The 141,196-nt window shown below is 53.3% G+C and overlaps 1 protein-coding gene and 1 pseudogene across 2 annotated transcripts; one reads left to right on the top strand and one right to left on the bottom strand.

The window, feature by feature from the left end:
* The first annotated feature begins 23,413 nt into the window (after positions 1 to 23,413).
* On the top strand, positions 23,414 to 113,451 carry FBLN2 (fibulin 2). 2 transcript variants are annotated; one of them, XM_007985300.3, is made up of 18 exons: positions 23,414 to 23,514; positions 47,924 to 49,252; positions 83,357 to 83,468; positions 84,795 to 84,924; positions 89,430 to 89,610; positions 93,137 to 93,346; positions 93,952 to 94,065; positions 94,786 to 94,887; positions 96,820 to 96,960; positions 101,538 to 101,672; positions 102,880 to 103,017; positions 103,956 to 104,099; positions 104,215 to 104,343; positions 104,871 to 104,996; positions 105,735 to 105,851; positions 106,365 to 106,493; positions 111,486 to 111,609; positions 112,606 to 113,451. In XM_007985300.3, the coding sequence occupies exons 2-18, from the start codon at positions 47,965 to 47,967 to the stop codon at positions 112,961 to 112,963; spliced, it is 3,678 nt and encodes a 1,225-aa protein (XP_007983491.1). In that variant the 5' UTR covers positions 23,414 to 23,514; positions 47,924 to 47,964; the 3' UTR covers positions 112,964 to 113,451. The 2 variants fall into 2 exon arrangements, with proteins under 2 accessions (XP_007983491.1, XP_007983494.1); XM_007985303.3 differs by lacking the exon at positions 96,820 to 96,960.
* Positions 113,452 to 123,284: 9,833 nt separating this feature from the next.
* LOC103228042 (uncharacterized) lies at positions 123,285 to 130,380 on the bottom strand (annotated as a pseudogene).
* Positions 130,381 to 141,196: the final 10,816 nt, after the last annotated feature.

The raw sequence follows: 141,196 nt of genomic DNA, 5'->3' as shown, positions 1-141,196 counted from the left end.
CAGCTCTTTGAAGTCCTCAGTAATTTTTAAGAATATGGGGAATATGCTTGCCAGATAAAATGGAAGTGTGTCCTGTGCAATAAATATTTGGGATGTAGTTGTTCTAAAAAAAATTATTTGTTATTTATCTGAAATTCAAATTGAACTGGGCATTCTGTGCTTTTATTTGTGTAGTAAATCCGGCGATCCTAGTAAAGGGATCCTGACAGCAACATATTTGAGAACTGCTGGTTGGGAAGAAAAATAAATTGGGTAAGAATTCAGTGTTCCTCGTGATCAGGGCCCGTGTCATCAGGGCCAGCAGCATGGGGAGGAGGGCTCTGGCTCGGGGCTTGGTGAGGGTCAGGGCCTGGAGTCTGGATGGGGCTTGGGGAGCCGGAGACACAGCAAGGAGGGAGAGAGATGTGATCTCCTATTGCGCTCAAATCTGTTCCAGGAAGGAGGACACCTCTATGTCCAAGAAGTAGGCTTGCAGAGAAGCAGGAGCAAGCCCAGACTCGCAAAGCTAGTGCGTGGCATCAGGAGCAAACCCTCTTAGGCTTGACACAAAGCCCACGCCTGGCCTTTCTGGTTTCTTCTCAGCTGTGGACAGGGATGAGGATGGGAAGGGACGGCTGGCACCGGGCCTGGAGGTGGTGTGCTCGGCAGGGAGCTTCCTTCCTCCCTGGCTGAAGAAAAGGCAGCCATGGGGGGCAGGGAGGAAGGGCAGCAGAACAAAGGCCTTTTGTGCAAGGGAGGGTTTCGGGCTGGCCCTGTCTGCACACAGGATTAGGGTCACCAGTCTGGTGGGCAGGCACGGGCTGGCCCAGGCTGCCTGCCGGGCACGGTGTCCCTGCTGGTGTGAGGCTTGGCTGCTGGGGCACATCTGTGACGGGTGGACTCACAGCCATCTGGGCTGGGAAAGTGAGAGGGACCCTGATGAATGTCCTCCTGGAGTCACAGGGCAGAGCCAGAAGTGTCCTCATCCCCAGAGACCTCCTCCTTGGGCCAGCCCTGCCACTACTCAGACCAGGGGTGGTGGTTGCTCAGGCGGGACACAGTCAGGGTGAGGACCGAGGTGGTCTGGTGTCTCCAGGTGGGGGCCAGCGTATATGAAACAGTCTCCAGTCACAGGATCTGTGGGTTAGGTCAGAGGGTTAGGCCTGGGGGCGTCGGGCAGGACCCTTCCTCACAGCTAATGAAGTGCCAGGGGTGTGGCAGACTAAGGCGAGAAGCGAGAACTGTCTGTCCTGGGACGGCCAGTAAGGGGTGCATTGACTGCTCATGATTTGAATCAGTAATGAACCCGGCCAAAAGCCAGGTTGCTTTTTATTATCACCATACTCTAAAAAATCTAAAACAAGGTGAATGATAGAATATTGCTCCTTGTGCTAAACAATTGCTGTAGATACTGTTAAGTTTTACTACCATATATGCATGCTCACATTAGCATATTCTGGTGACTTTTTTTTTTTTTTTTTGAGATAGAGTTTCACTCTTGTTACCCAGGTTGGAGTGCAACGGCATGATCTTGGCTCACCGAAACCTCCGCCTCCCGGGTTCAAGCTAATCTCCTGCCTCAGCCTCCCAAGTAGCTGGAATTACAGACATGCTCCACCACGCCCAGCTAATTTTGTAGTTTTTAGGAGAGACAGGGTTTCTCCATGTTGGTCAGGCTGGTCTTGAACTTCCGACCTCAGGTGATCCTCCCACCTTGGTCTCTCAGAGTGCTGGGATTACAGGCGTGGGCCACTGCGCCCAGCCGACTTTTGTTTTAATAAACCTGGAGAACTCGATTATGTAGTCAGTACCGAAACATGCCCATTCAACGACAAGCATGTGTTTGGAGAGTCTTTTTGTGGTGATTTAGGATCATTTGAGCAGCTTAATGTACAACTTGTGTCTCTAGTTCCTGGTGGTGCTACCTACTCTTGTATTTAGGCAGTGGGTTTGAAATCATCAGCGACTGTGCAGTGAATAGAAAGACAAAGAAACATGGGTGGGTGTGGTGACTCACGCCTGTAATCCCAGCGCTTTGGGAGGCCGAGGTGGGTAGATCACCTGAGGTTGGGAGTTTGAGACCAGCCTGACCAACATGGGGAAACCCGATCTCTACTAAAAATACAAAATTAGCCTGGTGTGGTGGCACATGCCTGCAACTAATTGGGAGTCTGAGGCAGGAGAATTGCTTGAACCTGGGAGGCAGAGGTTGCGGCGAGCCAAGATCGAGCCACTGCATTCCAGCCTGAGCAAAAAGAGAAAAACTCCGTCTCAAAAAAAAAAAAAAAAAAAAAAAAAGAAAGAAAGAAAGACAAAGAAACAAAAGTTGAGTTATTTCAGTTCTTTCTCTGTGCCCACATGAAGTTTTTATTTGGGTTTAACATTTAAAACACTGAAACAAATGCAGAGTGAAATGGTTTTGCTTGGTTAGTGCACATTTTAGTTCATCCATACAGTATTTTCATTTTGTGGTTATTACCAAGAGCAACTTTGTAAAAGTGACCTGCTCTGAGTGTCCGATATGCTATGTCTGCCACTGGGTCAGAGTAATCACAGAGAGAACCCGGATGGGGTGCAAGACCCTGAGGTGTGCCACGCAGAAGGTAACTCTGAACCCCAGGTCTGGGCAGGGAGGCAAGGCAGGGCTGGGGAGGGGGTGCTGAAGGTGGAGCTGAAGCAGGGGTGGGAAAGAGGGCCAAACAGAGGCTGGGGTGCCACAACAGGCTGGGGTGGAGGAGTCTGCCAGCAGCCACCCCTCTCCCACTTTCTGCACGTTGCATCTCTGTTAACAGGACCCTTGGCTGCTTCTGCTGGCAGACAGCCCTGCTGCCCTGGAGCTGCAGATAACAACTATTTTGCCCATGCCTCACCTCCTTCATCCTTTCTCTGCAATCATTTGTTTGACCCCAAGGGCAGAACAGGATGGAAGAGGAGGCCTAAGGAAAGCGAAGGAACTCTGACTGAATGCCCTCTCTGCAGCCCCTTGTGGCCTGGGCTCCTCCTGGGCTTCCCCACCCCTTTCCCCCCTCCCCACCCCTTTACTCCGTCCCCACCCCTTTCTCTTGGCTTCCTTCCTGGCTGGCTTCACTTTCCTGTCCCCAAGGTTTTGCCTTATCCTCTGGCTTTTTCCACTGGTATCTGGACATTTCTCTCAATCCCACATGCTCCCTTCCCCTCTCTCTGTTAGAACCCCCAAGCACAGCTCCAGTCCCCATGACCCCCATCTTTTCATTCTTGATAGCTGGCCACTCCTCCCTGGACCCCAGCCCCTGCCTTAGGCTAGTCACCACTATCACTCAGTCCACTCTCCACTCCCAGTGACACTTCCAGCGCACCCCTGCTCCAGCTACCCCTCACTCCACGCAGCTCCTGCTGTGTACCCACCTCTGTGCTAGGCTTCAGGGAGGACCCCTGGGTCAGATGAAGACTTAATTGCCTCCCCAAAGGCCTCACCACACACTGGGGTAAGGAAATCCCTCTTATCCCACCCCTCCATCTATCTCTCCCTCTCTCTGTTTCCGCATCCATCCATCCTTCTATATCTCCCTCTGTGCCCGCCTTCCTTCCTCTCTTCAACTCTTTCTCACTCCCTCCCTGTATCCATCCATCCATCCATCCCCTTTTCCCTCCATCCCTCCCGCCCTCCTTCCATCAAGTCATCCTTCCTTCTTTCAACCCATCATCTATCCATTTCTCCCTCTCTGCCTTCATCCACCTATTCTTCTCTCCCTCCTTCCATTCCTGCATCCATTCATCGTTCTATCCCTCTCTCTATCCAGCCCTCCCTCCCTGTATCCATCCATTCCTGCCTTCCTCCACCCACCCATCTCTTCTCATCCTTCCCTTCCTCCATCCCTCCCTTTATCCATTTATTGATTCAATTTGTCCCACTTTGTGCCAGGCTCTGGGTTGGGCATGGGGGTTCAGGCCTGATTCAGACATGGACCTTGCCCTTGCAGAGCTCAGTCTCATAGGAGAAGAGGAGTAGGAATACATCTAATGGAGGAAGCTTAGGGCAGAGGGCAAGGCCTAAACTGGGCTCTGGAGGGTGAGTAGGAGTTTACCAGGAGAAAGAGTGAGTACAGGGCATCAAGGCAGAGGGAAGAGTATTTGCAAAGGCAGAGGTATGGATGGTGTGGTCTGGCTGGAGGGGCAGATGTTGGGAAATGGGGAGGCAGAGCAGCTGAGCCTGCTCACAGGGACCTTAAAGGCCAGGCTGATGCATTCAGACTCCATCCAGAAGGTGGGGGCGGGGGAAGGAAGGCTTCTGGGCAGGGGAATAATGTAGGCAGGTGCATGCCTCCAGAAGACCCTTCCTGTCTGCAGTCTGGGATGCAAACGAGAGAGCAGTCTGGGATGCAGGTGAGGGCCTGAGGATGAGTCAGTACATTTCTCTCTGAGCATCCAGTCCCAGCTTCCACAGCCAGGTTTTCATTTGGTGTCTGCTTGTAGCCTGAGAGTCCTGGGTTCAAGTCCTGACTCAGCCACTTCCTTAACCTCTCTGCCTCAGTTTCCTCAGCTGTAAAAATGGAAAGACAATGGCCTCCACTCCCCTAGCCTCAGCTAAAGGCTCAAGAGCTCCATTGCTCACAGGGTCTCCGAGAGAGGGAGAACAAGTCCAGGATGGCCAGCAGTATTTGGCCCTCTGCTCAGCATGGAGGAGTCCAAGGAAGGGCAGGGAGTGGCAGGCCAGGCCCTGGCTAAGGGGCCACCATGTGGCTCCAGCTGTGGGAATGCAGGCCAAACCAGATCCACTGGCTTTTCAATACAGAAAGCAAAAAATACAGAGTCTTGAACTGTCCTGAGTTTTAAAGTATCCTGGGCAAGCAAAATGCTTCTGTGGCCCAGATCAGGGTTGCTGTGAAGATAAGCTGAGGCTGCACGTGTGGATGATGCCAACAAATGCAGCCCCTGACTCTGCTGCCCACCCACATCCCTCCCCTTCTTAAAAACGAGCCTCAGAAGGACTGAAAGCAGTCCTTCTGCAGCAAATCTCCCCAATCCCAGTGTCTGAGCTAGTGAGAGGAGCCAGTGTTCCTGTGGTTTGAAATAATTGCAAGCAGGAACTTGAATAGATATTGGTTCCCCTATGTTCACAGCAGCATTACAACAGCAAAAAATGGAAGCAACTCAAGTGCCCATCGACAGATGAATGGATAAAGAAAATATATGGCCTATTCATCCAATGGAATATTATTCAGCCTTAAAAAGGAAGGAAATTCTGACCCATGCTGCAACATGGATGAGCCTTGAGGATATTATGCTCAGTGGAATAATCCAAGTCACAAAAGAACAAGTACTGTAGAATTCCACTTAGGTGAGATCCCTAGAGGAGTCAAATTCATGGAGTCAGAAAGTAGCATGGTGAGTGTGAGTGCCAGGGGCTGGGGAAGGGGCAACGGGAGTCAGTGTTTAATGGGGACAGAGTTTCAGTCTGGGAAGGGGAAAATGTTCTGGAGCCTGATGGTGGTGATGGTTGCATGGCCATGTGAATGTACTTCATGCCACTGAAAGGTACATTTAAAAATGGTTATGATGCTAAATTTTGTGTTATGTGTATTTTACCACAGCTTTTAAAGAAAAGTGGCAGATGTTCGCTGAGGAAGGGAAAGGCAGGCCGGGAAGCTGGCTTGTGGCACTGAGTCAGCTCTACCTTGCTCCCCAACCCCGGGGCGGCCATCTTTGTAACAAGACAAGGCCTCGTTGAGGCAGGACAGGTACATTTCGTTCCACCAGGGCGGGACCCCTTGCTATTTCTGTGTGATGGGCCTGGCATGAGAGGTGTTGAGGGACACTTGCCTGCAAGAGCAAACTGATCTTGAAATAGGACCTGCACACTCATCTGGCCCTATCTTTAATTTTCTGTAGAAAATGAAATATTTAAATATACTTTATGATATTAAGGCAGTTCTTTCCACTCCTAGCTTGTAAGGTGTTGCCTTCTGTTTTTTTTTTTTTTTTTTTTTTTTTTGAGATGGGGTTTCACTCTGTCACCCAGGCTGGAGTGCAGTGGCACAATCGCAGCTCACTGCAGCCTCCACCTCCCAGGCTCAAGCGATTCTCCTGCCTCAGCCCCCTAAGTAGCTGGGATTACAGACGCCCGCCACCTCACCCAGCTAATCTTTGTATTTTTAGTAGAGACGGGTTTTGCCATGTTGGCCAGGCTGGTCTCGAACTCCTGACCTCAGGTGATCCGCTTGCCTTGGCCTCCCAAAGTTCTGGGATTACAACACCGCGCCCGGCCTGGTGTTGCTTTTATTATACCCATTTCCCTGTCTCTACTGAGGTGATCATATCACTTTCCTCCTTTACCTTGGTAAACCAAATGCCTTGCTCTTCTAGGGTTAAGCCAAACTTGCCTTCCTGGATACCTCCTGCTGGCGGGTGACGAATTGCCTTCAGAAGCGGCTGCCCTGGGTTTGTTAGTGTTTGTACCCTAGGGTGCTGCGTCTGTGTCTCTGCATGAGGCTGGCCTGTGCTTTCCTTTTCTCAAACTTACGACCTCCTATTGCTCAATCACCTCCACCCTGCTCCCCACCCAGCCCTTGGCCATGCTCACCAGCTCAGCCATCTGAGCTGGACTAGGCACCAAGACCAAGAGCTTGGCCAGGACTGTGGGGTGAAGCTTCCTGGGCCCTGGTGGGGATGAGCTGGGGGTCCTCTGGGGAGGGGAGTTAATGATCCTGGGCATGAGGCCGGCGGCCACTTGGACATAGTCACTGAGGGTGATGGAGACTACCCTTAGTCTGGAGAGCAGCCATCGTGGTGGGTGGGTAAGTGGGGGGCTCCTGTGGCTGTGCCTTAGCCAGACTCCCCTTCCCCATAACCCCACATTCCTGGCTCCCCTCCCATTCCTTCTTCATGCAGGGCAGCTTCCCAATCCAAGCAGCGCCAGTTTTGGGGGCAGCCTGAACTCTCTGGGAGGATAAAGGGAAATAATTATCTTTTCCCTCTATCGGTGCTGTCCCCTGGGCTCTATGGACTCTGGTGTGCCCTAATCTCTATCTCTGGGACATCCCAGTACACTCAGATTGAAAATCCTGATCAGACTCTGTCAAATTCCATGCTCCCCGCTCCCCACTGGGTTTGGATGGATGCAGACTGAGGCACCAGAGATGGGGTGGGGAGGGTGGGGCCTGTCTTTCCCTGAGGCTGGAGACAGTGGGGAGGAGGCCAAGTTTGACTCTACTGGGCAATCTCTGTCTCTGTAGCCTCCTGGCTGCACTGACCAGTCATCAACGCCAACAATGCCTTTGGTATGGCCTTTGTCCACCAGAGCTTTTGTGATTCTTCCAGAAGTGCTATTGGGAGAGGCCCCCTCTGCATTTGGCTCCGGCTAGACCCCATCCCACCAGCTCAGGTCCTACTCCCATCAGGGTCCCCTCCTACTGTGGTCCCCCCATGGCTGGGTATACCTTTATGGTGCAGAACCAGGGAGACAGCCCATGCCAGACTCCCTATTGTGGTGACATTTAACTTGCAGAAACTCATGGGACCAACCCTGCCACCCCTCCTTTTCCTGCAGCTCTCTCCAATTCCCCTCTCCCTGTGCCGATGGGCCCAGGACAGCACTGCTGGTCTGCTGCATGAGATGACACCCAGGCTGAGATGGGGTGCCCATCTCCCTGCCTTGCAGGTGCCCTCATTCTCCTGGAGATTTGGCTTTGGGCTTTACTTTGGCTTTTTTTGGAGCAGGAAGGGAAGTGCTGCTTCTGCCCCATAGCAACAGTTCTCAAGCCTGGTGATTTCTGAGCTCCCCTTCTCTTCCTGGATGTCTGCATATTTAAGCTGATAGGGCTGGCTGAGGAGAGGATCTTGGGGTGCTGGCAAGGGCTGCTATCTCTCTTTAGAATGTGGGCATCTGGTTGCTTTTTTGTCCTGAACTTTGGGTCCTGGCCACTAATTCCTGCAAGAGGAAAGGGCTCCCTCAACACCTGGTTCTCCTGCAAGAGGCTCAGGCAAGGCTGGTGACCTGTCCAAGGCCCTGTGGTATGTTCTGATTCCTTCGGAGACTGGCATTCCCACCTCCTGATTCCCAGATACGAACAATCCCTCTTGTCTTAACATCTGGGGACATGAAAGAAGACCTGGGGCAAGGATTTGGGTGCAAGTAGATTATTTGGGAGCTTATTCCAGAGAACACAGTGAGGGTGTGAGGCAGGGAAAGCCCACAAAGGGTGTGTTAGGCCTGGCACAGTGGCCATGCCTGTGATCCCAGTACTTTGGGAGGCCAAAGCAGGAAGATCGCTTGAGGCCAGGAATTTGAGGTGGCAGTGAGCTATGATTGCGCCACTGCACTCCAGCCTAGGGGCAGAGTGAGATCCTGTCTCTAAATAAGAAAAGGCATGTTAATGAGTGTCATCACTGGGAGCCGCTGGAGCTCAGTCCAGCCAGGATCAAAAGGGACAGTGCAGAGCACAGCTCAGAATTGTCCCAGCAAGAGACCTCCCGCCCCGCTCCCCACTGCTTGAGAGGGGCTCCTGGAGGCACTAACTCAGGACATGCCTGGGCTGCCCTGTCAACGTGGGCCAGATGAGCTCTTGCAACCAGTGGTGTAGGTGAGAAGTCATCTGTGTGTGCAGGAGCCAACCATGAGGCTGCAGGTGACCTTCAGCACCAGCTGAAGGACGATGGGCAGGATGTCATCTGCACTGAACTACTCTAGCCATGCCTTTAGAGACCAAGAACAAAACAAACATACCCGGGGAACAGTGCACCACAACCCTATCTTTCATTAGCTACTGATGCCTGTATCATAAGTGTGTGCACACTGGCTTTTCACAAACTGAACATACTTGTGGAACTGACACACAGATCAAGAAACAGAACCTGACCAGCGCCCCCTAGTCCCCTTTGTGCCCCACTTCCAGGCACAACCACCGCAAGGGTACCTGCTCATAACTTTTTTTTCTTTCTTTTTTAAGATGGAGTCTCGCTCTGTCACCCAGGCTGGAGTGCAGTGGCGCCATCTCGGTTCACTACAACCTCTGCCTCCCAGGCTCAGTGATTCTCCTGCCTCTCCTGAGTAGCTGGGATTACAGGCAGCCGCCACCAAGTCCAGCTAAATTTTTTTTGTATTTTTAGTAGAGACAGTGTTTCACCATCTTGGCCAGGCTGGTCTTGATCTGCTGACCTCGTGATCCACCCGCCTTGGCCTCCCAAAGTGCTGAGATTACAGGCGTGAGCCACGGTGCCCGGCCCCTGCTCCTAACTTTTAACAGCATAGATGAGTGTTGCCTGTTCTGGAACTTCACACAAAATGAACAAAGTGTGTATGCCATACATGTATGTTCCTTTGTGTCTAATTTCTTTGGCTCTGAGCTGTGTCTGTGAGCTACATCCACCTTGCTGTGAGTAGTTGTGAATTGCGGGTATTCAATTGTGTGGCAGCCCCATGACGCACCTGCCCATCTCCACTGTCAGTGAGTGGGGAGTGGCTTCCGGTTTGGGGAGCTGTGGCCAGTCCTGCTGGGGATCTTCTTGTTTGCACCTCCTGCCTGGAGGACACACACTCTCCTGAGTGGAAACTGAGGAGGGAGATTTCTGGGTCACAGCACGCACATATGCTCTGTTTTGGTCGCTGCCGCCAGTTTCCTACAATGGTCGCATCATCCGAAACTCCCACTGGCGGATAAACATTCCGGTGGTTTCCCTTCTTCGTCCACAGTTGTTATTTTCTGTATTTCTTGCCTCTTCTGCAGTTCCAGTGGGGTGGAGCCTCAGCTTGTCCATCCTCCCGCCACCCTTGTTCGTATTTCACAGGTGACAACACAAAGGTGAGGGGAAGGAGTTCCTTGCTCCACGTCACACACCCCGTGGGTGGCAGGATGGAGACTGAAGTCTCTGCAGAGGGATGCAGGTGGTAGCGGGAGCCTGGAGGAGCATGGAGCTGATTTCGGCTGCATGAAGTTGGCCGTGGGGTTGAGAGCCGCTCCTTCCTTGAAGTCGTCTGGCAGGCTGTATGGTGACATCTCTCCCTGCCCATTCTTGGGCTTGCTGCAGAGAGGCTGCACTGTGCCCAGTCTTCTAGAGGGAGGTCAGTATGGGATTTGGCACTTGCTGTGAGCTTTGGAGGACACTGTGGTCTCAGGCAGGAGCCTTGGGGGTGGCCGTGCCATGAGGTCAGGCTGCCTTTGCCCCTCCTGGCTGAGCCCAAGGGCTTACACCACCACTTGCAAGCATCCTTCACTTCTCATCTGTAAAACGGACCTGAAAGCAGGGCCTGCCTGGCGGATTGGCATAAGCCGTGCGTGAGACAGGAAGCGGGTATGCTCTGCCTGGCTCCTGCAGCCCCCCGGGAGGCTCAGATGAGGGCCTGGTGCAGCCGGGGTTGGGGCAGGGATGGAAGGGAGTTCTCCTTGAAGTCCGTGGCATCTGGCATTCTGGGCAGGAGCCCAGACATTGAGAAGGGTGCTGGGATGCTGGGATGCCGGCCGCCCACCTGCCCCTCCTCCCACATGTTGGCATATGGTTTTGTTCAGCAGGAGCCAAGCTGTGAGGGGAAGTTTCCTCCAGAGAGCCTGGCGAACAAGGCCCCTTTGTCTGGTCTGGGGTCTGCCTGCTCCCTAGGCCTGGAATTATGGGGCAAACCTCAGGCTGGCCATCTAGGGGCACTGTTTGTGATGGAGGAGGCCAGGGGTCACCCTCTGTTAGATGACGAAACTGAGGCAGAGAGAGCAAGAGACTGGTCCAGAGAGCTCAGCTTGCCAGTAGTGGAGGCAGGACTGGCTCCCTGCTTCCGAATCCAGTGCTCTCCCTTCTTCACCCTAAGGTGGGTTCCCAGAAGTCCCTGGGTCCCTCATAGAGTTTGTGTTGGCATAGCCACTCTTCTTTAACAACCCCCACTCCTCCAGCCCATGCTTTCCTCCTTCCTGCCCTTCCACTGAGAGTTTTAGAGAGCTGGCTCTGTGCAGCCACACTTCCAGCTACCAGGAATAGAAGTGTAAACAAAACAGTCATGATCTTGGCCCTCAGGGAGCTTGCCATCCAGCGGCAAAGCCTGATGAACCCGCTGACATTAATGTCACAAGAGTAGTGCCCCAAGACAGGCGCTCCCAGGTGCTGTGGTTGTGCTGTCCAGGGGATGAGAGTGAGCCAGGAGAGCTCCCGGGAGGAGGTGATGTTTCAGTTAAGACCTGAAGGCTGAGAAAGAAGGAGCCAGAAAAGAATGTGGCACCCCGGGGGAGGGGCAGGATGCTCCTGGCAGGTGGCACAGCACAAGCAGGAGCTAGGAGGTTGCAGAGAGCGGGAGTGGGCAAGCCAGCGGAGGAAGCAGGAGTCGGGGGGAGGGGAGACTGTGAACAGAAACAGGAAACAGCTCCCATTGAAAACGGAGACGCAGACTGGAGCCAAACCACTTTAGGGCCTTGCCGGCCAGGCTGCCAAATATGGGCTTGACTCCGAGGCCCACAGGGAGCCATGGAGGGCTTAAAAGCAGGGAGTCACAGGGCCAGATTGTGCTTTAGAAATTAGTGATTGCAAAGAAGAAAGCAATGTTTTAAGGGGCAAAAGCCGTGAGCAGAAATTTCACAAAAGAGAAAATGCAGATGGATGATGAAAATGGCAAGATGTTCATCCTCATTAGTAACAAGGGACATGTGGACTAAAACCACACCAAGGTACCATTTCACACCTACTACATGGGCACACAAGAGTTGGTAAGGAGGTGGCACGCTTGGCAGCAACTGGTGAAAATACACATGGGCACAAACACTCTGCAGCAATTATTTGGCATGAGCTGGTGAGCCTGAATATGTGCATGCCCCATGACCTAGCTGTATGTCTGCCCTAAAGGACTCGTACAAATGTCACAGGGAGACGGGCTTAAGGTGGTTATATCAGCATTATTTATAATAGGAAAAACAAAACAAGACAAAAACCAGAAAGCAATCTAAATATCCATAGACAGAGAATCATTCAGTATTCAAGAGCTGGTCAGTAGAATACTATACAGCACTGAAAAGGAATGAAGACCACCTGTAGGCACTGATGGATGCATTTCATCTCGTCAGTGCAATGAGAACACTTAAAGTATGAGTCTCTTTATATCAAGTTCAAAAACAGCCCTAACTGAACAGGTTGGAGATGCACACAGAAGTGGGAACACTTTTAAGGAAACTCCGGGAGTTAGTGTGACTGGGAAGGGGCCCCAGAGAGGATTTCTGGGTCAAGAAGCCCGTGCTTTTCACAGGACCCCTTTCTGGTGTTTGCACATAACCCGAATCAGCCCCTGGGCTCCTGTCACATTCTCTCCTGCTGGCTAACATTTTTGCAATGGGTGTAACCTGCTTGTTTTATTATTAGTCACCAACCGCAGGCTACTTGCTTTTCCATCAGACCCTCACGGTGTGCTGGCCTCTGGTTCGCAGCCTAGCGGGAGCCAATGACCCTATGAGATCTGGGTATTTCTGCGTATCTCTGGGTTCTGATTGGCGAGATCACGGGGGCTTCCACGACTTGAGAACCAATCACTGAGGAGCTTGACGAAGTCCCCTTGTGTCTGTTGAAAACTTTAGAGAGAACATATTTTAAAAATGTGTGCTAAATACATGTCTGACAGTGTATGAATTTAATGTCCAAGAAATCGACCTGAAACTCAAGGCTGCAAATTTACCCGCCCTATTGGGGCCATTGGTGGATCACTCTCCAGCATCTGGGAACAGCCCTCAGTTTCCACGTGGCGATTCCTCCCACCCGCTCAGGCCGCTGGGCACACATATGATGTGGGCGGAGCCAATCAGTGCAGCCCATCCCCGCTGCAGTGACTGGTTCAGGCCTGGGCACCTGTATTGAGTCCCTCCAATTGGGGAGAACCTTAAGACCAGTGCACTAGTGTTGTATTCTAGCTGAACTTGAAGGGTTATGAGTTGAGGGACAAGCGGGGAGAAACTTGCTCCTGGTAACATATTTGAGAGCCTGGATCAAGCTGTGCTTGAAGTTCACCCCTGTACTCTGTCAATACTGAAGTCAATAGTTCCCTTCTTGACTTAGCCTCTTTGAGTCAAGTGTGCTGTGACTTGCAGCAGAAAGTCCAGACTGGCACCCTTTCCCAACTCATCAGTCACACCTCCTGAGCCAGAAACCTCTGTGTGTGTGTGTATGTGTGTATGTGTGTGTGTGTGAGTCTGCCCCACCCTCTCCCTGGCTCCCAGCATCACACCAGTCTGTGTCCTCTCCCCACAGTATCTCTCCAACCCGACCATTGCCCCTATGCCACCAGTCCTGTCTGAATCCCATCATCTCCCACCTGGGCTCTTGCACCAGCTGCCTCCAGTGGCTTCCCGCTGCTCTCAGAACAAACATAGAGCTTCTTCCCATGACCACAGGCTCCCCTGTGAGGCCTGACCCTGCCATCTCCTCTTCCCTTCAACTCTCCCTTCAATGGACTCCTCAGCTTCAGGATCCCTTTCCCAGAGCCCACTTAACTGTCCTTGAGCACTTCCTGTGTGCCAGGCGCTGTCTGGTCCTTCCCACTGGTTAGCTCGTGGAGCCTTTCCTGAAGCCTGGCGATGTAGGAGCTGCTATTCTTATTTTATGGAAGAGGACAGGAAACCCAAGTGGTTAGGAGCCTCCCGAGTCTGAGCACACAGCCAGGCAGCCGGGCTCCAGCTGACCACTGTCCGCAGCACCTCCCCTGCAGCCTCAAGGCGCTTCTTACTGTGTGGGTGTGAGGTTGTTGGATTTATATCTGTCTCCCATTGGAATGTGAGCTCCATGCGGTCAGGGGCGAGTTAGCCCTACTCATGGCCAGAGCCCTGGTGGGATGCACAGTGTCTGGCACAGAGTGGGTACCCTGGAAAGGTTTGCTGAGTAATATTAGCTAATACTTATTGAGCACTTACCACATGCAAGCCACTTCCTAAGCACTTTCCATATAACTCAGTCCTCACAACAGCATGCTGAGGTAGGCAGTTATTTTATAGTCGGGACCCTCAGACACAGAGGGGCAACTTCTCCCAGGTCCCATGGCTACTAAGCAGCAGAGCTGGGCTTCAAACCCAGGCAGCCTGGCTCCAGACTCTGACCTGGTAACCACGTGCTATGTCATCCCTGCGTGGGCAGATGGCTGCACAGATGGCTGGACGGACACTGAGGCTACGTTCCTTCTGGGGGTCAGGGTGAGTGGAGATCAGGGGTGTGGAGCCGAGACTGGGCCCATGTCCTGAACATGTCAGGAGGCCAGGGCTGACAGATGGAAATGAATGATCAAGGCACACCTTGCGGGGGTCTTCTCTACTTCCAGGGGTTTGGCCAGCTGGCCAGTGTGGTCCAGAGGATGTGGGTCTCCCACCTGCTCCCTTATCAGGGCCCTGGTGAAGAGGCCTGGAGAAAGGAGGGGTTGAAGCACCTGGGGGAAAGCTGGAAGGACGGGAAGAGACCAGAGGGCAACTCAGTGCAGATACCCAGGACAGAGGGGCAGGCCTGCCCATGGCCAAGCAGCTCTGGACCTTCAGCTAGGAGGTCAAGGGACCCTGCAGTCAGTGTGTTGACAGCTTAATACGTCACCCCAAATAACTACTGCCAGCTTAAGTCACATGGCCTGAAGTCTAAGGGCTGGAATGTGGAAAGTGAAAGTTCTCTATGGGGCATGCAGACCACCCTAAGGACCTGTGCTCAGTCCCTGGAATAGTCCTGGAAGAGGGACGGCTGAATTGGCCCCAGGGTACTAGAGCAACTGGGGTGACTCAGCCTGGAGAAGAGCAGCCTTGAGGTTTTGGCTGAGGAGGAGCAGACAGGCCAAGAGGACCGGAGGGTGGGGCCAGAACCCACAAGGGAGTCACCTCTCTGTGCGAGGATGACTTTTCTCTCAATATCCAGAGTTGCTCAAGAAGAGAAGGTGTTGCCTTCCCACCCCATAGCTCAGTTTCTGGCTCCTTCCTCTGGGTTCAGCTGGGGCAGGGGGACCTGGGCTCTTTCCACCCGAGGAAGGGGGTTCCAGGCTCTATCTTTCCTGGCATTCCAGTGGCCCAGTGCGGCCCCAGGGCCTTAGGGCTGGATGAGGAAACACAAAGGCTGCTGGGCCACGGCCCCAGGCAGAGTCTCTGGACTGAGAGGCCTAGACAGAAGAGCCTGGGACTCCACGGGGCTGTGTGACTCACTTATGCTGCCTGGGGGGACCCAAGCTCAACTGTCTCTGAGCTGTCTCAGTTTTGTTATCTGTGAAGTGGGGACACTCAGTGTTTAATATTCAGCAGGTGGAGGACATGCAAGAGAGGCAGCTGTGTCTGAGCTTTACAAACAGTATAATGCAGTGACAATTTCAGTTACCATTTCTATCACTGGATAGTTTGGGTCTATGAAGAAGCCCAGAGTGATTTTGCCAAGCGAGACAGGATTAGATGCACAAGGTACATTTTGCAGGGAGGGAGCAGGAGAAGGCAGAGAGAGATTCAGAGGGCAGCACAGTTCTGACACTTGTGCTGGGAGGTGGGGAAGAAGGACTGGGGAGGAGGAGTCTTGGAATGTGATGCAGTTCCAAAAAGCTTCAGCCAAGATGATGAGGGGGCCTTGGGAACTTTTCTGGCAGGTGACTGCAAGGAGTCCTGGGTCTCTCTGGGATGTTGCTGCATTCTCATTCCTAGCTCTGTGCTTTGTCGTTGGTTGGGAGCAGCTCACAGTGGCCTCAGTGCAAATGTGATGGTGGGTGTGGAGGAGCAGTCAGTGACCTATGCTGCAGAGATATGTGGAGATCTGAGTGATACATCTTCATGGCTACCATAACCCTCATTATCCGAAACCCATCTATACCCAAGACTGGTTGGATCAAGTCCTGCCAGGTAACCAGAGGTTACTTGCAGCCTCAGAAGCCAAAGTCTGTTATTTAAACAGAGATGTGTTTCCCTTTTCCACATACCTAGAAGGGGAGGTTTCCAGGTATAACTGGAAATTCTTGCCCCATAACAAGGTAGCCTGCTGGAGGACCAGCCGTCAGCTGCAGGGGAAGGGCAGCCAGAGGGGCTCGGGGTTAGATTTAAGGGCAGCAATAAATGAAGGCTGGATGGATGGATGAAAAAAAGAACTGGAATAGAATATAGGTAGTTTACTACTCTATTTCTATCTTGGAATAGAGGAAGGCTTTCCAAGCACAACCTCAAAACCGTAGACCACAAAGAAAAATACTGGTAGGTCTGTCTACATCAAATTCTTAAAATTCTATGTGTAAAAAAGTACATAACCAAAGCTAAACTAGAGGGAGTCTGCAGCATGTGCTTGGCAGACAATAGGTCAGCATTCCTGCTATAAAAAAAAATGCCTATCAGTTACTATGACCAAGATGGACACCTCCATAGTGAAAAGGAATGAAGAATATGCACAAATGGTTGAACATTTAAAAGAAAGAAAATACACATAAACATGCCCTTTGTTCTTGCAACTTCTTGGAAATAGACAAATGCTCGAAAATATATATATATATGTATTTAGGAGCAGGGTCTCACTCTGTCTCCCAGACTGGAGATCAGGGGTCAATCATGGCTCACTGCACTGTCCCACCTCAGCCTACCAAGTAGCTGGCATTACAGGTGTTAGAAATAAACTTTCAGTGCTGCAAAAGAAATAGCACTTGAACACGAATTTTCTCAGCAAGGTAATTTTACTTCTGTAGAAGGGTGCATCTTGCAGATGGAGCAATGGCAAGAGCACACAAGGGAGGGGAAGGGGTTCTTATTCCTAACGCAGGTAGCCCCCTACTGCTGTGTCATTCCCCTATTGGCTAGAATTAGACTGCACAGTCTGAGCTAATTCTGATAGAATACTGCACAGCTATTGACAGTGATTCCAAAGATATCTGTTATTGATGTAGAAAAATGACCATAATATATCTCATGATAGAAAATGTTTATTAGAAACTGTGGGCAGGCATACATACATACATTCATGTATATGTATAAAACAAAAGCAGTTGGGGCTGGGTGCAACGGCTCATGCCTGTAATCCCAGAACTTTGGGAGGCAGAGGTGGGCAGATCACTTGAGGTCAGGAGTTCGAGACCAGCCTGGCCAACATGGTGAAACCCCCGTCTCTACTAAAAATACAGAATGTAGATGGGTGTGGTAGTGTAATCCTAGCTGCTTGGGAGGCTGAGGCAGGAGAATCGCTTGAACCTGGGAGGTGGAGGTTGCAGTGAGCTGAGATCACTCCACAGAACTCTAGCCTGGGCGACAGAGCAAGACTCTGTCTCAAAAAAACAAAAACAAAAACAAAACAAAACATAAACCAAAACAAACAAACAAAAAACCCCACCAAAAAAACAAAAACAAAAACAAAAGCTGTTGGAAGAGTTTCTCTTGGGAAGACAGACTCTCCCAATATTGAATGTTTTATTATATGTAGTTTCTAACTTAGATATTAAAATCAGAGCCAGTCTCTCATTTCACAAATGGGGAAACTGAGGTTGAGAGTGGGCAAGAGCCTTTCTGGGATCAGGTCCCCTGTCTCTGGGCTGCCTATGCTGTCCTGTGGGCCCCCTTCAGCCCCTTAGGGTTTCACAGTGTGGCCTTAGGCAAGTCTCTTCCCTCTCTGGGTGGCTGCAGTGGGGAAGGGGCTCTGAGGCTGCTCAGCCTATTTTTCCAGCCTGCTGGGGAGGTCCCAGCCTCTGAGACCAGCACCCTGCCTCCTCACCCTTCCCCCTGACTGAAGAGTTGGCCCCAACAGCAAGGCTGGGCCCAATTTCATCACACCAGGCGAAGGAGTGGGCCAGGATGAGTCACGAGCGAGCCGGGCCATAGGAGGTAGGGGCTGACCACTCCCAGACGGGAGCTGGGAGGCCAGGCGGCTTTCCTGGAATAAGTAGACTGCTTGGGAAAGTGCAGAGAAATCCCAGAGTGGAATAAAAGTTGTAATGCCTCTCCCCTACTCCTCTCCCCAGACACCCTGTTCCATGTACTTCAGCCCTTTTTGCCACTCTGCCAAGGGGTCACCCAGTCCTTGTCTGCACACCCCAGCTCCCCACCATCTCACTATGATGTTCTCCCTCTTCCTCTGGAAGGGCAGGGAAACACGTGCTGACTCTGGAATTGGGCTGCTCTGGGTGGCGGCCCTAGCTATGCTGCTGAGCTTCAGTTTCTTTGTAAAACGGGGGAAATATCTAGTACCTCTAGAATTGTGTAGAGGATTAAGTGAACTAATCCATGTAAGGTGCCTGTTAAAATGCTTAGTACACAGTATATGGTTAACAGACATGAGTTCATTTTTCATCTCAATCACTGCCCCCCTTTATTTAAGGCAAACCACCTTTGGAGAGAGCCTAGACATCATAAAAAATGGAACCTCAATGGCAAACACCAGTGTTCAAAGGGGCCTGGGAAGTGCAGGTGCTGGACTTGGTGGGTAATGTTGTCTCAGGGAGATGAATTCTATTAGCCAAGGCTCTTGGAGGATGGAAGTGAGCACACCAAATCTCAGGTACAAGAAACCCCAACTCAAATTGGCTATAGCCTCAACCAACTCAAAAACAAAACCCAACTCAAATTGGCTGAAGCCCCAAAGAGCATTTATCGACCCCTGTAACTGAAAGATCCAAGGGCAAGATGGCTTCAGGCTGAGCTATAACCAGGTGCTTAAACATCATGCCATCAGAAAGCCTCTCTCTCCTTCCCCTCCTCCTCTCAGCCCTTACCTCTGAGCTGGTTTCATTCTCAGCAAGTTCCCCTAAGAGGTAGTCTCCAAGCTACTGGCTCACACCCCCAGCTGAGCAATAGGGCAGAAAGAGCGCTCCCTCCCCTGGCTCCAGGGCAGGCACAATCTGCCTTACATACAGATGCCCCTCACTAGGGCCACATATCCTTCCCTGAGCCAACCACCGTGACTGGGGAGGGGATTCCCCAGTGGGCCATACCACATCAACCGAATGAACCACATCAACCCAGAATGGAGCCAAGAAGGCCCTGCAGAGGAGCTCAAGGGCTGGCAGCTGGAGCAGGGGACACGGATGAGCAGAAACCAAAGATGTAGACTGCACAAGTCTTCTTGGAAGGCTCTGAGTCATGAGCTTTGGTGGGAGACTAGAGAACACAGCTTGTCTATCTATGCCTTCTTAGTAGAGCATTTGAGCTCGATATTGAAGTGGGAGGGGTGGTTATTAGTTGGGTGTAGGTTAGGCTGCTAGTTACAGCAAGGATATAAAAGACTTATGTGAAGGTACAGGCCAGGTGAGGTGCTCCCCTGCTGCCCAGGGACTCCTTCCATGCAAGTGTGACTCTCACCTGGTAATACAAAGTGACTGTTTCCAGCCAGCAGGAAGGGAAAGGAAGGATAAGACTCATCTTTTCCTTGAAGGTCATGAGTCCGAAATTGTCCGCATTACTCTGCCCCCATTCAACAGCACAACATGTTTGTAGTCCCACCTGGCTGCCAGGGAGGCTGGGAGTGAAATCTTCAGCCAGAAAGCCATCTAAAATTTCTAGAGTAATGTTTCTTACATGAATGGTGGGGGCCGATGAGGGTTTCTGTCACACGGTAGGAAGGATCTGGGTAGGTGGAACAGCATTCATAGTGGGATGGAAAGGCAGAGAGCTGGGGAAGTTCTTGGTGTAAGAGAAGAAATCCGTTTTTCATTGGGTGAAGAGTAGGGCTCTGGGATGTAAGGACGGGGTGTAGGTGGGTGAAGGGCTGGGGAGGCAGTGGGGATCCAGACCAGAGAGAGCCTGAACTCGGCTCCCAGGAGTGACTGTGTGCCCACATGTCCATGCTCTTCTCATGCTACCTGCCAGCAGCTGCCCTCGGGCCTGGGCCTGGAGTGTGTAGACTGGTGTGCAGTCCACTCTTGGGAGGAAGGAAGATGGGAGGAGACTTGTGTAGGCCTTGGGGGTCAGGACCATTTAAGCAGGGACTTTCAGGCACTGGAATATGATCTGGAAAGGAGTAGGGGGGTATCAGGGACTCCTGGAGGGCACATCTCCTTGTTCTCTTAGACTCTTCACTCTGGGGAGGGAAAAAGCTGGAAGAGGAAGGCCAAAGGGAGGTCCCCCAAGTGATATTTTTCAAATCTGGCAGCATCTTACAACCTGCTGGGGATAACAAAAGAAAAAAAAAAAAAGTACTGATGCCCAACTCCACCCTCTGGAGACTGGGGTTTAATTGTTCTGGAGTAGTGTCTAGACAGTGGTATTTCCAAAAAAAAGAGAGAAATTCCCCAGGTGATTCAAATGCACTGCCAGGTCTGAGAAGCCTTGTTCTAAAGCCTGGGAGCGGGTGTGCTGTCCTAGGTCTTTGTTGGGCAGTCGGATGGCAGGTGGCGCTGTCCCCTGGGGGAGGTGGGCCTCTGTCTAGATATCTTTCCCATTGTGTGGAATTCTCCACCTTGAGGGTCTTGGTGGGCCTGGACACTGACTTTCCTAGTCTGTCTTACAGCTGGGGCCAGATGGGAGACCCACACTGCCCCTACTGTGTCTGCAGCTGCTGTTAAATGGGAGGCGGGAGAGATGACTAAGCAGGCTCAGGGCTGTACCCACTGCTGGGGAAGGAGAGGCACTGCGACCCTTGGAGGGAGCTGGGGAGAAGTCCTGGCAGGGAGTCCTGGGCCCACCATTCAAGGAGTGGGCAGCCGTCGCGCTATCTGCACCCAGGTGGGCAGTGAGATTTTGGGCCCTGTTGCTGGGTCTTTCTCCCCGAAGCTTGGTTTCCAGAGACCCTGTGATCACAAATTTCTTCTCATCCAAACAGCTCAAGTTAGTTTATGTTGTTTGTAATTAACAACAAACATTTAATGGAGGACTTATGATATACCAGACACTGATGTAAGCATCTTAACTTCAAAACAATCCTGTAAGGCAAGCACTACTTTATAGGCTAGGACACGGAGGCCAGAGGGATGAAGCCACCTGCTGAAGGTCATACAGGGAGAACGTGGATTTAAATCAGAGCCATTGGGTACCAGAGCCCAGGCTCCTAAACCTATATTATTGCATGGAGTTATTATTATTGTTACTCTCATTTTCCAGATGTCAGAACTGAGGCTCAGAGAGGTGCAGGCAGCCTTCCCAAGGCTACCCAGTGAGGATGCAGATCCAGGAAGCTCAGCAAGCCTTCTCTTCCCAATCCAGGCTGCACAGGTGGGACAAGTGAGCCTCATGCCTGCTGGCCCTGGCGCCTCAGTGCCCAGGGAGCTGGTGAGACTGTCACTGATGTAAATAACTTCGCTGCCCACTGTGATCATTCTGTCTAGACCTTATCAGCCTGAAACTTCCTCCAACCATGTCTCAGCCAGGCCCTGGGCCCCAAATTCCTGGTGGGTGATGCGTGCTCTGTCTGCGATAACAGCCTTGGAAGGGCTCTGAAGGGACGGCCGCTTTGGCCGCATCTCCGGCTCAGATAACAGGACGGGAGAAGTGTCTCCATTTTATCTTGTGGAAGGCGGGCCAGGCCTTGGGTTCCGTGGGCTGCTGGGTGAGCTGCATCTGGCTCAGTGCCTCTCCTTCCAGGCCTGGGCCCTGTTGGGGGAGGGAGCCTCATTAGCAGTTGCCCAGGGTCTCTCTCACCCCAGGCCACTGCCCCTCCTTCCCCTACAGGAGGAAGGATTCAATCTGTCACTTACTCATTAGATATTTACTGAGCACTCCCTTGGGTCAAGTCCCATCCAAAGTACAGATAATCCCTGACTTACGATGGTTTGACTTAGGATTTTTTGAATTTAGGATGTTGAGAAAGTGGTACACACCCAGAAGAAACCCTACTTGGAATCCCCAGGCAATCATTCTGTTTTTCACTTTCTGTACAATATTCAATGAGTTACATGAGATATTCAACACATCATTATAAAATAGGCTTTGCGTTAGATGATTTTGCCCACCTGTAGGCCAGTAATGGAAGTGTTCTGAGCACATTTAAGGTAGGCTTGGCTGAGCTATGATGTTCTGTAGGTTAGGTGGATGAAATGCATTTTCAACTTAACTATATTTTTGATTTATGATGGGTTTACGGGGACATGATCCCATTATAATTGAGGAGCATCTGCACTTTCGGTTTGGCTCATTTCGGTTCATTTGATCTTTCCAATAACATCCTAAGATAGGCTTTGATGACTTTATGTTCATATTACTGTTGAGGAAATAAAGGCCCAGAGAGGTGAAGTAACTTGCCCAAGATCGCACAGCTGGTGTGTGGTGACTTTCTTAACGACCAGGTGATCCTACCTATAGTCATTTATAAATGAATAAGAGAAGTCAGCCAGTGACAAGCACTGCAATGAGAGTGCAGCTGAGTCCCAGGGTGGAGAGTGGTAGTTGCAACCTCTGCTGGGGTCTCAGGGAGGGCTTCTCTGGGGATGGTGGCATTTCAGCTGCAGCTTAATGCAGGGATGAGTCAACCACTGTGGATCTGGGGAAGAGCATCCCAGGCAGAGGGAACAGCAATGGTAAAGGCCCTGAGGGAACAGCAAGCTGCAGAGCTCCAATGGGGAAATGGGCCCAGAGGGAAGGCACCTGCCTGGGGTTAGACACAAGTTGGGGCAGGCCAGGCCCAGGCTGCCAGCTCAGGCTTTGGCCTCTCCATCCACTCCTGGCTCCTCTGTGGGTGGCCCCATCTGAGCCAATGGGCCCTTCCTGGCTCCAAGTCCTCTCTGCTGTGTGGCCCTGGGCAGGCAGCTGCCCTGCCCTGTGCTTTTGTTCTTGGCTGCCTCACCCCTGTCCTGGGCTGCGAGGAGACCCCTGGGGTGGGGGCGGGCACAGTCTGGGCCCATGGCTGCTGCTCAGATGTGAGGTGGTGACCGCCAGCCCATGTGTCTCTGGACAGCGATGGGAGGGACTCAGAGAAACACAGAGACCAAGAGATAAGGTCAGAGGGAGATGCAGAGACCAAGAGGGACAAACCAAGGGAGACAGAGAGACGACATTAGATCAGAGATGGAGACCCCGAAAAAGACCCAGAAAGGGAGCGGCGTGGGCTGGGGGAAGAGACACCCCGGGGATCACGCAGTGGTCACAGGTATCAGAGCTGGGCAGAGGGAAAGGACAAACCGAGCCTGTCCCAAAGCTGGGGGCTCAGTACCGTCTGCCCAGGGACGTGCAGCAGCAGTGGAGCTGCAGGCAGGCCCTCAGGGTAGGAAGCAAGGCGGGTGGGAGGCAGGGCCTGGTCTCTGGGCAGTTTTCTACCCAGGCCCCTCAGGCCCTCACAATGTGCCCAAGGCTGCTGGGCCCATCTTCCAGGGGTGATCACTGAGGCTCAGGCTGGCTAAGGCGGCCAGACCCCAACCCCTAGCCCTACCCTGTGGAAAGCAGTGCCAGGTCTGGTACTCAGAGGTTAGGCTGGGCGCAGGGAGGGTGAGGGCTCCGCAGCGAGCGCGCCGGGCGGCCTGTAGGAGTCGGGTCTGCGCGTCTGGGCTCTCAGCTAGCTGCGCCGGCCCGGCCCCCTCCCCGGCGAGCGGCCGAGACCCCGCCCCGGAGGCGGAGGCGGAGTCAGTGGAGGGGGCCGGGGACCGGTTGGTCCCGCCCCTCGCGCCTCCGCCCCGCCCCGCGCGCACACAGCCGGGGGCCGCCCGGGCTCTCGACGCGCCGACGGCCGGGCGGACGGACGGACGGACGCCGAGCGCAGAGCCCCGCGGTGAGTGCACGCGGCCCCTCCCGCCCGGACTCATCCCCGTCGGTCCGCGCCTCGCAGCTCAGGACTCGGGGGCGCTCGGACGCTCCGACGGCTCAGCGGACCCTCGGACGCGCCCAGCGGGCTGCCCGCACCTCCTCCCGCTCCGCCGGTCCGACCGGGTCTCGCTCTCCCGGTCCTAGCGCGGGAACGGCCCGCGAGCGCCGCGACCCAATGTACAGATGCGGGCACAGAGGCCGGTGCGGGCTGGGGGCCGGGTGTCCGAGGGCGGGTTCCCCCAACCCCGGGTCCGCAGCTTCCTCTGCTCTGGGTCTCCCTTCTCCCCCAGGGCCAGCTCCCACCAGTCATCCCCCGGTCCCACTGCTCACCCCCACCCGGACCGCAGGACCCCGCCGCCCCTCCGGTTCAGAGAGCTGGGTCAACACCCTCAGGGAAAGAAGACTAGAGTCCCTGGTCTAACACTACCCCCTCCGTCACCTCCAAGTCACACTCACCGCCACACACGCACTCACACCAGCAGAAGTTTCTGCACACTCTGTGTTGGTGCACCCACCCTCCCTGTCACCCCATCCTCCCTCTCCCAGCCCCATGCTCACCCCGCCCCCCCAGCTCCCCCAGGCCAGAATCTCTGACATTCATCTCACGTCCGCTTAGCACACAATGCTCCACACACGTGCCTTGCACACTGGCACCCCTCCGAGGCATGCCTCTCTTAGCAGGCAGTTGTGTCTCTGATAAACACATGTGCCCTTACTGCCCTCTGACACGCACACACGTCTGCCACACAGGGGTGGCCATCACACGAATATCTCCATCATATGTATCACACATGTGTCTCTCACATGCATGTGCTCCTCAAATACCTGGAATCACAAACATTGGGAGTGCCACACACACTGTGAGTCTCACACACGAGTCACAGACCCCCACGACTTCACAGTCCCAGCCCCCTGGCACTCCATGGGCAGTCCTCCCCTGTCCTGGGGGGTGGGGAGCCGATTTTGAAGGAGGGAGGTGGTTGCTTCTGGTGGAGGCTGCTTATCATGGGACCTGGCTGTGGGGATCATGGGGGTGGCTCAGCCTCAGGCTGGGCCTGACTCCTCACCTCCCTGTGTCCTCTCTCCCTTCCCCTGCTCCAGTCTCCCAAATACGGGTGCTCTCCCTCCCTTTTTTGCTGCCAAAAGGAGTTGCCCATATCAGCTTTGCAGTGATCACTTGGGCCAGTCCCAAGCTGGCCTGAGCCAGCAGGCATCCCCTGACAGGCCAAAAAGAGAAAAAGGGAAGTGGATGGTTTGGGTGCTTGTGTCTACCCTGATGCCCCTGAGGTGTTGGTCTGGGCCCTTCCAGAGGGAGCCCTGATGAATTGGGTGGCAGCTGAGAAGTGTTCCCTCGGCCTGGCATGGATTGGGAGCCGGTGTGTGTTTGTGGCTGATAGGGGCTCTGGGCCTTAACTTCCCTATGTGCAAAATGGGGTGAAGACTCCGCAGCAGGAGGAAGAGAGTGAGCGAGCTACTCCCCTGGGGTGCACCCTTGACTTCCCGCCCTTCCCTCCTGCAGCTGAGCTGTGTGATGGGGGTGAGCAGGGGATGAAGTCAAAGAATCTTATTCCGGAGGCACAAACCTGCCAACCCCGGCTGTGGCTGGCCCTGCATGTTTTGTTTGGCTCTCGCCATGTTATTATTATTTTAAAAAATTAATTAGCTGCCAGCATTTACAAATTGGCAGTTTTCACGTAAAAGTCCGGATTTCCGTCTTCTCTTGGAAAAATCACGAGGTCTGGTAGTTCAGGACCTGCATCCCCTGGCTGGTGCTGCCCGCTCCCAGCTCAGGGGATGGGGTAGGGGCGCTGTTAGGTCCCTGTCCCCACCTGGCCCTCTTACACCTTCTCAGTTCCTGCCTGGCCTGTGTGGCCTTTGTGCGGCTGTGACTGCTGCATGCATTGGGCTGATTTTGCTCCATTGCCTGCCTCAAGCATAGGCCCAGGCTGGTCCTCCATGCATGGCTGGGGAAGCCCTGGGCAGGCCTCCTACCCTTCAAGGCCTTAGTCATTGGAGCAATGAGTGGCACCCAGGGCCCTGGGCCACAGGGCATCCTTGTGATGGTGGCAGACACTTCCTACTAGGCTGTGGGGGACAGTGGTTTGGGGACCCCATGAAGCAAGAGCTCATGCCAGACAGCATTCTCCGAGGCACACTTTGTTCATCGCTTTTCTTCCCAGAGCCTGCCACCCCTCCTGCAGGGTGAAACTCTTGCCCCTATTTAAGAGATGGGGAAGGGGAGGCTGAGAAAGGGCCTCCCAGCAGGCAAAGGGGAGAGCTGGGGATCAGCCCAGGATCTTCTCCCTCCAAAGCAAAGCTCTTTGCCCCTCTCAGTGAGCCACTAGTGAGTGGGAGGACTTGGTCTCCTTGGCCCTGGCGGGAGTGCCCTGAGCCCATCCACACCTGACATGAAGTAGGTGCTTCATAAATGCTTGGGGCCTGCTGATGGTAAGTGAAACTGTGTTCTCTGCAGCAAATTTGGGCCTAAGGTGATTCCACAGCCACTTACATCACCTTTGACACTTTTCATCTGCTGTAAAACCTGGCCCAGGATACCTACTTGGGTCTTGATGATCACATTCACCGTGACCCTATCACCACCAGGTGGAGGCCACTGAGTCCTGGGTGAGTCCAGGAGGTCCTGGGACCATCACGGTGTGTCCTGTTGGACACCACATGCAGTGTTTGCTTTGCATTTAGGAGCTGTGGGTGTGAGCATCTTTTCCTTAAACCCCTGGTTGGCCTAGGCACATGAGATCCTACATGGGACTGAGGGACTCAGGGCCAGTGTTAGGTAGGGGCAGCTCCCCCTCCCAGCTCATGTTCCCCTGGGTGGCTGGGTGGGCGGCATGGTGTGGGGCAGTTGCTGCATTGTTCTAGCCCAATTCCCGTGGCCCTCTGCTCTCTGCCTGCCATCTGTACGTGGCTGAATTCATGTAAACTCAAGGCCTCCTTATGTGTGGCCTCCTGGAAGTTTGCTGCCTGAATGAAGACCAGGCCTGTGTGCGGCACGTGGAACTTGAGGTGGGGGAAGCAGCCCTGGCTTCTTCCTTGTATCTCCTGGAGAGGCTGACCCTAGCTTTTTTATTTCCGTCCTGCTGGGGGAGAGGTGCTGGGCCTGGACATGCCAGGTGACATGGAGGGCCTGGGGCCAAGGCTGGTCTGTGTGTGACTGTGGTGTGCTCCTGGGTCTGGTCCTCCCTCTGCTGGGCCTCAGTCTTGCATTCTGTAAAGTGGAGGCTTCTGATGGTTTTCAGTGCTCGGGGTCTTGCTGTGGGGTGGTGGGGGGTGGGATTCTGGGACTGCTCTGCAGGAGGCAGTTGGGTGTGGGCCACCTCTCTGGCTTCCTGAACTCCCCCACCTGAAAGCCGTTCCCTGAGATACAGTTCCAACCTGGGACAGGCTTCTGGGCACTGTGTTCTCCCTGGCTCTTTGAGGCAGGAACTGCAGCTGGGGGCCTGGCTCTCCTGGGCTAAATGGGGAGTCACTTGCCCATTCCGGGCCAGGCACGGTCTGGATAGGGGGCTCACAGAGGACAATGCAGACACTGTCATTGCTCCCATGCAGTTTATATTCTAGTTGGAGTGGTGAAGTGGGGTGAGTCGAACGATTGGAGCTGTATTTAGATGCTGTCAAGGAGGTAAGGCCTGCTGGAAAGCGGCATCTAGGTGGGCAGGGAGGGCGCATTCGAGGAGGGGATTTCTGAGCTGAGCAAGGGGGGAAAGAGAGGGCAGCTTGTGCAAAAGACCTGAGGTGGAGCCTGCTTGGCATGCCAGGGACAAAGAAAGAGAGGAGGCTAGAGTGGGTGATAGAGGGGAGAATGGGGCAGAGGAGGCAGACAGGGAGTTGGAAAGCTACTGGAAAGTTTTGAGCTGGGGTGCGATGAGGTCTGATTTTCATTCTAAGACCCCTTCCCTAGCTGTGAGGTCGAGAGGCTTTGTGCCTCAGTGGAGAGATGTTGGCAGGACTGCTAGGCTGCCTGCTCCCCTGTACCAGGCCGTGTGCTGGGGACAGGCCTCACTTTGAGAAGCTACAGGTAGGTGGGGGAGGTCAGCCTGTCCATAGGTGCTGAGTTACGGGGTGATGCATGCTGCTTCAACAGATGATGGCTCATCCTCACAGGGAGTATTATACAGCTGCAAAAAATGACTATGCTCTCGATGGAAAGGTCTTCAAGATCTGTTATGAGAAGAAAGCAAGGTGTTGACTGGTGTATAAAGTGTGCCACCTCTTGTGTAAAATTGGGATATAAATTCACATCCACTTGTATGTGCATCAGCAAATCAGGAGCTAGTTTCAGTAGTTCCCTGTGGTCACCTGGGGTTGGGGGGACAAGGGTGAAAGGGGAGGTGAGACTTCCCACCTCATGACCTGTTATATTTTCTGGTTTTTAGGCTGTGTCACTGTGTCGCCTGTTCACATTACATGAAATTAAAAAGTAGTTGGTGGTTGAATGTTCATTTGTGAGTTTTAAGTGAAAATGTTTAAGATGGTTTTAAATTCCCTGTGTTACTGACCTTGTTGAACAGACTTCTTCCTGGTGTGATATATGAAAGTTTCCATTGTGATCAAAATTATATGTTACCAAAGTCACATTTTGCAGTTTGGCCAGTGGACAAAAGAAAAAACCCCATCCATTGTCCCTCCCGCCTTGCCTTCACCTCTCTTCCTGTGGGTGTTTCCTTCTGTGGAGCCGACTGCAGGCTCTTTCTGCGGGAGCATCACTGCATTTAACATTCTGTCGGAGCCTGTTTTCTCAATCTGTCCCACTGCCCCAGGGTTTGGTGACAGGTCTGGGCCCCAGGGGGCAGGGAGCAGCCAGGTGCAGGGAAGTCCCTTTTTGGCATTCTGCAAGGTTCCAGTCCAGCTCTGCTACTCACATACTGTGTTCCCTTGGGGCCAGTGTGTCACATCTCAGGTCTCAGGTTCCTCTTCTGTGAAGTGGGTGTCAAACTCCCTAGCTCTCAGGGTGGTTGGAAAAAGGAAAAGAGGAAGTGAGGCTGGGTCTGGTGGCTCACGCCTGCAATCCTAGCCCTTTGGGAGGCCAATGCAGGAGGATCACTTGAGGCCAGGAGTTCAAGATCAGCCTGAGCAACAAAGTGAGGCCTCATCTCTACAAAAAATATAAAATTAGCTGGGTGGTATGCGCTTGTAGTCCCAACTACTTGGGAGGCTGAGGCGGGAGGATCACTTGAGCCCAGGAGTCTGAGGCTGCAGTGAGCTGTGACCACGCCACTGCACTCCAGCCTGAGAGAAGGGACGAGGTCCTGTCTTTAAAAAAAAAAAAAAAGGAGGGGTCGGGCATGGTGGCTCACGCCTGTAATCCCAGCACTTTGGGAGACCGAGGCGGGCAGATCTCAAGATCAAGAGATGGAGACCATCCTGGCCAACATGGCGAAACCCCATCTCTACTAAAAATACAAAAATTAGCTGGGTGTTGTGGTGCACACCTGTAGTCCTAGCTACTTGAGAGACTGAGGCAGGAGAATTACTTGAACCCAGGAGGTGGAGGTTGCAGTGAGCCGAGATGATGCCACTGCACTCCAGCCTGGCGACAGAGCGAGACTCCATCTCAAAAAACAAACAAACAAACAAACAAAAAAAACAAGGAGGAAATGAGAGCACAAGTTCCTTTATTCTGTAGGTGTTTATTGACCACCTGCTGGGTGATGGGGACTGTTCTGAGTGCTGGGGGTAAAGCAGTGACCAAGACAATGTCCTCTACCCCCACAGAGCTGGCTCCCACAGGGAGACTCAGATGGGAAACACACTGATTCACACTGTAGTGTCCTTGCTGACCCTGTGTGCGAGGAGGGGTGGAGACGCTGGTCCAGGACAGGGACTGGAATTGGGGCTGTTTTAGGTAAAGTGTCAGTGGGGGTCAGGACCCAGCCCTGGATGTTGCTGAGGGGAGGGACATTAGGACTGAGGATACAGCAGGTGCAGGTGATTGGGTGTGATGAGGAACTGCTGGTGGATTCTGGTTTGGGGAGGGGTGGGGTCTAATTGAGATCCTAAAGGTCCCTTCCCCTGCACTGCTGCTGGCAGGGAGCAGGCTGGAGGGCAGCTGTGGGGATCCATGCAACAGTGTCCAGGTGAGCGAAGTTGGGGCTTGGATTAGGGCGGTGGCAGCATTGGAGGTGAGAGGTAGTCAGATTTGGACTGACTTTGCAGGTGGGGCTGCCAGATTTCTTGATGGATTGGAAGTGGAGTGAGTGAAAGGGGAGGCCAGGGTGAGGCCGGCCGTCCTGCCCCATGGTGGACACAAACACCATGCGTGGCTTCTGGTCCTTAGCAGCCCTCTGTCATCCAGTTTCCTTCCCTAGATCCCCGAGTGTGGGTGGTGCAGGTGTCCCTGTGGTTGCAGGCAGCTCTGCCTCCAGGGCTCCTTCTGAATGCTGGGGCTGCAGAGGTCTACCCTCCCAATAGACCAGACAGAGGGGCTGCTCCTGTATGCTACAGGGGCAGAGGGGACCACAGGGCTGTGCCTCCAGCCAGGCATTATGGGGTGGTGGGGATCAGTGGGTTTGTGACTTCACCTCGGGAGGGCCAGGAGCCTGACTGGGTATTGTGTGGGGAGGGAGAAAGCCAGGGAGGGGCCCCGTGGAGTTGGCATTCCTGCTTTAGCAGCTCTATGAAACCCTTTGCCCGGGAGTGTGCCCCGGGCCTTGGATTCTCTTCATCACCCCACAGTGCTGGCAGTAGCCTCTGGTGTAGGCCAATGCTGTGCCAGGGGCTGGTGCACAGAGGAGCGGAACACAGGGCCCCTTCTAAGGTCATCCCCAGGGGCACCTGCATGGGTTGTTCTGAAATGCTTTGTCGGGACCATCCTGGAGGAGAACGCTGAAGCCGTGGGAGCTGGGGAGGCATCTAGCTGAGCCTGGGTGGTCAGGGAGGGCTTCCTGGAGAAGGTGGTGCAGACACTGTGATATGAAAGTAGAAGGGTGAGGGGCACCTGGGGACAGGAGAAAGCCTGGCTTCTTTCAGAATGGGGGCTTGGAGGAAGAGTGGAAAGTAAGGCTGGCGAGGCAGACTAGACCCTGAAAACAGGTCCTCCAGTCCTGGTCTGCAACAGGCAGCCTCAGGGTGTTCCGAGCAGAGGAGGTGCGGCCAGACCGTGAGGTTGAAGGGTCCCTCTGCAGTCCAGGTGTAGGGGTGGGTCTGGAGAGGGCAAGGCGGCAGGTGGGAGGCCTGTGAGAGTGACAGGGCCGGGAAACTGAGGCTCAGAGGGGGGCGTGCTTGCTTGCAGTCGCATAGCGACTGAGGAGGAAGAGCTGGGACGGGAGCCAGCTCCGTCCACCTCCAGGTCCTGCCTGGCGAGCTGCCCTCGCATACGGGGCACCGCTGCACGCCCACACCACACAGTTGCCTCCTCTGGGCACGTCCTTTCCCAGGGCCCCTCGTGGGTCAGCCGTGCGTCATTTTGTGCCATTGTCTTCAGTTATTGGAATTTGGAAACGTTGCAGAAATGCCTCTCTCTCTCCTCATATATGGAGATTGTTGCAAAGCAAGTGCTGGTTTGGGGAAAGGTTATTTCCTTCCTCCAGGGCAGGGAGCCCGGCTTTCCTGAGAGGGGCTGTATTGTAGGCAGCCAGTGCGTCCCTCCCAGGTCTGTGTGCTGGTAAGGAAGTGGTGCCACCCACCTGTGCCAGGCCAGGGATGTGGGGGGCAGCACCTACGTGCTCAGACAGACCCTGCCGGTCCCAGGCCTCACACCTTGTGGGGTCTCTGGTTGCTCTTCTGTGAATCAGGGGCACCCCCCGGGCTCTGCTGACATTGTTGCCCACGAAGAGCCTGAAACGGGAGGAGGTCTCTGAAGTGTGATGAGGCCCAGCTGGGTGCATGGGGAGCTCTGTGGGCATTGAGTACTGCCTGGGCCTGAGCCCCCAGAGCCCGCGTCATGAGGGGTTTGTCTCCCAGCCTTAGCTTCTCCATCCGGAAAATGGGCCTGGTGGTAGGGGCCCCCAGTAGGGTTGGTGTGAAGGCTGAAGGATAAATGGAGAGCCCCAGGCCCACTTTGGGGAGGCAGACAGCGCTGCTGGCCGTAGCTGGTTCTTGAGTGTGGCTGAGTGCAGCCACCCATGTCTCCTGTGGCTTCTGTCTTCTGGCCACGGAGACACCATCACCTGGGTTGGGGCCAGCCCTTGGGCTTGTGATCGGGGACCCCAGTGCTTGATAAGCCTCCCAGAGTTCTTCCCTCCTTAGCCTGGGACCCCCATCCTGGCCTTGAATTCCCAGCCCTGACCTTGGTCCTGAGTTGAGCTTTTAGATGATCCAGAAAATTCTGTTCTTAGAGTCTCCTCAAAATGAAAACACATAGTCAAAAAACATTGATGAGCACGCATGCGCGTGCCCGCACACACATGTTCTCTCTTTGTCTCTTGTCTGTCTCTGAAGATCCTGCTCGTCACTGTGGTTTCTTAGATAACTTCCCTAGTCCCCGGAGTGGAGACACTCACTGTCCTTGTGGTGGTTGGTGTTGGCTAAGCATCTCAGTGTCCTCCCTCATCTCTGTTCCCCTGCATGGCTGTGGAAACAAATTTCACTGCTTTGGCCCATGGGCATCCCAGGGGCCCTGATGGCTGTTGTCTGATAATGGGGCTGGTAGAGGCAGAGGGCTTATATGGGGACCTGTGCACTTTCTTGGGGAATAAGCCAGAGGGTGTCAGCTTCCTTTCTGACAGAGTGAGGATGAGCTTCACTACTGTATTTTCGGCTGCATTCTCCTACCTCCTCTCATTGATATCATACTTAATAACTTAATGTTATTTAAAAAAAATCACTTCTCTGTTTTGCTTGTACTTACTTTTTTTTTTTTTTTTTTTTTTTTTTAAAGACTGAATCTCACTCTGTCGCCCAGGCTGGAGTGCAGTGGTGTGATTCCAGCTCACTGCAACCTCTGCCTCCCAGGTTCCAGTGATTTTCCTGCCTCAGCCTCCCAAGTAGCTGGGACTACAGGTGCGCGCCACCACACTGGGTTAATTTTGTATTTTTAGTAGAGATGGGGTTTCACCATGTTGGTCAGGCTGGTCTCAAACTCCTGACCTCAGGTGATCCACCCGTCTTGCCCTCCCAAAGTGCTGAAATTACAGGCGTGAGCCACCGCACCTGGCTGCTTATACTTACTTTTAAAGGAAACCTTTGATCACAACTGTAGATAGAAATCAGGATCACTTGCCCTAAACCAGCAATACCCATAAAAATAAATATAGCACTAAAAATACAGTGCTTAACATCCTAGCCACCTTGTATTCCCTGCCACAGCCTTGAGCCCGAGTGAGTGTTGCCCGGTTTTTATTTATTTATTTTTATTTTTATTTAATTAATTTATTTTTTTGAGATGGAGTCTCGCTCTGTCTCCCAGGCTGGAGTGCAGTGGCACAATCTCAGCTCACTGCAAGCTCCGCCTCCTGGGTTCACGCCATTCTCCTGCCTCAGCCTCCCGAGTGGCTGGGACTACAGGCGCCCGCTGCCACGCCCGGCCAATTTTTTGTATTTTTAGTAGAGACGGGGTTTCACTGTGTTAGCCAGGATGGTCTCGATCTCTTGGCCTCGTGATCTGCCCACCTTGGCCTCCCCAAGTGCTGGGATTACAGGCGTGAGCCACCGTGCCCAGTGCCCTGGTTGTTAAAAAGAACCGTTGACAAGCATCTGAGAGGTGTGGGAGGCACACCCATTCTGCCCAGAGACGGTCTCTGATAGTCGGATTGGTTCAGAGGGAGTTGCGGGGACATTTCCTCACCACAGGACCACCAAGCCTTGGTGCTTGTCCCTGAAATCAGCTGTCCCTGCACAGTCATCTCTAGCCCTACTGGGAAAGGCCCCTGTGGCTGGGCATGGCATACCTCACATCTCCTGGGGCTGCCTTGGTGTGTTTCGTGCTGGGCTGGGGTCAATGGAGGAGGCCCCAGGCCTCTAGCAGGAATGTCTTCTCTGAGACCAAGTCTCTGGCTCTCAGGGAGTGGCCATGTCCTCTGTGTCCCCAGCTCCATGCCCTAAGACTGTCCTAGTGGGTTCCGGCTGCTGCAACAAATGTCACAGATGAGTCGGGGAGGGGATTGAAGATGGACATTTATTTCTCAGTTGTGGAGGCCGGAAGTCTAAGCCCTAGATTTCATTCCTGGTGAGAGTTTTCTTCCCGGTATGCACATGGCTACCTTCTTGCTGTGTCCTCATGTGGTGGGGGGCGGGGAGTGGTGGCGGGAAAGAGAGAGAGAGAAGGGAAGAGAAGGAGGGAGGGAGGGAGAGCGAGTGAGCCCTGGTCTTTCTTCCTGTAAGGACACTAATCCACACATGGGGGCTCCACCCATGTGACCTCATCTAAATCTCCTACTGGGGGGCCCTACCTCCTGATACCATCCCACCGGGGTCAGGGCTTTGACATAGGAATGTGGGGAGGACACAGATGTTCAGCCTGTAACAGACTGGTTTAATGAACTGCCGAGGATGGAAACGCTGTAACACCAGCTGCTGGTCCCTGAATGGTCACCCTGTGACCCCAAGGCAGGGTGTGGTGGGGTAGCCGTGGCTTCCTGTACATGGGATGGGAGGAGTGACCCCTCCTTGGCCCTAGACGTTGGAGTTCCCAGGGGCTGGTTGGGCATCAGCACATGACACGGTAGCCCACCTGTGACCTGGGCTTGGTCCCCCACAGTGACTTCAGAAGTTGGCTTGCCCATTGCTGGAAGCAGGGGCCCCTTTGCATAGGCTTCTCTGTGTCTGAGGCTACTCAAGAGACGTAGGGGCCCCACTCCATCCGCATGGAAGGACTAGTGATCTGTCAGCCGTGGGTCAAGCTGTGGCCACCAGGACTCCCTCACGCCCCATCTTTCTTTTGTCTCTGCCTTTCTCTGTGAGCCTGCCTGATTCTCTCGAAATGATGCCCACCACATGGCAGGAAATGTGCCCACCTTCAGAACTTGCTGTTTCTTCCCCTGCAGGTGGTCTGTGTTTTCTTTTATTTCCACTTCAAGAGCTCAAGGAGGGGCCGGGCGCGGTGGCTCAAGCCTGTAATCCCAGCACTTTGGGAGGCAGAGACGGGCGGATCACAAAGTCAGGAGATCGAGACCATCCTGGCTAACACGGTGAAACCCCGTCTCTACTAAAAAATACAAAAAAAAACTAGCCGGGCGAGGTGGCGGGCGCCTGTAGTCCCAGCTACTCGGGAGGCTGAGGCAGGAGAATGACGTAAACCTGGGAGGCGGAGCTTGCAGTGAGCTGAGATCTGGCCACTGCGACCAGCCCAGCCTGGGAAGAACATCTGCCCTGGGCCAGTCAGCTGTGGCTGGGGAGGGTCAGGGGGTCATGTGTTGATGTGGCCCCAGGCGCATGTCTGGAGCCATTCCCTGAGCCTGGGGACTGAGCGAGGCAGCCTGCTGCCCTAGGAGGGCTCTAGTCTACTGCAGATATACAGTTTTATAACCCCAGCAACTCAGACATTTTGGGGTTAAGTCAGCCATGAATACAAGAAGGTGTTTCTTCTTTCTTTGTTGTCACAACGTCAGGATAATTTTGGTTACAGGTGATAGAAAGTACAATTTCAGCAAAAAAGTCACAGAACTAAAAAAGTACAGGATGTAGCTTCAGGCATAGCTATATCCAGGGCCTCTGCAGACGCCATCAGGACCGGGTCTCCGTCTCTTGCTCTGCTGTTCTCTGTGTTGCATACTCCCAGGCAGGCTCTGCCATGTGGTGGTTAGGTGCCCCAGCAGCTCCAGGCTCAGAAGCTCTGGAGCAAGGCAGCCCCCTCCCAGGAGCATCAGCGTGGGCCGTGTGACTGTTATGACCTGTCACCGTGGATGGGGCAGGGAGACCTCTCATTGGCCATCCAGCAGTCCGCCTAGCCTGAAGTGTGAGAGGGGGTTCCCCAGAGGAAAAAGATGTGATTAGACCCATTGCGCAGATGAAAGCATTGCTGCTCAGAGGGTCACATGCTCCGAGGTGCCCAACAACCTAGTGGCAGGGCTGGGTTCAAATTGGAGCTCCAATCTCTGGGAGTCCAGAGCTTGGTCCTGCTGGCTGTCTCTCTTGGCTTTGGCAGCAGGGGCTGACTGCCTTGGAGGCCTCCAAGGCTCTTGAGCCTGACGGTTATACCACAGACTGGGCCAGACACCGCTGTTGGTTACACACCGGCCGCCTCACTGGCAGCCCTGAGAAATTCCTAAATTTCAGGGCCGTGCAAATAAATTGGGCACAGCAAAGGCCTGAGGGAGTCACAGAGGAGACTGGGCTGCTCGCTCCCCTGGCTGCTGCCTCCTTCCAGATGCTGTGGTGACCGAGGGAGCCTGGGTCTGCCATAGGCCGGCCCTGCCTGCCTGTCTGCATAGGCTGTCTGTCTCTGGCTGTCTGCTTGACTTTCGGTCTGTGCTTCTCTCCATCTCTCCGTCTTGCTCTCTTTCTGTCTCCCTGGTGGATCTCTTTCCTTGTCTCTGTCAGTCTCTGTGTCTCTTTCTGCCTGTCTCTTGCTGGCCCCACTCCCCCTACCTGGTCACCCAAGTCTAGGATCTTAGCCCTTTGTGAGACTAAAAGGCAGACGCAGGAGTGAAAGTGCTTCTGTATGGAGGGTGGACACGCGCCTTGGTTGTTTAAGTCACTTAGCCAGTGACTAGCCAGGTGACTTCAGGGAAGCCTTTTCTGTTTCTGAAGGCCCTTCTGGGATAAATGTTTGTGATACTCACATTCATAACTCATGCCATCCTTTGTGCCAGCCCTGTGCTAGGGCCATACGGATTAATTAATCTACCCCTCTCCACTTACCCACCCATCCGTATACCCACACACCTATCCGTTCACTCACCCACCCATCCACCCACCCACCCACCCACTTTTTTAGCCATCCATCCATCCATCCACCCACCCATCCATCTACCTACATACGCCACCCTCGGGGCTTGGCCTTAAAGCTTGGGGTGGGATTTGGGTGTTCAGGGTTCTGGGAGAGTTTCAGGAGAGAGGGCATCGCAGATTGAGATAATGATAAGAGAAAGATGGGGGTTGGGAACCAGAGAGTGTTTTCCAGTTTAGCAGGGGTTGGGTGTGTGGAAGACAACAGAGGGGAATGGGTTAGGAAAGCTAGGTGGGGTTAGATGGTGAAGGGCTTTGAATGTTTCTGTTAGGAGCTTTTTCTTTATCTTTGGGCCACAGATCTTCAGCTGGGGGTCTGTGAGTGGACTCCAGGGAGTCTATGAAACTCCCTCACACAGCAGTTTTAGGTATGTGCCCATGTATCTATTAAGGCTTTTGGTTGCAAGGGACAGAAAACCTGGCCCAAGTTAGCTTAATCAAAAGGAATTCATGTCATTGTGAAGTTCAGCTTTTCAGTTAGCTTCAGGCACAGCTGCATCCAGGTGCCGGGCAGCAATCACTATGACCCTGTTTCTCTTTGTTGGATTTTTTGGCTTTTATGTGTTTTATGACTAGGTGCCAGCCTCTGACGGTCTCCACTTGATGACAAGATGGCTTCAGGTACCCTTGATGTTAAATCATCTTTAGTCTAATACAGTAGGAAAGAGAGAAGCCATTTGCCCAGTGTTTCACCTGAGGTGGGTCTTATAGGCTCCAATTGTGCTACTGTCCATCTCTGAGTCAGGCACTGTTGCGAGGGGGAATGGGAAGTGCTGATTGGAGCTCCAGCAGGGTGATGGGGGCACAGAACGAAATCTAGGGGCTGTTCTTGGAAAGAGGCTGAGTATGTGCCAGGTGGTCAGAAACCACCCGGCATCGCTGCAGAGCTTGGTTCATTATGGGCCTTTTTTTGGTGGAGCTGGGTGTGTGTTATCCATAGCTTTTTCCACTTTCTCCGGGGGGCCAGAGCTGATAGAGAACCATTCAGGGTTTGGAGCAGGGATGAGAGGTGATGAGCGGTCCCTGGAGGCAGGATCTCGGTCCAGGGGCAGACCACGTGGAGGATGCCTGGGGATCTTAGGACTCCCCCCACCCCGGGGGGGCAAGGGTGTGCCTCCTTTTAGGGTCGGGTGGAGGGTGTGTGGAGCGCCAGGTGGGGAGGGCGGTGAGCTCAGCTTTGGCCGTGGGCAGCCTCATTTCTCATCGCTCCCACCCTGGGAGTGTTTCCTCTTTGCAGAGGAGTAACTTGTGGGGAAGGAAAATACCAGCTCTCTTCAATGCCAAAAGCAACATTTTCTTTTCTCAAAGGTTGATTAAAAGTCACGGACATTAATCTTTGTAATTTTTCACCTGCTTATGTTGGTAATGAGATTAGTGATTGTGTATGTAGGGTCAGCTCTTACCTAAAATTGAAGGAGCTTTTTATTCATTTCTTGTTTTTTCTTGTTTTAGGGAGGAGAGGGAAGGGAGGAGAGAAAACTCTGGCTGTTCCACTTGAAGGATTATTTTTCCCAGGGTTCTCATGAGCTCACCCTGTTGAAGGAAGGCCCCAGTAACCAGTGAGCGTGTGAGGAGCACGGGACACCTGGCACCCTAAGCCCCACCTGCGGCCCATGGCTTGGTCTGTACTTCACATGCAGGGCTTGCCCTGGACCTGTCGTCTCCCTCCTTCTCCTTGGGGGTCTCACACCACCCATCTAGCCTCACCTGCTCAACAGAAAGGACCACAGACCTCTCCTCATCCTCCTGGCCCGGTAGCCCTTTCCTCGCAGCCAAGCTTCTGGTCTTTTTGTACATCATGCTATTATTAAGACATTTGCCCATGAGGAAATGAAGGCAACTGTAGTTTTCAAGATTGAAGCCAATTTGATCACTTTGCTTTGATAATTTGTGAATTTCAAATCACTCCCCTTCTTTCCGTTTCTCCTGCCAATACCTTCTCTGGCTTTTGTTTCCTTTTTCTGGATTACTGCAATGGTACTTTTTAATTTTTTAAAAAAAGTCTCTCTCTCTGTCTTTTAGTTATGGGGTTTTGCTCTGTTACCCAGACTGGAGTGCAGTGGTGTGATTACAGCTCAATGCAGCCTCCAACTCCTGGGCTCAAGTAATCCTCCCACCTCAGCCTCCCAGCTAGCTAGATACAAAGTTTCTTTGAAGGGGAAGAAAACACACACATATAAAAGAGTACCTAAAAGTCGGTGTAGGATGGTAGAGGAAATTCTTGGATAACCACCACCTGGGCAAAGCAAGAGGACACTGCCTGTCCCCATAGGTCCTCCGATTTCCCTTACTGGCCGCTAGACTCTGAGGGTGACAACTCCTGCTTGACTTTCTAGTTCTGGTTCCTACATTTGCAGTCCCTGAATGATATAGCTAAGATTTTACCAGGTTTTGTACTTTATATGACTGGAATCTGTCTCAGATTTCTCAAAAGGGGTGTCTACAGTTTGTTCTTCAATTCCCAGTGTGCTGTGACCTAGTGGTGGCCCTGCCACTCTGTTGGGACAACATCCACTAAATGTACCAGATGTTTTGCCAAGGTCCCTGGGCCCTGGATGCAGTGACTGACTGAATGCCCCCTCCTTGGCATCTCTTCTTCCTTGATGTGCATGTCCCCCTCCCCAACCTCTATCATTTTTCTTTGTGCTGCTCACTTCCCAGCGACCACTCTCTTCCTTGTTCGCTGTGTGCTAGCTGCAGTGTGTCAGGCTGGCTCCTGCCTCAGGGCATTTGCACATACTGTTAGTATGTTGGAATACTAACAACATATGTTGGAATACCGTTCCCCAGATCTTTGCATGGCCACCACATTTTTGCATGATACCACCAAGTAGGTGTCGGCTGAAATGTTGCCTCCGAGGCCTCCTCGTTTGACCATTATTGCCAAAGGAGCATGCAGTCTGTCTCTGTCGCAACGCCCTCATTTCTTCCCCCCATCAGAATGTTGGCTGCATGCGGGTAGGACTTTCTCTCATCTTGTTCACTGCCACATCCCAGCATCTGCAGTGGGCTGGCCAGTAACAACTGTTTGGTGAATAACTGCAAACTAAAGGACTCTAGCTCTACTTTCTCGGCCAGACAGACCTGTTCAAATCCCCACAGCTTTTACGATTTATGTGGCCTTGGACAGATCATTTACTCTGTCTGGGCCTCAGTTTCCTCATTTTTAGGTGTTAAATGGTTAAGAAAAATAAATATCCCTGGAAACTCGCAGTCCAGTGATTGGCATTGTGTTGGCACTGAGGAAGTGATAGTTAGACACGAACTTGATTAACTGCTAAAATTCCTACTTAATGCTTTGTGCCAAGAACAAGTTTATTTTTCCCCAGTGAACTAGATGACTTCCTCTTATCAGAGAAGGAGCACCGGGTCACCCTCTAATTTCCCTTTTGGCCTGGCTGCCAGGAAGCATACTGCTAAGGGGAGGTCTCAGGAGCAGCCCTTATTTCCTGTCCATCTTCAGTGCAGTTCTTCTTCCTTTTCTTCTCCCTGTTCTTTCTTTATTTACGTTTGGCTCTACAGTGCATGTGTGTGATTATTGTCTTTTGTTTTGGTAAAATATATGTAACATGAAGTTTACTTTTTTTTTTTTTTTTTTTTTTTGTGACGGAGTCTTGCTCTGTCGCCCAGGCTGGAGTGCAGTGGAGCGATCTTGGCTCACTGCAACCTCCACCTCCTGGGTTCAAGCAATTCTCATGCCTCAGCCTCCCGAGTAGCTAGAATTATAGATACATGCCACCACACCTGGATAATTTTTGTATTTTTAGTAGAGACGGAGTTTCACCATGTTGGCCAGGATGGCCTCAATCTCCTGACCTCGTGATCTGCTCGCCTCGGCCTCCCATAGTGCTGGGATTGCAGGCCGTGCCTGGCTGAAATTTACCATTTTAACCTTTTTAAGTGCACAGCTCAGTGGCATTATGGAAATTCACATTGTTGTGCAACCATTACCGCTATCTATTTGCGGAACTTTTTCATTATCCTGAACAGAAATTCTGTCCTTATTAAGCAGGAACGCCTCCTGCTTCCCACTTCCAGTCCCTGGACCCATCATTCTACTTTCTGTCTCTGAATTTGATGACTCTAGATATCTCATAGAAATGGAATCACACAGGATTTGTCCTTTGGTATCTGGTTTATTCACCTAGCACAGTGTCCTCAGGGTTCATCTGTGTTGCAGCGTGGGTCAGAATCCTGTCAAGGCTGATAGTGTTCCATTGTATGAAATATTTTGTTCATCCATCCATCCATTGATGGTCACTTGGGTTGATCCGTGTCACTCGAGTATATCATGAATAACAGTGTAGTGAACTTGGATGTGCCAATATTATTTTTAAAAAATTATTTTCTGGGCCTCAGGTGGTCTCAGGCCCACTTATAAATTAAGGGTAGATTTTTGGACAGTTTCTAGGACCAGGCTGTCTTGCCTGCCTCTGCCTGGTGTGTGTCTGTGTGTCTGTGCTCAGTAAACTCCATGGCCACTGTGGGTGGCCACCCAGGTCTCTCACCTGGAGGTACACATGTCTCCCAGCGGCCACAGGTGCTGGCTGCTGATGGCTCACACCTGTGCCTTCTCCAGGCACCTGCCCTTTGCTGGCAGGTGTCACTTCCCCATGAGGTGCCTGGGAGGTCACTCTCCATGGTCTTTGGCCAGTGACTGATATGCCTCTGAGTGGGATGAGACCGGGGCGCCCCCCACACTGCATGGCTTCTCATGGGTCTCTGGACTCCAGCTGAGATGCAGCCTTGCCCAGCTCCCCCTGGCTCTGCCTGCTTTCCTTTGCCCTTCTCCTGAGAGCTCTCCCCCGACAGACCATGCCCTCAAGAGTCCCTGCCTTGGACTCTGCTTCTGCAGAGCCCAGTCTAAGACAGTGTGCAGCTCACATATCCCTCTGAGCACTGTGGGTCTTGCATTACTGTGGGTGTTGGGTTGGACTCTGATGCAGCTGACCTACTGAGGCTGACTACACCATGTGGCTAGGGGTGGTCTCCTTGGAAGAGGGCGAGAACTCCCAGCATCTACCACGTATAGAAGAGGAAGGTCCTAATCTAGGAAACCAAGCTATTCTGGAGGCGACCCTGGGGCGGGGTGGTTGGAGGGGCAGGGGCTCCCACCTCATCCAGGCCTCTCTCCTCCTGGTGTGGTCAAGAGACGCTCCGGCCTTGGAGTGTTCAGGCTGGTAGAGATGACCCAGGGAGCCCAATGATGCCAGTGGGAAGGGAGTGTGCATCCCGATTAGTCCAGGGAAGCCCTGTTGCTGGGCCCCACAGCTTCATTGTCAGATGTCCTGACATTAGTTGTCATCTTGAATTAATTATCAGTGGATAATATTGGCAGCTAATTTAGAAAGCACCGTGTGGGCCCCACAAACGCATCTGTGTGTGGACAGGCTGGGGGGCTGGTTTGTGTCTGCTCTCTGCTTGGACTTGGGCCCGGGGCAGCCGTGTGGGCGGAGCCAGTGGGCCAGGTGGTACTGATTCCGGGTTTCTTTGTCACTGTCTTGTCTGTGAGTGTCTTGTGTGTTTATTTCCCTGCTGTCATCCTCAGCTGTTTGCAAGTCCCAGTGTTTTGATATAGCTGCTTATTAGTTTTTAAAAGAGATCCCCTGCAAATATTTAAAAAATTTTAAAGCCATACTGGCACCAACCTGAGACTTCGTTCTTATCTATAGTTGCCTGATCAAATGGAGGTTGCCCAGTTAAGTTGGAATTTCAGATAAGTGACGGATGTATCCCAAATACTGTACAGGACATCTTTAAATGCTAGACAGTTTTCCAGCATTTCTCTGAAATGCCTGTGCACATCCCAGATCTGTATTTGCTGGATCTCATCAGAGCCAGAAGGGTCAGAACTGGAGGTGAGAAGACCTTTCCTTCCTGATCCAGTGTCATATCCTGTGGCCTGTGTACCCACTAAGGTGGGACCCCACTTTCCACAGTGGCGACACTGGAGATGTCCCCCCGAGTTGGCCTTGACCTTCCATTGTCCTTGCCAGCCCAGAGAGGTTTCATCTGGGGCCTGCTGTGGATGAATGTGGAGGTTAATTTATCTAAGGAAGCAGTGTCGCTTTACTATAGGATGTGTGTTTGTTTTTGTGGTAGGTTGGGGCCCTTCCCTGGATAGCAGAGCGAAGAGCTTGTGGCCAGGTGAGAGAGGCAGCTGGGGCCTGAGCCACATCCTGAGGCACTTCTGCCTCTGATGTGCCAGAGCCCTCCCTCCCCATTCTGACTGCCCCGGGTGCCTTGTGGGGACTCAGCAGGTCTCCAGGGGGCTCACACTGTGTGCTGAGTCACCTGTCCCTGCTGGACACTCCCTGGGGAAGACCCTGGCTGAATGTCTCCCCGCTCCCACACTGCCCTGTGCACATTCAAGTGATGGCCCTGAGTACGTAACCCCAGGTGTGAACCCTGCTGCCGCTTTAGAATACCCTGGTCCCCCAACCCACAGCAGGGATTTGATCAACAAAGACTAAAGCTGTGGTAGCCCCACCCGCCGCTGGTCCTGTCTGGAGCCTGCTCTTGTGTCTCCACTCCAGCGGCAAAGCCGTGCTCACAGTGCTGGATGCACTCCCACATGCTAAGTGCTGAGTGCCACTTCATAGTAGCTTGACATCCTCATTGTCACCTAAATGCCCATTGTCGTTTTGGCTCTTCCTATGAAGAATGGGCCGCCAAATACAGAGGAATGGCTAGGCGCAGAGGCACATGCTTGTGATCCCAGCACTCTGGGAGACGAGACAGGGCGATTGCTTGGGAGTTTGAGACCAGTCTGGGCAGCAGAGCAAGATCCTGTTTCCTGCCTATTTTTTAATGCCATGATTTATATTACACGCATGATGATACGTAAAGCATGCATCCTTTAAAAATGCCAACAGTTGCCAACGCTCACCCCTCCTAGGGGTACAGCCTGAGGCCAGCCTGGACAGTGACTGGCCTGGTGTCCTCCACCTGCCAACCTTTCCGGTCCCCAGATGGCAGCCCGGTGACCACCAGGGCCAGGTGGACCTGGTACAGCCTTCTCTGAGTCGCACACTGGGCGTCAGAAGCACAGGGTCATGGAGTGCATGTGCTGAATTCTCCCATGAGTACTACCTTGCAGAGAGGTTGCTCCAGGTGACACTTCGGCCGGTGGCATAAGAATGATAGTAACACCACTCTGCTAGTGTTTGCCTTCCTGATGGGCGCAAGGGAGAGACTGCAGTGGTTTTACTTTGCATCTTGCTGGTTTTTGCGTCCCCACCCGGGAGGGCTGGCTTGCTGTAGTGTGACTGCCTGGCAGGCCACCACATTCTGTCCCAGGGGCTTTGTTTGCTGGCCGGGCTCTGACTGCTGGGACTGCCCCTGACTGCTGGGACTGCCCCCACAGGGAGGTCAGGCCTCCTTCCCCACCCCGTCTCCAGGGGTTTCTCTTTTCAGGTTGGTGAGGGGTGGGGGCTGTCTGCAGAGGCTGGGGCTGTGAGTAAACTCAGTTGGAGCTCCCAGGAGGGGCATGTTTGATTCTGTGACCCTGCAGTGTAGAGACTGTGCCCTCCTACTTCTCTCTTGTATGAGTGTCCCCAGCCCTGCTTGCTGATTTCTGGTGATAGGGAGCTCCCTCCTGCCCAGCAGCCTGGTCTGTCCCTGCCCTGGAGGGAGCGTTCTCCATTTGGAGCTGACATCTGCCATCTCTTCCATGCCCCCACCTCCCACCCCACACATACACGCTCCATTGGGAACAACTGTGGAGGTGTGAGGACAGTGGGGTCTGCTTTTCTCCCAGGTGAGCCACCCCAAGGGGCCTGGGCCCCCTCCCGCACGTGGGCCACTCCCTCTCAACACATCCCAGATAGTCCTTTCCCCTCCTGAGTGGACAGCCTTCGGCAGCACCAGGGTACCCTGAGCTACATGCATTTGGGGGGGCCCAGACGACATGGGGAACCTGGGAGCTCACACCCCATGTGATATCTCAGGGTGGCCAGAGCTCTGTGGCGTGAAACAGGAGTCGGAAACCTGAATTTTTATGTGAACATTTTCAATTTATGCATGCTGATAACCAATTTAAAATGAGAAACCCACTGTGTGGGCCAAACAAAATGCACTTGTGGGCCAGAGAATGCTGGTGGGCCCCCGACCATGACCTGAGGTGTGGTAGAATATGTTCACTGTGTCGATGCAGAACCAGGGCTCAGCGAGGGCAAGGGCTGTGCCTAGGGTTGCGCAATAGATGTGGAGAATGTAGAGTCAGGCTTGGGCCTGATGTTCTTTATGATTGCCCTGGGCCTGGAGCGGGGAGATGGGCAAGCCTGAGGTTTGGGATTGCTTGAGCATGGACAGAATGTGATGCCGGGCACCCAGGAGGCCGAGGGGCCAGGCCACCTTGGGGGCTGTGCCGGTGAGCAGAGCAAGGGGACAGACTTGGTGGACTGGGTGGTGGGGCAGGGTGGGCTGGGCAGGAAGTTCGTCTGCAGGAAGTTCCTCTGGAAGAAGTTCTAGGACAGCCCTGTGTCCTGTGGCCAGGGTACTGTCCTCTCAGGACGCAATGTTCATACCTAGGTGTGTGATGCATTGGAAGGCAGGAGGGCAGGGAGCTTGGGTCAGTTCACCAAAGATTTCCTTTTGTTTTGAGACGGGGTCTCACTCTGTTGCCCAGGATGGAGTGCAGTGGCACGATCTCGACTCACTGCAAGCTCCATCTCCGGGTTCAAGCAGTTCTCCTGCCTCAGCCTCCCGAGTTGCTGGGATTACAGGTGCGTGCCATCATGCCTAGCTAATTTTTATATTTCTGGTAGAGATGGAGTTTCACCATGTTGACCAGGTCTCGAACTCCTGACCTCAAGTGGTCCACCTGTCTTGACCTCCCAAGTGCTGGGATTACAGGCGTGAGCCACCTCGCCTGGCCAAAGATTTCCTTTCCTAAAAGGCACTGTCAGCTGGCACAGTGGCTCATGCCTGTAATCCCAGCACTGTAGGAAGCTGAGGTGGGAGGATCTCTTGAGGTCAAGAGTTCAAGACCAACCTGGGCAACACAGTGAGACCCCTGTTAAAGAAAAAAATTAGCTGGGTGTAGTGGCGTGTACCTGTAGTTCCACCTACTCAGAAGGCTGAGGTGGGAAGATGGCTTGAGCTCGGGAGGTTGAGGCTGCAATGAGCTATGATCACACAACTGTGCTCTAGCCTGGACAACAGAGTGAGACCCTGCCTCTAAAAACAAACACGGAAAGGAACTGTTGAGAGTGGACCTGAGGACCTCTCCCTTGCAGTCTGGAGGGCCCTTACTTTTGCTGACTGGGATTAAAGGCCCTGATTCTCCCAGGGACCCACTCCTAATGTCAGTGGCTTTATGGAGTCCTCCAGTCTCCTGAGGTGGCATCTCAGTGTGAGGGCAGGGTCAGCCCTCGAAGCCCCAAAGGCTCCCCAAAGACCGGCCCTGAGCCTGGTCTGGGCATGGGCTTCCATCTCCCCGCCCGTCCATGGACCTCCACCGCAGCCTTCCCTGCCTCAGTCACACAGCTCCCCCTTCCAGGCGCTCCTGGACTTCTCTCTTCTGTCCACTGCATCCTATCCATCAGCAAATCCTGTGGGTCCTACCTTCAGAATAGATCCCCTGTGCCACTGACTCCTGCTTCTCTTCGCTCACTGCCCTGGGCTCTCTCACCTGCTCCCTGCTGGCTCCCCTGCAGTAGGCAGCTGGGTGGGTCCCTTGCACTGGAGAGTCCCAGGCTCTAGCACTTGCAGGCACACCCAGAGGCCCTCACAGCAGGCCGTAAGCCCATTGCTCCGCAGTTACCACCCTTGTGCTGGCGTGGCTCAGCCCTAGCGGCCCTCTCTGTCCCTCACCTGCCTGCTGCTGGTCTGGCCTCAGCCCCTTGGCCCTGCCATTCCCTGCCTGACGCCCTCCTCAGAGAAGCCCTCCTCTTCCACCAGGCTGAGGCAGGCTCCCCCGACACTGCCACGGACACTGCCGCGTCTCCTTGATTCCCTTCGTTTATTTCATCATGGGGCTCGTGCCTGCCTGGCGTTCAGTTCTCTACAGATCTGCTCTTGGGTTTATTATCTGCCTCCACCTCTGAGGGTGTCAGTGCTGGGAGGATGCTGGGAACCTGTCTTGCTGGCTGATAAACCCCCAGTTCCTAGAGGGGCTGGGCACAGAGGAGGCGTTCCTTCAGAGATGGGGCCAGCCTGGGGACCACTGCTGTGGCGATGAGCCCCATTGTCCCTCTGTCACTGCCCTGTGGGGCTGGGCTTTAGGCTGGGAGTTGGAGAAGGAGCTCTTGCCTGTGACTTTGGGGAGCAAGCTGTCTAGAAGAGGCAGGCATGGCCACTGGGTCACAAGTGGGGCTACAGGCACCAGGGACTTGGGCCAGGGTGGAGGAGGGAGGAGGCATGAGGATTGGTGAAAAGGTGGCATTTGAGTGGCTTGTGCAAGATGAGAGAAGAGATCCCTTGGGGAAGTTTAGGCGTAAGGGCCCATGGGAGGGTCAGGTTGGGATGGCTCCTGTAGGGCCTTGAATGCCAGGCTCAGCTGGGAATCCAGACCTTTCCTTGCTGGCCATGGGAAACTGGGGCAGGCTGTGGGGCCGTGGCATGTCGGGGCCAGCTGCTGTCAGACCAGACTGGGTTCCCTGGGAAAGGGGAGGAGTGGAGTCAGGGTGGGCAGGGAGGTGGCGGGGCTGTTCCAGTGCAGACCGGAGGTGAGGCTGGAGCAGAGACAGGGCCTAGAGACGGAAGGAAGGGTAGAGACCGTGGGGAGGGAGTGGAGATGGATTGCGGGGAGAATGGACATGACTGGGCGAGTTGGTGGGGTTTTAGGGACAGCAAGGCATCAGGATGCATTTGCCAGTGCTACTGGGGAGGGGGACAGGAGCATCCCCTGGGGCTAAGCCTGCAGTCCCGGGGGTCTCACAGGGGTGTTCCTGAGTCCTAGGGTCTGCGGGCTGGGCTATAGTGGGGGTCTTGTTCTTGCCCAGCATTTCCCCACTGACTATATTTTCTGGCCAGCAGCTGTGGTGTGTGGCTGGGGACTGAGTCAGGGATCTGGGCAGAGATTGGTCGGGTGTGTGCATGGGACCGTGCATGTGAGACTGCCCAGGGTGTGTACTGGCACACGGGCATGCTGTGGGTGAGACAGTGTGTGTGTCTGCGTGGAGGGTTTTGGGGCATGTTGCTTAATGTGCCCTGGTGAGTGCGACCGAGTGGGTGTGGGGCTGTGCATGCATGTGTGTGTGGGCACGAGGGCTCACTCAGAGGGTCTGCCTCAGAATGCAGGTGAGGGTGGAGGGTTGAGTGGCCCAGCAAACACACGTGGGGCTGTCAGCAACTCCAGGTCAACACCTGTGGCAGCCAGTGACTGCACACTCATTTGTCTGTGATCTGCCCCACGTGTGACAGAGCCTGTGTGTGTGGGGGGAGGCAGTCCTTAGTGTGCTCCTGGGGATGAGGGCACGCGTGTGAGGTGGCTGAGGCTGGGCCCCCCTGCCCATGTGTGTGCCGGTGTGCACTCTGTCTGTGTGCGCACACCCAGTACTGACAGGCTTCCTTTCTGATTCCCCCAGGGTCTTGCAGGAGAGGGGACCGTCCTGGGCTGACCTGGACCATGGTGCTGCTGTGGGAGCCTGCAGGAGCCTGGCTTGCACTAGGCCTGGCCCTGGCTCTGGGCCCCAGCGTGGCCGCAGCTGCCCCTCGGCAGGACTGCACGGGTGTGGAGTGCCCACCGCTGGAGAACTGCATTGAGGAGGCGCTGGAGCCGGGTGCCTGCTGCGCCACGTGTGTGCAGCAGGGCTGTGCCTGCGAGGGCTACCAGTACTATGACTGCCTGCAGGGTGGCTTCGTGCGCGGTCGCGTGCCTGCCGGTCAGTCCTATTTTGTGGACTTCGGCAGCACTGAATGCTCCTGCCCACCAGGCGGCGGCAAGATCAGCTGCCAGTTCATGCTGTGCCCGGAGCTGCCGCCCAACTGCATCGAGGCTGTAGTGGTGGCTGACAGCTGCCCACAGTGTGGCCAGGTGGGCTGCGTCCACGCGGGCCGCAAGTATGCAGCTGGCCACACTGTTCATCTGCCACCCTGCCGGGCCTGCCACTGCCCTGACGCCGGCGGAGAGCTCATCTGCTACCAGCTCCCCGGTTGCCACGGGAACTTCTCAGATGCCGAGGAGGGTGACCCCGAGCGACACTACGAAGACCCCTACAGCTATGACCAGGAGGTGGCCGAGGTGGAAGCAGCAGCAGCCCTGGGGGGTGAGGTGCAGGCGGGTGCAGTCCAGGCAGGCGCAGGGGGCCCCCCAGCTGCTCTGGGAGGTGGGAGTCAGCCACTGTCCACCATCCAGGCACCCCCCTGGCCAGCTGCCCTCCCCAGGCCCACAGCAGCCGCTGCCCTGGGTCCCCCAGCCCCAGTGCAGGCCAAAGCTAGGAGAGTGACTGAGGACAGTGAGGAAGAAGAAGAGGAGGAAGAGGAGAGAGAGGAAATGGCTGTCACCAAGCAGCTGGCAGCAGGTGGCCACAGGGGGCTGGATGGGCTGCCCACTACAGCCCCAGCTGGACCCAGTCTTCCCATCCAGGAGGAGAGGGCAGAAGCCGGGGCAAGGCCCGAAGAGAACCTCATCCCGGATGCCCAAGCCACGTCCCGCAGCAGTGGGCTGGAGGGCATGACGCCTGCACCGGGCCTGGGCAAGGCCGCTCTCATCCCGACTCAGGCCGTGCCTGGCTCTCCCAGGGACCCAGTCAAGGCCAGCCCCCACACCATCCTGTCCACACCACTGCCTGATGCAGCCTGGATCCCACCCACCCGGGAAGTGCCCAGGAAACCGCAGGTTCTGCCCCATTCCCACGTGGAGGAGGACATAGACCCCAACTCTGTCCATTCTGTCCCCAGAAGCAGCCCTGAAGGTAAGACCCTGTCCTGGTTCCTTCAGGGCACTTTGTGTGGGAAGGGCATCCTCAGGCTCTGGCCACTGCCCCAGGTCTCTGCCTGGGACTGGGCATGCTGGATCTGTGGGGCCAGGCCTAGGGCGGCCAGCCTAGGCCCTTGATGTGGGCAGGAGGCTGTGAGAGTGCACCTTCTCCCAGGCCCAGCTCTTGGGATGGGGTGGGCGGATGGGAGTGGGGTTCCTGTTGTGGGAGGTGCTGGGCCCTCTGGTGGGGCTGTGGTTGTGGTCAAGGGTCCAGAAGGTGCACATCTTCAGAGCTGGGGGCCCTGAGAAGGGTTCCTGCCTCAGCCCGGTAGGCCCCCGCATGCCCTGGCAGGAAACGTGAAGGGCGGTCTCTTCTCAGCTGCCCCGGTGGCTGGCCTGTGACCTAGGAGCCTAGCATGGCCACCTCTGCCAATTTTTCAAAAAATGTCAGCCAGAAAGCTGAATTTTATGTGACGTCTTCCCATTTCTAAGTGTCTGCAGCAAATTCTAATCTCATAAGCATGTGTTGTAGAAGGAAGTGAACTCGTGGACAGAGGCAAGGTGGGTGGGCCATTTGAGCAGGGCCGCTGGCCATGCTGGGCCAGTGGAGTTGGTGGGGCCACACCAGCTGTACCCTCACTTCATGGAGGCCCCTCTTCAAGCTGGGCAGGCAGCTTCCCGTCAGTCCTTCCAGCAGCACCGAGTGCTTACAACCATGTACGCTGTTTCACCAGTGAGGCAACTGGGGTTTGCGGTGGTGCTGGAGGCTCAGGTCACACAACCAGTGAGCAGTGGGCCTGGAAGGCCCTGGAGCTTGACCGTATATCCTATATGCTCCAAGCCACCTGACACAGAGTTCAACACACTCCATTGGGCACATCAGAGCAGGCAGCCAGGACCAGGGCACCCAGGCTTCAGATGGGGACCGGCCCGAGGCTGTGCAGAGGCTGGTAGGCAGCCCAGGCCTCTTCCTGCCTGTCCATGCCTGCTCCCAGCAGGTCCTCCGTAGCCCAGCACAGTCAGACACCCCATTAGAAGACCCCATGGGCTGCGGTGAGGAGGGGAAGGGTCTACTGAGCCTACCTAAGAGCCATCCTCAAAGGGCTGTGCTGCTAAACAGGGGCCACAGCCCCCACGAGGCTGACACCTTCCTGCTCACTTTAGGAGCCTTGAACTTCTGCAGGAGATGATTCTGTCGCATCAGCTGGGAGCTTGCAGATCCAGAAACCTGGTCTAGCTTCCATGGGACCCTGGGGTGATGCTCCTAAGACCCCACCCATGTTTGAAACCCCTGCGGGCCAACACTGGAGAGGAGAGGCTTCAGGAGTCCTCTAGCAAACAGGTTAATCTGGGCAGATAACCCTGTGCTGCCACAGCCTGGGCAGTCTGAGGGCTTCACAGACCCGTGGACATTGGAAAGGCCCAGCACTCCCTCAGTGTGAGACGGGACAGCCCCGCACCTGGGGGGAGTGCCTCAAACACAAATCAGATCATGCCATCCTCTGCCCTATATGGCTCCCTTCTGCCCCTCCCCAGCCTCTTCTCACAACAGTCAGAGCTTCCTTTCAATCAAGTTCAGTTCCCTCTGGCTACAGAGCCTTTACACATGCTGTTTCCCCTGCCTGGAGCACCTCCTTCTCACCACTGCCCACTTACCACCTCATCCTCCACATTGCAGCTCAAGTGGAAGCTCAAGGCTCCCTCCAGGGAGCCTTCCTTGACCCCCAGGAGGAGTCAGATCCCCTGAGTGAGGCTCACCACTTCACTCCTCATCTCATATCACTGCTCAGAACATCACACCTCTGTGACTGCTGGGGTCTTTATCTCCCCGTCAAAGACCCAAGCTCCCCAAGGGCAGGGTCTCTGCTGGGTTTTGCCCAACCCTGTACATTCAGCATCTGTCCGGCTCCTGTACATATGCTGGGCACTCAAAAACCACTGTCAGAGGGTGGGCCGGGTGTGGTGGCTCACGCCTGTAATCCCAGCACTTTGGGAGGCCGAGGTGGGTGAATCACCTGAAGTCAGGAGTTCGAGACCAGCCTGGGCAACTTGGTGAAACTCCATCTCTACTAAAAATACAAAATTAGTCTGGCATGGTGGCGGGCACCTGCCATCCCAGCTACTTGGGAGGCTGAAGCAGGAGAATCACCACCTGAAAGGCAGAGGTTGCATGAACCAAGATCGTGCCATTGCACTCCAGCCTAGGTGACAAGAATGAAACTCAAAAACAAAAACAAAAACAAAACAAAACAAGAAATGACTGTCAGAGGGTGAAGAGCTGAAGAAGGCAGAAGAGAAGCCTGCTTCCACCACTTTCTGCCCTTGTGTCCACAGGCGGTGGCCTGAGCTCCCTGTAGCCCACTCTCCACTCTTGTAAACTAAGAGGACTGTTGTGAGGAGTACAGGGCTCGGTAATCAGAGTGCTGAGCACGGTGCCTAACAGAGTCACAGTGTTGAGGGATGTCTGCAGTCGACAGCAGCAGTCATTTGAGTTTTAGTGTTTCCCTGTTAGCCAGAGCATCACGGCATTCAGATACTCCTGCCCTGCAGAACCTGCTTGTGTAAGGCCCTGAGGAAGGGGCCCCTTTCCTGCCGTGCATTCCTGGGGCCACAGGCTGGCTGAGGCCTTCTGCAGGTCAGGGGCTTTCCCCAGCTGCTCTGGGAACCTCCAGCCTCCTGAGGGCCGCCCTGCCCCAGGATTCCTCTATGTGGTCCTCCATCGTGCCAGCCCTGCAGGAAAAGCCGCCCTCACAAAGCCCCTTGAGTGACAACAGACATCAGACCCCTTCTCCCCAGCCCAGGGAGCTGGGCATGTGGCTTCCATTAGGCCACATCTGGACATGCTCAGAGGCAGGGACGTCCTGGCCGAGGCAGTCTGGATCCCTGGCAGGGCTCCAGCTCAAAGACAGGACCCCCAGCCCAGCCAGGCCTGGGGCACTGGCTGGAAACCCCTTCTCTAGGCCCCAGGGCTGCCATGGCAACGTGGCTGGAGGGGTCACTTCCGGCCCCATTACCTCTCTTTCTGCAGGGCCCAGGGCAGAGCAGGGCAAAGCCACCTCCCCAGCTTCTCCTCACCAAGGGCTCCTCCATCATTCAGATCCCTCAAGGCTTCCCCCAACAACAGCAGCCAGGGGCTCTAAGGCCCAAACCCCACTTAGTCCAGGAGGCTCAGCTGGGCAGCCCGATCCCCCGCCTGCTGGGCTTCCATCTCCCATCCCTCCCATGCTGCATACACATGGCTGTGACCAGGGATAAACCTGCCTGTGTACATCTCTGTAACGCCCTCCTCCCCCGTTAGACCCTAAACGAGGGCGAGGTTGCGCCTGCCTTGCTCACTGTCGCAGCCTTGGCTCAGTGAGGGTGCTCTGTGAATATCTGTTGAAGATATCAGCGGGTGGGCTGAGGACAGATGGTGACTAATCATCGTCACATTTCTAATTACTCAGCAAGTCCTCAGCTGAGCGTTGAACACGAATTAGCTCATTTAATCCTCAAAGCAGCCGCATGACGCAGGGACTTCCCTGCTGCTTACAGATGGAAAAACTGAGGCACAAAACCATAAGCCACATACTCAAATTCTGTGGGTTGTAGAGCCAGAGCCCATGAATTGGTGATGACGAGTGGGCCATGGGTGGGCAGGAGGGTGAGAGATGGGGTGCGGGCGTGGATGTTTATCCGGCCAGGCCTGAGCTTCTGGGTCCCCTTTGAAATCATCCTCTGCCACTGGGTCCTTAAACTTTCCATTCCCTGCGCACCAAAAGCTGCAGCTGCCTGTCCCTGCCCTAATTCTGGTCTTTGGGCCTTTGCATGTGCTGGGTGCCAGATCAGTGGTCAGACAAGATAAGGGGGACTTAGTTGGGAGCCTGTCAGCCAGCAGTCCTCATCAAAGCCCACACCCAAAAATCCATTTGAGAAAGCTCAGGGCAGAGGGGAAAACTGAGGCTCCTGAGAACAAAGCTGCTTTCCAGGATCCCACAGCCCAGACTGGAGAGGCCTTGGGCATTAAGAGGCAGGGTTGGGGGCCAGGGGTGGGGCTGCTTCTATTTCAGAAACCCTGGAAGCTGCACTGCATGCACCACGCTCCTGAGCCTGGCTGCATGCCCTCCCTGGCACACGTGCACTTCATTACATACCCCACCCACAACATGCATGCTCCCCACCTCCCCCATCCCAGCCCGCCACCTCCCGCCTGTGACCTGGTGCTGCTAGCCACACCTCTTGGACTGTGCTCCACTGAGAATAGGGAGTGGAGCCTACCTCCCCAGCTTGTTGGGAGGATCAAATCACAGAAACAGGAGCCGGGCACCCAGGAGGTGCTTGGCGAGGGCGAGTTCTGTGCCCTGCCTACCATAAGCAGGTTGGAAGCGGAGTTGGCAGGGGTGGCAGCCGGTGGGCCTGGAGGAGCCCAGAGAGACCCCAGTTTCACCCTCGTTGCATGTGAATGGACTTTGCACATGATCCATGCCCAGCAAGTGCTGTGGGAGGCCTTGAGAGATGGGAAAATGGGATCCAAGCTGGTTAAGAGCCTTGCCCAAGGCCACAGCTGTGGGCAGCAGAATGAGTGGATGGGAACACTGCTGACACTCCAGAGCCCCTCATGCCCCCTCCTTCAGGAAGCCTTCCCAGATATGACACAGGCATGTCTTCCTCACAGCCCCCAGCCTGTGAACCAAGTCCATACTCGTTCATCTCTGCCTCTCCAGGGATGCCAGGACATGCTCACAGTTGACACCTAATGAAGGTTGTAGAGTAAATGATATGGGATTGAACAAGACACAGGCATCCAGCTGTGGGGACAGATCTCTAGAAACCTCAGAAGGGAGACAGGGAGAAAGTAGAGCTGGAGCTGGGGGAGGGGCTGAGCAAAGGCACAAAGATTCAGGAAGGCTTCCCAGAGGAGGTGCTGTCTGAGCTGGCCAGGAACAGGTGTAAGCAAATGCTTGGAACAGAGGGGAGATGGTTCGGGATGCTCAGAGGATGTCAGGAGAACTAGGGTGAGGAGGAATTACTGAGAGAAAGGGTGGTCAGGGGGATCCCCCCCCGGTTTACTCATTTATCCACCCAATATTTGTAGAACTCCAACTGTGTGCAGAGCCTGCTAGAGGCCCTTGGGCTCTGCAGAGAATATGACAGGTATGGTCCCCACCCTCACCTCACAGTGCTGACATTCTGTTGGGGAAGAAAACAGTAAACAAGTCCATGGGAGTTACCTGCTGTAATGTCAGGTATTACTAAGAGAAAGCAGGGTGAGGCCGTGTGTGGTGGCTCACACTTGTAATCCCAGCACTTTGGCAGGCCAAGGTGGGTGGATGGATCACCTGAGGTCAGGAGTTCAAGACCAGCCTGGCCAACATGGTGAAACCCCTGTCTTTACTAAAAATACAAAAATTAGCTGGGCATGGTGGTAGGCACCTGTAATCCCAGCTACTCAGGAGGCTGAGGCAGGAGAATCGCTTGAACCCAGGAGGCAGAGGTTGCAGTGAGCCAAGATTGCACCACCATACTCCAACCTGGGCGACAGAGCAATACTCTGTCTCAAAAAAAAAAAAAAAAAAAAAAAGAAAAAAAATTAAAGCATGGTAAGAGGAAGGGTGGGTGGACAGGGGAGTCCTCCCTGGGGCGGTGACCTGAGCAGAGAGCTGAAAGGAGGGGAGGAGCGGGCCACTTGGACACCTGGAAGAGGGAGCGGCGAGTGCAAAGGCCCCGGGGCAGGAAGGTGCCCGGACAGGAGGTCAGTGGAACTGAGATAAGTGGGGGAGAGGAAGGGAGATAGGGGATCTGGGAGGTCACTGGGGCAGGCTGTCTGAGGCCTGTGGCCACCATGAGGACTTTGGCTTCTACTCTGAGTGAGGTGAGAGCTACAGCAGGGTGTTGAGCAGAGAGGAGTGACACTGGCCAACTTAATGTGTTAACAGGATCCCTGGCTAGGAAGAGTGGCAGAATTGGTACAGGGCCCTCACAAGGAGCTCCCGAAAGGGAACACATCCTCTCTTGTCAACACAGAGACCCAGAGCACAGCTGTGCCTAGAGGCTCTGTCGGAGAGGATGGGAGCAGGTGGCTGCCCTGGGTCCACAGAGCTCTGAGACTGGACAGGTGCCCTGCATTTGCTGTGGGCCCCTCCAGGCCAGCTCCCCAGGTCTCGTTGCCACTAGCCCTGGCTGGCGGCTGGGTTCAGGCCCTCTGCTCAGGGGCATCTGTCAGAAGCAGCAAGTTTCACCCTGTGACAACCTGTAGATACTCCATGTGGACATCCCATTTCATGGAAGAGAAGCTCTCATCTTGGGGCTGTGGCGGGGGGCCCCAGTCTCCCAGTGGAGGAGGAGGGCTTGTGGTTCCCATGGGGGACCTAGAGGTACAAGCGGGTCTGGGTGGCTGGTAGCTGGGGGCGCCCTGTGTTTGCCTGCCTGGGCAAAATGCGTGCATTTCACAGCTGGACCTAACCCATCTTGAGGGTCCGGGGCCAAGGCTAGGCCTGTGGTGGGTTTCTTTATTTTAATTTTTAAAACTAACTCTGTGGGTTTATGCAAATAAAACCACTTTATTGAGATATTATTTGCATGCCATAAAGTCCATCTTTGAGGGACTAGTGGGTTTTAGTAGATTCAGAGTTGTGCAGACATCCCCAAAATCTAATCTCAGAGCATTGTCATCACTCCAGAAAGACACCCACATCCTGTAGCAGTCACTTTCCATTCCCTCCTTCTCCCAGTCACTGGCAGCCAGGAATTTCCCTTCTGAGTCTATGGATTTGCATATTCTGGATACCCCTGGACTCTCTGGGAATCATGCACTATGTGGTTTCTTGTGTGTGACTCTTTCATTTAGCACAATGTTTTCAGGGTCCATTCATGTGGTAGCATGTGCCATTAATTCCTTTTCATGGTTGAATAATGCTGTATGAACATACCACATTTCAAAAATCTGTTCATCTGTTGATGGACATTGTTCTTCCAACTTTTTGGTATCATGAGTAATGTAGCTATTCATATTCATGTGTAAGTTTTTATATGGACACATGTTTTCATTCATCTTGGGAACATATCTAGGAGTGGCATTGCTGGGCCACATGGTAACTCTGTATTTAACCCTTAGAAGAACTACCAGACTGAGGCCGGGTGTGGTGGCTCACGCCTGTAATCCCAGCACTTTGGGAGGCCGAGGCAGGCAGATCGCTTGAGGTCGGGAGTTCAAGACCAGCCTGACCAACCTGGAGAAACCCCATCTCTACTAAAAATAAAAAATTAGCCGGGCGTGGTGGCACATGCCTGTAATCCCAGCTACTCGGGAGGCTGAGGCAGGAGAATCGCTTGAACTTAGGAGGCGGAGGTTGCGGTGAGCCACAGTTGCGCCATTGCACTCCAGCCTGGGCAACGAGAGCAAAACTCTGTCCAAAAAAAAAAAAAAAAAAAGAACTATCAGACTGTTTTCCAAAGTGACTGCACCATTTTACATTCCCACCAGCAGTGCACAAGGGTTCCAGTTTCTCCACATCCTCACCAGTTGTTATAGCCATCCTAGTGTGTATGAAATAGCGTCTTATTGTGGTTTAGATTGCAGTTCCCTGATGACTAATGATGCTGAGCATGTGTTCATGAGACTGCTCTAGAAACTTCTAGAATACACAAGCACACATCCCATTAGCCTCAAAGTGATGACATCATCACACTGTCATGTAGTCTCTGGAGAACTCCACTATACACTGTGCTCTGGGGGAGAGTGTATGAAGAAGGTAACCAATGTCCTAATGTTATTACAAACATAATTTTGACCTTATGGATCTCTGAAAGGGTCTTAGAGACCCTGTAGGGCCAGGACCACACTTGAGAACCACTGGTCAGTGCAACTACAAGCATGTAGGTGCGTGCACGTATTTTTCACAAGATATAGGATGCACAGTGTTCTGTTCTATGCCTTTTTCAAATAACTATGAATATTGGAGCTCTTCCCTGTCACTGCATGGAAAGTCCCCTTTCTGTGTTTGACGGCCGCAATGCCCCACAGCATGCAGACCCCATCTTTGATTTACCAGTTCCCTTACTGATGGATATTCAGGTTGGTTCCAGTCTTTTGCTCTTAAAAAGCGATGCTGCTGTGAGCATCTCTATAGCATGGCCCACTGTGGAATTGTGAGGTCAATGTGTCTGTGCTTTTTTTCTTTGTGTGCTGTTCATTGACACATAACCACTAGAACCTGTCAGAAGCACACAGCTTAAATGAATTTTCACAAGTGAACACACCTGTGGAGCTGACCATCAGCTCATGAGACAAGACCAGCCCCTAGGAAGCCTCCTTTGTGCCCCTCCTAGGAAACCACTTTTCTTGACTTACAATGGCAGAGGTTAGTTTTCCTGCTCTTAAACTTTTATAAATGAACAGACTGTGCTGTCGCGTGTATCGGCAAGGGGGTCTTTTTGATTGTTGCGTAGTGTTCCATTGTAGGGATTGACCCTGCCTAGCTTGTTCCTTGGCTGGGGGCATTGGGGTTGTTTTCAGTTGAGGCCGTGAGCTTTCTCTGCCAGGGTCCTGGTCCTTATGCCTGTGCATTTCTGTTGAGAGGTGCTGGCTGGCTCAGCACTAGGAGATACAGATGTATTTTTATGGCCCTGGTAGATGTTGTTTGTTTGTTCGCCCTGGAGGGTGTACTGGATTTTACTTACACCTGCAGTACATAAGAATGTCTCTTTCCTCATTCTGTTCATGCGACAAATATTTATTGAGTGCCTCTCTCACTGTTGCAGGTGCGGGGGAGACAGGGTAAGCAAAACAGACAAGACTGGAGCTGCCACTCGTGGGGTAGCTGTGTTGAATGTTCACACAGTCAACAAAATGAACATCTGAAATCTGACACGTTAGATGGTGAAAGTGCTAAAGAGGAAATTCAGCAGGTTCTGGACTTTGCCAGTCTGAGAGGTGGGGGGCAGCCTCTCCTGGTGGTTTTAGTTTGTGCGTAGCTCTCCACCCACCTCGTCTGAGGGTTCCCCAGTGAGTCTCCCTGGTCACACTCCCACCAACACTGCTGTGGGGTGGCCTTCCTGCCATTCTCACCAAACCAATGTTAGTCTTTCCTCCTTGGACACACCTCAGTCATGGTACAAATGACCCATTGTCACAATAATGCAAGTGAGGCAACCACAGCACCTCCATAGCACACGCAGTGCACATTTATTATTGCTCCCAAGTCCACAGGCCAGTTGGGCAGTCCTGCTGACGTAGCCAGGCGTGGCTGACATCAGCTGGGCCTGAGCGTGTGTCTGTGATCTCCTGGCAGCTGAGCTGGTCCGGGATGGCCTCAGCCAGGATGGCTCATGTCTGTGCCACGTGGTCTCCAGCTGGTTAGCTCTGGTGTGTTCTCATTGTGGGAACAAGAGAAAGATTAGAAACACATAGGTGTTTTAATTTAGGATCTTGAAGCTGGAGAGCAGTCCTTCAATTATTAAGATAGTTTGAGATTTTATTACTTCCTGGGAGATACGTGGTGCACCTGGGGGCCACACACACAGGGAAGTCAGGGAGCACAAGGCTGGGGCGGGGGGGGGGAGGTGCGGGGAGAGGGGTGGGCCTGGGGCACTGGCTTTCACTGGGGTCCAGGGTGGGGAACATGAAAGTCTGGTAGTTGTTGGGTAGTTTAAAGCAAGCAGGCCTGAGATTTGAAACAAACGGATGCAAAGTCCTTTCCTGGATGGATGCGTTATTTTGGAATCCTGCTGGCCTGGAGGCCAAGTGTGGGTTTGGGGCGAGAGCTCTTTGGGCTGAAGCAGAGGAAAGACAACAGGAGTTTATCCTCTAAGTTACCTGGCCAGTCAGACGTGGAGGCTGAGGTAGTACGTGTGTGGTAAACCTCAACACCCATGGGCTCTTGCACCTGGGCTCAGAACTAGCTGGGCCACTGCTTTTGCCACATTGTGTTGTCAGCCAGTTAGGAGGCCAGCCCAGGGTCAAGGCTCCTGGCCACGAGAGTCACTGCAGAGTCCCACTGCCATGGTGGGGATTAAGGAGGGGGAGAATGCAGGCGGTCAGTCCAGTGGGTGCCCCATGCCTGAGCACCAAGCCCCAGACCCCGTGCCGGTGCTTTACATGCCTCATCTTATTTAGTTCCCATAGTGACCCTACAGCAAAGGGATTACGAGTCCCTTCCCACTGTGGTGTCAACCTGTGCCTGGCCACGGCCTAGGGCAAGGAAGTGTTGAGCCCAGCTCTGAACCCAGATCGGTTGATGTAAAAGGCATCTCTGTATTTTCTGCCTGGGTCCTGGCACAGGGCTCCCCAGGTTGGAGGCTGGCTCTACCCCTCACTAGCTGTGTGACCTCGGGCAAATTTCCTAACTATCCTGGGCCTCAAGATTTCTCACCCGTAAAAGGGGCTTACTGATGGCTCCCTCCCAGAGCTGTGTTCTCAGTGGGAAGAACGCCTGCGGTGGACACCAGGTGCAGGGGAGGCCTGCCACAAAGCAGAGCTCCACTCATGGCTGGCATCCTGGATGCTGTGGTTCCAAGTCCTGAGGCCCTGCTGGGAGGGTGGCGGTCTCTGAGCCCTGGGCTGCATCCTGTTCACGCACCCAGGCCAAGGCCGCAGATGCGGCTTTCCTGAGGCTGAACCATGCCTGGGAGTCCTTGGCCTCCTGAGCCTTCCAGAATCCTGGGGGCCTGAGTGAGCTGGAGTTCAGGATCTGTGCTGCGGGTTTCCCTGCAGGCAGTGTCAGCATTCTCTATCTGCCAGCACCTCCTCTAGGCTAGGCCAGGCTGTGTGCCTCTAGGACCTCTGGCCTGCAGCATGTGGGGCTTTGAGGGGAAGCTTCTGGTTGAGATCAGAATTGTGTGGGCTGGGGCTCTGGTGGGACCTCCACTCCCTTGTCCACTCCTAGGCCTCCATGCTGGGAAAGTGGGCTTGGGGCCAAGTTGAAGTGAGATTGAGCCTGCTTTGGCCCTCAGAGAGTGAACTCCTGCCTGTGCTGCTCCTGGCTGTGTGACCTCAGGCAAGTGACTCACCCTCTCTGAGCCTCAGTTTCTGCATCTGTACAATGGGGTGGTCCTGTTAGTCTCAGGATTACTGAGAGGAACAGGCAGGCTAACGGCAGCCAGCACCGAGTGGTGCTCCCTGCCTCTTCCTGCCAGAAGTTCTGCAGGAACTGGGGTGGCGGGGGAGGGATGAGAAGAGGGCTTTGTGTTTTTGTTTCTTCAGACAGATGTAGATGTGTATCTTCTGGTGGCCAGAAGTTGTCCCCTCTGGCAAAAGAGCAGAGGGGCCAGGCCTGGTGGGGTTGGGCAGGGGCTGTTCAACTGCTGTGTTTGCCACTCCAGCTGCCTACAGATGTGCAGCAGCGTGTTCCTCAGTGGCTGTCTCCCTCCCATGCTGCCCTCTTGTTTTGGCCTCTGCCAACTGCGTTAGCAAATGCGCGAGCTGCGAGACCCCTCCTTCAGCCACACAGCCTGGCTGCGAGGCTGGCTTCCCACAGACAAGGGGAGGGGCACCCTTCTCTACTGAGTCTGCATGTGGGGCCCTCTTCGTCACCCTCACAGGTCACCCTGCATCAGTGGAGCATTTATTATGTGCCAGGCACTGTGTTCATCACTGGACACGTATCAGTCCATTATGCGTCATGACCCCCTGTGAGGGGATGTCATCATTTTGTCCGTTTTGTAGACAAGGTGACTGAGGCCCAGACAGGTTAAGTGAATTGTCCAAGTTTCCTGAAACCAGTGAAGTAGATGTTTGCAAACCCCTGACTTGGCCCTCTCTACCAGGCACTTCCACCTCCTGCCTGCTGCCTCCCTGAGTTTGCCTGGCTGCCCAGCATGAGCAGGCATTTCCCTGTTGTGGGCAGACGAGGCTTCGGGACTCTCTGGATGGCTGGGCGTGAGGGGCAAAGGTGAGCCCAGGGCAAGCTGGCAGGCCTCAGGCTCCGCACTCACCCCCCCACCTCCAACCCTTCAGGCTTCTCCCTGGTATCTGCCTGGTCAAGGTCTAGGCCGGTGGACCTGGTGGGGCTGTAGTTTCAAGTATAGTCAAGGGCCGCATAAGGACGTTTTGGTCAGTGATGGACCCCATATATGACGCTGGGATTAGCAGGTAGGCAAGCCTGCTCTGCACAGAGGGCCCAGAACCTGGGGGCAGGGGAGTGGGGAGAGAGGGAGTAAGAGGCTTTCTCTCCTGCTTCCAGCCCCGCCCTCTCACCTGCCCCCCTCACCCTTTGGGTGCCGGGGATTCAGTGGGAACCACAAAGGTGAAGACCCTTAGGGATGAGGGTCCCTGCTGTCACTCCAGCAGCCAGCTTTTAGAATGCATATGATGGAGAAGCAGCACTAGAAGTCTGGGAGTGAAACAGCTTGTGGGAAAGTAGGGGCCGTGGGGACCAGAGACTGTACCTAGAACACAAGGGCAGTCACTGCTGCTATTGCCCTGGGGCTGTGGAGGCCCAGGATGGCCCAAAATTTTGGATTTTCTGCAAGAAGCCTGGGATCTGGAACTTCATATGACAGCTCCCAATTTGTAAATATTAGCAATTCGTTCACATATTTTTAAAGCACCCAGAAAGTACGCTACAGGCACCTGCTTGCTGCCGTAACTTGGACTCTCCCTCTGCCACCCCTCATGACACCACTAGGATGACACAGAGGCCCAGGACTGGGTGAGGAGCCGCAAGCTCCGCATAATGACATTCCCATCAATGATGTACTCCATATGTGATGGTCCCATACGATTATGGTGAAGCTTAAGGAGCTGAAAAATGCCTTTTGCCTAGTGACAGCGTAGCCATTATTCGTGTTTGTGGTGATGCTGGTATAAACAAACCTACTGCACTGCCAACAGTATAAAAGCCTAGCACACGGGCTGGGCGTGGTGGCTTATGCCTGTAACCCCAGCACTTTGGGAGGCCAAGGCAGGAGAATCACTTGAACCCAGGAGGCAGAGGTTGCAGTGAGCCAAGGTTGCGCCATTGCACTCCAGCCTGGGCAACAAGAATGAAACTCTGTCTCAAACAAAACAAAACAAAGCAAAAAGCCTAGCATATGTAGTTAGTTACAGTGCATCATACTTGATAATGAATGTCTGTGTTACCAGTTTATGTATTTACTATATTTTTGTTGTTATTTTGGTAGGCCTAGGGCACTACTGTGCACTAGTGTGTTATCTGGCTTTCTACTTATTTAAAAAATAATTAACTATAAAACAGCCTCTGGCAGGTCCTTTGGGAGGTATCCAGGAGAAGGCATTGCTATCATGGGAGATGACAGCTCCATGCATGTTACTGCCCCTTAAGACTTCCCAGTGGGATAAGATGTGGAGGTGGAAGGCAGTGATATTGATGATCCTGACCCTGTGTAGGCCTAGGCTAGTGTGTGTGTTTATGTCTTAGTTTCTTTTTTCTTCTTTTGAGATGGATTCTCGCTCTTGTTGCCTACGCTAGAGTGCAGTGGCGTGATCTTGGCTCACTGCAACCTCCACCTCCCGGGTTCAAGCAATCTTCTGCCTCAGCCTCCTGAGTAGCTGGGATTACAGGTGCCCACCACCACGCCAGGCTAATTTTTGTATTTTTAGTAGAGATGGGGTTATACCATGTTGGTCAGGCTGGTCTCGAACTCCTGACCTCGTGATCTGCCTGCCTCGGCCTCTCAAAGGGTTGGGATTACAGGCATGAGCCACCACGCCTGGCCTATGTCTTAGTTTTTTTTTTTTTTTTGGAGACAGAGTCTCGCTCTGTCGCCCAGGCTGGAGTGCAGTGGCGTGATCTTGGCTCACTGCAACCTCCGCCCGTGGGGTTCAAGAAAATTCTCCTGTCTCAGCCTCCTGAGTAGCTGGGACTAGAGGTGCATGCCGCCACGCCTAGCTAATTTTTCTTTTTCTTTTTGTATTTTAGTAGAGACGGGTTTCACCGTGTTGCCCAGGCTGGTTGCAAACTCCTGAGCTCAGGCAATCCGCCCGCCTCAGCCTCCCAAAGTGCTGGGATTACAGGAGTGAGCCACCGTACCCGGCCTATGTCTTAGTTTTTAAGAAAAAAGTTTTAAAAGTAAAAAAAAAAAAAAAAAAAAAAAAAAATTAAAAATAGGCTGGGTGCGGTGTTTCATGCATGTGATCCCAGCACTGTGGGAGGCTGAGGCGGGTGGATCACCTGAGGTCAGGAGTTTGAGACCAGCCTGGCCAACATGGTGAAACCCTGTCTCTACTAAAAATACAAAAATTAGCCGGTCACAGTGGCGCAGGACTGTAATCCCAGCTACTTGGGAGGCTGAGGTAGGAGAATCGCTTGAACCCGGGAGGTGGAGTTTGTAGTGAGCCCAGATCAGGCCACTGCACTCCAGCCTGGGTAACAGAGCGAGACTCTGTCTCAAAAAAAATAAAAATAAAAATAAAAATAAAAACACATATAGAGTAAGATATAAATAAATATTTTTCTATAGCTGTACAATGAAGGCATTTATGTTTTAAGGTAAGCGTTATTACAAAAGGGTAAAAAAGTTTATAAAGTAAAAACATTACAGTAAGCTAAGATGAATTTATTATTGAAGTAAGAAAAATGTTTTAAACTAAATTTAGTGTAGCCGAAGTGTCCAGTGTTTCTAAAATCTGCAGTAGTGCACAGTAGTGCCCCAGGTCTTCAGATGCACTCACCACTCACTCATGGAGTCACCCAGGGCAGCGTCCAGTCCTGCAAGCTCCATGGGTGGTAAGGGCCCTGTAAACCAAAAATAAAATTCTAAAACCCCGCCCTCCGCCGCCCCCAACGATCTAACTGGATTTCCTCCTCAGCAGGGGCTCTTAAAATTTAACTTGAAAGACTGGTTCAGGCCATGAAGGGAAGTGGGGGTTGGACAGGCCTCTATACCTCTCACATTAACATCAACACAGATTTTAAGTCTGATAAGAAACATTTTACAGCCTAGCTAAAAGCTTCATCTACATGATAAAACTACACCATGCACAACCTCTTATCCTATCCCAAACATCATTCCTTTCTGTTGATCCTAGGTCTTCAGACAAACTCAACCAATCGTCAACCAGAAAATGTTTAAATTTACCTATGGCCTGGAGGCGCCCTCCAATCTTGCTTTGAGTTGTCCTGCCTTTCTGGACCAAACTAATGTGTTTCTTAAATGTACTTGATTGATGTCTCATGCCTCCCTAAAATGTACAAAACCAAGCTGCACTCCAACCACCCTGGGCACCAGTGGTCAGGACTTGCTGAGGCTGTGTCTTGGGCACGTATCCTCAACCTTGAAAAAAAAACTTAAAATACTTTCTGAATTAACTGAGACCTGTCTCAGATTTTCTGGGTCTGCAGACCCAGAAAATACAGGGGAACCACTTTTTATCTTTTATACCGTATTCTTACTGTGCCTTTTCTATGTCTAGCTTTGTTTAGATTCACAAATACTTACCATTGTGTTCCAGTTGCCTATAGTAGTACTCAGTACAGTCAAGTTCTGGACAGGTGTGTCGCCTAGGAGCAAGGCTACATCATGCAGCCCAGGTGTGTCGTAGTCTATGCCACTTAGGTGTGGGTAAGGACATAAAGTGTCCTTTCTCAGAATGTGTCCCCTCCGTTAAGTGATGCATAATTGTGTGGGGTGAAGGGTAATGGAAATCTGCCAGGTGGAGGCACGGGGCATTCGGTTCTGGAAGGTCCCTAGCCTGGCCCCGTGGCTTCTCATTGGGAACCCTGAGCTCCAGGTCCCAGACCACCTTGGCTTTGCTCTGGCAGAGCACAGCTGGTGGCTGCTCCTGGGGTACCTGCTGCCTCTTTTCCAGGCAGGACTTCTGAGTCAACGCCTCCCCGGCCAGCGCGGATCACCTGAGGCTTTGCAGAAAACCACACTGGACAGCTCTGGTGCCCCATTTCCTGTTTACTTCTAAGAGAAAAAAAGATCCAGTTTATATTATGTGATATTTTGACTTTTATTTTTTATCAATCACTATTAATGTTTCTAAAAAGGTATGTTTACATTTCTCACAGTAAATACTGGCCTGGGAACACCAAAATTGCTATGTAGTTAAATATATCTTACTAAACTATACGTATGACGGGCTGGAAATTAAGCGAGAAAGAAAAAACAATAAACAGAATTAAGTCATTTGTAAGATTTATCTATAAGTAACACAAAACATTATTCTAAGAATCAGAATTACATCAAACTTCAGTTTGAGCAGAAATACAGCCTCTTAGGTAATAGCAGTTCCTTAAAAAATAATGTAATTCACAGTTCTTTCTGAGAAGGGACAGTGCACACTTTTAGTGTCTTGCAAGTTCCACACATTTCTTTTTAAACAGAGTTAAACTTGTCAAGAATTTCTGTGCTTCTCCTGAATCAGGGCGGCCCAGAATTGTGCAAGATACTTTTCTCTCTTTTGCATAGAATTGGCCCCCAGACATCTCAACAAAAATAACCCATGAAAATGCCGATGACAGTCGCACACATCACTGGCTCCCTGGAGGGTTGTGGAAGGGTGAGGCTTGTCCATAGGTCATCTGACTGAGAACATACCACTGTCCAGAGCTTTCTAAGGAGCAGCTGGAAGTCAGATACTATGGAGTCTCACAGCCCCTCCCCCCATGTTGTTGAAGCCCACCGTCAAGCCCCCTTTGGTAACTGTGACTCCCAGCCGCAGCTCACTAACATCTCAGGGTTCCAGCTGGAACCCCAGCCCACACCAAGCAGCTGGGACAGACTTTCACTGGGGCTGTTTGAGGAGGAAGGGGGCTCAGTGAAGAATGGGCTCAGCCTCATCATTATCCAGTGCTCTCTCTCGTTTAGGACACACACACACACGGATATTTCAATCTTGACACTGTATCTTGCAACTCTAAAAAATAACGATATTCTCTAATATTATCACATACTCTGACCCTACACTTAACACAATTACCAATGCCCTAATGCCTTCTAATATTCAGACTATATTAATCTCTTTCTTCTTCTTCCCAAAGGGTATCGTATAGCTCGTTTTGTGAAAGTACTGTCTAATCAAGGATGATTAGATATTTGGTTTATTTTTGGTTGTTATGTGTCCTGAGTTTTCTTTTTTCTTAAAGTTTCTATTGAAGCATAATATACATGCTCTTGAGTGTCTTTTAATCCAAATTAATATAACAGTACTCCTCTTAGAGCTTTTTATTAGAGTAAAATGTATAGACAGTAAAGCAACAAGCCTTAATAGAACAGTCTAGCAAGTTTCTACTTAATGTGTAAACCCAGGCATTCCACAGTCAAGATAGAAAGCATTTCAAGCACCCCAGAGTTTTCCTGGTGCCCTTTCTGAGTTCTTACACCCCATTGCTGCCTGAAACCATTATTTTGACTTTTATCACCATCTATTATTCTTGCCCATTATTTTTGATTTTTTTGTAGAGATGGGGTCTACCTATGTTGCCCAGGTGGGTCTCAAACTCCTGGCCTCAAGCAATCCTCCTGCCTCGCCCTCCTAAAGTGCTGGGATTATAGGCAGGAGCCACCGTGCCTGGCCTAACTCTTGCCTAGTCTTTAATTAATTAATTTATCGAGACAGAGTCTCGCTCTGTTGCCCAGGCTGGAGTCCAGAGGTGCCATCTTGGCTCATTGCAACCTCCGCCTCCCAGGTTCAAGTGATTCTCATGCCTCAGCCTCCCAAGTAGCTGGGATTACAGGTGCCCACCATGACGCCTGGCTAATTTTTGTATTTTTGCTAGAGATGGGGTTTCATCATGTTGGCCAGGCTGGTCTTGAGCTCCTGACCTCAAATGATCCTCCTGCCTCAGTCTCCCAAAGTGCTGGGATTGCAGATGTGAGCCACCATGCCCAGCCCTGTTTTGTTTCCTATTCTTGAATTTATTTTGAATGATGGGAATGTACAGCGTGATCTTGCTTGTGTTTGACTTCTTTAGCTCAAGATAAAGTATTTGAGACTCATGCATGTTCGTGCATATAGCAGTAGTTCATTTTTTAGAAAATTACTGTTTATGATTCCATTGCAGGAATAAATCATAGTTTTAAAAATCAATTTTAGTGTCGATGGACATTTGGGTTACACAGTTGCTGTGAGCATTCTCGTCTGTGTCTTTGGAAGACTTAGGCATCCATATCTGTTGGATACATACGAAGGACTGGAGTTGCTGCATCAAAGGTTATGTTTAACGTTAGCAGATACTGCCAAATGGTTTTCCAAAGTACATTGCCAGTTTACATCCCTACCAGCCATGCATGAGAGTTCCATTTGCTCCACATTTTTGCCAGCTCTGGTGGTTGCCATTCTTTGTAATTTTGGCCAGTCTGGAGGGTGTGTAGTAATAGCTCACTGTGGCCTTTATTTGCCTTCTGTTACAAGTTATGATGTTGTCTATATTTTCATATTACTCTTGGCTATTTTGTTGTCATTTGCCTATTTTAAAATTAAGTTTCTTTGTCTTATTGATTCATAGGCATTTTAAAAATGTGTTCTGGTTATGAGTCTCTTGTTTGATTCCACATATGTGATCTCATTCTAGGACTTGCCTTTCTACTCTCAATAAAACTTGCTGATGAATTCATTGCAAATGTTGTCATCCGAGGAACACAAAGTCCAAATTGGAATGAAGTGTCATCTATTGATCCGTATATTTATGTTAATACATTTTGTATTAACAAATAGCCCCTAGACATCTCACATGGGGTTTCACCGTGTTGGCCAGGCTGCTCTCGAACTCCTGACCTCAGGTGATCCACCCACCTCAGCCTCCCAACGTGCTGGGATTACAAGCGTGAGCCACCCCACCCGGCCAATGTTTTCTGGCCTCTCTTTTCTGTTCCATTATCTTTGCACCATTACCACTCTGTCTTGATTATTGTAGCCTTGTAGTAATTTTTAATATCTGCTAGTGAGAGTTTTCCAGTGTTGTCTTCTTTTTCAAGATTTTGTGTCCTGTTTAAGAAATCGATGTCTCTCCCAAGGTCGTAAAGATATTTTTCTGTTACATCCTCTATGTTTTATTGTCTTACCTTTCAAATTTAGCTCCTTAGTCCATCTGGAACTTGTTTCTGGCTACGGTGTGAGTAGGAATCAAAATTCAGTTTTTTACAAATAGACATTCAGCTGGCCCAGCACTGTGTGTTGAAGAGGCCGTCTTTCCCCTACTGCATTACATTGTTAGCTTCTCCAGGAATCCAGTGGTTGCATCTGTATGGTCTGTTTCTGGCCTCTCTTTTCTTTTTCTTTCTTTCTTTTTTTTTTAAGCCGGAGTCTCACTCTGTCGCCCAGGCTGGAGTGTGCAGTGGTGCAATCTCAGCTTACTGCAACCTCCGCCTCCTGTGTTCAAGCGATCCTCCTTCTGCCTCAGCCTCCCAAGTAGCTGGGATTACAGGCGCCTGCCACCACACCCATCTAATTTTTGTATATTTAATAGAGACGGGGTTTCACCATGTTGGCCAGGCTGCTCTCAAACTCCTGACCTCAGGTGATCCACCCACCTCAGCCTCCCAACTTGCTGGGATTACAGATGTGAGCCGCCACACCCAGCCAGTGTTTTTGGGCCTCTCTTTTCTGTTCCATTATCTATCTTTGCACCATTACCACTCTGTCTTAATTACTGTAGCCTTGTAGTAATTTTTAATATCTGCTAGTGAGAGTTTTCCAGCATTTTTCTTCTTTTTCAAGATTGTTTCAGCTATTCTGGGTCCTTTGCATTTCCAATGAAATTTGGAATTAGCCCTTTTAAAAGGCTGCTAGCATCTCAATTGGTATTGTATTGAATCTGTAGCTCAAATTTGAGAGAATTGGTATCTCAATATTAAGTTTCCAGCCCATGAATGGTATATATCCCCCTATTTGTTTAGGTTGTTTTTATTTTCTTTTGGGAGTGTTTTGTCATTTTTAGTGTAGAGTTCTTGTATATCTTTAATTAGATATATTCTTGGCTAATTGATGTTTTCAAGACTATTGCAAATTGTATTGATTTTAACACTTCATTTTCTACGTATTTGTGGCTCATATTAGTTTGCTTTGCAACAGTTTATTTAGCTCATTTTGTGAGTTGGGAATTTGGGCTGGGCTCTGCTTATGTGGGCCAGGTGTGGCTGATGTTAGCTAAGCTTGCTCCTGTGTTTGTGGTCATCTGGGGGCTCAGCTGGGGGATGGCTGGTCTGGGATGGCCTCTGCTGAGATGGTTGTCTGTGCTCTCTTATCCTCCATCAGGCCAGTCCAGACTACAGAGTCCAGGAGAGAGAGCAGAAGCCAAAAGGCCCCTTTGGATTTCACCTGTGCTATATCCTATTGTCCAGGGCAACATAGTCACGAGGTCAGCCCAGATTCATCAGATGGGGAAATAGATGCCACTTCTCAATGGGAGGAACTGCAAAGCATTGCGGCGATTTCTGCAGTCGTCACAGATAGGACGGCAATATTCACACTGAATTTAGCAACCACCTCTGGAGGGTTGGATCCTCATTGGAGTCCTGCACATGTTAACTACCCAGGCATGGGTTAAAGTTAATTTGCACTCTCACATTGTGATATAAACATAAGGAAATGTTTTCAAGTTTGTCTCTGGTAGACAACAGCCTGGGCTTTGGGGACAGGCAGAGCTGCATTCCAATCTTGGTACAGTCACTTTCTTCACCTTTAAGAGGAAGATAATTGGCCAGGCGCAGTGGCTCACACCTGTAATCCCACCACTTTAGGAGGCTGAGGTGGGTGGATCACGAGGTCAGGAGTTCAAGGCCAGCTTGGCCAACATGGTGAAACCCCATCTCTGCTAAAAATATGAAAATTAGCTGGGTGTGGTGGTGCACCCCTGTAGTCCCAGCTACTCGGGAGGCTGAGGCAGGAGAATTGCTTGAACCTGAGAGGCAGAGGTTACAGTGAGCCGAGATCTCACCACTGAGATTGCACCGCTGCGCTCCAGCCTGGGCGGCAGAGTGAGACTCTGTTTCAAAAAAAAAAAAAAAAAAAAAAAAGTGGAAGATAATTGCCCCTAGCCTGCAGGGTTGTGGGGAGAATTAAGTGGGTGACATATTCAACAGTCCCCAGTGTGGGCGGCTGTAACCATCAGCAAGTATGAATTCTTCTCTTAGCCCCGGAAGCAGCCCATCTTAAGGCACCGTACCTCCTCCTCCTCTGCCCCCGACACTGCAAGCTTTTATAACACTCATTTTACCTCCACTTCAGAGTTGAGCTGAGCTGAGCTACAGTCGACAAGCTGATATCTTGTAAAACTTATAGACTTTTTTTTTTTTTTTTTTGAGACGGAGTCTCGCTCTCGCCCAGGCTGGAGTGCAGTGGCCGGATCTCAGCTCACTGCAAGCTCCGCCTCCTGGGTTTACGCCATTCTCCTACCTCAGCCTCCCGAGTAGCTGGGACTACAGGCGCCCGCCACCTCGCCCGGTTAGTTTTTTGTATTTTTTAGTAGAGACGAGGTTTCACGGTGTTAGCCAGGATGGTCTCGATCTCCTGACCTCGTGATCCGCCCGTCTCGGCCTCCCAAAGTGCTGAGATTACAGGCTTGAGCCACCGCGCCCGGCCTAAATTTATAGACTTTTAAGTGAACATTTTCCCTGTTCTTTTCTGTGGTTGTCTCTTTAGATTCTGGAGCCATTATATTTTCTTCCCAAGCCCAGGAGTCAAGCATTTTTTCTGGAGACTTTTGGAAAGCTCATAGACCCCAGTGGGTGGGTAGGATACCAAGGGTGTGGTTAGACTCACCCTCCTTGATGTTTGGGGGCTGCGTGTAGAAACATGGGCAGAGTTCTGTCGCTCAGAGAGCTGCTTGCCCAGGCTTGATGGGCTGGGGGTGGTGCTGGGCAGGGTAGAGGTTCCCTGCTGTGATGGGCTTCTCTCTGGGTGGAGCAGTGGTCCCTGCTGTGATGGGCTTCTCTCTGGGCGGGCGGAGGTCCCTCACCGTGGTAGGCTTCTCTCTGTGCTCAGACCCCGTCTTTCACCATTCCTGGGCTCAGGGGACCGGCAGCTTGGGCAGCTTTAACTCCTTTCCTTTTGTGATCACCTCACAAAAGAAGCCTGTCATTTAAACCCTGTGTGTGACCTTGGGCACCTCACTCTGCCTCCCTGGGTGTTTGGTTTTCCCAGCTGGGTGGTGGCTGTTACTAAAGTGATCCTGGTTCTGCAGACTCTGGAGGGAGGGGGAGCTCTAGCCCCTGACCTGGGCCCAGGAAACAGCTCTTGCCAGGCATCTCGAGCTGGCAGAGCTGAATGGTCAGGCTGGCTTTCAGGTGGCACTCTGCTGGGGACGCAGAGGGACCTCAGAGCCCGGGCCCTCAGCTCCAGACCGTGTGCAGGATGGTGCATAGCTGAGAGCCTGCTGTGAGAGGGGGCTTGGGGAAGGGGCCAGAGGGGTGGTAGGGAGGGCCCTGCTTCCCTTGGAAGAATTGATGTGGATGGGTACTTGAACTTCCCTCCCCTTCTTTCCTTTCTTTGATGCTTGGCTCAGGAGCCTGCACTCTGGAGCCGTGCAGCTGGGGTGAGATCCTGTGGCTGCCCCAGCTGGGTGTGTGGTCTGGGGCAAGCTGTGCCTCCTCTTTCCACAGCTGTCTGCTGGTCTGCAAGATGGGGGCTGGGACTGGGACGTTCCTTCTAGAACCAGAGGGAAGATACCATGGGTGCAGGCTGGGGTTCAGCAGGCAGCTCTGCCAAGCCTGAGATCTGGTCGGTTGGCAGGACTGGCCAGGTGCCTCCTCTGGGCTAGGCTGGGGTGTCCAGATGGTAAACACCCACAGAGGAGAAGGTGATGTGAGGGCCGCAGAGAGCAGTAGGGACACAGAAGCTGGTGCTGAGGGGGCTGGCTGGGGCTGCTCTGCCTGCTGAGGAAGGCATCCCTCGTCCTGAGTTGCGTGAGCTCAGGCAGACCCCGCTCCTGCTGTTTCTTAGCCATCCTCTGCTGGTTTCTGTGATCCCGGGGAGGAAGGCAGACCCAGGTTCAGAAATCCTTTCTGTCTGTCCATTTTACAGTCCTCATAAAAAAAATTCAAGGTGCCCCCAGACTTTCAGGTAATCCCCCCCACCCTGTCCCTCCACATGCCCAGGAGAACACCAAGGCTGGTGGGAACATCAGGGCTGCAGCCTTCTCTGCACTGTTTGCCCAGGCCCTACAAACATCCTGTCCAAACAGGGGCCTGGCGGAGATGGCCCTATCACCACCCTCCTGCCAGGTGTGGAAACTTCTCTGCAGCATTTTCAAAGCCAGAATTCCTTAAGGCTTTAATGTCAAGGGACTGGGACTGTCTAGAGGGGTCATGACCTCTGCATTGGATTGGAGAGGAACCCATTGTCCTATGATCAAAGGAACTTAGAATCCTCAGAAAATGGGTAATACCTGCATAAGATAAGAAACAAATACAAAATACAAAAGGGGTAAACAGTCAGTTTCCTTCCTCCCTCCCCAGAGCTGAGTCCCTCCCCAAGATAGCCACAGTTACCAGTTTCTTGGGTCTGCTTCAAGAAATAATCCATGCCTATCCATGCATCTTCTTAGAAAGACAAATGGTAGCTTATTAAAGATACTATTCAGGATTGACCCTTAAAAATTATTCATAGTACATGTGGAAATTGTTTTCATATAAGTGCATGCAGATCTAATGCTTTTTAACAGCTGCATACGATTAGATGGATATAGCATCAGTTTTGCTTTGTTTTGAGATAAGGTCTTGCTCTGTCCCCAGACTGGAGTGCAGTGGCATGATCACCGCTTCCTGCAGCCTAGACCTCCTGGGCTGAAGGCATTCTCCTGCATCAGCTTCCCAAGTAGTGGGGACCACAGGTGCATGCTACCATGCTTGGCTAATTTTTAAAATGTTTTTGTGGAGATGGAGGCTCACTGTATTGCCTAGGCTGGTCAGCATCAGTTGTTTAATCACTGCCCTGCAGGTGGGATTTAGGTTGTTTCTGGATCTTTGCTGTCACAAATGTAGGTGCATCAGAATCTGTGATGTTTCCTGTTTGTGTTCATGGGAGCATCTAATCTGTCAGCAGATTAGATCCCTACAAGAATTGTGGGGTCACAACTTTTTTTTTTTTTTTTGCAACGGAGTCTCGCTCTGTCACCCAGGCTGGAGTGCAGTGGCACGATCTTGGCTCACTGCGAACTCCGCCTCCCAGGTTCACACCATTCTCCTGCCTCAGCCTCCCGAGTAGCTGGGACTACAGGTGCCCACCACCACGCCCAGCCAATTTTTTGTATTTTTAGTAGAGATGGGGTTTCGTTGTGTTAGCCAGGATGGTCTCAATCTCCTTACCTCGTGATCTGCCTGCCTTGGCCTCCCAAAGTGCTGGGATTACAGGCGTGAGCCACCGCACCTGGCCCACAACTTTTTTACACTGCAATGCATTATTATTATTATTATTATTGTATCACATAACATGACATTTTTTATTTTTAGTTGTGCTCTTCCAAGGCATGAATTAATCCACCTCATTGTGCACCCATTACCACCATCCACCTCCGGAAATTTTTCATCTTCTCAAACTGAAATTCTGTCTCCATTAAACACTAACTCCCTATACCCCTACTCCCAGCCCTTGGCACCCACCATTCCATTTTCTATCTCTGTGAGTTGACTACTCTAAGGACCCCATACAAGTGGAATCATAGTCTTTATCCTTGTGTATCTGGCTTGTTTCACTTACCTTGATTTTATTTTTAAAATTTATTGTTGTTTATATATATACACACACGCACACACACACATATATATACATACACACATATATGTGTATATATATGTGTATATATGTATATATTAGATAAGGTCTTGCTCTGTTGCCCAGGCTGAAGTGCAGTGGCACGATCATGGCTCACTGCAGCCTTGACTTCTCAGGCTCAAGTGATCCTCCTCCCTTAGCCTCCCAAGTAGTTGGGACTATAGGCACACACCATCATGCCTGGTTAATTTTTAAATTTTTTATAGAGATGGAGTTTGGCTATGTTGCCCAGGCTAGTCTTGAACTCCTGGCCTCAAGCAACCCTCCCTCTTTGGCCTCCCCAAATGCTGGTATTATAGGCGTGAGCCACTGCATCTGGCCTGGATCTATTTTTAAAAGAGTCTTTTAGTCTTTAGTCTTAGAGTTTTCTGATCATTCTACCTTTTTCAGTACTGTTTTTGTTTGGGAGGAGAAGAGCAGTTCAGGAAGTGTCCACATGGGCAGCAAGACAGAAACCATAGAGTCGTCCCTGACACCCCACTCCATAGTTACCACCGTCCTGACGGCAGTCAGCAGGAGTTCCCTCCTTTTCTTTATAATTTACCCCTGAACATTCTTGCCTCACTCTTCTCTGTTTCTGAGCCTCACATGAAAGGCTGTGTGCAGTACTCCCCTGTGGCTGCCTCTTTCCCCAGTGCAGTGCTGGTGTGGTCCTGGTGGGTCCTGGCACATGGTGGCAGTGAGGTGGCTGGCATCATGTGGTCACGCTGCAGGCTGTGGACCCTTCCTCTCATTTGTGGGCACTTGGAAACCACCCAGAGACCACCAGAATACTCAGTGTCATGGGTGTGGCGCCTTCTGCTTTACCAGGGGACAATGAGTGGTTTTCCAGAGTGGACCTGCTCTGAGCCACTTGGCGTGGGAACAGCGGGGTTCCTGCTGGGTAAGGGTCGTGCTCACCCTGCGACCAGGCCCGGAGCCCTGATGCTGTGAAGTCAACCGTGGCAGTGTGTTCTGAAGCGGGGATGTTGCCGGTCCATGTCACTGCCAATCCCAGGAGGCCAGAGAGAACCTCTGGGTCGAGGCTGGGCTGTCAGAGTGGGAGAGCACCTGCCTCTCTCTTTCCGCAGTGCTGCTGAGAACCAGCAGGTGGGGAAGGCCTTGTTTCCCCTTGGCCTGAGCTCCTGCAAAGCAGCAAAGTGGACAGAAATGGGGAATTCTTGAAAAGCCAGAGGAAAGAAGAGGCAGGGTAGGCGTGGCTGAAGGCTGCACCAGCTTCTGCTGCTGAAGGGATGGTTGCTAATCCTTCCATGGATTTGTCTGCCCCTTTGTTAATTAATTTGGAAAGCAGTCACCAAGCATCTTGTATGTGCCAGGAGACAGGGAGGTTGTGTTTACTGAGTACCAACTATTTGCCACGCACTGAATCTTATATTCCCACTTGTGAAATGTGGGTGGGGAGGGTTACTTGCCCATTTTGCAGGCAAGGACATGGAGGCTCAGAAGCTGAGTGACTTGCCCAAGTGCCCCAGTCAGTGAGTGGTGGCCCAGCCACACACCTGTGCTTCCAGCAGTGGAAGGACATGCCTGTGCTCGTCTTGTGAGCCTGGTAGCATCTGCTACATAGTGGTTGTGGAAGGGGAGGTGGCTAGTAAGGGTTTGCATTCTTCCTTGTAATTTCCCTAAGGCTGTGCCCCTGGGCTGCCTCTGTTAAACTCTTAGAACCTCTTTTTACGCCTCTGGGACAGGGGGATCATCACACCGACCTCCCATTGTGATGTGAGCTTTACATGAGATGATATACACCAAGAGCCTGAAATATTTCACCCAGCCCCAGATTTTACCAGGGACCTGGTCTGTGCTGTGTGCTGGGCACTGGAGACCCTGAAATGATTAGGATGATTGTTGGCCCATGAGACCCTCCCAGTCTGGTGGTTGGGACAGCTTGCCACCTGACAGGGACATTGTGGTGGAAGGATATGAGTGAAGTCAGAGGAGGGAGCTGCTTTTCCTGGGTGTTAGACAGAGCCTGCTGGCGGGCACACAGGCAGGGAGTCACATTTGGACTGGCTCATTAGGGATGGGTAGTTGGATACTCGCCAGTTGGCCAAGGTAGAAGAAGGGCATCCCAGCATGGAACAGCATGTGCAAAGGCATAGAACAAGAGAAGGTGTGTGTTCCTAGGAACTGAGTCTGGGCTGTGCTGTGAAGGCCCTGAGTCTCACTCTAGAGAGAAGCACTTTATCCTGTGGGGCAGTGGCTTTTCCATGGGATCTGTGGAGCCCCAGGGCTCCCCAAGATGACTCTGGGATGTGGAAGGCCAGAGCATTGTGAGAAAGACTAGGTAAGATGACATGATGAGGGTTGAGTAGGAGTTAGTTTAGATATGGAAGTTAGGGAGACCCTCTCTGAGGAGGAGAGACCCCCAGAAAGAGAAGGAGCCTGCTCTATAGAGAGTGGGGGCCACAGATGGCACAGGGAGAGGTGGAAGATTCCAGGCAGGCAGCATGGCAAATGCCAAGGTCCTGGAGGCAGGACTGAGCCCAAGGAGGTCCTGAGGAGAGAGAGTGAGTTGGAGAGTGAGTCAGAGAAAGGAGGTCACTAGGGGAGGCAGGCAGGGCCCCACTGTGTAGGACTTTCCTTTGTAAGGAAAGTGGGGACCATGGGGGGCCATAGGTGCAGGAACAATCCAATCTGATTTGTATTTGTGGACAGTCATTCTATAGCCCTGTGGGTGATGAGCTGGAGGGCGACATCGTGGAAGCAAGGAGTGCAGGAGGGGGTGGTGGAGGAGGGCTAGGATGCCTTTGGAGATGGCCCCGTGAGTGATGGATTGGAGGGAGGCGGGGGATGGGGGATTGGCCTGGGAGGGTCCTGAGGATGGTAGGGCCTTTGTTGACACAGGAAGACCCAGGGAGGGGGTGGCTTGGGAGAATCCGGAGCTGAGCAAATTCCAGCTGGGGAAGTGCCAGGGAGACATCTGGGGTGGTTTCTTGGCCAGCTGTGGGCATGTGCATGTGACGTGGGGGGTGGGGGCAAGAGGAAGGTGGCATTGGAAGCTTGGAGATGAGATCAGCCAGGCCAGGGTGTGTTGGAGAATAGAAGAAGCCCCAGGGCTGAGACTCCAAAAGTCTGGTGCTCAGGAACTTAAAAAACACGACAGAAAGAGAGAGCGAAAGAGAGAGAGTGGAGCGAAAGAGAGAGAGTGCGAGTGCCAGGCAGAGGCTAGGGGACCTGTGAGAGGTGGTCCTAGAAGAGAGGAGGTGGCTGCTGGGCGGAGCCTTGGAGAATCAAGGTGGAGGGCTGGGGCCTCTGGACATAAGATGAGGGGTACTCACTCACCTTGCTGGGCTTTGCCTGGCTCTGCCTCCCACATTTTGGATGGCACCTGGCAATGCCACTCATAGTACCTACACAATTTCCCCTCCTGCTGCAAGTGGGTGACCCTCCCAGCATAAGGGTCATAGTTCCTGAGCTTCGTTTGAGAAGGAAGGTGGCCAAGAGAGAATGGGGGTAAACCTACCAAGCGCAAGCTGAACCCTGGCACCTGATCAAGGAGGAGCTGGTGGAGAGCGCCATTCAACACCCACAAAAGCAGAGCCCCTCTCGGGCTGGTGACGGTTAGAGTCTCAGAGAGGACCTTCAGGATCGGCTGCATCAGGTCACCTGTGTGACAGACATGGAGAAGCTCAGGCCTGGAGAAAGGAGGGGAAGAGGGGAAATTGAGGCTTGTGACTTTTACATTTGTACACTTTTTTTTTTTTTTTTTTTTTTGAGACAGAGTCTTGCTCTGTCACCCAGGCTGGAGTGCAGTGGCATGATCTCGGCTCACTGCAACCTCTGCCTCCCGGGTTCAAGCGATTCTCCTGCCTCAGCCTCCTGAGTAGCTGGGATTACAGGTGCCCACCTCCATGCCCGGCTAATTTTTGTACTTTTAGTAGAGACGGGTTTTCGTCATGTTGGCCAGGTTGGTCTCAAACTCCTGACCTCAGGTGATCCGCCCACCTCGGCCTCCCAAAATGCTGGGATTGCAGGTGTGAACCACCGTGCCTGGCCATTTGTACACATTTATGGGGTGGGTGCATGTGAAATTCTGTGACATGTATGTAATTCATAGTGATCAAGTCAGGGTGTTGAGGGTGTCCACCTGACTGCAGTGCATTTTTGTTATGTGTAGTCACTCTGTTTGGGATTTCTAACTCCCCAACTTGTCTGTGAAATAGGAATGCTAACAGTTCTCACTCTTAGTAACTGTGTGGTTCGTGTGCTGTGACCCTGCCTGGCTGGTTGCTAGCGCTGCTATATTTCAGCTGTTACTGTTGTCTTCATTGGGCATCCCACTGATGTCATCCGGCTAAGAGCCAGGGACCGTAATCTCTGTAAGGCAATCTTGGAAGAAGTTTAGGGAGGAAGGATTTGGTCCTGTAGAAAAATGTTGTCTCAGCTGTGCAGAAGAGAGGATAAGCTGCCTGGGCAGAGTCACCTCCTGTCACCAGAAGTATTCAAATAAGGAGAGTCTCCCACATGCCCAGAGTGTAACAAGAGGGCATGAGGCATTGAATGGTGGCGTCACTTTCAGTGGCCGCAGAGACTCAAGTCAGGACTGTGGCATCCTGGGAGGTGGAGGCAGGGCTCTGCCTGGCACCCAGTGCTCCTGAGTCCTGGGACAGACATGTCTGAGTTATGTTCCATTCAGACAGTGAGCACTAATGCCAGCCTCTGACACAGCGCCTCTCAGTTGCCAAGGGTCTCCTAGATTCATTCAGCAAATACTCATTGAACACCCACCATTTGCCAGGGGCTGAGATACGGCTGTGAAGAAGATAGATAAGAGAGCTACCTACTGTCTGGGAGCTGACATTGCAGAGAAGGAAACAGAGGACTAAGAAAGTAAACTCATCAACAAGAGGCTCTCACAGTGCTGACTGCTGTGAGAGGGTTATTTATTTGTTTGTTTGAGACAAGGTCTTACTCTTGTCACCTAGGTTGGAGTTCAGTGGCACAAGCATGGCTCACTGAGGCCTCCATCTCCTGGGCTTAAGCAATCCTTTCCCCTCAGGCTCCTGAATAGCTGGGAATGCAGGCATGTACCACCATGCCTGGTTAAATTTTTTCTTTTTAAGAGACAGTCACACTATGTTGCTCAGGCTGGTCTCAAACTACTGGCCTCAAGTGATCCTCCTGCTTCAGCCTCCCAGAGTTCTGGGATTGCAGGCTATGGATTTTATTTCTGAAGAAGATTCTCTTTTTTCTAAAATCATCTTTGGAAATTTTATTGTAATACTGCTTTTATAGATTTGGAACTTACTTTCGTGTATGGCGTGATGTGGATCCCAGCATCATATATTAAATTCTTTCCCTGCTAAGTTTGAATGCCACCTTCATCATATATTCAATTCCCATATGTATATGGGTCTGTTTCTGAAGTCTTTTCTCTTCCATTGAGCTCCTTGTCTTCTTGTTTTGATTATTAGAACTTTGAAGTGTATTCTGATACTGTTGGAGAAAGTCTACCTTCTCTGTTCTTATTTTTCAGAAATGTTCTTGGGTATTCTTAAACATTTCTTTTTTTGGATGAATTTTAGAATTAACATGACAAATTCTCTGACGTTTACACTTTGCTTTGGTTGGAATCGCATTGAAGTTGTAGAATAAGTAGAGGAGAATTGACATCTTTAAGGTACATATTAGACATTTGATATGTATTTTGAATAAAGTGTACCTTGTACCCATTGGACAATCAAATTTTCTTCTTCATGTGAATCAAGCGTGTTTACTGTTGATTTATTTCTAGGTTTGTTTCTCTTTTGAATGGGAATTTTTTCCTATTAACTTTTCTATTTAATTGTTACAGGGGATAGGAAAGCCACTAATTTGAGTGTGTTGTTTTTGTTTTTGGCTGTTGTATTATAATCATTATTGTTAATCGTATTAATTCTAATACGTTGTGAGTTTTGATTCTGTTGGATTGTCTAGGACAATGAAACCATAGCATCTGCCAATAATGACTATTGCTTCTTCTTTCTATTATTTCTTTGGCCCTTTTTTCTTTCTTTCTTTCTTTTTTTCTAAGACGAGTCTTGCTCTGTCGCCCAGGCTGGAGTGCAGTGGTGCGATCTTGGCTCACTGCAAACTCCGCCTCCTGGGTTCAAGCAATTTTCTTGCCTCAGCCTCCCGAGTAGCTGGGATTACGGGTGCATGACACCAAGCCTAGCTAATTTTTTTTTATTTTTAGCAGAGACGGGGTTTCATCATGTTGGCTAGGCTGGTCTCGAACTCCTGACCTCGTGATCTGCTTGCCTCGGCCTCTCAAAGTGCTGGGATTACAGGTGTGAGCCACCATGCCCGGCCTCCTTTTTTCTTGTTTTACTGCATTTGCTAGTATCTCCAGGACAATGCTATACAGTAGCATGGCCCATGGGCATTATTTTTGTAATATTTAATAATTCAGTGGGGGATGTGTCTAACGTTCCCCCATTGAGTGTGGTGTTTGCTGTGTGCTTCTGGTAGACACCAGTTCTCATTCCTCTCCATGCCTCAGAGCAGAACAGTAACAGGTTGTGATGGAAGCTGTTTTCCCTGTTTTATGGAAAAAGAAGGAAAACTAAGGAAAGCTTGGTGACTTGCCCTGCCTGCTAAGGTGACGCAGCCGATGACCCTCCGTGAGCTATTGCTCCTGCTGGAGTGTGCAGGTGCCGTCCTTCATGGCATCTGTCCCTCAGCCCTGTGCCCTTACGTGAACTGCTCAGGGCATTTAGAGGGCTTTGTGGGCCTTAGCACCTGCACAGCCATTCAGTCCTCATGCAGAGAAGGACACTGAGTCTTTAGGGAGGAGAAGCGGCTGTCAGTGGTAATGCTGAGGTGTGGACTCAGGCCCATCAGGCTCAGAGGCACTCATCTGTTACTTGTTACCCCCAGCACGAATGTCTAGGCGTTCTGTATGAACTTGACTTAGGAATGTCACTTTCAGACCTCAGGGGCAAACGATTGGGTTAATTATACTTTTCCTTTCTTGGCATGGCTCTTATTATCCTCTTTGCAAGGCTCTCTCTTGTTTTATTTATATATTAATATTTTATTTCCTTTCATCATCTTTCTCCATTCCCATCCACCACCTCCATCCCCATAGCTGACAGTTTCATCTCATCAGTGTGTTTTTTGCTATCATGTGTTCTCGCAAAGTATGCATTGTTGTTTTATGTGTGATAGTTTAAATTTGTATAGTAGAACTGATTTGGTTTCTTCTTTTTCTCCCTTAGTGCTGTGTTCCTCCACACTGCTGTGTGTCTGTGCGTCCAGCTCATGCTGCTGTGTGTGTATCCAGTCTCTTGTTTCTGACAGCTCCTCCACGTGGCATGGCCCCAGATTTTCCTCATCTTCCCCCCAGTGACGGGCACCCAGGCTGTCCCCAACCCCCTTCCACAAATAACACTTGACATGGGCATCCTTATACTGGTTGTGTTATGGACTGTGGTGGGGACTTCCCTGGCACAGGCACCAGGAGCAGACCATCTGGGTCCTCGATGATGCCTGTACTTAACTGCATAAGGGATGCCACATCTCTCTAGCTGGCCACAGTCTCCACTCCCACCCCAGACACACAGACATGCAGCAGTGTGGAGGAGTACAGCACGAAGGGAGAAAAGGGGGTCCCCACCTCTGCGGGGCATTTCTCACTCTTTCTCACATTTCCAGTTTAATGGATATTTTATTATTATTTTTTGAGACAGAGTCTCACTCTGTCGCCTAGGCTGGAGTGCAGTGGCTCTGTCTCAGCTCAGTGCAACCTCCAACCCCCCTCCCCATCCCTGGGCTCAAGCAATCCTCCCACCCCAGCTTCCTGAGTAGCTGGGCTAACTTTTGTATTTTTTTGTGGAGTTGGAGTTTTTCCATGTTGTCCAGGCTGGTCTCAAACTCCTGAGCTCAAGTGATGAACCCATCTTAGCCTCCCAAAATGCTGGGATTACAGGTGTGAACCACCGCATCTGGCCTAAGGAATGTTTTCCTTTGGAGTTCTTTTTTTCTTGTTAATTTTCAGGAGTTTATTATGTTTTGTAGATGGCAATTCCTTGTCAGTTTTGGACATTCCAGAAACGTCTCCTGGTATGTCAGCAGTCTATTATATGTGTACATGGAATTCCTTGTTATACATATTTGAATTTTGAGGTAATCAAAATCATTAATTTTTGTAACCTATAGCCTGTGCCTTTGAGTTTTAAGACATTCTCCCCTCCCTTGACTCCTTCCAACCTCCCCAGCCACAAATACAGTTGAACCTTGAACAACTTAGGAGTGAGGGGTGCTGACCCCACTAATAGTCAAGAATCCATGTATAACTTTTGACTCCTTAAAAACTTAACTAATAGCTGACTGTTGACAGGAAGCCTTACTGATAGCACAGTCAATTAACACATATTTTGTATGTTATATATATTATATATTATATATATATATTTTTTGAGATGGAGTTTTACTCTTATTGCCTAGGCTGGAGTACAATGGCGTGATCTCAGCTCACCACAACCTCCACCTCCCGGGTTCAAGCAATTCTCCTGCCTCAGCCTCCTGAGTAGCTGGGATTACAGGTGCCTGCCACCATGCCTGGCTAATTTTTGTATTTTTAGTAGAGATGGGGTTTCACCATGTTGACCAGGCTAGTCTTGAACTCTTGACCTTGTGATCCACCCGCCTCGGCCTCCCAAAGTGCTGGGATTACAGGCATGAGCCACCGTGCCTGGCCTATATTCTGTATTGTAGTAAAGTAAGCTTGAGAAAAGAAAATGTTATTAAGAAAATCATAAGAGAAAATATGTTTACTATTCATGCAGTGGAAGTGGACCATCGTAAAGGTCTTCATCCTCGCTGTCTTCATGCTGAGTAGGCTGAGGGGAAGGAGGGGCTGGTCTTGCTGTCTCAGGGGTGGCAGAGGCGGAAGAAACTGCTGTGTTGTTCAGGGGTCAAGTGTGTATTCAACATGAACCTTCCGTGAATTTCCTGGATGAGCTTAAACTTCTCTTGCTGCCACTGCTGCTGTTTTCTTATCTCTTGTCCTGCCGTAGCATCTTAGGTTGGGTTCCTTAGAAGCGGAGCCTGAGTTGGGGGAGTCTTGTGCACATGTTGGTTCATTTGGGGAGACCTCTCAGGAGAAACTCTCTGAGGAGTGAGGGATGAGAGGCAGACAAAGCTGTGGCCCGAGTGCGGTCTGACCCCTTGGGAGCTCTAGAGTATGAGTGGCCCCCACAGAGCTAACTGCTTTGAGACTGGGGGCTGAGCTGTAGTCCCATGTTAGCCTGTTATTGGCTGGGCTCCTCCCAGCCCCTGTAGGGAGGACTCCACCTCCCAGACAGTTCTCCAAAGACAGTTGTGTTATGGGCTGTTAGCGACCAGCATGCATAGCAGCAGGGGTGGGTGAGTTTGCCTGCTTAGTAAAGATCTGGACAGGCCCCTGCACATCTGCTGGACTTGTGACCTCTGTATGGTGACTCTGCCTCATGTTGCTATCCACAGCCTCCACCAAGGACCTGATCGAGACCTGCTGCGCAGCCGGACAGCAGTGGGCCATCGACAATGACGAGTGCCTGGAGATACCTGAGAGCGGCACTGAGGGCAACGTCTGCAGGTAGGGTGGGCTCCCTGGAGCAGGCGGAGAGGCCCATTTGCCTTCTCCAGAATCCTGCTTGCCTAGGACCCCAGGCCCAGGGCAGCCCAGAGAGAGTGCACCTTCACCTGCCTCTGGGGCATGAGGGCGACTGGGTGTGGCTGCCATGCGCCATCTGGCCAGGCTTTCTCCAGGTGTGGAAAGTCCAAGACTGGTCCTAGGAACAAACCAGCCACATAAATTGGTAGCTGGCCTAGTGAGCAAGAGCCGAGGAATGTACAATTTGAAACAAGTTTTAAAGGACTGCTATCCCCTAGGAATGGTCGGGTGCTCCCCTCACTGCATGCTGCAGTTGCTGCCGCACTCATCCGCCTCAGGCTTTCTCTCCTCTGTCCTCTTCCTTTCTCCGCTCTGCTACCCTTGGGTCTTCAGGAAGCTGGCCTCTCGCTGTGCTCCCTTGCTGCTGCGCTGGTTGTTTCTTCTGACTCTGATATCGCAGCAAAGCAATCCTTTATCCCCATGCCTTCCCTTTTCCAGGCCCAGGAGAGCCCTTGGTCAGCTGCTCATGCTTTCTTTTTTTCCAGGGACCCTGTCTCACCTGCTCATTTTTCCAAATAGGAAAGATGAAGTTCAGAGAGGCAGTGTGATGCACTCAAAGCCACACAGCTCACTGGCAGCATGGCCAGGATTAGACCCCATGTTTCCCAATGTCCAGACCACTCTGCTTCCTTTAAAAAAATTTATGTTCTAACCTTGTCTTTCCCTTCTGCCATTCCACCAATATGGGGCTACTTAGAGCATGCAGCATTGGGACCCCTGGAGTTTGATGCTAAGCGGTCCTTACATGCTTGCATCCCTCTTGTGGATGTGCCCCACCTCAGCGGGTGCTGAGCCCTGTCCCCCATAATCCCGACCGCCCTGTCCTGGCTCTGGCCTCTGCAGCTGACTCGTCAGCCACCTCTGCCCCAGGCAGCCCAACAGTGACTGGCAGGCAGTAACCAGGGACCCGGAGGCTGTGCTCCTCCAGGCTGACCTGCCAGCCTTTTCTGGGATTGGGTCTCTCTGTCCTCCCTGACCGTTGTGGGGGTGGAGACTCTGATGCCAACCCCTCTCTCTCAGAGGTCAGGGACACAACTCCAAGTCCAGTGGTACCCAGGCCTGCATCTTCTTGGTTAAGCCAAGAAATGAAACCTGTGCAACCCAGTGGAGGTTGTGCCGGCTCTGCCACCTGCACTGGCTCCCTGCTGTGGACCTTGGGCAGGGCTTCCTTCCTCTGAACCTCACTCACTTTCTACTCTGGGAGGATGGGGTGGGTGATTGGGAGCTGAATTGCCCCCTCTGTTGCAGGACAGCCCAGAGGCACTGCTGTGTCTCCTACTTGAAGGAGAAGAGCTGCATGGCCGGCATCCTGGGAGCCAAGGAGGGTGAGACCTGTGGGGCTGAGGACAACGACACCTGTGGCGTCTCTCTATACAAGGCAAGCCTGACCTATGGCCTTTTCGGCGGGGTGGGACGGGGCAGGGCGGGAGGCTGGCCTGGGCCTGAAAGTCCTTTTGGCCGAAGAAGTTAGGCTGTCCTCAGGGCTCCTCCTGGGAGTGACCCTCATGCCTGGGGTGGAAGGACTCTTCATCTGTGCAGAAAACATCGTCAGTTATTATATTGACCAATTAATTCACAGAGTATTTTTAGAGCACCAGTGTGTGCCCTGGGCCCTGTTTTAGGCATCAGGGATGTAGCAATGAGTAACACAGATGGCAATTCCCGCCCTCCGGGGGATTTCTTTCTGGCCAGGAAGACAGAGGAAGATCACAATGAATATGTTAGCACCTGGCGTGGTCGCAGGCGATTGTGCTAAGGAGGAAAACCTAAAGAGAGGCGGGATAAGCAGTGTCAGGGCTGGGGAGGGACTGCAGTATCAGCTGACAGTGGCCAGTGACAGCCTCACTGAGAAGGGGACATTTGTGCAATGCCTGGGGTGGGGGACGTCTGTGAAAATGCTTTCAGGCAGAGTGCAGCATGTGCGAAGGTCCTGAGGTCAGAGTCTGCTTGGCATGTCTAGACTGTGTGGGTGGAGTGCATCGAGTGATGGGGCAGGGGGAGCTGAGCCCAGAGAGATGACAGGGCTCCTGGCCATCATCAGAATGACTGCGGTTTGACTCTGAGTGAGGTGGACCCCATGGAGAGTTTGAGGGTCTCTTCTGGCAGTTGTGGGAACTGGTTATTGAGGGTGTTTCTCGCACATGGGAGGTGGGATTGGGATGGGGTAAAACCCCACCAGGCAGTAGTGGTGCAGAGAACAGTGTGAGCTAACACACAGGTGAGGACGTTGGGAAATGGGGTGTGTGGTCCAGTGGTCTGGCAGTAGTAGAGACAGGCCACCAGGAGTCCTTAGGCTGGAACATAAAGGACAGTAAATGCTGAGAGCTTTGGGCTTCAAGCAGAGCGTCTGTAAAGCCGTGGGAGGGATTTGCAGCAGGAGATCAGGTTGTGTGCTCGAGCTTATGGGGGCCACTGGGGGATAGGGTGTCAGTTTGGCTACAAGTAATGGAAAATTTCCTGGAACACTGGTTTTTCTCTCATATGCTGCAGGCTGGAGGAAGGCAGGGCTGAGTTCGAGGAGTGAGCAGCTCCATGGTCATCAGGAACGGGGCACAGGCATGGTGGTCTTGTCCTGCCAGCTCTCATTTGCCACCTCATGGTCCAGGACGAACTCCAGAAAGGGGCAGGAGAGCCCCTTTGTTTTAAATTATTATTATTATTATTTTGAGACAGAGTCTCTGTCGCCCAGGCTGGAGTGCAGTGGTATGATCTCGGCTCACTGCAACTCCACCTCCCGGATTCAAGCAATTCTCCTACCTCAGCCTCCTGAGTAGCTGGGATTATAGGCGTATGCCACCATGCTTGTCTAACTTTTGTATTTTTACTAGAGATGGGGTTTCACCACATTGGCCAGGCTGATCTTGAACTCCTGACCTCAAGTGATCCACCCACCTCAGCCTCCCAAAGTGCTGGGATTATAGGCATGAGCCACTGCGTCCGGCTTAAATTGTTTCTGATCGTGGTGAAATACACATGATGTAAAATCTTAACCATTTGTAACTGCACAGCTCGGTGGCATTAAGCACATTCACATTGTTGTGCAGCCATCACCAGCAAGCATCCAAGAAAGTTTCTTATCTTCTCAAGCTGAAACTGTTCCCATCGAACACTAACTCCCATTCCCTCTCCCTGTAGCTCCTGGTAACCACTATTCCACTTTCTGTCTCTGTGGGTTTGACTCCTCTAGGGAACTCTGTAAGTGGAATTATACAGTGTTTGATCTTTTGCGTCTGGCTTATTTCACTTAGCATAATGTCGTCAAGGTTCATCCATGCCATGTGTAGCAAACGTAAGTGTTTCCTTCCTTTTTGAGGTGGCATATATTCCATTGTGTGGACAGACCACATTTTCTGTATCTGTCCATTCATCGACGGACACTTGGGTTGCTTCCACCTTTTGGCTATTGCGAATAATAATGCTGCTGTGAACATGAGCAGAAGAAGGGCTCCCTTTTTTGAGGGCGGACTGTAGTTCTGCTTAGATTTCATTGGCTGGAGCTTCATCTCCTGGCTACATGTAACTGCAAGGAAGACTAGGGAATGTGGTGTCTTTATTCTGGGAGGTCAGCTGCCTCACTGAACGTGAGAAAGAAGGGAAACAGACATTGGGGTGGATAGCTGGCTGTCTACAGCAAGGCGACGGCAAACTAGGACAGTGGCACAATTTCAGGAAACCTTCCAGAAGGGACCTCATCTGGATTGAGGAACGGGGGAAGGAATTGAAGAAGCCCACGGTCTCAAACCTGGGTGATGGTGACAGAGGCTGCTGGATGATTCTGGCATTTGGGAGAGGATTTTGACTTCCATGGTCATCTTGGGGTCATTATTTTCCTTAAAACCACTAGTATTAGTGATAGGACCCTGTTGACAGGGTTTAGAAACGTTTAGAATCCCCTTTTCTGTCTTTATGTTTGACCCTGGACCAGTTCTCTTTTCCTTTTTTTTTTTTTTCTTTTCTTTCCTTTTCTTTTTTCGACGAAGTCTCACTCTGTCGCCCAGGCTGGAGTGCAGTGGCGCCATCTCGGCTCACTGCAAGCTCCGCTTCCCAGCAGTTTCACGCCATTCTCCTGCCTCAGCCTCCCAAGTAGCTGGGATTACAGGCACCCACCACCATGCCTGGCTAATTTTTTGTATTTTTAGTAGAGATGAGGTTTCACCATGTTAGCCAGAATGGTCTCGATCTCTTGACCTCATGATCCACCCACCTTGGCCTCCCAAAGTGCTGGGATTACAGGCATAAGCCACTGTACCTGGCCAGTTCTCTTTTCCGAGCCTCAGCTTTTCTATCTGTAAAATGAGGATAATAATCCATGTCTTTTTGGGTGGTTGTGGGGATCAGAGATAATGCAAACTAAGTGTTAAGTATGTGATGGGCCTTCATTAGTGAGAAGTGTTCAACACTGAGAGATGCAAGAATAGAGTATCGGTTAGCTGTTGCTGGGTAACATACATTCCAAAACCTAGTGGCCTGTTGCTGTTTTAATGCATGAATTTGTGGTCAGCTGAGTACTTCTGCTGACCTTAGCCATGCTCAGCTGATCCTGGGGGCAGGGGTGGGTGCTTGCTTATGTGGCTACTGTCAGCTGACAGCTCCACTGGAGCTAGATGACCTAGGATGGCCTCAGCTGGGATGACTTGTCTCTGCTCCCTGCAGTGTCTCAACCCCCAGCAGGCTAGCATGGGCCTGTTCAGTTAGTGGATGTGCAGAGTTCCAAGAAAATAAATAGAAGCATTCAAGGTCTTTTGAGGCCTAGGCTAAGAACTGGCACACCATCACATTTATCTCATTCTATTGGCCAAAGCAAGACAGAAGGCACAACCAAGAGGTTGGGAAATACACACTTTCTTTTAATAGAAGCAGCTGCACTATCACATTGCAAAGACAGTGAACACAGAAAAGAGTGAATAATTGGTGCTGTTATTGCAACCAGCATACCAATGTATTTTAAAATAAATAAAACCAATTTATTTTTGAAGAAAAGCAGCCTGGGCTGGGGTAGATCTACATCTTTAGGAACCTAGTCTTCTATTTTTATGTTTAATTATCTTTAACTTGTAGCTTCCATCTTCAGGGTCACTTCATGGCCCAAGTTGGCTGCTAAAGCTCCAGCCATCACATATGTGCTCCAAGAAGGAGAAAGAGGGGGAGCAAAAGCTATGTACTTGATTCAAGTAGAGTCATCCCCAGTTTAAAGCCCTCCCGAAGGCTCTGCTGAGTGCATCGATCTCTAACTGCAAAGGCCCCTGGGAAATGCCATCTTTTAACTGACTTGAATAGAATTGGGGTTTGCTAGTAAACATAAGAGGATAATGAGTGTGACTGGGGGATTAGTTTATAGTTCCTTCCACAAAAGGCCATTTATTTGTTATCTGTTTCAAAAGACTTATGTTAGTCCTACCCTGTGCCAGACTTGGGAAATAGAGGCAGAGGACCTCTCTGCCCTGGGAGAGTGCATAGTTTGGCAGAGGAGATAAGAAAATGGTGAATTCAGCTCACGCCGGTAATCCCAGCCCTTTGGGAGGCCGAGGTGGGCAGATCACGAGGTCAGGAGATCGAGACCATCCTGGCTAACATGGTGAAACCCCATCTCTACTAAAAATACAAAAAATTAGCTGGGCGTGGTGGCGGGCGCCTCTTGTCCCAGCTACTTGGGAGGCTGAGGCAGGAGAATGGCGTGAACCCGGGAGATGGAGCTTGCAGTGAGCCGAGATGGTGCCACTGCACTCCAGCCTGGGCGACAGAGCGAGACTCCATCTCAAATTTTAAAAAAAAAAAGGCAAGAAAAGAAAATGGTGAATTCACCTCCATTTATCAGTCCTTCCCCTGAGCCTAGCTCCAGGCGGGGGCCAGGGATTGGGCAGTGATAACTGTCTCTCCTTGCAGCAATGCTGTGACTGCTGTGGGCTGGGCCTCCGAGTGCGGGCCGAGGGCCAGTTATGTGAGTCCAATCCCAACCTGGGCTATCCGTGCAATCATGTCATGCTTTCCTGCTGTGAGGGTGAAGAGCCTCTCATAGTACCTGAGGTCCGCCGACCTCCAGAGCCCGCGGCTGCACCACGGAGAGGTGAGTGCTGCCCTTCCCTGGCTGTGGCATATGGGGCGAAGGCTGGGTGACCTCTGACCTTCTGTGGGGACCCTCGGTCCATCATCGCCCGTGGCTTGAGACACAAACTCTGCTCTAAACAGAGTTCTGAGGATGATGATTTCATTGTTTTCTGTGGATTACCCACTCCACCCACCTAACCACCAACTACCACCCATCACCCTTTCACTGTCCACTCACCACCTTCCCCTCTCTTTGTCTATACATCTTCCTCCCTATCTATTTTGTCTATACATCTTCCTCCCTATCCACTTACCAGTCTGCTCTTTTTCCATTCATTGCACTTATCTCCCACCCATCCTCCCATCCTTTTGTCCATCTCTCCATCCGTTCGTTCATTCATTCCCTCAATCATCCTCTATCCCATCATCTGCCCATCCATCCATCCATCCATCAATGCATCCATCCATCCACCCACCCACCCAACTACCTACCCACCCAATTATCCATCCATCCATCCATCCACCCACCTACCCACCCATCCACCCATCCATCTATCCATCCATCCATTCATCCATGTATCTGTCTACCTATTCATTATCCACTCATCCATCTGTTTTGTCTGTTTATCCATCCATCTATCCATCCATCCATCCATCCATCCATCCATCCATCCATCCATCCATCCTGCCATCCATCCATTTTTCCATCTACCTACCCATCCATTCGTTCATTTATCCATGCATCTGTCTGTCCATCTGTCTGATCATCTATTCACCTATCTATCCATTCATCCATCCACACACCCACCCATCTGTCCATTTATCCATCTGCTTATCCACCCATCCATCCATCCATCCTTATTGTCCTTGGTGTCACCCCCTTCTTCTTCCTTTCTTGTGCTGTGGCCACTGTTCCAGCTGCCATGTCCAGTCCCTGTCCCCTAGCCAGGGCTGTCTCCTGGACCCATGACCATTAGCCTTCTCTGTGCCTGGTAGGTCTGCAGGAGCCTGATGAGGGTACCCCAGTGAGTCAGCAGATGTCCTTTATGTACATGGGCCTTGGTGGCTGTGGGGCTGGTGCCATGAGATTCCTGGCAGGCCTGCTTTGTGGGTATCCACATGCTCAGCCTCAACTGGTTGGGGACCAGATGTCCAGGTGGGTTCTAGAACCACTAGCCCAGTTTTTTCGCTGTTCCTATGGACCATCATCTGGGTCCCTTGTGGATTTGTCCTGGGCACTTCATGGAGTGGGAATTAAAGCCACAGATGAGATCCTCATATCAAGATTAAACTCTTGGCCTCTGGAGTCAGGCAGACTTGGTTGGAATCCCAGTTCCTTTGTTTACCTGGGGCAAGTCACACAGAAGGAAGGCTCTTTCCCAGAGCCTTCATTGTGGCATCTATTAAATGGTAGTGTATTCTTTACCTTGCTCAGTGCAAGGATGAATGATAGGATACCTGTCAAGGGCTTTTGGCAGTGCCTAGTGACGCACTCAGCATTGCCACTACTGTTGCTGTTACCATTGCCATGCTTCAGTAGCTCGGGGGGGAAGATGAGGCCCAGAGAAGGGCAGGATCTTGCCCCAGGCACATGCTGGGTCTTTGGCACAGCCAGGCTGGACACCTTGGCTCTAATGACTCTCACTTTTGCCCCAGGCTTCCTGCTGCCCAGAGTTTTATCTAGACCCAGTCAGCCTTGGCTTCAGTCAACCCAGATCTCTATCACTATAATGCAAGATGGCAGAAGTCTGTGCATAGGGATTAAGATGCCTGCTGTCCACAGGTGCCAGGGCCCAGGAGATCATACAGGAAGAGCTCATATCCTGTGAGGTACAGGTAGGAGAACAGATACCTGGATCTCCCATCAGGGTGAGGCAGGGGCAAGTGCACGGGGGTTGGATCAGGCCCGGCCTGGGCAGATCAACCAGAACAGATGGACCAACCACCCTCGCCAGTCCGATGTGGGTAAAGAGAGTAAGTTGAGTCCAAGGAAATGCTACTTGCCGAGATTGGCTCTAAGGGGCTGGTTGAATACTGGTGTGAAGGTCAGGTTAGCACCCCGAAGAGTCTGGCTGAAGGTAGAGTTTGGGAGGAAGTCTGGCTTCAAAAGTCAGAGGGCGGGTGGGTGGAAGGGAGGTGGGCAACAGAGTCAGGCATGATCCAGGCCAGAGATCAATGCTCCCTCCTCCTGTGAGGAAGGTGCTGGTGAGGGTGAGTTGAACCTGAATCCTGGAGGTGCTGTCTAGCCTGTGGTGTGCTAGGAGGAGCCCTGGGCCCAGGTCTGTCCGCCGCCTGCCTGCAGTGCTGAGTCTCTGCAGGGCCAGACCGCCAGCCATCATGGCCCTGTCTAGAGGCACCGGCTGGGACTGATTGGGCTGCAGTTTAATGTAAACACCCTCCATATGAAACACGTTCCTCAGACGTGACTTCATGCAGCTACTCTCTATGTGGGCTCCACTGCCTGGATTGGGTGGGAAGGGCGGAGGCCCAGGGCTGGCACAGAGCTTAGAGGGGCTGTAGGCCTCTCCCTGAAGTCCTAGCTGCGTGCTTTCCCCACAGCTGTTAAACAAAGAACTTCCCGAGGAAGCTCAGCCCCAGGAGCCTTCTCTTCCACTCTCACCTGTTCCCCAGCACAACCCTGGGAGATGGGTTTATCCCAGAATCTGGAGGCACAGAGAGGCCTAGTGCTGCCTGAGTTGACCCAGCTAGTGAAGGCCCAGGTCAGTGGTCACATCTGATCCAGTGGAGCCCAGATTTGGAGCTCTTTCTGCTGCTAAGGAAGGTCCTCCCTGATGTCACTGAGGTTAGGGGTCTGAATCCATTATAACACTTTAGTGAGAGCTTCCTTGTGGATCTGACCCTGTCTTATTGTAGGGGACTCAGTGATGAAGACTTGGACCTGGCTCTGATGGGTTCATTCTTACTCTTTGAGGTCTGTTCATTCATTTGCCTGTCTGTCCATCCGTCCATCCATCCATCCATCCACCCACCTACCAATCCATCCATCCATTTGTCTGTCTGTCCACCTGTCCATCTACCCATCCACTCATCCACTCATTCATCTGCCCATTCATCTACCCATCCCTCCATTCAGCCACACACCCATTCACCCATTCACTCATGTATCCATCCACCTACCCATCCTTCCATTCACTCATCCACCCACCCATCCACTCACCCATCCATCTATCCATGTACTCATCCATTCGTCTACCCATCCATCTATCCATTCACCTACCCATCCATCCATTCAGCCACACACCCATTCATCCATCCACCCATGTATCCATCTATCCACCCATCCTTCCATCTACCCATCCACCTATCCATCTATCCTCCTTCATTCATCCACCCATCCAGTCACCACCCATTCATCCATCCATCCATCCACGCACCCACCCATCCATCCTGCTTCATCTATCCTTGCTGTCTGCTGGGCACACAGAGGCCTTGATGAGGACCTGCACTAATTTCCCAAAGCTGGTGGTCTCAGCCACCTACTCTGACCAAGCTGGCTCTGTCTTGAGCTCTAACTCCTGTCCTAGTTTCAGAGGCAGAGATGGCGGGCCGAGAGGCCCTGTCACTGGGCACAGAGGCCGAGCTGCCCAACAGCCTGCCAGGCGATGACCAGGATGAGTGCCTTCTCCTCCCGGGAGAGCTGTGCCAGCACCTTTGCATCAATACTGTGGGCTCTTACCACTGTGCCTGCTTTCCTGGCTTCTCACTGCAGGATGATGGCCGCACTTGCCGCCCAGGTAAGGGCCCTGATGGCCAGGGCAGGGGCTGTGGGCAGGGCTGATCTTGCCAGGGGAGTGTGGCATTCCTGAGGTGCACACTGTGGGGTCCTTCACCTCCTGCTGCCCCATACGCTGGAACCCACAGAAGCCTGAGGCCTCCAGTGATGGGAGATTTGTGAGGCAGGGAAAATAGAAGCTTCCTTCCTGGAGCTCCATCTGCAGGGACCTGGCCCCAGCGCCTTGTCCTATATTTGAGTGCAGGGATAGGCTCTTACCAAAACCCAGCTATCTCCCCAGCGCTGGGCCCATGGTGATCCAGAGGGATTTCCTCCCAGCCAGTGGTCCTAGAATTGATTGTTGGTTTTTAATCTAGACACTCTTTTTCCTTTCCCCCCTCTCTTCTTCCTTGCCTCCTTTCCTTCCACCCCCTCTGTCCCAGTAGCTGAGATTGATCTTTCCCAAGGTATATGCACACTCCAAACCTCATTTTCCTCTCCTGTGAAATGGGGTGGGGGATTAAACGTCAGTGCCCTGCGTGAGAAGGGCAGGTGCCTGGAAGTGCCTGAGGCCTGGCTGAAGACCTGAGACCTCCCCCAACCCCCTCTCTGCTCTACCCATGATAGAGGGTCACCCTCCACAGCCAGAAGCCCCACAGGAACCTGCACTGAAGTCAGAATTTTCCCAGGTGGCCTCTAACACCATCCCGCTGCCACTGCCACAGCCCAACACCTGCAAAGGTAAGCAGTGGGGGTGGTGTCTCCAGGACAGGACCCAGGGTCCAGGGAGTGGGTCTGGGCTGCTTGCAGGTGATGAGCTCTCTGGTGCTGGATATGTGCAAGATGGCCCCTCCAAAGGGTGTGCTTCTGTTTTGGGATGATGGGCTTACCTGGGACTGAGTGAGGAGCTGAGGAAGTCACTGAGGAGATGTGATGTGGGGGGGCAGCCTAGGGCCTGGTGTGTGACCCCAAACAAGCCAATTAGCTGCTTTTTGTCTCCATTCTTATAACGTTGAGGTGGTCATATCCTGGTTTGCCGACCTGTTGTGGAGACTGTGTTCAGCGATGCCTAGAAAGCCCTCTTCTTTATTGTTCTTCTCCTCATTCCCTGCCCCCACTTTTTTCCCTGCCTCCTTCCTTTCTCTTCCTCCTTCTCTCTTCTCCTCCATCTCCTCACTGTTCTTGCTGTCACTCAAGGCATGGGCTGGGATCTGAGTGGTGGGGGAGGTAGACCCAGAACATCGTCCCCGATGCCAGATGGTGTTGGAGCAGACTTAATGGATGAACCTATGAAAAGGACCAGGAGTGGGGTTCCTTGTCTCCCAGCCTCCTTGCCTCCCTGCCTCCCAGGGGCCTTGTTTCTGTGTCTCACTAGTAGGTTAGAGCCAGGGATGGGGAATGAACCAGTGTGGGCCAAGGCCAGGGCCTGGTGGTCTCTGATTTCTGTGTGGTTTCCTCCAGACAATGGACCCTGCAAGCAGGTGTGCAGCACTGTTGGGGGCTCAGCCATATGTTCCTGTTTTCCCGGCTATGCCATCATGGCGGACGGCGTGTCCTGTGAAGGTGAGTGCCTTGGGGTGCCCTCCTACCTGTGCAAACCTGAGTTGGCCTGTGATGGGGGCCTCCAGGTAGGCGTGGCTGGTACCTAAAATCTGCTGAGTTTGTGCGGGAAAAGTCTTGGCTGCTATGATGAGCACCCCCAGTGGAGCAGGTTAAACAGTCACTCCCTCTCACTGTATGTGTGGTGTGTACATGCACTCCAGGCTGGGCTGCAGCGGGCTGCAGAGGAACAGGGCCCAGGCTCCTCCCGTGGTGTTGCTCCACATTTCCTGGAGCAATGTTTCTCCCTCGGAGTGTGCACCTGAGTCCCTGGAGGCCTGGGTCAAACTGGCGGTCCTGAGATTCTGCCGAATCCCCAGAGATCGAGTCAATAGGTCTGGGTGGGTGGGCCTGAGAATTTGTGCTTCTAACGAGGTGATATGGGTGCTGCTGGTCTGTGGACACTACCTCCACTCTCCTTGCCCTTGAGGGTTGCCCTGGTCTGTGCAGCCCTGTCCAGGCCTGGGTGGAGAGGGGGATGGGGAAGCAATGCCAGTTGTTTTAAGGGCAGCCGGAAGTGTCCCCGATGGGGAGTGGGAGGGAGGCTGGACAGCAGGAATGCCTGGCTGAATGTGTTCCCAAATGAAGGACATTGGTGATGATTAGCTCTCCAAGGATCACATTTCTTCCACCCCCGTGACCCCGCCTAGGTCTGGGTCTTGTCTCTGTGGGGCCTCTGTGGGCCAGGACCCCCCACTGTAAAATGAGGCCATTGGATCCAGTACCTGCTGGGTTGGTTCCCACAGTGAATGGTATCTGAAGAACCAAGCTGAGAGGTCTCAAGACTTCACCTCCTGCCTGGGGCAGGACAGAAATGGAGTATGCAGAGTCTAGGAAGTATGGCAGTTCTGGCTCAGAGATGAGACCCTGATGGGTGTCTGGGGAGAACACAGTCAAGTCTGCCTGGGTGAATACCCACATCCCTCTCAGAAGCTGAAAGCCCGTGTCCATCCCCAGCTGAGACTATGTTCTGATGTGGACAAACACTGTCCTGTGAGCCCAGAGAGGAGAGTAGGCTTGCCCAGTGACCGGCAGGCCTTCCTCTCCGATGCTGGGGGCAGCTCTCAGGTCCAGGTGGTGCTGGGTTCTCTGGGCCCCGCTCCCGGTCTCCCAGGGCCCTGAAGATGTAAAGGCTGCATCTGTCCTGGGGCAGGCCTCATTTGGGCCCAGACCTGTGAGGCCCCTCTGCCTGTGCTGGTCATGCAGCCTGGCCCATGTCTGCACATCCCCAGGACCCCCTCCCTCCTCTGGAGGCCCTGGCAGTGAAAGCCAGGGTCCAGGCCACAGGTTGCAACGGGCATTCAGAGGGGCACCTGCCCTGTGGAGGAGCGCTGCTCAACTCTGCTGCATTGGAAATAATCAAGTGAGTTCCAAACATGTTGAGTACAAGAATGTTTAAAACACTTCCAGATTTCAGGTTTCTCTTGAAACTTTGTGAAATCTGCATACAAGGGGTCCACACCCCTGTCCCCTTTTGGATGGAGCACAGACACTCAGTGTCCTGGAACCCCTGCGGGCCCTTCCCTGGTTTATGTTTCTGGCCTGGTCTAAGTACTGGACTTTGCAAGCTCTCAGTGGCATGGTTCTCTTGGCGCCTGTGGATGTGGGAAGTGTTGAGTGCGTACGGGAGGCAGCCTTTGGTCCTGTCCCCACTGTGACTGTGGACAGCCACCCACCGTCTCTGAGTCTCACCTTGCCACCGTCCTTACTGGGGCAGTGGGGACCAGCTCTGCACGCTCAGGCTTGGGCCCAAGGCCCAGCTACACACAGTCAGGCGGGGAGGCCCCAGGCAGGCCCCCGCCCCTTGCTGGGTCTCATTCTCCTGTCACTGATGCTCCGTGGCAGCCCATGCCCCTCTAACAGTCCTTCTGTTTTTCCTCCTGCGGCTGCCACTAGACCGAGACGAGTGCCTGATGGGTGCTCACGATTGTAGCCGGCGACAGTTCTGTGTGAACACCCTGGGATCCTTCTACTGTGTCAACCACACAGTGCTCTGTGCGGATGGCTATATCCTCAATGCGCACAGGAAGTGCGTGGGTAAGCCAGGGCCCCACCTGCCGCCCGCCGTCACAGCTCTCCGCTCTGCTCCACGCCAAACCTGCCACACTGTGGCCACATGCCAAAGGGCCTGTCCTTTGCATGTGAGCTCTCAGCACAGCCGGCACCGCAGTGCTCTATGTCATGCCCTTGTGTCCTGGCGTCTTGTCCCGCTTGGCTGCCAGCTCCACCCGGAGGCTGCTTTCCCCAGGGACGTGTCTATGTGTCAGGGAACTGGATGTGTGGCCTAGTGGATCATGGACCCCACCTGGGCTGCAGGAAAATGAGGGAGTCAGACATGCTGGGAGAAGGATAGCATGTGTGGGGTCTGGAGGCAGGAGGCCTGGGCTCCAAGCAGGACCCCCAGAAGCTCTGTGGCCTTGGATGAATGACTTGTCTTCCCCCAGCCGTGGTTTTCTCATCTGTAATAAGGAGGCTGTTGATCCTCTTTTGACGATTGTGTGACGTGTGTGGGGTAGCACAGAGCCCGGGCACCGTGAGCATGCTACAACAGCTACATGCCTTCCCCAGGGTCCTCTGCAGAGGCTGGTGGACAGAGGCTGGGGTCGAGCAGAGCCCCCCTTGCACACCAGCTTGGCATTCCTTTGCTATGTGACCTTGAGCAGCGGAGCTCTCCTCTGAGCCTCCCTTTCCTCCCCTCTGACCGTGGGGCCAGAGGACTGGGTGCGGGCTCATAACCAGCATCTGGCCTGCACACCGCCTGGGTCGGTGCTCAGTGATGCCTCTTTCTTCCCCTCTCTTAGGCCCCATGTGGGCCAGGCGCCAGGGCTCTGGGAGTGCTCTGTGCATATGTCTGCAGCCTCTGATATTTTCGCAGAGGACTGTAAGCCCTTGCCCTCCTCCAGTTTGTGGTCCCAGATGAAGATAGACCCAAAGTTGCTGGGACTCAGGGCAGGCTGTGGTAAATGCCATCACAGAGACACGCACAGAGGGCGAGGTCATTCCAGCTGGTGGCATCGGGTTAGCGTTTGGAAATCAGGAAGGGCATGCGGGGTGGAAGGAACAGCTCGAATAAAGGTGTGGAAGTAGGATCAGAACATAGTGCGTTCAGGGCATGTGACCAGAGCCCCATTTGTCTTCTCTGTGCTTGGGGACCATGTCCAGCCTAGACATATCCCCTTCCTTCCTCGCCTTTCACCGCTGGGCACATGAGCCCATGGTGCTGGGCTGAACGCCTGCTGTAGACATGTTTGCCCTAGGTCTCTAGCTGTCGGCACAACATGCGCCTCCTGACCCTGCTTGCCAGCAGCCAGCCAGCTCCTCCTGTCTGTGTTGGGTCCGTGTGTGTGCGTCTGGGAAGGCAGATCCCACCAGGGCCCACGAGCACCCCCCCGTGATGCTCTGCCCTCTCGCAATGCCTAAGTATGCAGGCTCCCCTGGCTGCCTGGAGATAAGACCTCACACTAAAAGGGATCCCCAGGCAGCTGCAAAGTGGGTTCTGGGAATGAAAGAGCAAGGGCACATTCCATTCAGCAAAATTTATGAGCTCACACGCATTCCTTTATTTCTTTCCCTCCTTGTTCATCCTGTACAAACCCGTCAGCGCCTCTTCTTCATCCTTCCATGCCCCTCGCACACGTGTTCATCCCGTCGTGTTAGCACCTGCGGCGCATTCTTTCCGTCATTTGTACGTCCACAAATGTCCACTGGGCTCTCCTGCAGTTCATTTGTTTGCTCTGCACTTGTTTATTAACCCAGGCAGGTAAGATGGGAGGCTCATGCTAGGATCAAGAGTGTGGCCTCTGCAGCCAGCCTGCCTGCCTGTGCTGAAATCCTAGCTCTTTCAATTTCTAATATAAAACCTTAAAACAGTTGGTTAAACTCTCTGAGCCTCAGTTTCCTCATCTGTGAATGAGATAACAGCACCTACCTCAAAGTGTCATTGTGGGGATTAAATGAATTAATCCATTTGAAGAATTTGCTAGTCTTGTGACATCATTATTATAATTCAACCAATGTTACACTGAGGCAACCTGCAGAGGTAGTAAACTCCCCATCACTGGAGGTATGTAAATCAAAGTGGGACAGTATTGGGTGCGACCTGTGCCAGGGACTCCCCTGTGTTTACCATTTGCCTTTTGTGGTCTGAACTTTGAAGACTGTCTTGGGCACAGGGAAAAATGTTCCAGGTGGGCCGGGCTGCAAGAAGATGTGAGGGAGGCAGCCCCCAGCTCTGAGCCCCCCATGAAGTGGTGCTGCAGCAGTGCCTGAATGATGGGGCAAGGGTACAGCTCTGGGCCCGGCGCTCTGACTTCCGTTCTTGATCTGCCACATGGCTGTCCGTGTGACTCTGGTCCAGTCACAGCACTACTGGAAGGCTGATTTCTTCCTCTGAGAAATGGGGCTTGCAGAACGATGTCCTCTAAACCACCTGACCCTGGTGAGCCTCCGCTCATGGTGCTGCTATTTATTACCATAATTCCTCCAGGCTGTGGGAGGCTCCTTGGGTTATGGGCATTTCTGGGGTCCTGGGAACGGTCTCCTTCTATAAGTCCAGCCTATAAATCAGAAGTCTTTATCTTGCCCCACTAAGCCTTCCTTGGAAACCACTGGCCCAGAACTGTCCCCTTCCCTCCTCCCCATTCCCAGCCATCCCCAGGTCTGCTTGGTCTGACACTGTTTGGTTCACCTGTGAGTTTGGGAGGGTCTCTTTCCCCAGGACCTTGGCCTCCACCTCTCCACCTGGTCCCCTAGTCATCCTTGTAGACTCAACTGGAATGTCACCACTCCTGAGAAGTGGCTCTGATGGTCCAGACCACAGTGGGTAGTTCTCTGGCTGGAGCCCCCAAGCCTCCACCTGCCTGTCCTTGAGGGCCGGGGCTGGGGCCAACACACCCGCTTGGTCACAGGAGCCTAGCACAGAGTTATGTGTGTGGAATGGATAGATAAGGATGTGTGGAATGGATAGATAAGGATGTGTGGAATGGATAGATAAGGAGAGGACTAGTGCACCTGACTGCCACCACAAAGTGGAGCACCAGGAGGGAGTAAATGGGTCCGCCCTCCACACTGGCTTAGCGCTGGCCTTGGGGCAGTTTCTGAGTTGGTGGCCTCTGTGGCCCCCGGGCAGTTTTTGAGTTGGTGACCTCTGTGGCCACTGTGGCCCTGGGGTGGTTTCTGAGTTGGTGGCCTCTGTGGCCCCTGGGCAGTTTCTGAGTTGGTGGCCTCTGTGGCCACTGTGGCCCTGGGGTGGTTTCTGAGTTGGTGGCCTCTGTGGCCCCTGGGCAGTTTTTGAGTTGGTGGCCTCTGTGGCCACTGTGGCCCTGGGGTGGTTTCTGAGTTGGTGGCCTCTGTGGCCTGGGGGTGGTTTCTGAGTTGGTGGCCTCTGTGGCCCTGGGGTGGTTTCTGAGTTGGTGGCTTCTGTGGCCTGGGGGTGGTTTCTGAGTTGGTGGCCTCTGTGGCCTGGAGACAGTTTCTGAGCCTCTGTGGCTCCCCACCTCCCTTGTGTGTCCTTTCTCTCCTTCATTGGCTTCTCCTCTCCCCAACTGCGTATCCCTGGAATCTCCCAGGAGCTGGTCCTTGGCCTCCTCTCCGTAGGCTTCTCTCCCCTGGGTGGCCTCAGCTATCTGACCATTCTCAAGTTAGTAATCCCACTCAGACCCCTTGTGTGAACTCCAAGGCATGTCCTTGGCTGTCTCTTCACCCTCAAACTCTCACGGCCAGGAGGGCTCCCACCTTCCCCCGCAGCCTGCATCTCATAGCCGGCCCTCACTGCCACCTGTCCCCTCCTCCCACCTCACTTTTATCTCATCCATCAGTGGGTTTTGTTGGTTCCAGCTTCAAAATACTTCAGAATCCAGTTGCTTCTCCCAGCCCATAAAAGGTAGTCCGAGCCACTGAATCTCCTGCCTGGATTCTCACCCCTATTCTCCAGCCCCTGCCAGGGATCCCTGCTCCAATTAAATCAGACCACTCTCTCTTCTGCTTGGAACTCTCAGTGGCTCCCACTGTTCCTCCTGCTCCCCCTTTTTCTCCCTTCTCTCCCCTGCAGCACACCCACCTCCTAGCGGGCCCTTGAACCTGCACAGCTGGTTTCCTTCTCAGGGCCTTCACGTCCCTGACCCATCTGCCTGGTCTGTCTGCACGGTCCAGTCTGTCATCTTGTATCATCTTTGCTCAGATGTCTTCTTTTCTGAGAATCCATCCCTGACCCACTCCCCTACAATGCCCCCCACTGTACCTGGGCACTCCCTGTCTCCTGCGTCCTGCTCTGTTTTGTCCATAGCACTCAGCACCACCTCCATTTATGTTTGTTTATGTATTTATTGTGTCCTTTCCCCTTGAGTGTCTGCCCCACAAGGGCAGGGATTTCTGTCTTGGTCACTGATGTACACCCAGTGCCAAGAACAGTGCTTAGTGCATAGCAGGTGCTCAATAAATCTTTGTTGAATGAAGGGATGTCTGGGTGCCGAGACATCAGCCACATCTCTGAATGGTGAGCACCATGAGGGCGGGACCTGGAGCTCTCTCCCTCCTGGTGGCCCAAGGTCTGCTGGCTGCACTCAGCCACTGTCCTAGGGACTCTGCAGCTTCTGACAGCCTTGCTCTCCCTGCAGACATCAACGAGTGTGTGACGGACCTGCACACGTGCAGCCGGGGCGAGCACTGTGTGAACACGATGGGCTCTTTCCACTGCTACAAGGCACTCACCTGTGAACCGGGCTATGCCCTCAAGGATGGCGAGTGTGAAGGTGAGAAGGGCCCAGAAGGACCAACTGGAGGCCCTGCCCAATGGCCAGCTTTGCCCCACCCCTCCCTGGCCCCACCCCTGTCCTGCCCTGGCCACGCTCAGGCCTGGCCATGCCTCTCTCCATCCCCTCCTTTCTAGCAAGCTCCCCTTAGTTGGGTTTCCTGCTGGTGGGAAGACCCCACGATGGTGGTGTTTGGGGCAGAGATGGGAGTTTGAGGCAGGTGAGGGCAGGCTAGGTCCACCCTGGCTTTGCCCCTGCCTGCTGATGTCTGGGTGCCAGTTATGCCCCTTGCTGTGGCCTGGTTTGTACATTGAGGCAGAGCCCACAGAGGGTTCACTCCATCCCTTTCACTGGAAAATTCCAGCCTTCTAAGCAGAGGGAGGGGTTTCATCCAACCCTTTCAACAAGTACTTCCTGAGCTGTTCTTATGTGCCTGCCAGGTCCTGGGTACCAGGGATCCAGGGTGGGGTGCTGTGGCCCTTCTCTGACCTCGTGGTGGGGGCAGTGGAGTCCACATAGGCAAATGGAGATGGCAGAGTGACTGGGGGTGGGGGCCCCTGTAAGTGGTGGGTCCAGGGAGGCCCCGGAGGAGGTGATGTTGGAGTTGAGACCTGAATGAGAAGCTTCAGGCAGAGGGGGCGGCATGCCAAGGCCTTTTGGGTGTGGGGAAGAAGCACTCTTGGCATGTTCCAGAAACAGAAAGAAAGTCTCCGGAGTTGAAGCCGTCTTGCTACCTGTGCTACCTCCCTAAAGTGTGAACACATGACCTTACCTTAGAGATTTAGGCACACGGTGGGGACATCCCCACTTCTTCCCCCTGCAAGTGTGGGACAGCGGCTAACAGAGCAGGCTTGGGAGCCAGTCCCCCAGGTTCTGGTCCTGGTGCAGTGCTCCCCAGCAGTAGAGCCTTGTCTGTGCCTCAGCTTCCCTGTTTGTAAGATGGGGCGTGTCATGACATCTACTTCTTTGGGCTGAGAGTGCCCAGAACAATGGTGGGACCAAGCAGAAGTGCAGTAAACATGGTCATGTTGCTATTACTCCTGGGACAAAGGCCATGCCAGCAACAGTGTGGCTCTGCCAGCTTCCCGGAGAGATCTTTGTAGCCATCAGGGTCACGGGTCTGTGGGCGGGGATGTGTGGGCAGGGCTGCTGGGTGTAAAGGCAGGACCTGTCCCCCAGCCCTTGACACCCAGCCTCTCTGCTGCAGATGTGGATGAGTGTGCAATGGGCACGCACACCTGCCAGGCGGGCTTCTTGTGCCAGAACACCAAGGGTTCCTTCTACTGCCAGGCCCGGCAGCGTTGCATGGATGGCTTCCTGCAGGATCCTGAAGGCAACTGTGTGGGTGAGTGGTGGCTGCAGCGCTGGGGATCACCAGCCTAGGGCTCTACTGGAGGCATTGCAGGGGCTTTGAGGGCTTTAGAGACCAGGGAGGCCTGGCTTGCTGCTTCATTCCTCTCCTAGCCCCCTTGTCCCTACCTGTGAATGGGCATGTCAAGTGTTCAACCCTGGGGGTGCCACTGCCCCCAAAATGTAGCTGCTCCTATTACCTTGAGCTGTTAAACCTTGGCTGAGTTATTATTCAGTGGCCTCTGTGAAGCTATCTGTGGGGCTGGACTGAATGTGAATGAGTATCCAGTTTTTTTTAACCAGTCAGCAGTGGCTATGTGATAGATCATGACCTGGCACATACATCTACACACATCCGGGAAGACCTGGAACACAAATGTCCCCACACAGTACTGCGTGTGACACCCCCTGAAATTTCCCATTTTCAGAGAATGCTAGTGAGACCTCCTAGAATGATTCCGTGCTGCACGCGAGGGTTGAGACTTTCAGGTTTACAGACACTGGCCTAGTCCCCAAGTGGGTCTGAGATTCTGCCCGCTCTGCACCCCCCAACAACTTCTTTCCAAAAAGGGGTTACTAACTTAGTCTCTGTGCCTCTAAAACTTCTTGTTAATGTGCTGTACTTCCCCGGCACCTAGACCCCTGGCACGTGGTTGGTGTAGTTATCCTAGCACTCAACCTGGATCCCGCCCTGCCTCCAGCTGCTCTGTTGGGCAGATGTGAGAGGGCATAGGGCCAGCCATCAGGTGCCTGGGTTCTGGGAGGTGTGTCCCTTGGGTAGTGGGGCACAGAGGTGGGACAGTCTGGCCCTGCAGCTCTGACCAGGGCCGGTCTGGAGCCTAGGACCGACCCCTCCCAGTGTGGCCCTGGGAGGGGCAGGGGCCTGGGAGGACGCCATGCCAGGCTCCCTCTCACCCACACCTGCCTCTGCAGACATCAATGAGTGCACGTCACTGTCCGAGCCATGTCGGCCAGGCTTCAGCTGCATCAACACAGTGGGCTCCTACACGTGCCAGAGGAACCCGCTGATCTGTGGGCGCGGCTACCATGCCAGCGATGATGGGGCCAAGTGTGTGGGTAAGGCCAGCCGCCCCCACCCTGCCAGCCAGCCCAGCCTGTCCGCTTTCCCACCTGTGGGAGGTGTGTGTGGAGGGAGCTCCAGAACTCAAGGTACCCTGCTCACTCCCCACAGACGTGAACGAGTGTGAGACGGGTGTGCACCGCTGCGGTGAGGGCCAGGTGTGCCACAACCTCCCCGGCTCCTACCGCTGTGACTGCAAAGCGGGCTTTCAGCGGGACGCCTTCGGCCGGGGCTGCATCGGTAGGTAGGCTGGTGGCCAGGACCCGTGGGGAACACCTGGCTGGGCCCCTGCCCTCTGTTCACTCCACCTCCCCATGCCCAGCACCTCCACTGCCTGAGTGGGGCCCACCTGCTGGAGTCCCCAAGGCCGCCTTCCCAGCTGGCCTCATCTTCCTGCTGGGCCTGCCAGGGCCTGGCTCTGGCCCCCACCCCCACCTTCTCAGTCCCTCCTGTCTCATCCCTGTGGCTCTGCCCCTCTTACTCTGGTCTTTCCTGCTTCCCTCAGTCTCTGTCACCATCTCTTCTTGTCTCTTGCCTTGCCTGTGTCTGTCCCTCTGGCCTCTTCCTCTCGCCTTCCTCTGACACCCTTGCTGTCTCCCCGCCACCTGGTCTCTTTGCCTCTCTCTTTGCCTGTCCTGGCCTCTCCCTGTCTTTCCTTTTGGGTCCCTCTCCTACTTAGCCTCCCTTCGGCCCTGGATGGCCCCTGGGGGTGGAGGGAGCTGGCTTCAGGGCCACCCACCCTGTGCCTGCTGCCTGCCCTCCCACAGACGTGAACGAGTGCTGGGCCTCACCAGGCCGCCTGTGCCAGCACACGTGTGAGAACACACTAGGCTCCTACCGCTGTTCCTGCGCCTCTGGGTTCCTGCTAGCAGCAGACGGCAAGCACTGTGAAGGTACGCTGGCCCTCATCTCTGACCCCATGCTGCCTGGTGTCTGCAGGGGGCAGACCCACCGTGGAAAACCCGGAGCCTTCCCCGACCCTTCACCCTCACACCTTCACCCATGCTGGCCTCTCCCTCCTCCTCTGTCTGACCCAACCCTCTCTGGCCTCCACGCTCACCTTCCTCCTGTTGTTTTCTGTCCTGAATTCCCCTGCTGAGGTCCTGGGGCCCCAGCTCCCTCAGTCCAGAGAGGCTGGGTCTCTGTGTCATCTGTACCCACAAATGGGGTATCTGAGGCCTCCAAGGTCCGTGTACCCACCTATGTGGGATGCGCCTGTGGCTGAGGGAAGGGCTGTAACATTATTCCCATATGTGTTCATGGTGCTGTTGGCCCAGCTCAATGGGGACTGGTGTGGAGTAACGCCACCAGGCTGTTCAGTGAGGGGGTGAGGGGCCAAACTAGAGGGCCATGGGGTCTCGGCCCCATTTACCTGGCATGGTCTTTCCCAGCCCCTCCCCAGGCTGGAGGAAATTCCCTCATTTTCTCCTGGTGAGGTGAGTTGGCTGAGACCCCTGGGAGGCCACGGATCCCTTTCCAGTCACCAGGCCTGGCAGGAAAGCTGGCCCTCGCATGGGTCAACCCCAGTCCAGCCCAGGGAGCTTGGTGGGCCTGGCTGTCAGACAGCATTTGGATGGGCTCTCCAAGGCAGACTTGGGCCCTGCCATGACTGCCTGCTGGTGTCCCTGCAGACGTGAACGAGTGTGAGGCCCAGCGCTGCAGCCAGGAGTGTGCCAACATCTATGGCTCCTACCAGTGCTACTGCCGCCAGGGCTACCAGCTGGCTGAGGATGGGCACACCTGCACAGGTACCTTTCCCCTGTCCAAGGGCCGCCTTCCAGAGAGGCACTCCTTTCCCTTGTGCCAGGCTCCCCGAGAGTCCCTCCTGGGCCATGGACACAGAAAGGTTTTAGCATCAGATCTGAGTTCAGGCCCCAGCCCTGCAGCTTCCTGTCTGTGTGGCCTTGTGCAGATTGCCTCTCCACTCTGACCTCAGCCTTCTCCTCTGTAAAATGGGAATAATGGTCCCGACTTCAGGGGGATGAAGAACTAAGTTTACATAGGTGCCCGTGACTGGCATCTGATTGTCCCCTCAGCTGGTAGTAGGAGTCAGGGAGCAGCCCTCAGGCATGAGCACTGGAGTGGGAGTCCTGTTTTGCTTCGTGGACTCGGGCAGCTCTCTTCTACTCTCTCAGTCCCCTTGTCTTCATTTAAAAAATGGGCCCCTAAGCTCTGTGGCTGTAACAGGGACAGGCTGACTGTCAGTGGCTGGGCTCTGTGGGTGGATGAGGTTCACCAGGGGCTGCACCTCTCTCCGACAGACATCGACGAGTGTGCTCAAGGCGCCGGCATCCTCTGTACCTTCCGCTGTCTCAATGTGCCAGGGAGCTACCAGTGTGCATGTCCTGAGCAGGGCTACACCATGACGGCCAACGGGAGGTCCTGCAAGGGTGAGCAAGTCCCCCCACCCCTGCCTCCACCAGGGCCTCGGGCAGGCTCCAAGCAGGCACAGAAAAGCTCACAGAGCTTGCATGCACTTGGAGCCCCCATACCCGGTGAATAAATGCAGGATGGCCAATGCTACCAGTGGCCATGTTAATTGAGGTAATGCCTGGGATGAAGAAGGTGACAATCTTGCTGCTGCTCAATGCAGCTTAGAATCTTCCAGGCCTGTGCTCAGCTCTGGACCCTGTCCTGAGAGTGGAACAGGGATTCTATGGGGTGGTTTTAAGGAGGCAGGAGGCCTGTCTGAAGTGAGGAGACTGCAGAAGAGCCACAGGGATCCCAGGCGGTGTTCCGAGTCTCTGCAGTGTTATGCAGGGACAAGGGGATCAGGCAGGTCTGTGGACCCAGAGGGTAGGGCGAGATCCCGGGGAGTAGGGAAGGGTGTCATGGGGAGGCTTATCCCAGCCCTGGTGCAGAAAGGCATTCTCCTCATCAGAGCTGTGTAGAGCTGGGAGGGGCTGCGCAATGGGAGGGTCCCCCACTCCCCTGCTATTGAGGATGTACAAGGGCTGGGCAGTCACCTGTCGAATTTGCAAGAGAGGGGACTATGTCCCTGGAGAGAGACCATGTTCTCTGGTATTTCATGTTCCTCCTCTGCTAGAGAGTCATAATTCTAACTTCAGTGCCATTTGCCACCAGACTCTGGGCCTGGCAAGCCACCAGGGCAAGGTGAGGGGCCAGGATGCAGAAGGGGTCATTGCGTCAGGAGAACCAACCACTTAACCCCTCAGCCTCTCGGTGCCTTGGCGCCGCAGAGCTCAGACCTCCTCCTGACTTCAGTGGCCAGGTCTTCTCCACACATGGAGCTGAGAACATGGACTTCCCTGGGGTGCAGCCTTCGGGGTGTGACCAGGGTCCTGGCCCAGCCTTGGGCCTCTTCTTGTCCCACAAAAGCAGGTCTTGGTGTTCTGGGGACCAGGAGTCAGAGTTAGCACTCAGAAGGGTTTGGAGTTAGCCCAGCACGGTGCAGGCTGGTGGTTGCTACCTGTCAGTGGATCCTGAGATCAAGTCAGTAGACTTCAGCCAGCTGTCTGTGTTCTCCTTTCTATTAGCATAGAACAGAAAGCAGTACAGGGCGGGGTGGAGTGGCGCGGCATGGGGCAGGTCAGAGTGCATTGTGCCCCTAGGTTCCAGCCCTTAGGTGTGTCCCAATGCACAAGGAGTCCATTGTTTGGGCAGATGCAAACATATCAGAGTCATAAGTTAAATCAGAGGACCGTGAGAAGACCCTATAAATCACTGACTGGGAGGCCTGCTGGGCCTACAGAAGCTGGCTCGGGTCTGGCTGGCTGCAAAGCCCTCTTCTTTTTAATTAAAAAAAAAGTCGGTATGGACTCCATAAAAGGTAAGGATTCTACTCACCATGTCCTCAGCTTGGCAGGAAATACGACTTTATCCTTCTGGATTGTGATTTCACATGTGACACCAAGGCCCTGTTCCTGGGGGTGGAACACAGGTGTGGCCACTTCAAGGAAGCCCCCTCAGACACTGCAGTGACATTTGCTCTTGGAGGAGTTTCAGGTTGCAAACCTGTCTACACTGAGGACAGACTCTTCCTGGCTCTGTATTTTCCGACCCACACCGAGCACCTGGGGGGTGCTTGGGATGCCTGGATGCCCACATGTGCCTGACTGGCCACTAGAGAGGGCTTCCCGGGACCTGGCATGTGCCCATCGTGGGTGCACCTGACCCCAACGCTTCTCTCTTGCCTGGGCTTGCCCGCCACCCCGTTTCTGCGTCCTCTTCTTGGGGTGGCTGCCCCTCTGCCCCAACAGCTTGCTCTGTGTTGAAGAACTGGCAAGGCCAGGTCCCTTCTGCAGGCTCCCACTGTGCCACAAGCCCCCACCAGGAGATCGGGGCAAGGTAGAGCCCCACACCTGCACATCTGTCACCCTTGCTTCTTCTCCAGACCTTCCTTCTGGAGGAGCCTTCTGACTCACATGGTAGGTGAGGGCGCAGTGGGGGCTGCCTGCTCCCCGGCCTCGTCCATTTCCCAGGTTACTCCATGTAGACGCTTTTGCAGCTCCTGACCTTCAGAGCTAAGAGGCTGTCCTTTTGTCGTGTTCTGGCTTGGGCCAAACTCTGAGGTCTCTCGGCTCAAACAGGGTCGGGGAGGCTGGCTTGGGGGAAAGAACGTGCTGGATAATGTCTCTGTTAGCCTTTAGCCCCTCTCCAATAGTTAAAAAAAAAAGGACAGGAAAATCTGAAGGAATTTAGGCTCAGTCTTCTCCCCTGGAATGCACACTCCATGAAGGTAGGGCCCTGTCTGTCTGGTTCACCAGCATCTAGAGCAAATGCCAGCACATAGTAGGTGCTCACTGGACATTTGACCCCGTGACTGAGCTGAGAGGGAACCACTGCTCATGTTTGCATGCATTTCCCTCCAGTCTTTCTCTAAGCAGATATAAACACACACACACACACACACACACACACACACACACACACACACACACACACCACTTGTATGAAATACCAGTTGAGGCCATGCTGAAAGTCACCCTGAGTCCTGCTTGTTTCTGTGTAGTAAGAGCCCTTCTCTGCATGCCACTCGATGGGCCAGGCCAGCTTTGAGCAGTGCTCTCAGTCTTGACCCTGAGCTGTTGTGGGCTTCTGGGCCTCAGGTCCTTCAGAAGCCCTTGGAAGCCTCTCTCCCGGGGCTGCATTTCATAGGACTCCCCTGTTTCGTCCTTTTGCTCTGTCTCCCACTTTTGCACATCTGAATTGCGGCTGATCTGCAGCTGACCCTGGCTGTCTCTGATGAGGCAGCGATGGCAGCCCTGGATACAGGGCCTAGTCCAGCTCCCACGTTAGCCCACACTCTCCAGGGGCCTGGCAGCACCGATGGGCAAGGCCCTGGGGCGTTAGGGAAGACCTGCGACTGACCGCCTCCCGCAAGCTTGGTGAGGCCAGGCCGCAGCCACTCACCCTTCTCGGCCCTTCACTTCTGGGCATCTCCATCAGCAGCAGCCCAGAGCCAAAGCAAAAAACTCCCATGTCCTTCCTGCCCTACTCACACAAGCTCTGGGGTCACTGAAGCGGGCCACCCAGGGCACAGGCTGAGGACAGGAGGAGGCGCTCTCCATGTGGAGTCCGCTAGCGAATAATCAGCAACCCGGGACCACCCAGTTGGGTTCTACCCTGCCTGGACTCTTGCGGTGTTTTCTCCCACTCATCTCTGCACCACCCTGGGGCCCATTTTATGGAGGGAGGGAAGTGAGGCCCACAGAGGTGAACAGATGTGAGCTGACCCCCTACAAGAGAGCCTGGTGGCCAAGAGCCCAGAGTCTGAGGTGGGCCAGGGATATTGAGTCCTGGCCTTGCCCTGGCAGCTGTGTGACCCTGGGCACATTTGTGGACACCTGCACCTGCCCCGTGGGTTTGGCACAGAGTCCCTCAGGCATCACAGGGACGTCAGGTGGTAAACTCTGGAGGCAGGCTGACTATTGGTGTTATTACTATTATGTTGTTGTTACTCTTAGGAGTCAGCTTGGCATCATGATTGGATCACAGATTTTGGCATCAGGCATGCCTGGCTTGCTGCCCTGCTCACTGCTATGTGACCTTGAGCAAGGCTTTGCCCCTCTCTGAGCCTCTACACCCTCCTCTGTCTGAGGAATCCAGTGACCCTCGCTGCACAGGGCCAGTGTGAGGACTGAGTGAGGAGAAATTCCTACATGGTGTCAATACGAAGGATTGGAAAACAAAAACTGAAGCCCTCTGTGACTGCCCCTGGAAGACCCCCTGCCCCTACCTCACCGGACTTCCCTGAGGCCTCCCGAGGCGGCCCTCTCTGGGCTGAGCAGCTCATCCTCAGAGTGTCTCAAGAACCCATTTCTAAGACCTTTTGTCCTCCAGGGTGCCTGTGGGTTACACACACACACACACACACAGACACCCCTACCCCTACCCCTGCTTCTCTGAGCTTTTGTGAACGGTATCTATTCATATGTCTGTTGACATTTATATGTGTATGTTTCTTTGTCCCAAATGAGCCCTCTGTGTGTTTGTTTCTGTGCACCCGTGTGGGTGTGCATGTGCTCACATGTGTGCTGAGCCTGTGTGCCTGTTGGAGTTGCACATGTATGTTTGCTTCTGAACGTACAGGAAGCGTGAGCACATCTGTTGCTCACGTGGGACGTTTACTCATAGCTCTGCGTCTCTGAGTCTGAACTTGCAAGTGATGGGTCTTGGACTTCTGTCCAGCAAGATGTATTGAGCGCTGCTCCATGCAGGCACTCCACTGGGCACTGGGGACACTATGGGAATGAGAAAGACAAACACCCCTGCCCTCTTGGGACCCAGGTTGAGGGGGGACGGTAGAAACATACAAAACATGCAGTCATACAAAACAGCCTCGGTGTGTTGCAGAGCGTGACGAGCTGTAGGAGGATGATAAAATGGGGTGGGATGGAGGGTGATGGGGCAGGAGGACCACTGTCGAGTGGTCAGGGAGGCCATCCTGGAGGGGGTGACTCAAGATCTGAGAGTTAAAAGATGAGAAGGAGCCAGCAGTAGGAAAAGCTGAGGAAAGCGTTCCGGCAGCAGCAAAGGCCCTGGGGTAGGATAAGGGTCAGGCTGTTGGGGCAGCTCAAGGATGTCCAGCAGGACTGTGGCCCCTGTGGAAGAGAAGGGGCTTGGAGAGGCCAGAGAGGCCTTACACTGTGTGGCTTGGCGTCCAGAGGAGGGACTTGGGCTTTATTCTGGAGCACGAGAAGCCTTGGGAGGGCATGACATGAGGTGATTTACACTTTAGAACAAGGCCCCCCGCTGCGGGTGCCGAGCAGGTGAGGTGGGGCATGTGTGTGCAGGGAGGCACGCGGGCTGTTCTCACAGGTCTGGCTGCCATGGCACCCAGGCCTTTCATGCAGGCTGGGGAGTTTCAGGCTGGGGCCCCCAGCTGTGGGGACCCTGCCATTGCCCCTCTTCTCCCCCAGACTTGGATGAGTGTGCACTGGGTACCCACAACTGTTCCGAGGCTGAGACCTGCCACAACATCCAGGGTAGCTTCCGCTGCCTACGCTTCGAATGTCCTCCCAACTATGTCCGAGTCTCCAAAACGTGAGTGTCCCCACCCCAGTCCCAGTCCCAGGGAGCCTGTCCTGGTCCTGTACTATCCAGGGGAGAGGCCGAGAGATGGGCGCCTGCCTTGACCACCTTCCTCTCTTCCCAGCCCCTGACTGCGGGGTCTGCGGGCTAGGTGACCAAAACAAATATAAGTACCGTGTAGAGAGTTCAAGGTTGAGAGAAAAAAGGGGAAAAGACACACAGAAAACACCAGCCCTCCTCCTCATTCACATGCATAGTAGTTACTGCTGTGTGACCGGTTATCCCAACCAACATTTAACACCGTAATACAACAGATACTTACTCTTTGTCACGCAGTGTCTGAGGGCCAGGAGCCTGGGAGTGGTACAGCTAGGTGGTCTGGCTCAGGGTCTCAGGGGCTGCCTGTCTGGGCTGCAGGGTCCTGCCACCGCTCATGTGGCTCTGGGCAGGAGGCCTCAGCTCCACATCACAGGAGCCCCTCCACGAGGTTGCTTGTGACATGCCACTCCCCAGCTCAGGGTATCAGGAGTGCGAGCGACAGCCCTTTAACCACACTTAACCTCAGAACTGACAGACCACTACCCTGCCACCAGCCACACAGCCTGGCACTTGGGAGGGACCCTGGGAGGGACACTGGGTGCACTGGGAAGAAGGGAGAAGGGAGGAAGAAAGGAAGGGAAGAGGGAAAAGGAAAGAGAAAGGAAGAATGGGAGGATGGCAGGAGGGAGGAAGAAGGGAGCATGGGGACAGGTAAGAACTGTTAATGAGCCTGGCCGATGCCATGCTGAGCTCACCCATTCCAGTGAGCCTGTGAAGCTTCTATTAACCTCATCTCACAGGCAAGGAAACTGAGACCCAGGGGACGTAAGGGGACTTACCTGAGGCTTCCAGGCCATTAGGGAGAGAGCTGGCCCTTGATCCTGCCGCTGAGCTGTGCCATCTGTGTTCCTGTCTGGGGTTGGGGGGAGGCGGGCGAGCCATGGGTGACCCGGCCCATCCTCCCTGCAGGAAGTGCGAGCGCACCACGTGCCACGACTTCCTGGAGTGCCAGAACTCGCCGGCGCGCATCACACACTACCAGCTCAACTTCCAGACGGGCCTCCTGGTGCCTGCGCATATCTTCCGCATTGGCCCCGCGCCAGCCTTCACGGGGGACACCATCGCCCTGAACATCATCAAGGGCAACGAGGAGGGCTACTTTGGCACGCGCAGGCTCAACGCCTACACGGGCGTGGTCTACCTGCAGCGGGCTGTGCTGGAGCCCCGGGACTTTGCCCTGGACGTGGAGATGAAGCTCTGGCGGCAGGGCTCTGTCACCACTTTCCTGGCCAAGATGCACATCTTCTTCACCACCTTTGCCCTGTGAGGTGCCAGCACCGGCCACCTGCGGGTGCGACGCAGCCCAGGGCTCACACTGCGTGGGAGGGACTGGGTCACTATTGTGGTTTTTACTATAACTTTGTAAATTAACTTAATTTTGCTGACTTGACTCCTGTGGGCTTCTGGACCCCTCCTTTGCCTCGCAGGAGGAAGTTCCGTGGCAGATGGTGCGTTTCCACGTAGGCACCAAGTGGAAGCTTGCGGGGTGGGCCACGGCCATGGCGGGTGCCCTGTGGGTGAGGCTGGGTGATGACCTGAGGACCAGGGACACGGGACCACATTGGGGCTCTTGGACTCCTCGGATGACCCATCCCCAAAGTTGACATTCCATTTCATGTTCCACTGTGATTCTTTTCTTTTTTAAAAAATCATTTTAAAGTTTTTTGTTTAATTATAAAGTAGTATATCTACATTGTAAAAAAAAAAAAAGTTCAACTAGTATGAAAGGGTTATAAAGTAACAGAGGAAAACGCCTCTTGGTCCCTTTACTTTTGTAAAGTGTTTGGAGTTTGACACCTTGTCCAGATGTCACAGGGCTCTATGGCCTGGCCAGCATGTCAGTTCATTGATCAAGACCTTGGTGTCCTTCTCAAATAACGAGGCCCAAACCTGGAGTTCACTTTGGGGTGAGGGCACCCCAGTGTGAGCAGCCACTGACCGGGCCCTTTATTCTGCTTTTACTACTTCAGCTTTCCCTCCTCCTTCCTCCTCCATCCTCCATCCTCCCTCCTCCCCCCTCCCTCCTCCCTCCTCTGCCTTCCCCAATGGGGACCTCCGCTGCTGGCCTGTCACTTGGATGTCATCCAGAACTTGGCCCCTGTTGCTGAGCTGTCAGGTCAGGCAGTAGACCTGGGCAGGAGCCTGAAGGAACCTGGGAAACTGAGGCCCTGAGAGCGGAAGGGATGTGCCCCCAGCCCACAGCAAGCATCAGAGCACACAGGACCCAGCTCTGAGGACCCTGCTTGGGCTCCATAGGTCTAGAGTTAAATATAGGGGGCAGCAGCCAGCACTTTTAAAGTGACATAGAATAGAGCAGATGAGATGTGAGTGCTTCACACTCTGTAAAGAGAAGAACTTCACCAAACCACAGCGCGTGCCTGTGCGTGTGGCGTGTGTACCTAAGCGTGGGCACGCCAGCTCTGGCTTGTGGTAGAAAGTGTTTCTCACTGTGGGTGGAAGGAAGCAGCCCTGTCGGGCGCGCTGGGGAGCAGACACCCTGTGTGAAGGGGGCGGCTACACTTGGCTCCAGCAACGGCCGCCTTCTGGGCATGTGGCCCAGGATGGCCAGATGTTCTTGTTCCTCAACACAAGCTCTCCCAGTGTTAAGAGGTGGCAACTGGTTCAGGCTTCTAAAGAACAGGTGTTTGGGAGCCTCTTGCCGGAAGCCTGCGGTGGGGGCCCTCTGTCCCTGCTCCTCTCCAGTCCCCATCCCCAAGGGTGCAGCAGAAGCTAGGTCTTCCTTGTCCCTGGCCTGGCTGTCTCTGTTCCTTCTATTTTGCTGATTTTCAGAAAAACTAGATCCAGCACCTTTCTGGTGCACAGTCCCCACCAGCGGAAGCCAGTAGGTGATAGGCTCCATTCAAGAGGACAGGCAGGTTAGTGACACCTCTGGCTGGCAGCAGCCATTCCTGCTCCTACCCAGCCCCAGTTACTTCTTCTGGGACCTCAGGCAAGTGACTTCGCCTCCCTGGGCCTCACTGGTCTCCCCTGTGAAGAGGGGCACCAGCTGTTCTTCCTGCACAGGCCATTGAGCCAATAAAATGAACTTGGCACCTAGCACATCCATGCGGAGGCTCTTGGAGAACAACTTCTCTTCTGACTTTAGAGTTTCTAAGGTGATTCTGGAATTCCATGCCTGCAAGTTTGGCAAACTGCAGCTTTAGGGAATAGCCCCCATGAGATTACCCTCACTGCAGACACCGGAGACAAGCTCAGGCATCCCCAGGACCACCCTCACAGCGGAGCAATGGGCTACAGATTTGGGGGTCCTTACGTCCACCCTTAGGCTCGTTAATTCACCTGTGTGACTCAGACAGCTCATGGTGAAAGGAAGCAGGTTAAAGTCATTGATGAGGCCTAGAGCAGAGTCCAGGAGAGCCCAGTCACAGAGCTCCCGTGTCTTCAGGATGCAGCACACAGAATAGTGCTGAGCAGGCGCCTTTGGGGTCCAGGTGTGTCTGGGAGCTTGACCACATGGCTGTCAGTGTGGCTGGCCCTAAGTCTCCAGTCTCTCACAGAGGTCAGAACTGAGGCAGCAAAGTCCCTGGAAACACTGGTACTCCAGTGACAGCCACGATGTTCTGGGGGCTGAGAGCTCACCCTGCAGGCCACCCCCGGCCCCAGCCCCAGCGTTCTCGAAGTGGAATAGTCACGTTTGTCTGGGCAGCTCCTTTAGCATTGCCTGCTTCCTGCCCTGCTGCAGGGCTGCCTGTGCCTACGATCCATGTAAAAAGAACCGTTGCATGCCAGCGTTAGCCCAGGGTTGGCTCCACCCAGCTCTTCCACAGATGTCATTATTGTTGCTGTATCCTGAGGAGGCTGGAACTCAGGGTTTCAATACATCTGCAATCACCATCAACGTTATAACCTTACCAACAGGGCCAGGTGGGACCATATTGCAGTTTGCTGGATATCACCTAAAAAGGAAGACCAGAGTCCCACTCAGTCATAGCAGTTTATCTAGTCCATCACTACGTCAGACCAGCAGATGTCCTCCAGGGCCAGGCCACTCAGGTTTGCAGGCTACCATTTGACCTTGTCAAGTTCCAAAAGCAGAGGCGGCCTTGGCGTCACCCTTTCAGGCATCTGGTGTAGTTGAGCTAGGAGATAATGTCCTCCACACCCCTCTTAAGGTAGTACTGTAATGTAGGATTCACCTAAAATTGGATTTCCCAGCCAGGCGCGATGGCTCACACCTGTAATCCCAGCACTTTGGGAGGCCGAAGTGGGCGGATCACCTGAAGTTGGGAGTTCAAGACCAGGCTGACCAACATGGAGAAACCCTGTCTCTACCAAAAATACAAAATTAGCCGGGCGTGGTGGCACATGCCTATAATCCCAGCTACTCGGGAGGCTGAGGCAGGAGAATTGCTTGAACCAGGGAGGCAGAGGTTGCGGGTGAGCCGAGATTGTGCCATTGCACTCCAGTCTGGGCAACAAGAGTGAAACTTTGTCTCAAAAAAAAAAAAAAAAAAAAAAAAGAATTTCCCTCACCACATAACCCATGTATTCGTTCCTTTACCCTCAGCTCCAGTTCCCCCTTTTCTCCATTTGTATTCAGGTATTTCCACCTTTAGAAGGTCCAGGAGGTTCGGCCATGCTGCTGGGCCAGATTGTCAGAAGCAATGCCAGCCTAGCAAGTGCCTCCCTGACAGTCCACTCCGGTTGGTGTAGGATGGGGTTTCACAGGTGTAGAAAGTGGGCTGTCTCCACCACCAGGCAATATGCCTGCCTCATGAGCCGCCCTGATTTTTCTGGATGGGGTGAAGGCACCATCTGCCCCGTCAGCCCTCAGGAGCTCTGGCATGAAGCTTTAGAGCTAGAGGTGCACCTTCCTGCCTAGGAGTCATTGCTACTTCAGCACTTGCAGCTGCAGCCCTGGTCCTGGGGCCACTGCAGCAGATAGGAAAGGAGGAAGGTGAGGTGATGTGGAGAAGAAAGAAAAAAAGCAGTCTTACCACAACCTCCCTTCCCCAGTTCTCTTAGAAAAGGCATAGGAGGCCAGGTGCAGTGGCTCACACCTGTAATCCCAACACTTTGGGAGGCCATGGCAGGTGGATCACTTGAGGTCAGGAGTTCGAGACCAGCCTGGCCAATATGGTGAAACCCCGTCTCTATTAAAATACCAAAAAAAAAAAAAAAAAAAAAAATTTAGCTGGGTGTGGTGGTGCACATCTGTAATCCCAGCTACTTGGGAGGCTGGGGCAGGAGAATCACTTGAACCCAGGAGGTGGAGGTTGCAGTGAGCTGAGATCGTGCAACTGTACTCCAGCCTAGGTGACAGAGTAAGACTCGAAAAAACAAAACACAACAAAAGCAGAAAAGAAAAGGCGTAGGGCTGTATCTAGTGAGGACCCTCTCCTGGCCCCTCTCATGTTTGGGGTGGACACACACTTGTGATGGCGTGCAGGTCACTCTTTCCTGCCCCACTATCTCTGTTTGAGACAACCAGTATCAATTACATGTTCCGGTTCTCTATCCAACCTTACGCCAAGGATGAGAGTGCTCTCTCTGCCCCTTGTTGGACATTTGGGGCTGTAAAGTGTGTCCCTTGGTCCAGAGAAGTGTGAGTGGGCAGTGCAAATTGGTGCACTGTCTCCCATCGTCACACTTTTATAGTACCTCGAGCATCTGCCGCCAGGGAAGCAAAGCCCAGGCGAGAGTCAGTGTCTCGCCTTTCCCTGTCAGGGCCCTTTGGTGGCCTTCTGGGGCTTCTGTTTGGTTTGTCCTGCCGGCTCAATGCAGGGCCTTCCCTCGTGGGACTCTGCACAGCCATCAGCAGTCTCTGTCTCTGTCTATTGGCAGACAGAACAGTTCTTATGAACTGTGCCTTGGGGGTGCAAGAGGAATGTGTCTAGGTTCATCTGCAGCCCCAATGTCCACTCATTCCGTGGACCCAGGGGGCCACCCCAAATGAGCACACCAGGACACTTACTTGCCATCCCAATCACTTCTTGATCCTGAAAGGGGGCGTCCTTTGATGGGCATCAACATGTCCCACTTTAACGCACCCCTCAGATTCCCAGGGTGATTCTGCAGGGCCGTGCTCCACACGGGTATCCCTTTAATAGGTCAGGTTTCTGCTGCCCTCCTGCCTGACCATAGGGTCTGACAGGGTCACCCATAAATCAGCAAAAACATAAACACACGAGTGAACAGCAAGCAGTCCCTCCCACCAAGCTGATTCATTTCCACCTTCTTCCACAGGAGGGCTGGCCTTCCAAACCGTGCTGTCCGCATACCTTGGAACTGCCATCCATACACACTGGCCAGTCAAGAGCTCTCACAGAGCATCAGCCAAGTGACAGTAGGATCTGCCAGCTTCTCGGGTGCTTCCAAAGTTGGCCCTAGGGGAAAGCCTGCTTGCTCGTGAGTACGCCAAGTACCTCTTTGCATCCCCAGGCAGCACATTCCTGCACAAAGCATTTCCATTTTATTAAGAAACTCTGGGGCCAGGCATGATGGCTCACACCTGTAACCAAGTCGGGTGGATCGCCTGAGCTCAGGAGTTTGAGACCAGCCCGGACAACATGGCAAAAACCGATTTCTACGAAAAATGCAAAAATTAGCCAGGTATGGTGGCACATGCCGGTAGTCGCAGGTACTTGGGAGGCTGAGGTGGGAGGATGGCTTGAGTCCAAGAGGCGGAGGTTGCAGTGAGCTGAGATGGCACCACTGCACTCCAGCCTGGGTGACAGAGCCAGACCTTGTCTCAAAAAAAAAAAAAAAAAAAAAGGAAACTCTGGGTGTTGCCTTCCCCATTAGGGCATTAGGGTATTTCTTTGACATTGTCCAGAACATTATATGTGTTTCAGATTTTTAAAACGATTATTTTATAGGCTTCAATCTAAGGGTGGCCTCAGTCAAAGTCCAATCATTGTCTCTCAGATGAAAATTTTCTTTCTTTTTTTTTTTTTTTTTGAGACGGAGTCTGGCTCTGTCACCCAGGCTAGAGTGCAGTGGCCGGATCTCAGCTCACTGCAAGCTCCACCTCCCGGGTTTACGCCATTCTCCTGCCTCAGCCTCCCGAGTAGCCTGGACTACAGGCACCCCCCACCTCACCGGGCTAATTTTTTGTATTTTTAGTAGAGGCGGAGTTTCACGGTGTTAGCCAGGATGGTCTCGATCTCCTGACCTCGTGATCCGCCCGCCTCAGCCTCCCAAAGTGCTGGGATTACAGGCATGAGCCACCGCGCGTGGCCCTCAGATGAAAATTTTCTAGTCCCAAATCCCGGCGGTCACCCCTGGGTGGCACTAACAGGCTTTGCCAGAAAGCCCCATCTGTGTAGGGACTCCAGGACTTTTGGGGGTAGTTTTATGGGAAGGAGTTGCAATATTCCCGGATGTGGAGTGTGTACCCTTCAAAGTCTGAATCAGCTGACCAGATGCCGGTCCTCAATCACTACTGCCAGAAGGGCAGGTTTACCTGCCTTCTATTTTACAGCAATCGGTGGGAGAAGCATTCCCCAGCCAGACCATCTCCATCCCCAGCATATGCTCTGATAAAGCAGGTGCAGCCACCTCACAGAGAGTTTGTTCTAACATTCCAGTTTTCACCTAAGTATCCACCTTAATTCCGTCAACCATCACATTTCTAAATGTTCCCCATTGACCAAGAGCTCCATTTGGGCTTCACTGACAGAGTCTGGAATCACAGAGCGGGGGCTCCCATAGACGGAGTCTGTTCTCCTCCCCAGGCCATTTTACCCACCGTGTGTTGGTCCCCAGCTAGGGGGTGGGCCAAAGGACTCAGGCTTTCTCCTGGTTAGATTGTGAGACCACTGCCTCAGGCAACTCGAGATCAGAATTCTCACTGTCATTTTAGGCCTCCCAGGTTTTAAAAATCCTCCGAACTAGAATGAATAAAGCAGATTTTTGTAGGGCCTTTTCACACTGGGCGGCCGGCAGGGTCCATCCAGCTTCTGTGAATGCTGCATTGAGACCGTTGTTTCGTCCCCATCAATATCCACTTTATTCATCGTATTTCTTAACACCTGCTTAAAAGCTTCCACCCTGCTGGGATGAGTCCCTTGACTGTCTCCTCGGTCCTACCCCTTTGTTTTGTCCATGCTCTTATGAAAACCTTTACTATCTGTTGTCTCGGCACCCTTTCCCTTTGGAGGAGACTCTGAGGCCAGTAGCCACACCTTGGGTCAACTGACTGGACCCTAGCCCAGCATCGGAATCTATCCCACACATCCCTTGGGTAGGGCCTCAAGCTAGAGGCTGTGGTCCAGGCTGACCAGAACCTTGGCTCAGCACCACGGTCCTCTCCCACACTTACCCTTACTTACCTTTTAACTACTGCAGATAACAATAACCAAGGGATTTCACATTTCCCCTTTTTGTTGTTTCTTTGCATTTCCTTATACTCTAGTGAGCCAACTGCTTAGGAGTTGGATCCATCATTTCTAAATTCCATTGGTAACTTTTACCTTAAAAAATTGATTGTATTGGTTCTACTTGCAAGTGTATTTGAAAAAAAAAAAAAAAGACAAAAAATTTGATTGCAGCACAGCCACCACCAGGAATGAAAGTTTCCTCAGCTCCTACCCTTTTACTCGTCCCAAACCACATGTTCCAGTGAGTCAGGGTTGGTCTAGAAAGCCCCAGTTCTGACACCAACTATAAGGAGTTCAGCAAATGATGGAGTTGAAGGAAGCAGTCCCCACCAGACTGCCCTCTCTTCAGGCACCAGCCGAGACTGATGTTTCCAGGATCACCCTCCATTCAGACCAATTGGTGATATAGTCAGGGGTCCCCATAACCACCCTAAAGGTACAATAATTCACTTGAATGACTCAGAGAAAAGTATAGCACTCAGGAAAGTGGTATACTTATTACAATTTTATTATAGTGAAAGCATACAGATCCAAGCCAGCCAAGGGGAGAGACACAGAGAGCAGAGTCCAGGAAGGGTCCAAACGTGGAGTTCCTGGTTGTCCCAGATGGCGTGACCTCCTCCCAGACATGATGAATGATAATACACAAAGAAGATAAACAACCAAGGAAGTTTATTTGAGCCTTTGGTATCCAGAGTTTTTATTGGAGGTCATTGGTGATTGGGGCACAGATATTCCCCAGCACAAGGTGGCAGCACAATAGTTAAGATGGCACCAGTGGTGGCCCAGGAATACTCACAGGGAATGCTGGTAGAGGGAATGCTGTGGCTGGGAATGCTGACGCAGGCATGGGAAAAATTTGAGGGAATGATGACTACAAAGATAGAGGAATCGGACTGCTGAGTTGCACTGCCCTGCAGAGGGATGAGAGAGTCTGAGCTGTGAGTAGGAGGTTGGCGGCTAAGCAGAAGGCAGACAGCCTGTGGCAGCTCACAAAGTGGCACCTGTCTCCTGAAGGGGAAGGGCAGGCAGAGCTGAGTGGCAGGCCGAAGACCTGATTGTGAATTTTCTGTTGAACATAATAAAAAATGTCCAGCTGGATGCAGTGAAAAGCAAGGAAGGGCATGCCAGCCCAAGGGAAGAGCATGTGCAAAGCTTCTGAAGTGGAGAAGCCTGATCTGCCTGGAAGGACTGGATGAGGGATGAGGGTGGAGGGGATGGGGTGAGGCAGGGTCAGCAAGCCACCACAAGCCTCCACCAGGGCTCTGAGCAAATCCCCAGAGCATTGGGAGCAGCTGAAGCACGGGCAGTGGTGACAGCCTTGGATCTGCATTTCCCCACACCGCTGTGGCTGTAGTCTGGAGAACGGATGACAAGGGAGGCCGTGCTGGAGCTGATCCCTCTGGGGATATTGGGACGCTGTGGTGTGGGGTCCTGGGATGCCAGTCTTATCACTTGGGCTGCATCTCATGTCTGGGACCCTCTCTTATCTCAGGGACAAGATGGTGACTCACCCATCTCAGACTGGACAAGCCTGGTGGACCCATCTCAGCTATAGCAGCGACATTTACACCCATGGTCATGATTTCTGGCCGTCCGCATTTGTTCTGCTCTCATGGCCCTGAGGAGGGGTGTGTGGAATGGAGCACAGGCCCCCAGGCCCCAGACATACTCACATGTGTTAGTCCCACACGGTCAGGGCAGCACCCAGTTTACCTGCTGGCCTCCCCTGCCAGGGCCTTCCTGCTGCCTGTGGGGCCTGCACCTGGGTCAGCCTGCCTGTCCTCTCTGGGCATGGCCAGCCTGGGACCAGCTAGAGATGGGCACACCATGATGGGTGGGTCTGTGCGACTGCCCCACCATCGGGGCATGCAGAGGGCATGTGGGGAGTGCCTGGGGCCCCTGGCCTTCCTGTTGGGCTAGTTTTGGAGAGCTAGGGGTTGAGGGCCGGCACTCACCCACACCACTGTCCCTGGGGGCTGTGTCAATATCCCCATCCCTGCCCCCCAGGCCTCCATCCTAACACCTTCATTGTGTATCTCTGTGCTGAAAATTGGTTTAGAAAATGGGTACTGTGGTGTGGTGGGCATGTATTTTTTAAAATAAAGTTTTAGTTTTAGAATAGTTTTTGATTTCTAGAAAAGGTGCAAAGATAATTCTGAGTAGTCCCCCACCCAATTCCCTCTACTGTTAACACCTTACATTACTATATGTGCACAGTGAGGTGTCAATCAATATTGATATGTTCTTAACTAAAGTCCATCCTTTATTTAGCTTTCCTTTGCTTTTATTTAATGTCCTTTTTTCGGTCCCAGGACCTCCTCTGGGATACACATTATGGTTTCTTAGACTAGCTCTGGGATTTTGCTTTTGTTTTGAGATGGGGGCCTCTCTCTGTTGCCCAGGCTGGTCTTGAACTCCTGGTCTCAAGCAATCTTCTCACTTTAGCCTCCCAAAGTGCTGGGACTACAGGTACATGCCGCCGTGCATGTACCTTGGTTTTGACGATTTTGACAGTTGAGGAGGACTGGCCAGGTACATTGTAGGATGCCCGCTACTGGGCTTTGTCTGACGCTTTTCTCATGATTAGACTGGGATTGTGGGTCTGGGGAGGAAGATCACAGAGGTAAAGTGCCCTGATCAGCCCATCCAATGGGGAGGGCAGCTGCTGTCAACATGGCACGTCCCCTGTGACGCTGGCGTTGCCCGCCTGGCTGAGGTCGTGCTGGTTGGGTCTCTCCACTGTGGATTTCTCTTCCTCCTCACTTGCTACAGTGCACTCCTTGGTGCACATATTTGCAGTTGCTCCACAGCCTGGTGTTACAGATGCCATTGGCTCCCTGATTGTGTAGTCAGCAGTGTTAAGTGTTCCTTGCTGTTGCCACACGTCTTGTCTGTTGCTGGTGCCTGCTCCGGAGTCCTCCGAGGGGCACCCCACACTTCCCCTGGGATCATGTGTCCAGGCTGCTTCCAGGTACCCACCCCACAAACTGCTGCAGAGAAGGGGGCCCATTGTGGACTTCCCTGGACACGCAACCAAGGAGCGAGCTGCTGATCGTGGGTGTCTGTGCTACAGTCTTGACCCCATTTTATCAGGCTGCCCTCCAGAAAACCTGTGCCTCCCTGTCCATCAGCCCACTTCCTGATATGTGCCAAGTGGAGGGGCGTGCCGCGCTTGCTTGCCGGCCGTGCTGCACACGTGTGCTAAAGGTTCTGCTTTCTCTGAGTCACTGAGCTACACCCAAAACCAGCATCCCATCCTGTGGGCTGTAGGCTCAAGTGGGTCATTGCTTGGCTTGGGCACAAGATTTAGAAAAGTTTTGAGCCAACATGTCAACACTGAGGAATTTCACGTGCACTTTTAGGTTTTGGACTTCTCTGGAAACCCCAAGCTGCTTCTTTCTTATGGTTCCCAAGGTAAATCTGTTCTTCTCAGCGTTTTTCATTTGGAAGACCCTGTGGCCCCACAGGACTTTATGGCTTCTGCAAAATAGACTGTGACCATTGCAAAGCCCTTTCTCCAGGCAGAGCTTTTCCCACGAAGGGCCAGGCAGCCTGGCTGGAGGCAGTGAGCACCCATCGCAGGAGGTGTGAGAGAGGCCCCAGCAGTTCCTGGGTGTGGGATGGGACCACTGACATTCCCCTGGTTTAGTTTCCATGACTTTGTGAGACAGGCATTCTCCTCGCCTGCTGCTCCGCAAGCTGGTGGGACAGAAGCGCCTGGTCCAGCTTTGTGGATGAGTTCTGACGCAGTTGCGGGGCAACAGTGCCCCCTCGTGGCTGCAGCCCCAGCCTGGCCGCTCTGCCTGCAACTAATGGAGGGGTGGATTTGGACAAGTGGCATGGGGGAAAGGTGGTTCTGACTGCAGGGAGGGCTGCAAGGCTTTCCCACGGCCAGTGTGGCTGGAGGGAAGGGTGTGGTGGGAGCAGAGGCCAGAGGTCTGTGGGGACCAAGTGGGGAGAGGATAGGATGCTGAGTGAGGGGTGGTCCTTGAGGGAATTTGGGCAGAGTGGCCATCCCTCCCTTGAACAGCAGGTCTGTCCATGACCCCAAGGTCTCCCTGGGGTCTGCTCCTCTGACCCCTTCCTAAGACCAAGGGATTCCCACCCACAGGAATCTTCCTGCAAACAGATTTGTGGGCTGGGCTGGCCTGGCCTGCTCTGCCATGGATGGAACCATTGTTGATAGCTAGGGGCTTTAATGATGGAACTGTGGGCAAAATGCACCCCGCAAGAGAATGGAGGTGACCCAGTTCCACCAGCATCTACCGGCAGCCCCTGCCGTGTTCCAGGCCCTGTGCTGGCAGGCTCTGCGTTGCTAAGATCCTGTTCCCACTACAACCTGGAGGGAGGGCTCCCAGCCCCAGCTACAGAGGTGGATACTGAGGTTCAGAGAGAGTGTATAACGTGCTTAGGGCCACACAGGGATTCAATTCTGCGAGGGAAACCTCATTGCTCAGGAGAATGAGAAGAAAAGCCACAGATTGGGAGAAAATATTTGCAAAGGACATAGCTGATAAATGACTATTATCCAGAATCTACAAATAACTCTTAACACTCAACAACAGGAAAACAACCTAATTAAAAATCAGGCAGAAGATCTAAACACACACCTCGTTCAAGAAGATACACAGATGGCAAATAAGCATATGAAAGATGCTCCACATCATATGTCATTAAGGAACTGCAAATTAAACCAACCGTGAGATACTGCCACACACCTACTGGAGTGGCTCATATGCAAAGCACCAACACACCAAATGCCGGTGAGGATGTGGAGCAACAGGAACTCACATTCATTGCTGGTGGGAATGCAAAATGGCACAGCCACTTTGGCAAACATTTTGGCTGTTTTTTTTTTTTGAGACAGGGTCTTTCTCCGTCACCCAGGCTGGAGTGCAGTGAAATAATCATGGCTCACTGCAGCCTCAACCTACCAGGCTCAGGTGATTCTCTCACCTCAGCCTCTCGAGTAGCTCAGACTACAGGCGTGCACCACCATGCCTAACTAATTTTTGTATTTTTTTTGTAGAGGCAAGGTGCCACGTGGCCCAGCCAATCTGAAGCCAATCTGAAAAGGCTGCACACTCTATGATTCCAACTATACGACATTCTGGAAAAGGCAAAACTATGGGAACAGTAAAAAGATCTGTGGTTGCCAGGGGTTAGGGGGAAGGGAGCAAAGGGGATTACAGGTGGAGCATAGATAATTTTTAGGGCGGTGACACTATTCTACGTGATACAATAATGGTGGATAAGGGTCGTTGTACATTTGTCCAAACACGTGGAATGTACAGCTCCAAGAATGAGCCCTCACTTAAACCATGGGCTGTGGGTGACGCTGATGTGGCAGTGCAGGTCCCTCATGCACTCCTCTGCTGGGGATGTTGATAGAGGGGAGGTTGTGCACGTGTAGGGGCAGGAGGTGTATGGGAACTCTCTGTACTTTCTGCTCAATTTTCCTGTGAACCTAAAACTGTTCTAAAAAATTAAATCTACTTAAAAAAACAGAACAGCCCACTGTGTGGCCCTCCCCATACTCCCAAAACTCACATTCTAGTGGGGAGTCAGACACAGAAACAGACACAACCATGTTGACAGTCACTGCAATGATGAGGTAGCCACAGGGGGCTGTGGAAACTCAAGAGGGGCCACTATAGTGGCATCAGGGAAGGCTTCCTGGAGGAGGTGTTGCCTCCAGTGGGTTTTTACGTGCAGCGGGAATTACCCAGCTGGAGATCAGTGAAGGCACTGCAGGCAGCATGCTCAAAGGCACCAAGGAGTGAGGTGTTGGGGGAGCAGCGTAAGTTCATAGTGCAGCGAGGGGGTGCTCCGTGCACAGATAAGTTGCGGACTGCGGGCAATAGGACCCTGGGTGCCCCTAGAGCCTCGCGGAGCAGTTTGCAGAGTCGTCTCTGGGCCACGGCGTGTGTGCAGCGACATCTGGCGGTGGCATGCGGAACTGCGGACGGCTGCGCAGGAGCCGACAGCGGAGACGCGGTGTGGACCCGTGCGGCCTGGTGCGGGCCAGTGCGGGCCAGGCCGGGCCGCTGCGAGGCAGGTGGCCGGGTCCGAGGGCCGCGTCCCACAGCAGCTTCCAGGACCTGGAGAGAAATCGGGAGGTGCGTGAACATGGATGGGCAGAAATAACATCTTTTATACTCTAATTGGAACATAGCATGTCCTTTAATTACGAACGCAATGAGCTACAGTAGCACTACTCATTTCAGAAATGGCGCGATCTCACTTTCCTGCCTTAGTACTTTGAAATTACAGCGGGTATTGGACCCGCTGCTAGACCGTGTCATTCACTGGGTTAAGAAGGGAGCCCACATAGTGCCATGTCACAGACCCCTTTTAGTATTTTGATAACTATAATTTAAATCAAATTGGCATTTAAGAGCCTCCAGGCTTGCCCAGACTGCCAAAGGCGTCTCTGGCACACACACACACGCACACACACTAACATGCACACAAGCAGACACACATGCACGCAGACATGCACATGAACACGTGCACATGCACACTTGCATGTACACACACGTGTGCACACACACATATGCATGGTTGGGAACCTCTCTGGAGAGGAAGGCCAACACCAGTGTGTCCGCTATGTAGTGGTTGATCAGATAGTTTATTGTAGACATGGACATGAGTAAGAAAGGGGCACTGCTAATTAGGCCAGGGCAGTGGATATGAGGTGGGACTGCCCCTAGCACACTGGGACCAGGGCTACCTCGAGGCCTGCAGGACACCAGGAGCTGTGTGTGAGTTTGCATCTCTGTAGGCACGTAGCTGTGAGTGTGGGGGAACCCGGTGGACTGCATCTGAGGTGGGGAGGTGGTGTCTGTCACTGTCCTGGGTGTGTGTGTGTGTGTGTATGTGTAGGGCATTTTGATCTCCAGTGCCTGGGTTCTAGCAGATGCCTGACCTACAGCCCTGTGTTCAGCCTGGTCATTCCAGCCCTCAGAGAGACCTTGTCCAGCCATTTCCTGGAGTAGCAAATGGTCCAGAACCAGTCTGTCTTGCCTCCTCTGAGGGAGACAGGCGGGCTACATGTGTAGCCTTCTTACCTCACTAAACTCATCCTCCCTTCCATGATCACCCTCATTTTACAGACACAGAAACTGAGGTCCAGAGGAGCTGAATATTTGGCCCAGGCCACACAGGGAGTCCAGCCATGGGTGATGAGGGTCTGAGGATGGGGGTGGGACAGGAAACCTGACCTTTCTGAGCCTTGCTGTCCTTATCTGCTGTGTCAGGAGGTGAGAGGAAGATATCTGGGGCTGAGCTAGCAGAGAGGACACTAAACTTTTGGCCTCTCCCCTGTGTAAACCCCACCATGACTCCCCATTGCCATGGCATAAAGTCCCAGTTCCATGGCCGGACATTCTGGTCCGTGCCCTGCTTCAGATTCATTGCCCATCACTCCCTGTCCACTCCCTGCACTGCAGTCACCCTGGCCACCAGCCCTTCCTAGCACCCTCCAAGACCCTTCTTATCTCCACGCCTCTGCCTATTCTGTACCTTTTGCTTAGAGTGCCTGGCAAACTCCTACGCATCCTGCAACGCTCAGCTCTGAGTACCCCACACAGAATTGGCCTCTCCCTGCTGTGTGCCTCCACTGCCCTCACACATCCCTGCAGGTAGCCCTTCTGAGGACTGATGCAGCTAAACATGATCCGAGTCCCCGGCACCTAGCACCAGGCGTGCATAAAGCAGGCGCTAACAAATGCGTCTGGAATGAATAAGCAAATGTGTGTGGGCATACCACCTGACCCCTGTCCTCATGAACTGCTTGAGAGAAGGGCTGGGTCCTTCCCAGCTGCTCAGGTGGCAATCAGAGTTTGTCCAATGTCCAGGCTGGAGCCAGAGTTGAAGGGAGGAGCAGGCTGGGGGTGGTGGTGGCTGCATTTGGGGTTAGGAGGCCCAGGCTGGGCCTGTGAGCTGGACACCCCACCCCAACACCTGAGGTAGCTGCTACCCAGGTCCCTCTCTGCGTGCTCCTGGATGGGGCTTGGCTGTGGCTTCCACTCAGGCCCCTTGGTATCCCCACTGCAGCTTGGCCCTCTGTGACTCACTCTTTCTTGGCCCTAAAGGTCAGTGCAGGGCCAGGCCTCGTCCTCTTCTCCATTTATCAGGTCGGAAGCTCAAGGCTGACCTGGCTGGGGCCAAGGTTTATGTGCTTGTCCTCCCCACCCAGCACCGCTGACCCTGTAAAACATGCCAGGAAGGGTGGGGACAGGAAGGTGACAGTAGGACTTCTGTGTCTGCCCCAGGGCACTGTCAGCCGGGTCAGGATTTATGCCCTGATGTTCCCACCCCCAGACCTGGTCACCAGGCCCACGCCCTCCGTCTGGTGCTTAGCCATCCCTGCAGGGGGCCCAGCAAAGCCTGAGGGCTGGGGGCTGGCTGGGGTGTGGGGTGGGCTGGGGTTGGGGGTTGGCAGGAGGCCACTGCAGATTAGGTCCCAAGTGAACACTGCTAGCGTCTTTGTCCAGCGGAGAGACATCGGCTGGCTGGGACATCTTGCCTCCTGGGGCCTGTTATCGCAACTGTAAATGGCATTGCCTTAGTAGCCACCCTTTGGGACTCTAGGATAGCACATGTCCACAGGACCTCAGCTAATGTGCCCGCCTGCAGTGTCCCCCATTTTCTTTTGGGGAGCTCCACCTGCCAGTGCCAGTGCACATGGTCTTTGCTGGGCCATCCTTTGCACAACGTCTCTCCAGGCCTGGGGCTTGAAAGAGCGCCTCCTCAGCAGGGGCCCCAAACGCTGGCTGGGGCTCCAGGGGCAGGAGGTAAGGGGAGAGGTGGTTTTAGTGGGTTTGCTGGCAGCAATCTGAGTCCAGGGGTTGTAGCGGAAAGAACTGGTGGGAGGAGGCGCAAGGCCAGTTGGATCAGCGGATACACAGGAGATGGTGTCTTTGGTCACCCAGTTGCTCAGTTAGAAACCTGGACAGCCTGGCCCCTGCCCCTCCCCACACCTCCTAGCCAGTGGTGAGTTTTGCACAGCCCTCTGTCCACCCACTCCAGCACTCACCCCTTCCCGCCTCTTCCCCTGCCTCTGCTGCCCCGGCCTGCTTCCGCTACCTGCATCTCTCACCCACATCACTGCAGTCGCTTCCTCAGTGGCCTCTGCCTCCTCTCCTCTCCACCCCCTCACCCTCCATTGTCACCACCTTGCTCCTCACAGCTGGCTGAGCCATTATGACTAATGACTGCTCTCAGCTCCCAGTCCCATGGTTTCCATCACACCAGGATACAGTCACATTCCTTGCTGCAGCCTGTGAGACCCTCGGAGTCCTGGTACTGCCGCCCCCTGAACCTCCTCTCCTTCCCCTTTCTCTGCCACGTCCACAGCTCGGTGAGCCCATTCCCACCTCGGGGCCTTTGCACTTGGCAGTTCCTCTGCCTGGCACATGTTGTCTCCAGTGTTCATAAATCTCCTTCCCTCCCGTCTCTCAGGTCTCTCCTCAGACGTCACCTCATCAGAGTGGCCTGTCCTGCCTGCCATATCTACAATACCCTCCCCAACGCCTGGCATCCGCCTCCTCCCTCTTGTATGAGTGTCTTCAAGGCACTTTCACTTGTGGATATTGCTTTATATATTTAGTCGGAGGAGTATAATCTGGGGGCCCCTGGGAGACAGACTCTGGCATGATGGCTGTTGTGATGGGGGAAACCGGGGCATCTCCTGGGGACTGACAGCAAGTTGCTGCCCTTCTGGGCCTCAATTTCCCCTTCTGTGCCATAAGGCCCAGGCCGTCTCTCTGCCCGCTCACGTGTCCTGGGAATGCTGAGCTTTTGCTTTGTCCTGGAAGTGGGGTTGCCATGGAAACAGAGGCAGGAGGCTCCAGCAGAGGCAGCATCCACCTCCCTTTGTTAGACCCAGGGCCTGGTTTCTGGGGGCCCCCTTCTGCGGAGGAGTGTGTGCTTCTTGAGGGGCCAGTAGCCTCTACTTGGGCCTACTCTGGCCGTCCTGCCCCCAGCCCCCAGCTTGCAGTTTGCTTCACTAGATTGTAAGGAGGATGATGAAAGGGCAGAGTGTTCCAAGCTAGGGGTGGAAAGTCAGGGGCATCAGGACCCAGGGCACGGGGAGCAGGAGCGTGTCCTCACCTCATGTGGCTTTAGGCAGTTCCCCCATCATCCTCTGCGCCCCTAGCCCTGACACTCCCTCTGCACACAGCTCTACTTTGATCAAACCAGTGCCTGGGCCACCTCCCTGCTCCCATGCCCTCTGGGGTAGGATGTGGGCTTGGCGGGGAGTGACACACGGCAGCTCCAGGCGTGGCTACAGCTGGAGACATCCCGTCTGCCTCAGGCCCCTTAGGGCCGGGCGATACAGGAAAGGGGACCTGCTCGTGAGCACAGCTGGGCGATGGGATGCCAACCCCCTGCCCAGGTATCCCCAGGACGGCGCTGCAGCAGGAGTGCCCCTGATCCCGGGCGGTCGCTCTCCAGCCCGCTAGGCTCTCGGACGGGCTCAACCCGCCGCCCTGGCCCGGGGTTGGGGCTGGGACGCCAGGCCCCTGTGGTGACGGTTCCCTACAGCAGGTGGCCAGGATCGGCCGGCCAAGGAGCCGGTTCCTCCCGCTGGCTGCCGCCCGGCCGCCGCCTTCCGCCCTTGCCCGCCCGCGGCCGTCCCCGAGTCGCTCCCGGCCGGGCCTTGAGCGCCTTTTCCTCTTCCCGGCGCCCCGGCCGACCGGCGCGTCCCGCTGGGCAGGAAGGGCCCGCCCGCGCCCAAGGCCAGGGCCGCCGCCAGAGGTCGCCCGCCCCCAGGGGCTGCTGCGGCGCCGGGGACGCGCGGGGCCTGAAGGTCTCCCAGGCGCACCCAAGACCCATCCGCGCCGGCCGCCTGCCCTGTGCCCCTGGGGCGCGTAATGGTCTCCTCGACGCTCCGCCCTGGCTTTGCCCATTAGTGCCGTTAGTTCCATTAGTGCCTGTGTGAGCGGGACCTGGGTTGGAGGGACCTGCCAAGCCAACCTTGGGGGACCCCTCCTCCAGGGAGCCGCCTCCCCCTCGCACTTTCGAGGGGAGCGGCTGCCCAGAGATAGCCGGAGACTACAGGGCGCCTTAGGCCACCTCTCTGGAAGGCACAGACAGGTGCCATCCCTCTCTGGGCCTGAAGGCTTTCCCAGAGAGCAGGAGGAGGAAGTCCCGGGAACATTCCATTAAGGAGATGACACTCTCTTAGTTGTCTATAATATCGCTTCTTTGGAATCGCAGCGCCAGAATTCAGGACCCCTGCCCTCAGAGTTTTGGTGCAGTGTAGCCATGAGGCACCCGATGGCTTGGGTTCAAATCCCAGCTCTGCCATTTTCCAGGCAAGTCCCCTAACTTCTCTGTGCCTAGGTTTCTCACCTGTGAGATGAGGCTAGTGACGGTACCAGTCCTATCCGGTTGTGGCAAGGACTAGATACTCGGTGCAGTTAAGCTCTAGCACAGCACCCGAAGTGGTGATTACCATCACTGGCTACAGTGGATTAAACTCACAGGGTCAGGAACTCAGAGATTTACATTGGACACAGAGATTCAGGGTCTCGAGAAAGAGAGCAGAATCTACCCTGCAGGGAGTATTTGGTCCAAAATTTTCTGTTCCTGGGAAGAAAAGGAAAATGAGAGGCCCCAGTACATTGAGTCATAGCGGTGAACTCTGTGCCAGGCCAAGACGGAGGCCTTGGAGATGCAAACCAACTAGGTGGCAGGGGCCAGTTGCAAAACACTTTGAGCCCTAGGCTCCCCATCTGTAAAACGGGCACTGCTGCCTCTCATGCGGGGCACGCCAGGGATGGGGTGTAACACACAGGTGCTTAGTAAATGTGGAGTCTTCCCTACTTTGTCACACAGCAAGGGAGGCTTTCATGGGGAAACTGGGCCAGCTGTCTCCTTCCTCCCAGAAGAGAGTGATGACAATAGCTGTCAGGCCATCCTCGAAGGGTGCTGGGCAGGTGGAGGCAGCCCTCGGTGCCCCTGGCTGTCCCCTTGAGCCACCCATCCCTCTTCCCTGCTGTGGCTTGCACGCCCTGAGCAGCAAGTGGCAGGTGAACAGTAGTTGGAGAGGGGGCAGACAGGCGCACCAGGTGGGGGTGTTTGTGAAGGCACAGATTCAGAGTAGGGACAGGTTCGACATCAGTGAGATGGGGGCTTTGTGACCATCTTCAGTAGCCTCGCACTGTACCTACATGGAACTGAAGCAGAGGAGGCTAAGGGATTTGCCCAAAGCCACATGGCCAGACAGAGGTGTGTAGGATGAAGTGGGCCAAGCCCGTATGTCTCTTGTATGAGCAATGTCCAGGCCTGATTCATTTCTATAGACCCCTCTGTACCAACATGGAGCAGGACGAAGATATATTCGTTGAGTGGATGACTGTGTCTGTCAGGCCACATTACCAAAGGTCTATACTTGCAATGAGGGAGGGGACATCCAGTTTTGCTTTGTTCTCTGGGTTCTCTCACTCCTGTGCTCAGCTCCGGACACATCAGTGGACCCTGAGATGAATAGCAACCCCTGGAGACAGCATTCTATTAGGAGATGGGGTGGCTCCGCTTGGAGGGGATTCCCGCTGCTGTGCCTAATTCTCTGCAGGGTTGTCCTGGGGCAGGAGGGTTAGGAGGAGCTGGTACATCTGTGGGCAGGACTGAGACCTTGGGAAGACAGGTCCCAAGCTTAAGAAGAAGTATCCCAATTTTACTCATAGCTACCATATGGGGGTGAACAAGTTGGGATATTTAGTGGAAATGGTCATGCAGTTATTTTTTCAAAACTCTTTATTGAGCATGTATTGTGTGCCAGACACTGGAGCTGATATTATTTTACTGGAGAATTTGACGGTCAACAAATAAACAAATCGATAGTACGATGTTAGATGGAGACAAGTAGGAAGATGAACAACAAAGCAGGACTGGGGTCAGAGGACACCAGCGAGGGGCCTTGATTAGACAGCGGGGCTGCCATTGGGCGAGAAATAGGATGATGTGAAAAGCGAAGGGAAGAGTGCGCCAGGCAGAGGGGACCTGCAGGAGCGAAGGCTGGGAAGTGGGAATGTGCTGACAAGAGGCGTGGCTGGAGCGGAGTGAGCGAGACCCTCGGGCAGGACTGTGCCCTGCACCCCAGTGCCCCCTTGCCCTCTGCCCAGTGCAGTCACCCCTTCCTTACTCAAGCCCACTACGCAGCCCCAAAGCTCCACGGCGCCAAAGCTCCACAGCCCCAGAGCTGTGCGGCTCCGGGAAGCTGCGTCAACCCCAGCGACCACACGGAGGCAGCAGAGAACACAGCTGGGACGAGGGCAGCGCGTGAGGACTGAATCTGAGCACCTTGGGGACTCCCAGGTAGCCGGGGCTGGAGACAGGACACCTCCCTGCTGCTTCTTTGTACCCAGCCTCACATCTCTCTTCGAAAGTTCCTCCCTCCTAAGCAACATCAACAGTTTCTGCTGAAATTACAGCTCCACTGCACTGCTCTGGAAGGCTCATCTCTTCTCGCCTCCATGCCTGCATCTGTGAAGTGGAAACAGAGTTTCATCTCTAGGGGGTACATCGCAAGTGCTCAGGAATGTTGTCTGCTTGCAACCATGTGTGCTTCACACAACTACCTGTGTGACTTTGGGCAACTCCCTGAGTCTCAGTTTCCACACTTGTAAAGTGATGGTAGGACTATGGTGTGGGGCTCTTCTGTATGCCAAGTACACATGCATAATGCATGCACAGATCGTGGCACTTAGTCAAGGCCCAGTGACAATAACTAGTAATCATGACAATTGCATTGATGACCTGGGGGCTTAGAGTCGGGAGAGACCTGCTGTTTGGAGGGGAACATTGAAGCTTGGGAAGAAGAGGTGTTTGCCCACCATGTACTCACCAGGAATGAGAGGCTGAGGGGCCCCTTCAAGACTCTTGTCCATTTGACAGATGGGGACGCTGAGGTCTGGAGAGGGTGGGCAGCCTGGCCAAGGCCACCCTGTGGTGGGCATGGGACTAGAATTCGAGATACCTGCTTCCCTTCACGGCTCATCCAACCATGTCGTGGGGCCCTCCCTTCGAAGGCAGGTGGTTTCTTGGGCTGCAGCTCCGGATGTTCCTTTTTCTTCTCCAACTTCCCCCTGCCCACACCCGTGCCAGACTGTGTAATCTTGGAAAGCTGCATTCTTGGAAATCTGGTCCCTTCTAGTCTTTGAATTCTTCGAACTTCCTATTGGAGCTGCGGCCCCGATGGTGCCTGGGAGGGAGCCTCCTGATTTTGATGTTTTATGGAGGGAATGAGGTGTTCCCAGTGCGTGGGCAGCCCAGGGTGGGTGGGTGGCGGTGGCAGTGTGGATGGCAGTTGGATGCAGAGAGGACGAAGGGGACTTGGGGTGCACATGTGAGCCCCCTTCCATGGGAGTTTTCTCCAGGGTGCACTTTCCCCCTTGGCTTGGAGAAGAAACAGTTTCCCATGTTTTCCTTTCTCTCTGTGTGCTTGGGAGACACCCACAGCCCTCTTGGAATAATTCCTCTGAAACCTCCAATACCTCCAGCGTCTCCCGGGGTATTTTTCTTGTGGTTAAGGTGGTATTTACAGTGAAAACAGCTATTGAAATGAATCGCAAATATAATGTCAGTGTTTCCACTTTTGACAAAAATGGGAAGGCAGGTGGTTTCATGTCTGCGATAAGCGCATTGCTCCTACAATAATTACTATTTGAGATAATTATGAAAAAGAATTTAAATACTTAAGGCATGCACAGGGGCCAGGACAACTTTCTTTCGCCTTATTCATAATTTCTGCGGCAAGTTGGAGTCTTGTCCTGACTGGGACGTGGGGCGGGTGTGGGATGCTGAGGAGCAGCGGGCCAGTGTCAGACCCAGCACTGAGACCTGCTCCAGGTTTGAGGGGCATGGCTGGGCCCAGAAAGAGTGCAGATCTTGGAGTGGGACACATCTGGGTGGAAGATGAATGCTTTAGCAAGGCCATCCTAGGCAACTTTCTCCGCACCTCAGTTTCCTTATCTGTAAAATGGGGTGAATATTTGGGCCTACCTTAGAGCATTGTATGGAAATTGAAGCAGACAGTAGATGAAAAGCACTTAGTGCTCTACATGGTCTACAGCCGGGGCTCAACATGCGCTGGGTCCCTTCCTATGACATGGGAGGCCTGAGTGAGCTTCTGCTGCTCTGTTATCCACTGATATCCAGAGTTTGGAAAGGCCCCAATGAGTCTGTATTTTCTTCCCTCCTCTCTCCTGCTTGAACTTCTTCCCAAGAGCAGAATTCAGAGAATGGCAGGGTGGCAAATGCCATGAGATTGGAGAGAAGCAGCCTCAGGGAGTCCTGGTGTCCGCCCCTGTGTGAGCCCAGAGGGTAGGCTGGAGCTAAGGACTGGGGGCCAGTTTCAGCTCTGTGTGTGGCCTGGGTTTCCCAGTTGGAACTCAGCAGGACTGGGCTGGACTGGCAGGGAGGAACCGTTCTCCCTGTCACCTGAGATGTCCAAGCAGCACCTGGGTGACCATCTGCCAGTGATGCTGTAAAAGGGGCAGGTCTCGGGCTGTTGGACCCCTAAAGACCTCTAGTCCTGAGACTTAAGGGTGAGTCAGAACCCAGGAATCCTAAAGGCTCACAAGAAGTCAAGGCAGGTGCTGTTAGTTCTGCCCTGGCTCTGCCCTGACTCATTGCATGGGTCAATGCCTGACTCAGGCCTCACTTGCCCCATCTAGGCAATAGGAGGGCTGGACTGTAAATGAAAAACTCAAAGAACAATGGCTTCAAGAAAAGAGAAATTTCTATCTCATTCATATTTAAGCCTCAAGGTAGGTGGTACAGATCTGGCATGGGGAACAGCTTCCTTCTAGCTCCTGGCTCCACCTAACCAAGGAGGAAATCTGGTCCTTGTGGTCCAAGATGGCTGCCAGAGTTCCAGCCATCACATCTAAGTTCTAAGTAGGAGGGAAGAAGAAAAAAGGACAGACTGTGAGTATCAGATGTCTTTTAGGAAATGCTCCTGGAACCTGATGTGGGACACTTTTGCTTATATCCTATGATAAGAGCTTCATCTCACAGCCACCCTTAGATGCCAGAAAGGCTGAAAGTGAGGGCTTTATTCTGGGAGCCCAGCTGAAATTCAGGGAAAGAAGGGGAGGATTGTCCTGGGGTCTACCAGCTGACTCTGCCACAGGACAATCTTGTCGGGTCCTTCTGCTTTGAGTCTTGGAGATTCTGAGGCTTTGGAAAGGCACAGTTGTCCATGGCCCAGGCTTCAAGAACAGAATGTGGGCTAAATTGAAATAAATGAGTTTTCAAAATCATAAGATTCTGGAATTTCCAAACACAGTGTGTGTGTGTGTATGTGTGTGCATGGCAGGTGTGCATGCATGCGTGTATGTGGCGTGTGGGCTGAGGAGCACAGGTAGCAGATGTGGGGCTGTCGCAGGGCGGGGGCTGCTGGTGCCCTGCGGTGGGCAGCCTCTTTGGGCTCGCAGGCTGCTCCCTCAGCTCCTGGAATCTGCTCCTGCCGGCCTGTTCCTACACGTGCCTGTGTGCACTAGAGCCCCGGGGCCGGGGTGGTGGGAGGGGGGCGCCCAGGAATGCCTGCTCTTTTTAAGGCAGAGTTGTCTGTGCAGACTCCAGAAGTCTGGCTCCACTGACGGGTGACTAGGGGGTGAAGGGCGCCCCAGAGCAAGTTCCAGGCACCAAGGTGGGTGCGGAGGGGGTTATCAGGGTCAGAGCTGTGCTTCCATCTGATGGCCTCTGGTTCTGAGTCAAGTATGAATTTTGCACCTACTCTGTGTAGGTTCTGGCCTTTATGAGGTTGGGCCATTTTAATGCCTGTTCTGGGGGCAGGTGGAGGCCATGATCTGATTGGGCCTACACTGTCACAGGCCCTGGCCAAAGGAAAAGTCCCTGCCCTCCAGGAGTCAATTAATACAATCAATTAACAAATAGGCAAATAAATGGCCTGCACTAAGCTCTAGGGAACAAACCCCAGCAGGAAGTGGGGTGGGAGAGATGGCAGGGGTTGCAGTGATGGTGAAGCGATGGTCAATGACAGACTCACTGGAAAGGTGACTCTTGGGCAAACACTTGCAAGAGGAGGAGTGAGCCAAGCAGGCGTCTGAGACAGGGCCTCCAGGCGGCAGGCACAGCCCAGGCAGAGGACCCCAGGCAGGCATGGGCCTGGTGCACATGAATACAGTGCAAGGCCCGGGAGTGGCAGACTGGGTGCAGGGGGATCAGAGAGGCCACACGGCCAGATGGTGTGCAGCGCCTTGAAGCCACAGTATGGAGTTTGGCTGGGTAAGGACTTTCGGCGAGGACCCTGCCAGGAGGTTCTGAACAGTGGAGGGTGGTGGTCTGACCTAGGTTTACATGGCGTGCTCCCGGCTTCTGTGGGGATAATGTAGATGAGATAGAGGGTGATGACTCAGTCTCCCCACAGGCTGTCTTCTCTCCCCCAGTGCCACAGAGCTCCAGGTTTCCCGGTTCTCTCTGGAGTCCTACTGTTCTGGCCCCCTCTGCCCCTTCTCCACAGCCATTGTTCTGGTTCAGGGCTCATCTTCTCTCGCTGGCGATTCTCTTGCTCCTGCCTCCTCTAGTTTTCAGCTCCCTCATGATGGCAAAGTTGCTGCCTTGGTTCCAGGCCTCTCTGGCGGGATTTCCGCAGAGCCTGCAGAGTTTCTGGCCTTTGCACCGATTGGACCATTTTTATGCCTGTTCTGGGGGCAGGAGGAGGCCATGCACTGATTGGCTTGGTCCTGGTTCATCTGGACCAATCGTGGAGGCGAGGGGGCGGGATGCCATAGACTGGCTTTGGGTAGCGGCAGGTGTGAGTGCCTGCGGCGTAGTGGGAGAGGGAGTCCCCCGCCGTGCCCACGGCTATGCCCACGCTAGGAATGCGGTCTTCCCTGGGTTAGCTTAGTGTCCCATGGGAGGCGTTCCCAGGGCTCCCTCATGCCCCACCTGCTCCTGCCCCATGCCCTCTTCAGGCTGGATTATTTTTCTATGGGGCTTTTTCCCACAAACGGGGCAGGTGAAAACAATACACGCTTATTCTTTTGACGGTTCTGAGGGCCAGACATTCAAAATGGCTTTTATGGGACAAAATCGAGGTGTCCCCTGGGCCTCGTGCCTTCTGAGAAGCCCTTTCTGGCCCTTTCCAGCTTCTCGAAGACACCTGCTCTCCTGGGCTCGGGGCCCCTCCCTCCATCCTCAAAGCCGGCAGCGAGGCCACCCCATCTTTTCCACTCGGACCTCCTGCCTCCCCCCACCTTTTTTTTTGGAGGTAGGTTTTCACTCTGTCGCCCAGGCTGGAGTGCAGTGGCAGATCTTGGCTTGCTGCAACCTCTGCATCCCGGGTTCAAGCGATTCTCCTTGCCTCAGCCTCCGGAGTAGCTGTAAAGCGGGTCCATCAGTCCGAGGCATGTGCCACCACGCCTGGCTAACTTTTTTGTATTTTTAGTAGAGATGGGCTTTCATTATGTTGCCCAGGCTGGTCTTGAACTCCTGAGCTCAGGCAATCCGCTGGCCTCAGCCTTGCAAAGTGCTGCTTCCCTCTTATGGGGACATTGTGATCACATTGGGCCCACCTGGGCAGCCTGGTGTAATCTCCCCATCTCAGCATCCTGGATTGAACCACATCTGCAAGGTCTCTTGCTCTGCAAAAGATTCCTGAGATTAGGATGTGGCCTTTCTTTTTGGCAGGGCATGGGGGAGATGCAACATTTTCCTACCACAGTGGCCTAATCCTACTCGATGCTAGCATGGGGACGGTCTAACGCTGACTCCTCTGGGCCGCAGCCTGCCCCAATGGCTCAGGGTGGGTAGCTGAGTCCAGGCAAGCCCTGTGGCTGTCCCATCCGCTGTCTCAGCTGCTGAGAGGTGTGTAGTGTGGGACATGCCCTGAGTGAAATGCATGAGACTCGAGGTGGGAATAGTTTCCTTTTGCTCCCATCACTGAACCAGAGCATGTTCCCAGCTCTCCTTTCTCGCCCTTCCCATCCGGGCCTTCCCACTCACTTTCTGGGCTGAGGAGAGAAAAGGAAAGTGTCAGTGAAGACACCAGGAATTGCCCCAAACCCACAGCCACGGCTACAAATCCAAGGCTGCACACCAGGATGTCCTCAGCCTGAGTGCCAGCCTGCGGAGGGCAGGAGTGGACCACTTGGGGACCCCATCACACCAGGAAGCCTGAGAAAGCCCAGGGTGAGCCTGGCCCTGTGGAGTTCTGGAGAGCCTGAATGGCATTTGCACAGTCACCCAGCGGGGTTGGGACTGATGGCCCCGCTTTACAGTGCAGGGAACTGAGGCTCCAGGTTTAGGGCCAAAATCCCCTCCCTCATCCCCGAGTTTCCTGCTCCCTCACCACAGGTGCCCTTCCATCCACCAGGGCCCTCTCTGGAGGGGCCTTCTTCAGCTCAGGGAGGTTTTATCTGAGGCTCAGTGTTTTAAGTGATTCAATGAGGAGATTTTACATAGAAATCTGGATTTGTTATTTTTTCCGAAAAACAATACAAAAGCACCATCAGGAACAGTCGAGCTGCCTCTCTCATCTCCCTTCTGTTACCTGCGTTGACTCTACAGCCCCAGCTGGTGCGGGGCGTCACCTCTCTTAGCCCCTCCTGGGACACTCTGTCCTAATGCTCTGAAGCTGGTGGGGCCTGGGAAGCAGGGACACACTTTGAAACCCTCGAGAAGCCACAACATCCTGGTCAAAGCTGATACAAGGATATCAATCCCTAGGGCGGGGTGATGGGGAAAGGCCCTCTCGCTGGATGGACATATGGCAGATTCCCGCTAATGCACAGGGACCAAGCGAGTGGGTGGCTACAGAGGAGGAACCATCCTGTCACAGCCTCCTCCAGATCGCAGGCATTGAAGATTTCCAGTCCCCACAGGCCTGGAGTGTAGACACCCAGCCCCATCTCTGAGTAGCTCTCTGACCTTCAGCGCTCCCTTGACCTTTCTGAACCATAGTTTCCCCACCTGTGAACAGGTGTGTGGATTGGGTGACATGTTCTGTAAGAGGCTCTCCAGCCCAGGTGCTGAGATGCAGCCCTGCGCCGCATTTTGAAGTCATAAAGTGCTGGGTTCAAAGCCTGTTTCCATGTTACCCTCTCCAAACCTCCACTTTCCCATCTGTAAAGAGGAGTCATTGGTCTCCCTGCCTCCCTCACATGGTTGCTGTTAACTGTGATAACAATTAACTTGAACTTGCCTTTATTAAGCAAGCCCTGAACTTGCTTTATTAAGCATCCAGACTAAGGAGAGGAGGGACTTAGTGTGTATGAAGTCCCTGCTGTTTGTCAGGCTCTGTGTTTGACAGTGGAACCTCATGGCCATCCAGTAAGTTGGATTCATCCCTCCCTTAGTCACACAGGGAAATCGAGGCTCAAGTAGGCCATGTGAGCTGCCCCCATGGGGTGGCAATTGCGGGGAGATGTCTGGATTTGAGCAGAGCCTCCTTCCTCCCACCTACAGTGAGCTCAGCACAGGCGAGCCACTGGGGAGGGAAAGAGTTTGCGCTGCCTGAGGATTTCAGTGCTGGCTTCCAGCCTGCTGTGATGGGCGTGGGAGGTAGGTTGAGGTGCTGGGCAGGGCTGCCCAGGGTGGGGGCAGGAAGACAAGGGGGCCTTAGGTAATGCCAAGAGGTATTGATTCCAGGCACCAGGCTCTGGGCTGGGTCCCAGCCAAGAGATGAGGTCATGAAGGACGGGGACGGTGACTCCGGGGGCTGCGGCGTCCCCGCCGATGACGTGATTGCCAGACGTGAGGAATCTCTGCCTGGAAGATGCAGGCTCTCTCCTTCCTTCTCCTTGACAGTCCCCTTACTCCAGCCTGTTGTGTCTGGGGAAGGGAGGCTTATAGGCCCTGCCTTGCTGCTCTTGGGCTGTGTGACCTTGGACAAGTCACCACCCCTCTCTGGGCTTCCTTGGAACTCCAGGGCTCTGACAGCACCTCTAATGGAGACCTTTGATCAATTCCCACCCAAACCTCTCAATCTCTTGGGAGGTTCAGACAGGGAGACTGGACTGTCTGGAAAGTGGGTCATCAGCAGTTCCCTGCAACCACTCACAACTGCCTTGGCTTCCCCACCAAGTCGTTAGGAATAGAAGGCAGTTATCCTCCTGGCTCCCTCTGGACTTCCCCCCATATGGAGGCTGGAGTGTGCAGTGGGGAGTCAGGTCTCC

This window comes from Chlorocebus sabaeus, chromosome 22 (genome assembly GCF_047675955.1).
Source record: "Chlorocebus sabaeus isolate Y175 chromosome 22, mChlSab1.0.hap1, whole genome shotgun sequence".
NCBI lineage: Eukaryota > Metazoa > Chordata > Mammalia > Primates > Cercopithecidae > Chlorocebus > Chlorocebus sabaeus.
This window is presented reverse-complemented; position numbering and strand designations above follow the sequence as displayed.

Coding starts and splice junctions, on each gene's coding strand:
- FBLN2 (XM_007985300.3), top strand. CDS start 47,965: ATGGTGCTGCTGTGGGAGCCTGCAGGAGCCTGGCTTGCACTAGGCCTG. Junction 103,018..103,955: donor TCCTGAAGGCAACTGTGTGG/GTGAGTGGTGGC, acceptor CTGCCTCTGCAG/ACATCAATGAGTGCACGTCA. Junction 104,344..104,870: donor CTTCGGCCGGGGCTGCATCG/GTAGGTAGGCTG, acceptor GCCCTCCCACAG/ACGTGAACGAGTGCTGGGCC.